Genomic DNA, 144179 nt, shown 5'->3' with positions numbered 1-144179 from the left:
AATCATATTTTTATAGCTTTCAGCCTCTGTCAGTCATTGAGCACGCTGGTTTTGAAAAGGTTGGCAGCTTTATGGAAAATTAAGGTCAGGGTCTCCATTTTTTTGGGACTCTAGCATCTTGTCTCTGACAGGCGATGTGACTTTCTCTGCTCCAACTAAAAATACTTGATTACTTCTGGCAGGTAGGCTTGAGTATACTTTAAATGATGTTCTTTTTTCTTGTTTTAAAGCTGTTAGAGAGTTGTCTCAAATCGATGTCGGCAGGTCGAAGCTTGACTTGGAACACATCCTATTCATACAAAATAAGGACTTCCTTATTTAAAATGCAAACGTGAAGCATCTGCTGGTTTTTGTCATAAATGTATTTCCTGTTTTTAAAGCATAACAGTAATGCACAAAGATTGTTTCACAGCTGCTGTTTTGTCTTCTCAGGATCCCAATGTCACACAGCTGACTCAGGACCTTGCCAAAATTTTGGGGTTGAAAATCCGTAAAGCTTATGTAAGAAGTAAGGTATGTATGAAAGTCAGCTTGACCACACATGTTGTCATGAAGAGTTAGGTTTTTCTGTCTGACTCATGGGTTTTCAAGAGTAAGATCATTTAATAGGTGTATAAATGTCCTTTCCAAACGGTGATCAAACTATATTAACCTCTTAAAAATAAATTTACAGCCTGCCTTGAATGTTTTGCGTGGATCAAGTTATCAAGATGCATCATGTGACAAAGTATGCAACATCACCTTCATGAGTTCATTTGAAGAAAACAGTTTCCCAAGCAATACATTAATCTGTGAAATTTCCTAATTTTTAGTTTTCTCGTGGCTCAGATTCAGTTGAAGAAATAGAAATTGGTAAGTTTCGCTATTAAAAAGTTTTGATCTGAATGTGAGAAGGAGCTGAGTCAGATCTAATGCTGTTGTATTTTCTGTGTTAGAAGTGCCTCCATTTGCCCAAGATGGCAGTGTTTTGGCTTCAGGTCCAGCTCCGAACCAACCCCTGGCAGCAGTGCACGCCCCTCTGAATGATTCTGTGGTTGATGAACTTCCTCCTAGCAAAAGTATTTTATCTGTACCCCCATCTGAGCCGCCGGGCTTTGAGTCGGTCTCCCTGCCTGTATCTGCCCCCACATCAGTTCCTCTTTCCATGCACTCATTTGTGAACGGTTGCCGAACCAGCAAGCCTTGTCAGATTCTCGAATCCAGTCAAGATTTTGACACTGACATAATTGGGGATGACCTGGATGACCTGCTGGACCAAGCTGGCCCTGAACCAGACATGGTTAGTGGGGGAATTTTAATATGAAGGGATATATGGGTCTAGATGGTTTATTTCTTTCAGCTGAACTGTAACTTTTCTTTGTCATTCATCAGGGTATCCCCACCGTGAAAGGCCCTCTTCCCTTGCCTACCAGTATTTCCTCTGGCAGTTCTTTGTCAAATCCATTCCTGATGCCCTCTGATATAAGCCCTTATCTCCACAATAGTTCACAGCAGTGTACTGTAACTCTGCCTCCTCTCTATAACAAGTCAGGAAGTAGTGCTTTGTTTGGTATGGACACTTTTCACTCCTTGCCCTCACCGCTGGACTCATTGGACAGTCTTAGCATATCAGACTACAAAACTGGTATGTTATTTTTTATTTCTTAAAAGGCTGAATACAATACAAAATAAATTTAATATCTTTCTTTTTGTTCTCCTCACTCAAATATTTTCAGATTTTGCCCACGGTCCCTTCATTCCAAAGGTAATTTCTCTGTTTAATCAGCAGGTTTTAAGAGTATAATTTTGGAGTAGTTTTTAAATTTCTTTTTAATTACAGCTCAGCAATAAAGAACAGCCTATGGGAATGCCACTAGGTATGCCTGAAGTGAAGGACCTTCCTGCTGCTGTGGATTTAGCAAAAAACCCCTTAGCTGAAACACATGAGTTCAAGCAAGCTTGCTCAATGTGTTACGTCAAAACAGGTGAGGGTTTGTTTGACAGTACAGGTGTCTCCTCCTAGAGTTTCTGTAAGCTGAGAGAGTGTGTTGTTTCGTTTGGTGTAAAGTTGTTTTTTTTTTTTTCTTGTGCGTGCAGGACCTGGAGTGTTAGATTACACTCTTCACACTGAAGATCATAAATGCAAAAAAGATGTATTACTTGGCAGAATAAAGCACTCACCTGATAAAACGTGGAAACTCATTCGACCCAGACCAACAAAAACCCAATATGTAGGACCTTACTACATTTGCAAAGGTAACTTGCATGTACACTTTTCTTTTTCCCCTCGTGATTTTTATTTTATTTTTTGAATAGCCTTTGTCAGTAATCTAATAAATGTTTATTCTGTTTATTTTATCATAATACATCATACATTAAAAGTAGAGGAGCGACCATAGCACGTTTTTCTTCCTTGTGCACAGTTTGCTCTCTAAGTCAAGTTTAGACTGAGAGGGAATACTAAAATGTGACCTTACCTGTTTCAGAGGTGGCTGTTGGAAAAGAGTGCCTATACCCAGGCCACTGCACATTTGCATACTGCCAGGAAGAGATTGATGTTTGGACTTTAGAGCGGAAAGGTTTTATCTCCAGGGAACTGCTTTTTGATCCTTTTGGGCCAAACTCAAACATCAGGCTAACTGTTCCCAAGATCTTACAGGAGCATCGTGGAATATTCATGTTTCTCTGTGGGGTTAGTGTTTACATTTTTTTCACTGCATTGACATTGGAGTAGGTTGATGTGTTTACACATAAGGGCTGTACTTTGTTTTTGTTGCTGATGAGGCAAATATTTTTTAAATTATATTGATTTAAGGGAAAACTGACAAATGCTAAGGGCCTTGATTAAATTTATTATGTCTTATATGCTTAGATTGTATTTTTCTCTGCTTTATTGGAAATATAAAAGCTGAGCATTTGCATCCGTAGATGTAAGACCAAGGTAAAAACCTGTGCAGCTCTATTAGTGATGCTGCTTTTTTGATGTCATAAATTGAATTGAAGGTGCTTAAAGCATAAGACAATAATCAGGAAAACAGAAAGTACTTGGTACTTTCCTTGAAGAAAGTATTCACATTTTATTAATAAGTGGTGTGTTAAATTATTTATACTCTCCACAGTAATGAATGGGAAATCTTAACATGGCAATCAATCACATAATCATATGACGTATAGTTTATTAGCAGGGCTTTGCTCGTTTCGACTTGTGTTTTGAATGTTTATTTTTGATTATCCATACTTTCAAATCTGAGTTTGGCAGGCCTTCACAATAATTTTTTGCTCCTTTCATGCTCCCCTCTGCCAAGACATGTTTTTGTCAATTTAAGAGATGATTTTAAGCCAAATCCACTAGGGAGGTTGTGGAAAATTGCAAAGATACAAACTGTTTTGCACATCATCTTCATGAAAGTGCTTCGCAATCTGCCTGTCCACAGTTTTTAGTTGAAGGCCTCTGAAAATATGCTTTTTAAATGTTGTCACAGTTGCATTGACTTTGGAACAAGAACAACATCAACTAAAATTCTCACCTGCCAAATTTACTTGAGGAAAAAGCGAAAATGTCTGCACTTATCCGGTCATAGAAATTGAGGCTGTCAGAGATCATGTGAGAGGTTGATCCATTAAGTGCTCTGGATTAATAAGATAATTTCTTTCTAAATGAGTCAACATTTTATGTAAAAATATTCCATGTTAATGGTGTCGTTTTGGCCCTTTTATTTTGATTTAAAGTCCAAAAGAGTTTAACACTCGTTCTTCTTGCTGTCGGACTATTGTGATGAAAATATGGGTCATTGATATGTGTAGAAACCAAGTATATAACATCATCTCAGCTGCATTGGACTGCTGGGGGGGTTTGTTCTTGTGGACTCCATATTTGTACTTTTGCTTTTTGTTAAAACTACAAGTTTGCATCCAGGAGATTCTAACAGCATAACATTTAACAAAAATGCCACACTTGAACTCTGTGTGTATGTATATATATATATCTGTCAGCAAAAATAGTAAAAATGTCACACTGTCTATTTCTGTTGCAGCAATAACCATAGTTTCATTTCAATTATTGTGACATATTGTTACTGTTCCAACTCTTAATAGGTGCAATAGTTTTTTTTATTATTATAAAATGACTAATGGTCTATAAATCTACAACAGCTTTTGATATAAAAAAGTTAGTGTTGGCAAAGTAATTAGCCAAATTATCTTCTTTTTTAAACGGTGCTGCATAGCATGCAGTTCATATTTAATGGCAGACATGCTAACTTGTAGCAAGCATGTCTTTAAAACTGTTCCAATATAAAAAGTGTAATGGACGGCAACACTCGGGTAAGTTGTGACTTTTTTTCTTTGGCAAAGGAATAATTTTTAAACTGCCAACTTCATGTCCTTTCGTTTCACTGAGGATAAAAGTTCAGGGGGAATTCCCACAGTGTCATATGTAACTGACTATGTGTGGGGGAGGAGAAGCATTCACTCACGTGTAATTAGTTCAGTGGAAGAAAAATCACATGAATGAAACTGCAACATGTTTAGAGATCTATACAGAAATATACAAATATTACAAAGAAACCAATGAAAAGACTTGGGTAGTACTTGACCTAAGCATTGGCAATACTTGATTGGTAGAAATTCTAAAAATCTTAACTAACCTCCTGATACTACTTCCTCCTGATTTGTCTGTTTGGCTAAAATTAACCAGATATTGTGTTTATTTGGGAAATGATGAAACTTTTTTTAATGCACCTTATATGTCTTGCAGGTGTGCTTTGACCACAAACCCAGAATAATCAGCAAAACCAACAAAGATGACCCATCTCTTTGCTCTCATCCGGTGACAAAGCATGACTTTGAGACTCATAAGTGAGTCATTCAAAATTTGCTAAATTCTTTCTTAAAACCTCCTTTCAGAGAGATTCAGAGAAATTTAGAAATTGTGAAAAACTGATCCAATTACCAACTTTTTTTTTTCTTCCCTTTTTTGTCTCCTCCTAGGTGCCTGGTTCACATTTTGAGGGACAATACAGTTCGTTATTCTAAAATCAGACCTTTGAGTCCCCAGAGTCAGCTGGATCTTTGCCGGCATGAAGTGCGCTATGGCTGCGTAAGAGAAGACGACTGTTTCTACGCCCACAGCCTGATCGAACTCAAGGTCTGGATGATGCAACATGAACTTGGTAAGCAACGTGTCTTACTTTTAGCATTTTGCAAGAGATGATTGTCAGTCCGAAATACCATCAGTAATTTAAGAAGTCCTCCAGTTCGATATGTAAATATTAGAGTGTCAATACCAGCCGACTTTGCATGAACTGCAAAGATCTGTAAAGGTCAGGTGGGCGTATTGGAGTCAGATGAGATCAGAATTAAACCGCATGGCTGAAAACGGACAGAACACAACATCTGAAGTGTGAAAAATGGTGTGAGCAGCATCATACAATCGCGCTTTCTGAACGTCCAACAGAAGACGGTTGATTCCGTAGTTGGTAACTTTGCAGCGGTCCCTCATTCTAAACATGCATGTAGTGACGGTAAGGAGAAGAATGGCACTACAACAGGAACAACCGTTCAGTTGCACTTGTTTGTCTTGGCAGCCATCTTCAGTGTCCAACTGGAGGGTTGTTAATGTTAATAATGTGAATTTTTTAAAAGTGTATTGATATATTTGCAAGGTATTGTAATGCTACGAGAAGTCTGAGGCCTTTTTAAGAATGCTGAGAAAGATTTGATTTCTTAGAGGGAAAAAAAATGGTTTCACTCACTTTTTTAACTCTTCTTGCAGGTATCACTCATGAAAGTATTGTTCAAGACGCAAAGAAATTTTGGAATGCAACAGCTTCATTGCAAGGAGCACAGGTGGAAAAAAACACTACAAAACAATGTATCAACTCATTCTGTTTAACACAGATGAAAATAGCTGCAGTTGTCTAACAAAGTATCTCTGTCTTCAAATGTTGTCCCCAGTTTTCAAGTCCCCAGAGAAGATTCGGCCCTCCAAATCTGAAGATGATGTTTGTTTGTGGCCAGTGCTGGAGAAACGGCCAACTGAGTGAAGCTGACAAAAATAAGAAGTATTGCCAAGCAAAGGCAAGACATACGTAAGTATTTGAATTTCTCTTGGATTGTTTCAAAATGAGCGAATATTAACTGGTCTCTTTCTGATTTTAGGTGGACAAAAGACAAGAGGGTTGTGCTCGTAAGTTCTCATGAAAGAAAAAAGTGGACAACAGTAAGACCACTTCCAACCAAAAAGCCCATCCCGTCTCAGTTTGAGGTACACATCCTGCGTTGTGCTATCTTTGCTGTAGCCTAAATGTGAAGAACACTTTCTTTTTGAGTTTCTGATAACCGGTAACTAAATGTTTCATTTTAGATTTGCATGCATGTGACAGCGGGCAAAAAGTGTCAGTACATTGGCAATTGCACATTTGCTCACAGTGTAGAAGAAAGAGACCTTTGGACCTACATGAAGGAAAACAACAGTAAGTCTCCTGTGGAGGAGCTCGGCTTTCTCACTTTTTGGATTTCATTAGTGCAATCGAATCGCCTTGCAACGCAGCGCACTCATTGTATGTCCATCCTCCAGTTCCAGATATGGATCAGCTTTATGAGCAGTGGCTGCAGTCTCAGAAGCCTGGCTGGGGGGAAGAAATGTCCAATAATTCTTTCAGGGAGAACGGCAAACAGATCCACATGCCGACAGACTATGCTGAGGAAGTGGTGAGTTGCAGAGCCAGCTGCCTCTGCACACAATTCATGTTTAAACTGGCAGTTGGCATGTTTGTTCTGGAAACATGAACTGTTCAACAGAGAAATTACAATTTTCATTCCAGGAAGTAAACTACTAGGAAATAAGGATCCCTCTGATGGATTGTTGCATCTCGATACTGATTTGAAAATATTTTATACCTCAATTTGATTACAAATCTCTACCACTTTGTCAGCCTCAGTGGAGTTTTTCATTAAAGTTGAGTTTATTTGTGCAGCACACTTCAGCAACAAAGCGGGTCAGTGTGCTTTATACTATAAAATAATAAAGTAACCAATTGTGAAACAAGCCATAAACATTACATTTCGTCAAATGCCATCAAAACCATTAAGCAAAGGCAACTTTGAACAGGTGAGTTTTTAACCTTAATTTAAGGAAACTCTGTGTTCCTGCAATTTTCTGGAAGTTTCTTTTAGATTTGTGATGTGTAGAATCTGAATGCTGTTTCTCCATGTTTGGTTGTGGGGATGCAGAGTATACCAGAAACAAAGACCTGAAAGGTCTGTAAGGTTGGTATAACAAAAGATTTGTAATGTATTTGGTGCTAAGCTATTCACTGATTTATTTATTATTTTGTTTGCATTTCCTTTTAACTCATGTAAAGCTCTTTGAATTGCCTTGTTGCTGAAAATGTGCTATATAAATAAAATTACCTTATAAACTACCAGAAGTATTTCAAAGTTCTCTGAACTACAGGGAGGCAGTGTAAGGACTTTAAACTCTGTTGTCCTGGTTTTTCTAGTTTGGTTATTTGCCTCGTAATTAAAGAAAAAAATTAAAAGCTGATTTCTTTTTTGCAGGCCGGAAATCATTGTTGGTTGTGTGGTAAAAACTGCAACAGCGAGAAGCAGTGGCAGCAGCATATCACTTCAGAGAAACACAAAGAGAGAGTTTTCAACTCGGAGGATGATCAGAACTGCTGGCAGTACAGATTTCCCACAGGCACCTTCAAAGTTTGTGAGAGGTAAGATTATCAGATTAAACAGCTGGTCTATTCCTGGTGCCTTGGTCCTCCTCCTGCAGTTTTTGATGTTTGATGTTGTGTTTCAACAGATTTCTCAAAGGCACTTGCACAGAGGATGACTTGTGTAAGCTGGCTCATGGAGAGCAGGAGCTGAAAGAATGGATGGAGCGCAGAGAATTCCTTTTGATGAAACTTGCCAAAGCAAGAAAAGACCATCTTATAGCACCAAATGACAATGACTTTGGAAAATACAGTTTTCTCCTTAAAGACATTAAATAATGACATGCTGGAAATATTGACGCTCATTCGCAAACAAGACAGTATTCAGTCATGAGTCGGGTCTTTTTTTAAAAGGCCTCTGCTGGGAGCAGGAAGTAGCCTGATCCCAGCATGATTTAACAGAAGGCGTTCAGGACCGTCTCTCTGATTGGTGGATGGTTTTTCTCTGATCCGATCTACAGAGTGTTATCATTAACGGCAAATATTCAGTGTGCGACACCTGAAGCTTTGCTACACATTGTTCAGTAGAAACGCCTGAATACGGTGACAAAAATAGCATGTGTAAACCTTGATCAGAGACATGTTCCAATGCTTAGTTATCCTAAAAAAAAAATCTTTTCACAAAACATTTGTATATGTTAATGACCTTTTCTGTTTAAGTATTAAACTACTTAAACTGAGTTGACATTCTTGTGTTTTAATGAGTCAACATAGGTCATTTTCACTTTTCATTTATCTGATAGTGTTACTGGTGCGATGGACACCTTACCAAATAAAGATCCAATTTTTTTTCAAAATCTGAAACTGTGTTTTATTAAGATTTGATATGCCATAGGCGAACAAGTCACTGCAACTCTGGTGGATGTAAAACGGTTATTTACAAATTATGACGCACAAGAAAAAAAAAAAAAACGGGTTAAGACATTTCGTATGATGAGGTGAACCTCAGTCACAAACATCATTTAGTCGTGCAGCTGCACCTGCTCTATGCAGCTAGCAGTACTCATCAGCCGTCTGATATTCAGGTTAACACCTGCTGCAGCTCCTCCACCTCCAGCTTCCACATCTGTCTGTGGAGCGCAGCGAACTCCGAGAGGTCTGCCATCTTCACAGCACGGATTACCGGCTCCGGGGAAACAGCCTGGATGACGCCCATCACCATTACATATTTACCTGCAACAGCAGCGGGTGATCAATGTGGGCAAAGGTGAAAATGTACAGCAGCTGATTAAGCTTTCGGCTGTGATATTTAAGTATTCATTTCACGTCTTTTGGATCTACAGTTTTGCAATTTATGTTTAATGTGAAAACGTAAATCAACTGCACTATTTGAAAACTGGAGATGTTTCAAAAAGTCATTTTTAGGTGGTGATTTATGCAAGTGGTTAAAAAAAAAAGCTGCACAATATATCAAGATGCAACATTGCAAATGCAAGAGAATGCTTACACACAAACTGGCCATTTAGGAAAAGTAGCTGCTTTTTAGGAAAAAATATTTTGGTGGCTGCAATTCAAACTTGTAGAAAAATATTAATTGTATTGGATATTAATGTAGTTTTTAATGACTATTGTATTTTCTCAGTTAAGCTAATTGACATTTATTCTAATAGTTTTGACAGAAATTCTGGCAATTCTAGGCTCTTAATGTTTTTTCTTTCATACTGAATCTCAATAAATCCACTACATAAAGTGTGACTGCTGCCTAAATGTCAGTTTAAAGTCACTGAATCCAACTTAACAAGTTTTAGATAAACTTTTATTTTATTCATCTTGGTTCATGTTTATGAAAATGCAGTGATGAATTAAGATGGTCAAAAGCAGCAGATTTATCCTAAGCTTAGATCACAGTCTGAATAGACATCCTGATTTTTAACATCCTTTTTTTTTCTACTAGAAGCAAATCAATATTTTAGGTGTTGCATCAATGTGCATACTTGATCAAACAACTTCAGAGGTTACTTTGGATAAAAATATTCAAGCACCAAGAAATGATGTGAGAATTCATCAAAGTACAGCCTAGATTTATAACTATCTCAGCCTGTGGCTCTGCTCAGGTGTTGAGGAAGCCCAGGTTGCTGTAATAGCGACCTTCACCTTGTCAGCAGTTGTAAGACATTTTGCACCATGTCAACACTTTTTTTCTTCCACTCAACTTTCCATTAATAAGCTCCTGCACAATATCACACTCCAGTCATTTTCAGAAAGCTATTTTGTGGTTTTACCTTTATTGAGAAAGGTGTCAATGACTGCCTAATTCTCGTCTCCATGGCTACAAATTCAGTTCAGTGTAAAACTCGTTCAATTGTATTTTTTGTGTGCAATTCAAATTTTCTCAGGAACTGGAGTTTGGTGTTAGAAATAATAAATGTAACAATAAAAACCATAGAAATATTTTAAAATCAGATTACTATAATTAGATTTTGAATGACACTGTATGCACCCATATTACCTGGAAGCAAACACGGTTTCCCTTTGGGAATGTTATTAACGCCCTGGACGGCAAAAGTCCCCGTTTCGTCCATCAGCATCACGGTGGTCCCGTTCAGCTGGACCTCCAGCACCGTGCCCTGCATCCACACAAGGGACACACGCAGAGTGCGACCCCTGCCCGCTCGGATCACGTATCCCTCCGCGCTGTCAGCGGCACCCCGGATGCCCGCCGCCCTCAGCTGACCTGACAGGACTTTAACCGGCGGGGAACGTTTCCCGTCCTTGCTGCTTTGCTCCAGTTTGGACATGACCGGGCGAATGAAGCCGACTCCAGATGGAGCAGCTCAGACTGGAAAGTTCGTCATTTAATTTCTCACGGCGCGCCAAATGTGTTACCCGGAAGATATAGATTTTCCTCTTGGGAACAGGTTCCGGGCAGGATTATTTCAAATTAAAAGCATGTCATCTACGTCTGTGTCCATGTAATCTTGTTTTGAAATTTTAAATACTTTTAAATTACAGCTAAATACAAGTATCAATTTCACATTTTTGAAAGCGAGATTTCATCCTATGATTAGAGATGTACTTTGACAATACAACATAAGACCAAAAAATTTGTTTTATTAATACACAAAAGTTGTCCCCTAATGACTGCTACCTGGCCAGTGGACCAGCAAACAGTCACTGACACTTTTTACAAGCAGAGCAAGCTTTAAAAGACTAATCTGTTTCATGCATAGTAATGGAAAATTGAGTGGAAGGAAAATTTAAAATACATACACATGTAACAACAGCTGTAAAAGGATTGCAAGGCAAAGCTCACTGAAGATTGAGGAGATTCACAAGACACAAACTGCAGCTGGAGTCAGTGCCTGACATATTATACAGACGTATACATGACCTAATTTACAGCTATTCTTTTTGTGAACACATAAACAATAAACAATGTTAATAGTTGTCCAAAATTACTAATAGCTTTAATGACCATAGTATAACTGTGTTTGATAAATCAGTAAACTGGCTCGAACAAAACCCCAAAGACAAAACTGAGAATCAAGAGGAAGATTAGAGATGCCAGATAAAACAGTATGGCCCAGTCAAAGGCCGCTGTTAAAGCAATCTGGGCTCGACGCCCCAGCAGTGCTCAATGCCACACCATCTTCAGTAATTCATGCAAAGAGGAGGCAGCTATCGAATGTACATACTGTACAGTACATGGAAATATCCTTCACTGGATATTTCAATCTGTTTATGTATTTTTTTTAATACTCTTGGAAAAATAAAAAGGGAAGCGTTTACTTAGCCATAAACAACAATTTGGTTAGAAAAGAAATCAGCCCTTGCAATATATCCCTCTGTGCATAATAAATCCGAGTTTAATTTTTCAAGTATGTAGTTTATTGAGATGCATCTATATATCTGAATGAAATCAAATGCCTACAGTGTAGCAAATTATTATTAACAGATGTACACATAAATTCAAAATCTTAGTTCAAAAGTCCAAACTGGTATCTTAAAACATACAGTTGTTCCTGACGCTCCTATTCCACACTGAAAGAATAAGATAGTAATTCATGTAGTTTTGTTTGATGCTGTAGTCCTGATTAATTCATTTCTTAAATATAAAGCAAGTTGGTTTGACCAATCTTAACCCTTCTACTGCGGTTTGTAGATGCAATTTTGTTTCCTCTTTTCTGTACATAATTTGTTGAAGCAGAAGAGGTTCTCAGAAAACCTAAAAAAAAAAAAAAGCTCTGTAATTCAAGCACAAATTCGACAATTTTCTCCCCGTTTTTTGTTGTAATGTATAAGACTTTAATTTCAAGAAAGCAAATATGCAAAAAGCAAAACAACTAAGCCAAATTGGAAAACTCCATTTCGGATCTATATCAAACCTCAATCAGACCCTTATTGTGTTTCAAAAAGCAGGCACAATTCAAAAGGAACCAAATGAGTCAAACAACTCAGGGTGCATTTATTTCATTAAATAAATTTTATTTATTTTTAAGAATAACTGAAGAAAAAGTGTTAGCAATTTCTGTACATTTTTTTTAATTTTCCCTTGGATTTGCTGAAAACATTGATCAACAGGGCTGAGAAATGGTATGCTGCCGCATAGTGCACCTTTAACCTAAAAACAAGATAGTTAGTCCACAGGCATCCGTCAGTTTCCTTCAAAAAGCTTCCCAACTGTTCCTCAAGCCTCACTTTAGTCTCCAGTTTTTTTTTTTATTTTATTTGATTTTTTTTTATTGGCTCCTCCTCTCCATCCCAGTTCATCATTGTCAAAAAAAGAGGCACATTAGAAATACTGCCATTTTCCAAGGACTGTGTCTTTGATTGCATCGACAAACTGTGCAGGCACCCAGTAGACCCAATACTGAGAGGCTTCCGTTGGACCCAACTGAAAAGCCTGCAGAAGTGGAAGATAAACTGGTGAGGAATTTTGGGATCACAAGGAATACGACAGCTTACCCACATGACTGACATTATTTGTTTTTATATGTTATGCCTCTTGTTTAAGTCTTCAGAGTGAAAACCTCAGTGTTACTGAATACAGTGACAAAGGACTGTATGTCCAACTGGTTCTTATCGTTGTGTCTTCAGATCTGTCACAACCCAGACTTCATCAAGCCTACAATCAGTACAAGGAAACATCTTGTTGCATGCCTTCGGGCCTACCATCCCACCACTGAAACAATGTTTGTTAGCATACATTATGTGTTCTATCATAATATGAATCCATTTAACAGACCTGGACTGCAAATAGAAGGCCATTTTGTAGAATTATTTTTTACATGATAGCTGGTTTGCTTTAGATACCCGTCTTCCTGCATAACCCAAACTGTGACTGAGCTTAAGGTTATAAACTGAAGGATTATTTCTGGGTTTTCTGGTACATAGTAGACTTTATTGCTCCATCAACCACAACCTACTGTCCACGACCGGAAGCAGCAAACTACCACATTATATATACATATGTGTATTTGTTTTTTCTGAAATGCTGTAACAGAATGCACAACGTACAACATTTAATTCTCTCCCCTCTGAGCTCCGTGCAGCACATTTCATTCGTTAGGATGTTTAAACTCAAAGCAGAGCTGTGATTCTAGAATCGGATTCAATATTTCTGCTATCATGCATCCGGGTTGTGTTACTGATCAAATGTACATACTGTGGTCCAAAACCTGAACCAGTTAAACAAGACATTTATTCCGTCTGCTATTAAACTTAACGTGTTCAGTAAGGTGGTGCTGATGATTAATTAAGAAGTTTTATAAGTCATACATGCACAGATACTAGATATGTTCCAAGAAAAGTACTTCACTGCAATAATGACCCTAGTCTGTGATTCATAAAGCAAATCCCGTGGTTGATTATTTCCATATGTGCAAAGCTATGAGACACATATCTTTGACAGAGTTCTTTATAATGCCACACTACTAGTTTTATCTTAAAAGAGCCTTTCCTGAGAATATTCCTCCCAAAAACACTGAAAATTATGACTCAATGATGCACACAACTCCCTCAAAGCTTTCCTGGAAAAGCTACAACAGCTTTTCACACCCTCAAAATACTTTTTACTTAGAAAATACAGCTGAGCTCCATCCTTCTCTGTAAGTAAATAAAACAATCTTACCTTCTGAACTTTTCTGGGTAGTATAGCCCAAACACACATCAGCTAGCTCTGAGTATTAGATTTTTCTTTTATTTTACTTTACAGCTAAATCATAAATCTGACATGCAGAGAGCAACAACGATAGTTACCATCATGTGATAGTCGTCATGGCCTTCGATGGGTTCGGACACTACATTTTTAATAGAGCCCATTGGAACTTTCTCTGTTCTCTCTGCAAGTGAGAAAGCATAAGCATAAGCAGAACTGCATCAACATAGCCAGCATCTCTGCACCACTGGGACCTCAGTCAGGAGTCATAACGTCACCTTTTGTTCCGATCCACAGCTGATCTTGCTCCAGTTTGAATGTGAGTCTTACTTTTCCTCCGGATTTGTTAAACATTCCGGATAAAGGCACTGTTGGTAATCGTTCCTGTTGGTACGACAAAGGAGCTATTAATCCCTTGTAAGTTCACTTGAAAGACAAAACATATGCTGGACAGCTGTAGACAACCTGAATGAGCTCTAATCGTCACCCCTCACCTTTGCTCCTTTGATAGCTGGCATTATATCTTCTGGTTTACCTTTGTCCAGTACTTTCCTGTGTTGCTGAAGACACAATGCGGGTTTTTAAAACAATCCATACAACTTCAATGTTTAACAGTGCTGTTGAAAAAAATCTTACCTTTTGCCTGCATAAGGGTTCCTTCTTGTTTTCCTCGGCTTTAACTTCCTGCTGAACAACCTCTTTCGGTGTGTTAACAGCCAATACATCATTTATTGTAGATCCGACCACCATTATTTTTGCCCCGTTTGTAACCTTTATGTCACGTAGCGTCTTGTCCTCTGAAAGCAGTCCTTTGTACATCACTTTCTGCATTGCTGGTGGAAGACCTAAAAACAACGCGAGAACTCCTTCAGTTCCTAGCCGACAATGTTTGTCATAAAAAGTAATTTAAAAAAAAGTCATTTAAACAATTTCACACTCCTACCAGTGAGCGCATGGATCCTCTCTTTTAGCTTGGCTCCGGTACTGTCGACAGGAATTTTCAGGTCGTATTTGTTCTTGCTCCAGATAATCTTCAAGTCCACTGTCTCCTGCTTGTCGTCTGCGTCGTCGCCATTGCTAATACTAGAGTCCTGAGTTGTGGCATTTCCTGCATCTGTGAGGGATGTAGATTCTGCGTCGGCCTTTTCCACATTTTCACCAAATGCCTCGGCTTCTGTTGGCTTTGCCTCAGTCTCAGTGTCCATTACGGCTCCGTCATCTCCTGCAAAAGCATCCGGTTTGTATTTATTCAAGTAAAATGAAACAAGAATTCCTGGAATATGTGTCAGCGGAACACGGTCTATTCCAGAGAAAATGTTTATGACTGTTATTTAAGACTGAAGAAAGAGTAAAACAAATATTTAGTTACTACAAGTAACTACAGACAAAACACTAAAGTCAGCACAGTGTTATGATCAAATTTGATTACTAAAACTGGGTAAGTTTTAATTTTAGATCAAAGTGTGTGATAAATGTCTAAATCAACAACAAATAAAATGCAAATGTTTAAGCCCATACCACTTATCCATATTACTGAGCGCTGAAAGGGAAAACACCTCACAAGAGCTTTACTACTTTTGAGCATAGTCTACAAGAGCTTCAGCACTTTAAATGGTTGCTTATAAAACCAGATAGAAATTTAGAAACATCTTGTGGCAGACAACTCATTTCCACACATAAAGAAATGAGGTAAAACCATCCAAGTACATGGCAATGAGGTAAAACAACCAGGAGTTTTCCACCATACCACACGTTTGGCCAGTAATCATAATCCTAATTAACATATGTGGCATGTTATTCTGAAAGGGGAGCTATTAAGTCTACCAATTAAGAATATTTTAACTCATAATTAGAGCAAACACATTTGTTATCTTGTTTACTGAACTACTGATGTCCCGTGAAACACTGAATTCCAAGAGAAAATGGGATTCTGGGCCTCTTGAGTTTACTGCCTTTGATCAAACAAAACACTGAACTTTCTGTAGAAAAAAACATCTGACTAGTTGGTTGACTTTTTTTTTTTCTCCTAAAACTAAATTCTAAATTTTTTATGCTATGCAAAAATGTTTCAAGATTATAGTAGCAGTGTGCATATACAGTCAGTGGGTCTTCATGATAATCTATTTGAGTACTGCTTGAGATTCCTCTGCTCATCTGAACATATAAAGTATGAGGATGTTTTTTTAGATAACACATTGAAGGTTCCTAAGGTAGAGTTTTTTTTCCCTCCTCAGCCGCATTCACTCTCTAGGTCTTTCTAGCTCTTTCTATCGCTCACATTTAATTAAAGTCACCACAGCGTTTTGTACCATGAACGAATTTTTTTTAAAAACAAAATAAACAAACGTAAATTATGCAATTATGGCAGACAAAGCAACAAAAAAAAACCAAACACCCAAAAACTGAGGATTTTAGCCAAAGTAGTCACATTACCGTGAGCTATTGCATGGAATTCCAGTACTTTCGTTAACTGTCTTTAATTGTCTTATTTATGTAATGATAATTTACGGTCAAATGCTCACACTTGTTAATGCTTTCGACCTTAATAGCAGCTGTCGTCAAATATAGATAAATGTAACTGATGTTAGCTATCGTTAACGTTTGCTAGCAGGACCGCTGCTGAACATTTACAGAAAAAACGTAGCAGAGAAACGCACATTTACATCACCGTCTAATAATAACAGCATGTTTCAAAGACTAAATTAGACATACGTGACATTTTATTGCTACAACATAAACGTAAACTAAAAATGTTTTGTGTATTTTTGCTAAATTTTCTCTATACCCACCATCCTGCGTCGCCATGATGATTGTGTACAATCTGTCGGTTTGTGGCAAAGAGGATACAGGAAGCAGGATGACTCCGATACCACTATGTCTAAAATAAGTTAATTATGGCACGCCAATAAATTAATATGGATGGCAAAAATGTGTTAATATAATTTAATTGTTCAAAATATATGTATAAAAATACAGTTACGCAAACTTGACTTAGTTAAACCCTTTGTAGACAATTTATCATAAAACGGATATGATAGAAACGCGCATGCGCATTTGGAGAATGTTTTACGTGGAAAATATGTATAACTTACAAATATGTGTAACTTTGTTGTCAGTTTAATTGGGAAAATGAGAACCATGAAATAATCTTTGTTAAAAATAGATTTTTAAAGAAATAATTTGAAACTAAATGTAGACATGTACGTAGTAGTCACATCTGGAAAACGTGGATGTGAAGGCGGAAGTAAGTGACAGCGCACACTCTTGTTATTTTGCGCATCTTTGCACTGTAGCAGCCAAGACAGACATCGAACGATGGAACTTTTAATCTTGTTTTTCGTCTTTGAAAATATCTTGGAATTCAAAATAAAATCAGATGTTTTTGCCAACCGCTTGAAAATATATAAAAAAGCCATACAACTATTTCAAAAATGACAATGATAGCCAGCCTACTGGAATAATATCTCATTTTCACTTCTTTGCTTTTAAACACTTTGGATTCTCAAAACTGACAGCTAAATAGATTCACAATACACAGAAGAGCATGTTGTATAAATCTCACATTACTTTGTAACACAATAATTGTTTTGTAATTGTTGAAGTTTTTATTCATATTTTGCAAATGTCCAGTAATTTTCTTGAAGGTACGTTCCCCGTGGCCACCTCCGGACGGCAGCAAACACAAATCAGCCTAAATCACCACAAATTACTCGGACAGAAGAAGAGGCAGAACCCAGAACAACTGTCACGACCGTCCTCATGACGACGAAAGAAAAAGTCTGAGTGAAAAGGAAAATGAGCGGAAAAAACTGCTTGTAATTAAAGTCACAAGTTGTCATGTGTACTTCGTATAATAGGAAGGAAGTGTTCTCGTGTACAGTGCTTCACTGTTGCTTTTCTATTTGCATCTTCTCAGTGCTCCTCTGGTTGCTGTTTGCGAATAAAACTATAACTAAGCAGTTAGTAAACTTCGTAAAAATGGAGACACTCGGGTCCTCCAGGATTTAAGAGTTGTAGGTGGAATTTCATCGACAGAGGACGTTAAAAGCACGAATACTTATAATGTATTAGGAGGAAAAACAAAAGAAGACAATGGCAGACAGAAGGACTTACAACGTTGTGGTTTTGGGTGTAGGATTTCTGTTCATTTTCACCGCCTTCACCACCTGTGGGAACGTTGAAGTAAGTTCAAAACCTATCATCTGTCTACCATGGTGCTTTTTAGTTTGTACTGTGGATTCCTCAAGCGCTAATTTTGCAGATTGAAGATGTATTTTAATCAAAACAGTGTCTCAAAAATGAAATCTTGTGTTACAAATCAACACGACCAACCTCGCAGCTATTACTTATGTACTATAGCTACGGCTTTTATAAATGAAAGCATAAATAAGACAATCGGTCTGCTGCTGTTTTTTTTTTTGTAAAGTGAAGGAAATGGGAGTCAGAGGAGTTAGTCAGGCGCATCTCGTGTTTCTGATTTTCTTCAATGGTCAGTGAAATTATCAAACAGGATGAACGACCTGAGGCTAAACAGGCTCTGAACTCTTTTGACAACCCTAATTCATTTTTTTCTTGTATTTTTTATTTTTTATTTTCCTTTCAGCAAACTGTGGTGAAAAGTCTGAACAATTCATCTTTCAGCGGAAGTGGTTACCACAGGTAAAAGAAAGAAAGAAAAAAATTATTTCACCAAATTCAAAACGCATAAAGATGCTAACTGTATTTTCTTTGCTTCTTCTGCAGTCTAGGGATCATCTACGGAGTTTTCTCGTTCTCCAATCTGCTTGCACCAACTGTTGTTACAGTTATTGGAGCGAAACTCACCATGTTTTTGAGTGGCCTACTTTACAGGTAAACTCGGCTGTGCAGAGCAGAGAAAGAGAAGTAAGGAGGACACATGTGCTCAAAACATGTGGCTCACGGCTGTGCTTTTGTTTAGTGGTTACATTGCAGTGTTCATCATGCCCTCTACCTGGTCATTTTACCTGACCTCTGTTCTCATCGGTGTAGGAGCAGCATGTAAGTTCCCATTTCATAAATTCTCTCACTATATTTTGGTTAGTTATGAATTTGTATTGGAAGGTTTGTTATTCCTTTGTGCAATGCACTGGTGCACTTGAAGCAAATCAGACCCTCAGCATGATGCTACCACCTCCATGCCTGACATGGCTCAGTGTTCTCGTGTTTGAAAGACTCATCTGAACATAGTTTTTCTTATATTTACCAAACAGCTCAATTTTTGTCAGAAAATTTTAGTTGCGCTTGAAAGTGTCAGTTTAAAAACCTCACTACTTCTCAGTGGACAGAGACGGGCGGTAACCTGGACTCTTCCAGTTTTGAATAAACGTGCCGCAGTCTTTTTGGCTTCCCGTCTGTTCTGAAGCATCTTAACCAATCTCCTTCCTTCGAGAGTGACAATTTGCTGCAGATGTTTGCAGCTCAGGCCCAGTTGGGTGTACAAAAAGGACAATAATATGAAACACACACCAAACTGGTTTCGAAATGGACATATTGGTACTGAATATAGAAATAGAAAGGCTATCCCAGATCCTCAAATCTGTTGGAAAATTTGCAGACTGTGCTCAAAACGCAAGGTCCGTCTCAAAATGACAGAAAGTATAGAAAGAAACCCTCAATAGAAGAGTGGTCAAATATCCAGCCAGAACTGTCAGAAGCCTGTTGATGGCCACAAAAAGTCTGTGGTCAAAATTAAACTATCTTGAAAACCTAAAATTAATCATTCCCAATAATGAGTTTATGTAAACTTTTCACCAACCCTCTATTTATATAAATTAAAAGACCTGAAGCAGCTGTACTTTTTTGTATTTTTCTGTAAGCTTAATTACTCTTACTGAGAAATCGTAGTGAAACAGCATACAGGGTATTAAGAATAGCTGAAGAAATGTAAAGCTTGTAAATAGTTCAGCATGCTTGCCTTGGGCTACTGCAGCCCATGGAAGCTCTGTTTGTCTGCGGTAAAAAAAAAAAAATAATAATAATAAAATAAAAAGAAGAATCAAAGTTGTGGTTAATCATGCGTGCAGGGATTATTGCGCCTGGAATACGACGATGCTATAAACAGTGTATCCTGAATTAGAACCTAAATGGGTTAGGAACTGTGTCTCCAAGTAACACAGAGCGTCTTGAGTTTACTCATAAATGTTGGTGAAAATACAGAGAATAACATCTACTTACTATTTAAAGGAGTAACACACACACACAAAAAAAACAATTTGGAGCAGTTGTTTTTAAGTTTTCTTATTTAATGCTGCCTCACAACACTGCAGTGAGTTGCATTTTTTATTATTATTATTTTTTTAATCTTTTGGCCACTGAATATTTGAATGCTTTACTTACTTACACACCAGCATCATTTATCCCTTCTTGTCAGCAACTGAGTGGTGAATATCTTCCCCCCCCCCCCCCCCCCCCCCCCTCTGCGTCGTGCAGTGCTCTGGACGGCGCAGGGGCACTTCCTGGTGGAAAACTCCGAAGCCTCCACCATCAACAGGAACACCGGCTTGTTCTGGGGTCTACTACAGTGCAGGTAAGCTACACGTTTACACTCCAGGCTCAGTCAAAATGGGAAAGCATGCATGCTGTAATTCTGGTCCATATTTTAAGGTTTGCTCAAAGCACATATTATTTCAGAATTTGAATTATTGTACGGAAGAATTAATGTGAGAGCAACTTTTGTTGTGTTTGGGAATTTAAGATTCCTCGTACCAGTTTTTAATTGGTCCACGTTGTGTAATGTGTTCCTAAAATTGGAGGAACTTTTATTTTTCAATGTTTTCTTAATTCTTAATGCTAAGGCTCTACATTTATCCAGGACTCAATTGTACTCAAGCTGCCAGAATTCCTGTCCAGAACACATTACGTCTCGGCAGGATGTGTTTCTTTGCTCTTCATTTACCATAATCAGATTTTAATAAAAGACGTTGCTGCCATTAGTCTCTCTCTATCTCTTTCTCTCTCTCTCTCTCTCTTTGTTAAAACTAAACACATCAAAGCTCCTTAAAAGCACAGCGAGCAAGATTTGGCCCTTCTCGTTTCTTGGATTTGGCCCATTTCTCATGCACGCCGGCTTGGACAGCTAATTTGTGTTTGCTCCAATTTGCAAATTGAATTAGTATTATAATTACATTGGCTGTCACCTGTGCCAAAGCTCCCAATAGGGCAATGCTAATCTGACTCTGCAGGGATGATCGCGGCCATAATAAACTTATGATTCAGTGGCTCACAGGCTGCAAACACAAACACAGAATGTCACTGTTAGCAGTCATGAATAACCTCTGCTTCTCCTCACCGGGGTTCCTGGAAGGGGACCACATGTATACGGATATTTAATCAAAGACACAAATAGATCTAGATATTTAATGGAACTTTTTTTTTTTTTTTTTTTTTTTTTTTTTGGAAACCTCGCTTATTTATGTGAAAACCTCACCATGGGCAGATATTCATTATTTCTAAAAATAAAATTAATGTAGGTAACATTTTCTACCACTCAAACATAATTTTTCAAATGGTTCACTTAACAACTTGCTCATCGTTTTTTTTACATTTAAATTACACTAATCCACCAAGTGGAAAAACATCAATTAAAGGTCACAGCTTTTAAGCTCCAAAAAGCAGAAAAGAGGCTTGATGCATACAGATTATGGGTTATGTTTAAAGGGTAAAATGCTTAAAACTTACACAGACCGGTTATAATTATCATGAAAGTTGATGAGATTTTTTTCCTCATTCTTAAATTGCCTGAATAATTATTAAGACATCTGTGAGAACAGAGGAAGTCATATTATTTAATCACGGCCTGCTGCCTGAAAAGCACCTTAAAAATAAAAAGATTTAATTAAAAAAGGTCATTTTTAAACAAGTAGAAGGGAAATAAAGAAAAATTGAATACTGACAAACATGAAAATTAAGTGATGGACAAGAGTCCATTAAATATTTAGGATTTTTTTTTTAACTCTAAGGAGATTCTTACCTCTTCTAAGCAAGGTAACAGTGGTTCTTAAATTCCTCTCACTTGTACATCCTGTCTAACTACTGACCGATAATTGAAGTGCAAGATTTATTTTTTATTTTCTTTATTCTGAAATATAATTCTGCAAATGTGCGTTGCTGAAATTTAATTAGGCTTTGTGTATTCCACAGTGTTTTCACACGGGGTCCCCAGACGGAGGTCATGCGTAATCTTAATCTCACTGTGGCACACAACAGCTCAAGGCCACAACAGAACTTCAACATCTTTACGCCACAAAATAAATTCATAAATAAACAAATGCATACGTTTCACAAAGTCTTTCTAATTATCCCCATTCCCACAAAAAAATAAAAATAAAAATTATGTTTTAGCACAGATTTAGCTGAGAAGGAAACAGCGCTGGGTATGCGAGTATAAAGGATCTGCCACTGCCCAGGCCTTTTTCCTCCTTGGCAGAACTCCTGGTGAACATCAAATAAAATCAATCTCCTTCACGTCAAGTCGCAATCCATTCTAGAATATCTCTAATCTTTATTTCAGCTACAAAATACTGCACTGCAGTAAGTTTTTTGTATTTTCCTCAGACTTGCGTGCTTTTCGCTCGCATGAGTGTGGAGGAATAGTAGATTAATTCATTTATTATTATTATTATTTTTTTTTAAATCAATGAACAGATGAAAACATTGGAAGAAAAAAGAAAACAGCTCCACCTAGGACCATGCTCAAAATGACACATGGCCAGAGTCACTGCTGCTCAGTGGCAGTGTTTGCATGATGGCAGCTGATGTGTTACTTTATGGGACTTTTCAGAGAGACAACATTTGTTCTTTTTTATGTAACGACAAGCACAGGCTACATTTTACATTTCATTGTGGGGATTTCTGTGGGTGCCACGCTCCATAAACTTCACACAGAATGCTGACACTGGGATAACATGGCATGTAGTGAATATACAGTGCACTGTATAATATATAAAGAGCAATTGTGGGCAGTGTGTACTTGTACAGCAGGCTTGATTTAAAAGCTCCCTACAGGGAAAGTGGGCGGCATATTTATGGACGGGTGAAAACAAACAGGCCAGCTGTGCTAATGATCAAAAAGACAATAGAAGCTTTTTTTTTTTTCTTTTCTTTTTTTTCCCCCATTCATTAATAGAGTCCCTTTCATTTGCAGCATGCTGTTTGGGAATCTCTACATTTACCTCGACTGGGACGGAAAATCAGAAATATCAGGTGAAGTCAGACTCGGCTAATTACCGTTTTGATTCTAAAAGCAAAAATGTTGCACGATGATGCAAGTAAATTATCGTCGCGCAGGATTATACGACTGGCTGGTAATTATAAATCTGTCTCAGCTCGGCGGTCTTAAAATGTCTGTCGCCTTTTATTAAAGCCGTTTATTTTCATCTCAGACAGCAGCAGGAGGAATATTTTTCTGTTCCTGCTGGTCTCCTCCATCCTTGGCACGCTCAGCTTCCTGGTGCTGAGGACGAGTCATCGTGAAGAGGAGCTGCAGTCTGAAGAGGAAGGGCAGTCGCTGCTCTCAACGCGCACAATGTAAAGGACCGTACTTTAGATAATTACACCTCTTACCCCGCGGTCTTACAAAATCAACCAGAATGTACTGAGGTCGAATCAAAGAGGAAACAGTTGTGAATTTACTTTTTTTTTTTCTTTTCTCTTTGATAAAACCTTCCCAAAAATGATTTTTCCTCCAAATTGCCCGTCTTGGATTTTCCAAGTGTTTCTCAAGATGAACGTAATGGTACAGCTTTGCGGAAATTTGGAACCGGATTTGTCCTTCAAAAAAAATTACACTGGAATTTGTTTTTTTGTCCATGTTTTTTTATTTTTTTTATTTTGACCGAGTCGAGCCCAGTGACGGCACTCAGGAAGAGTACGCTGCAATCAATTAATTTTCACAAATGTAGACGAGGACCTGAAAAGAAAGACAACTGAAAGTCAGACGAGAAAAATATTTTCCATAAAGAAACCGAGCTCTCTTAGAGATGTAGTTCACTTCGTGTTTCCTCTCTGGAGTAAATCCATGCATTTCTCTGTGTAATTTATTTCTGTTGATCACTTTGAGCATTGCAGAAGTTTCACATCCATGTCTCTTCTGCTGTTTAGGTACAAGAACAGAGCAAACACCGCTCTGCAGGACACCAAAACGGAGTTCCGTAAGTTTTTATTTAGACTTTATTGCACAGGATCAGAAATGCAGTAAAAGCGACATGAGTTCAACTGAGAAAATCCCTTACTTACAGTGCTCTCCACAAATATTTGAATCCCAGGTAAAAAAGTTAAAAAAAAAAAAAAAAATCCAAATATAAAAACATCTTTTCTTCCAAAGACATAATCTGACACGTAAGGAAACTGCTGCATTTCTCTTACAGCAAACTTAACATTTGTTTTAAGTGCAGCAAAATAAACCTCCATCTTCATCCAGGTTTCTCTGCAAGAGCTTAAGTTGTTTTAAACTGTTTATTCATATTTGACTGTGATTTCTCTTCTCTTTCCCATTTTGAAGACTAGCTAAGAAAAATTGACTTTTTATGAACCTCTGTCAGTATTTATGCCCCAGGGGGAAACAAGGAGGTTACGGCCGGGTTACTCTCTAATCTGATTCATTAAAATAAAAAAAATAAATAAAAAAACAGGTTTGAGTTGTATAGTTATTGTTGGAGGTGCAAATGGTTGTGCTAAAGTGATTTCTTTCTTAACTTTACACTTTCTTTCACGTTGAATACACACTTAAATCAAAGGTTGGAATATTATTTTATGGCCTACACAATTATAAGACTGCTGACTTGACAGTTGTCCAGACCATATTCATGAAAAGTTATTGATAGAGAAGTTGACTGTTTACAAAGTTCTGTGTGCCATGATATTAGTGGAAAGTTGAGTGAAAGGAAAATGTGGTAGAAAATGATCAAAAATAACTGAAGCATATTTTACTCTAGTTTTAATAAATCTGTCTCATTTATTAGGCATTATCACTTTATGTGGGTTTAATAAAATGAGTTGATAATATTTATATTTATTGAGATACACTCAAAATACAATACACCAACTGCTGCATTTAAGGGACACTGTATATAATTAAAGTTAATTAGGATTACAAAAAAAGAATAATTCTGAGAATGTGTTGTTAACATATAAACCCAAACATTATTTCTTTTCACTGAGAAACAGAACACTAAGTTCTGTTTTAACAGAACTTAGTGTTCTGTTAAAACACTAAGTACTTTATGAAACAAAAAAAAAATTCTTACATTTATTTAATTTTGGTGATCACTACAGTCTTTATCTTGAGCTCTGTGTTGCAAATGAGGCCCAAAATGACTGATGGCATCACAATGCTGTGCTTTTTTCACCCAATAGTTTTTCACAGCTGATCTGAAACCATTAGAGATCTAACCATCCCCTCCCTCCCCGGCTTCCGCCCATCTCCTCTCCCCTCCCCCCCCCCACGAAAAAAAACAAACCAAAAAAACTTGACATTTTCCTTTTGTTTCCTGGTGATTTGTATTTGCGTCACATCTGACTGCTTCCATTCTGCAGCTAGGCAGGCAGTTTTGTTTTTCTTCAAGTAAAACTTGCTTTCATGTGGATAAAAATCTCCCTGCGACGCGACAGAGTACACAGACAGTGCCTTAGCGCGAGTTTATCTCAGATTATCTCTCTGTTTGTCAACTGGAAACTCTGCCGCAGTTGCTCCCGCTTTCAGTGCTGCCCCGGGTTGTTTGGATGATCTGATTGCTCTTTGTCTCGTGTGTATCTTGTGCACACGTAGACTTGTGTGCACCTGCCTCGAAAGATATCGGGTTTATCAAAGATGCATGCTGATTCATGTCAGAAAGGGCATCAAGGCATACATAAACAAACCTACTGGGATTTCTGCCCTAAAATCTAGATTTCTCTATCAGCCTGAATGGAAGCCTCTCCTGGGTGCTTTCCTTTCTGCATTTAAATGTGGCTCTTTGGCTCGTTTTTTTTTTTTTTTTCCCCTCCCATCCTCTTCCAGCACAGAACTTTAATTCTAAGGAGAAAATTGGGCTTTAATGTCTGCATTTTAATCCACGCTTTGTGAAGCAGTAAACGAGGCATATTTGTTCAAAAAAAAAAAAAAAAAAAAAAAAAGGCTTCATTAGCAATTCAAATGAGTGCATTGGATTCTATTTTTTCTTTTCTTACAGAAACCATCCTGCATCTATTGAAGACAAAAACTATAATGCTCCTGAGCCCCTGCATGGTCTACAGCGGTAGGGGAAAACGTAGAAAATCGTCCTGCCTGTTGTGAAATGCTTGAAGCTGGAGCTGAAAACACACCGTCCCGGTTTGTCCAGGGCTCGAGCTGTCTTTCTACAGCGGAGTGTACGGGACGTGCATCGGCGCGACTGCCCACTTTGGAGAAGCGGCCAAAGGCCTGATTGGGATCTCTGGGATCGTGGTGGGCATCGGAGAAATAGTAGGTGGGTCAGCGCGCTGCTCACAGAGATTTAAAAATCCCCACGAGAGGTTCTCGGAAGTTCTCCCTGTCCCACCAGGTGGGGGGTTGTTTGGACTGCTGTGCAAGAACAGCCGCTTCAGACGAACCTCGGTGGTGTTTCTCGGGATGGTCGTCCATTTCATCGCTTCCTACCTGATTTTCCTCAACATCCCAGACGACGCGCCTGTCGTCGTTGAATCCACCACAAAGAAAAATCCATTTCTAAGCCCATCGTAGGTGGTTCCTCTCGTTATTTAACAGGAGGGAATTCGAGCTGCTGCACAGCCGGTTGTTATTCATGTCATGTTATTAATAAGCACTGTGTTTTCTCCTTCAGTGCATCCATTGCCCTGCTGTGCTCCTTCCTGCTTGGACTCGGAGATAGTTGCTTCAACACGCAGCTCTACAGCATCCTGGGCTATGTTTACGCCGAACAAAGCACGCCCGCCTTCGCCATCTTTAAATTCATCCAGGTAATCCTCGATTGCCAATTCTCAGACGTTGTTAGCAGAGCCGAGCGAAGCTCAGTCAAAATGTTGTCCTGTCAAGTGTGAAATAAATTCAGCTGAAGCCTCATTAATAGGGATGGAAGGTGTCAGAAAGGCAAATCTTCACCTCGCCCCTCTTTTCTTTGCAGCACAGTTGATCTTGAAAAAGAATTACCTCTAGGAAATTGTGATATTTTCTAAGCTTGCTTTTCAAATAGTGGAGCATGTTTTTCAAGGTATTATAATGAGCAAGTCTTAACTCTATGCTGGCATGCAGTGCTATGAAACAAACAAAAAAAAACTGTTTGTCTTCATACAAATTTCTTTCTTTTTTTTTTCTCTTTAGCAGTTTGCATTTGATAATTTTCTTTCATAATGGAGAAAGCTGTCCAAACATCAAATGTGAAAACCACTGCTGATCAAATAAACAACCACAAAGTTCTTTACCACTTTTGTCCAATAAACACTTAGGGAACAATTACACTTTTACAATGAGTATAGATGAAATACTCATTTAAAAAACTGTTTTTTGTGTTTACTCAGATTAGCAAAAATTACAATTTGCTGGATGATTTTAAACATTTAATTATAATTTTTTTTTAAAACTAGACGGATTTCATCAAGCTAATTATGCTAAAATATGGGACAATTACAGTGATATTAAAAAAATTTGATTATTGAAAAGTTCATTTATTTCAGGCCATTATTCTGTTAATTATGCAGATTTTCAACTAATGAAAACACATTTAAGATTAGAATATTACATCAGGACACCAAAAAAAAAAAAAGTATATACAGTGTTTTCAATACAGAGGTGGGCTTAGTTAAAAGTATATTTAATACAATCTTGTTATTTTCAAAATGTTATTTTAAAAAGGTACATTTAATCTGACAAATGAGAGGATGCTACTTCATTCAAACAGAAGCAGCATCACTAGTACAGTGGTTCCCAAACTTTACCACAATTTTGTCAGACATTTTAAAACTGTAGTAAATCTGAAAATAATGTATCCATAGAAGCTGAAATTCTCAACTGTCTTGTAATTCAAAATGGCAACGAGGAAAAGTGAAGGACTCTCACCAACCCTGAGTCTAAAATTCAACATGGCTGCCTTTCACATGAAAGTTAGCGATAGCCACTGTAAATAAAAAGTGAAGGAATCAACTGTTAGTTGTGGAACATGGAACTCCAACATGGTTAAGTTGGGTTTGATGTCTTTGTCAGATCCATTTTCTAACTTCAGAGCAATGTAAAAATAAACATACATCACACCTAGCAAACTGTTCCTAGTGCACTGTTGTCCACTTTGTCACAGTTAATTTGTACATATTTACTTTGTAATTAATGCCAAAAATTTCTTCTGAGTGCCACTAGAGGTAGCTCAACTACCACCCGTGTAACATGTTCCACAGTCGGACAAACATGGCTACAGATGAGATGTTGCAAAGCTTGCAGTTCTTTCTTCTCACAACCAACAATACAATTTATGTTTCCTGTTAAAGTCTGTGAGTGCAGCAGCGGCGTTCTTCTACAGCGGCTACCTTCTGCTGACGTGGCAGCTCCTGCTCCTGGTCATCCTCGGCTTTGCCGGGACTCTGTGCTTCTTCGTAGTGGAGCGGATGCAGGAGTACTCCATGGATTCACAGGAATTTTGAAAAGCAGTATTCTGTGGTCAGAATCATTTGTGTCCTGGAAAACAGATGTCGTCCTAAAACTCAGTCTTGCATTTTTTTTTATAAAAAAAGAAAAAAAAAAAAAGAATTACCACAGCATATCAGCTTCTGTAATATGTTAGAATGTTTTGACTCTTTAAGCTTTATTTCCACTATAGTTGAACCTCGTACAGTGTTGTGGATAAACTTTAATATCCACTTGTTTTATATTATGCTCTACATTATTTCTAGCTCAGGTCTGTCTTAATGAAAATGCTAATATTTCATGTATCTACGCCTTTTTTTATGAATATAAATGATACTAAATAATGCCTGACAATCACTACTTTATGTCATGTTTTGTACATTTTGCTTTACAGTGTAAATGTTTCTTCCTTTTGGTAAATCTTTGAATGATAAAAGTTTAACGCACGTTGGAATCCTGCGACTGTTGCTTGCACAAGACGCTGCCATTGCTGAATAATTACGCACGGAAATTCCTATTTCCTGTTCCATTTTAGCATGAAACCCGTCATAAATAGGGTTAGAATTAATAATATCAGAATAAATATTTAATATGCGTCTAATATAAATGTTAAAAACAATGTAATTTATTAAAATATGTATACATTTTAAATGTTGAGTATTTATTTTTAACTATACAGGTCCTTCTCAAAAAATTAGCATAGTGTGATAAAGTTAATTATTTTCCATAATGTAATGATAAAAATTAAACTGTCATATATTTTAGATTCATTGCACACCAACTGAAATATTTCAGGTCTTTTATTGTTTTAATACTAATGATTTTGGCATACAGCTCTTGAAAAACAAAACCCCTGCCTCAAAAAATTAGCATATTTCATCCGACCAATAAAATAATTTAATACCAAAAAAGTCAATCTTCAAATAATAATGTTCAGTTATGCACTCAATACTTGGTCAGGAATCCTTTTGCAGCCTTCAAGGCGACATGGCATGGAAGCCATCAGCCTGTGGCTCTGCTGAGGTGTTATGGAGCCCAGGATGCTTCGATGGCCTTAAGCTCATCCAGAGTTTTGGGTCTTATGTCTCTCAACTTTCTCTTCACAATATCCCACAGATTCTCTATGGGGTTCAGGTCAGGAGAGTTGGCAGGCCAACAGTAATACCATGGTCAGTAATACCAGTGGTTTTTGCACTGTGAGCAGGTTCCAGGTTGTGCTGAAAAATGAAATCTTCATCTCCATAAAGCTTTTCAGCAGATGGAAGCATGAAGGGCTCCAAAACCTCCTGATAGCTGCTGCATTGACCCTGCTCTTGATAAAACACAGTGGACCAACACCAGCAGCTGCCATGGCTCCCCAGACCATCACTGACTGTGGGTACTTGACATTGGACTTCTGGCATTTCCTTCTCCCCAGTCTTCCTCCAGACTCTGGCACCTTGATTTCCGAATGACATGCAACATTTGCTTTCATCCGAAAAAAGTACTTTGGACCACTGAGCAACAGTCCAGTGCTGCTTCTCTGTAGCCCAGGTCAGGCGCTTCTGCCGCTGTTTCTGATTCAAAAGTGGCTTGACCTTTGACCTGGGGAATGCAGCACCTGTAGCCCATTTCCTGCACACGCCTGTGCACGGTGGTTCTGGATGTTTCTACTCCAGACTCAGTCCACTGCTTCCCTCAAGGTCTGGAATCGTCCCTGCTCCACCATCTTCCTCAGGGTTTATAAAATAAACGTGATGACATTGCCCAAAAAGGTTTAGTACGTTTGTCGTGTTTATTGTTAAGTAATATTGTGCGTTAAAACTCAGATGATTTAATATTCAACAACACTGAAAACTGAGATGTTTATCGAGTTTGACTTTGACAAACTTACTACATGACCTTCTTAGCACTCTATAAACACATACCTTGCAATCTTTGGCTACGTCTCCTGTGATTTTTTTTTTGTGAATTGTGGTCTTTCAAATTAATCTTTAATTGACCACAACACGGACCTCCAGCTTGTAGCCAATCTCCCCCAGCCGAATCGCTTAATTTTAACCCCAATTTGTCAGATTTGTTTAAAAATCAATAACACTATTAATCAAAAAGGAGCATGCATGGCTCAGTTCCAGTGAAAAGGTCAGAAGCCCACAGGTCTCACATTACTTTATAGGTAATTGAGTATTGATTAAATTATAATGAGAGAAAGCAGGTTAGTGAAAACTCAAGTCAATTGTGTCACTTACTGATATAACGAAGAACGGAAGGGTTAATGAAAGTTTACAGCATTTGGCCCCGGAATTACATCCCGGCATGATCTGTGTTATTAGTTTAGTGGAGTAACCTTGTAAGGAGTGCGGCTCAGTTTGGATAAGTCTATTACCTCAGTACTGGTATGTTTAATGCACGAGCAGTTCTAAAAGTCTCAAGCACCGAATTCAGTATATGTTCTGTCGAGTTGGGAGACGACATCGACCAAATAAAATATGAATCTTGTTTGTGTTTATTGAGCGTTTGTTTTAATTGAGCGTCCCCACAGCAACTTCAGCTCCACCCGACGAACGCCGGCTTGATTTCCCGAAGCTCCACTTCAGCCTGCCGCACCTTTGGTTGATAACTTGAACAAATGTGCACACCGGGGCTGATCCGCTTCATTCTGCCACATCCTCGCAGTCCTTAATAGGTGGATCTGATTGAAATGGACTTGCAGCATGCACGACTGGGGCCTTGAAAAGCGCAGCGTGCGCTCCGTGTTGTCAGTTATTGTGTTTTTAGATGCGAGAGAATGAGTTTTCGCTATTAGGGCTTTTATCCAGTGAGGCTGTTTTAATTTCGGAGTCTGTGTATGCCCAAGAGATTGGTTCATTTATTTCAATCATTTTCTTCTGTGACCTCCTTGATTGCCTCAGACTGCCGGTTTGTTCAGAGTTACAACTGTTCTGTACCTGTAGCTCGCTCGGTTATTAAATTTGAGGACTTGTCTCATTTTCCCAGAATTATGGAAATCACACGTTGTCGGATATTTGGATGAATGAGGTGGAGTAGACAATTAAATAAGCCAATTTCTAAAGAGAATAATATCAAATCAGATGACTAATAACTGTAGGATTTATGGTGAGTTTGTGCAGCATTTAGCTTTGCACACGGTAAATGTTGTCTCAGTCATCGGCGGCTAAATTGAGACTAATCATTCAGCAGTGTGTGTTCAGAGCGTTCATAAATATAGGAAATTAGCCTCCCATTGGGTGAAAACTCTTAACAGCAGCGAAATAGACAGTAAACGTATTTTATTATGAAACAAAGTCATGACCACCAGAAGCTGACGGAGAAGCTGATTTCTAAAGATCGGACATAGTGCCAGTATTTGACAGGGATGAATAGCACGTCTCCAGGCCGTAAGACACATTCGAGGTACGGTGCCTTCACAAACTCAGGGAAGCGTTCAGCATCTGGACTCTCCACCTCCACCTGCACAGAAGAGTTCAGAAACTGGAAGCACCGAATATCTTTTTTTTTTTTTTTTTTTTTCCTTGGCAGGTGCAACACATGTTTTCTCCACAAACTTGTCAATCGCACCTGACTGGTGTTGTGAAGAAGCTGGGATTCGTGAGGATACAGCTTCTCTGTGTCCTCTGGGGAATACAACCGTATGTATTTGTTTCCCACTACCTTTGGATATGCAAAAGGAAATCCCAGGAGATTACTCACTGATCAGGTGTCAGCTGTTTAGAACGAGAAGGGCTGTAGTCACCTGAGCCAGGAAGTTCTGCTGAGGATCTTGGTGAAGAGGAGATACCGTACCCTCGGGTCCAAACCACGCGTTTACAGTGATGTCATCTTCATCGCCTTCACCAAGACAGCAGTAATCCGGGATGCGGATGTCTTCCTTTAATTCTGGGATCTAGAATTAAAGGAAGACATTATGGGACATCCAAGGCAAAATCATCATTGATTTAGTTATTATAACTTAATTTTCATGGTTTTCAATGAGGCACTGATGAATTTATCAGCTGCTAACAATACAGCATGTGTGTGACAGTGCTGTGAAAGAGATTTGTTTTGTTTTTGCATTTTTTGCAAGTTTCAGATTGTCAAATTAAAGAAAAAAATACGTTTGTTAATATGACAAAATCTATCCAGCGAAATCTGGCTCCAAGCGATTAAGAGATTGTCCCCAACAGTAATAACTAGTTGTGCCACGCTTGGTGGCAACGGCTGCCATCAAATGCGTCCAACAGCTGGGAATGAGCTTTCTTTTTTTTTTACATTGTTGTGGAAGAATTTTGGCACACTCTTCTTCTGCTGAATTGTTTTAGCACAGGCACATTGAACGCCGATTCATTTTTGAGTAGAACTAACCTGCTTAAGGTCACAGCATCTCAATCGGATTTAAGTCGAGACTTTGACTAGGTAGCTCCAAAATTGTAATTTCCTTTTCCGAGTCGTTCGGGGTTTAACGTGCTTGTGTGCTTTGCATCGTTGTGCTGCTGTATAACCAAACCACTTGAGCTTAAGGCCACAACCAGATGGTTCACAATTCCATCAATTACAGCAGATCACTCAGGTCCTAAAGGAGAAAACGGCCCCAGACCGTCACTTCTTCTTCTTGTTTAATGGAGGTTAGTCTCCAACGTAATGGTGCATTACTGCCACCACCTGCTCAGAGTGTAGATTAGGTAGTAGATTACAGTCTGAAACACGTTCTCCTAAACAAAGCATAAACACGCACACACACACACAACAGCATAAGGGTCTCAGACGGCTTTTTAAAATGCTGTTAGTATAATTCCAAACGTAACAGGATGCAGATCTTTAAAAAGTTGCCGTGATTTAGACATCACTTGGCTCCTGGATGAGATGTTGATTTGCACATGGACTAATTTTCGCAGTCTGATCACGCTTGTGAAGATTCGCCACCATTTCTTGTTTTCGCCATTTGTTAACAACTACCACCAGCGTGTCTTGTTGCAGGACTAAAGCTTTAGAAATGGCTTTGCAAGCATATCTTTAAGTCAGGGCACGATGTGTTGTAGTCATGTCTGGGTGTGACGAGTGAATGTGAACCTATTATATTTCTAATAGATTCGATTAATTATGTATAATTATACCACACGCTTGTTAATTCAGTACATAATTTAACAATTTAACAGGAGTGTTGTATTTAGATACTGTAGTATATAAAAAGAGCAACTACTGGAAAATGCATTCTGTATTTTCTTGCACAACATTTCTCCAATATTACAATTGGTTTCACAATCTGAAACATGTAGGTGTGAAAACAAGAAATCTGTCGGACAGCAAACACTTTTGTCACAGCACTGCATATGGATGGCAGTTGTCATGGCAATATCAATGTGTGCAAAACCACATTTGTGAGGGACTGTTGAAATAATAATGAAATAATCGGTAAGCTATAAGACTGTAGAAGCTGTGCAATAAAACTTTAATAATGCATTCCGAGTCCTGGACGCCCACAGTTGCTATAGACCCAGACATAGTGACCAAAATCAGAAAAGTGGTTAGGATGCTTCGATGATGGGAAAACAAAGTGGTAGTAATAATATCCCAATGTGATGTTTTTCTAACATCATGCAGACCTACTTAGTTTTTGACTTTGGGATAGATTTTTATAGCTCTAAACATAATAACTCCATGTGCAAAATTTGATGATTCCTAATTGTGGACTTTTTTTTAATCATAATATCACAGAAGAATTTCCATGAAATATAAAATAGTGTAAATAATAAATAGTGTAAAAAAAAAAAAAGAAGAAACCGTCCCACAATGTTTAGGTTTTTTTTTTTCCCCCTGCACTTTCAAATATTTACACAGAAACAACCAATTGTGAAAGATGCAGAGCTTCAGCGTCACCATCAAAAGATGTTCTAAAAATGTCTGAACATTATGAATGATATATGATCCCTTTGTAAAGCTCAATCTACACCGCACTACCTTGTATCAAGTTAGGTAAAAAAAAGAAAAAAGAAAAAAAAGATATAGCATAAATAAATCTTTTTATTAATATCTCATTGTGAGAGCGTCTTTGATTTGTTGCTCCTGTGCCGCCAGAAAGTGGAAAAACTCAGAAAAACTTGATTGTCGCTCCCTCGCTTCAAGTTCCTTATCTACTTTGATCAAACAAGCAGGGTTTGTCATAAATTTTTGAAAACAGGTAGCTGCTCATTCTTCTTTTAAGACGTGCCAAACAAACCAAAAATCAGGCCTTCTCTATATCAGTTCACATGCTGTGAAGAAGAGAACAAACACCTAGACAACAAATCAACCGTTTCAGACCTCCAATTAGTATTTTCCAGGGGAAACAAACTGACGCCCTGCCAGTGATGGCTTTGGGTTTATTTTGCAGCGTCTTGTAAGAGTATCCAAAGCCCTTGAATACTTGAAAACTTCAATGTGTTTCATTGGGAATTTGATGGTAGACTGCCACAAAGTCGATTGCAATTTTGAAGCAGATTGAAAGCGGTGTACTTTTCAGCTATTTCTTTTTTTTTTTAGTACAAATACACGAGAGAAATGTGAGGGAAAATCTGTTTGCAGGAAATTAGTAGAGCACTCGTCAAATCTGGTTTTAAAGGCATAAAAGAAAAACATTATTGAAATAAGCCCACAGGAGCTCTGCTTTAAACTTGCAACTAGATATTTAGGGAGCAGCAAATGATAGGAAACAAATCCAGAATTGTTTTTTTTTAAAGTCTGCACAGTAACCCAAACACACTATCCTTACGGTGAAACATGGTGATGGTAGCATCATGCCGTAGGGATGTTAGAGGCCCATTTGCGGCTGCTCTCTATCCCATCTGACTGAGCTGATTGGAACTATTTTGCAAACAATTGGAAAGAAAATGTCAAACGCACAAGGCATTTATTCCGATTACTTTGTAAAAGCCTTTGAGAACCAGTCATCTTTCTTCTTGAGCTTCATAGCTGTGAGATCAAACTTTAAGGTGCTCCATTGTAACGTTGCATAGTTCAAGGGCTAGAAATATCTGCAACACACTGCATAAAACAGATAACACCTAGAGGATAAGAAGGCAACTATGACAATTTAGCAACATGGCAGATCCAAAAATGCAAGTACCTGATCAAAAAGCTGGTGTTGAGCGAGATAACCCACAGCTTTGTGTTCACTCTCAGACTCTTGAACCTGGGAAGCAAAAGACATGGACTAATTACTCTTATTGCTCATAATTAAAATGACAATGTGGGCTCAAAACAACAACAACAAAAAGACACACTCACTTTATTCAAAATGTATCTGTCGATGAACTCATTGACTGTAAGCAGCGTTTGTGACCAGTCCTCGTCTGTATAGCGGGAGCCCACCTCGACGGGAACCGTCCGGCAGCCGGCCACGGACCTCAGGTACTCGATGCTTCACAGGAGGGAGATAATAACTACTATCCTCGAAAAACATACACGGCCGCATGTGATTTGCGGAGCGCACAACAACGTGGTAAAACAGGCCCTTTGGATGGGAATCAGACGACCACTTTGATTTTTTTTTCCTATTAAAAATGAGCAGCAGAAAAAATGACGACCTGAAATGATTTAGCGGTAAAGAATCACACATGTTTAGACGAATTAAGAAACCTGTCTTCAGTTTATCGTTATTCAAGCTAAAACTCTCGTTTTTATATCTTCCAGTCTGAGTTTGTGTGTTACGTGTCAGTCGTCCTTCTGTTTGAGAATACTCCAGCTTTCCCGTCCTCTCAGCCCAACAAGAGCTCTCGGCTCTTGTTGTAAGTACATATCAGTCTGATTACTTTGCTGGACCGAATGCAACTGCAGGATAATGTTAATAATAATAAAAGCTTATTTTGACGGCCTAAATCAAAATCCTTCAGACAACAACTTAGGTGTACTTTCAGATGCAATAATCCTTAGATGAAAATGTACAGCGACGTGCCATCAAGAGACACAATGTTTAGCTGAAAATGCGTAGATTCTGAGAAAACAAACCTCCAGGGATGTTTGTTGAGGGCAGGCCAGTGGTCAATTATCCCCTCTAAAATCACTGGTTTGAGGGGAAGGAGGTAGTTTGCATTGAAGCTTTCCAGTGAAGGACACTTCATTCTGGGAACTGACAACTCGTCTTTGATTAGACCAACATGTGGGCTTGCGATCTTCCTTTTCTGTTAATAACGGCAGAGAGAAAAAGAAAGAAAAGAAAAGTAAAACAAGGTCAGTTTAAACTTCAGAGGATGAAAAGGATTGAGTGTTTCAGACATTTCACTGAATAATTTGTTATATTCTCAGCTAGATTTAAGAGCTGTGTTTTCAGTTACCTCGTTTCTTTTTATTTATTTTACCGTAATGAAAGTACATTTGATGTCTTTGAAAGCTGAAATAGCAAAGAAAAGCATGTTTGAAATAGGATAATATACAGCCCTCTCCACATTCACTGGCACCTTGGTTAGACGTCTGTAAAAAAAAACAACCTACAGATGAATGAATAAAATAAAGATGTTTCTCAGGGTGAGCATACACACAGAGAGGGATATCTTGACCATTCCTCCTCTGGGTCCTCTCCAACGCTCTCTTCTCTTCAGCTCAGCTCACAGCTTTTCTAAAGGATTTAAGTTGGAGGACCTAAAACGGCGGTCACGGAAAAAAGGCTGATTTTCTGTTTGGTGAACACATTCTGTGTTTATTTGGCCATCTGTTTTACCCATTTTCAGTTCTCTGGACGTCCACCAGTCACATAGTAACATAAAAAAAAAAAAAACGTCCTGGTTATTACAAAGAGTTCCTGGTGCCATGCACTCTAACAGGGTTCCAACCTTTTACAAGCAAAACAGGCCCACGCCACCACAGACGGTCCCTATTAGTGAAGAGCGAATAATAAAATTATACAACATGTTTTTCAGCGTTTGGAGTTGTTGCTGCAAAAAACGCTTCATTTTAATCTCATCTGACAGAAAGCGCTCAGCTAACTCTGCTTTTATGTTTGCGATGGCAGTCCACACCAGGCTTCTTACTGGCATGGATGGCAAACAACCAGTTGGCATGAAGCTTGAATATTATGGTTGTTATGGAGACCAAAACTCAACTCTTTGCTTCAGTTCTCTGTGAGTTTTAGAGTAATTTTTTTTTTTAACTTTTATATCTCATTTAGCATCGTCCTTCCTCTGCATGGCTGACAGATAATCACGGGTCCTCATCCAGCTACGCTTCTCACAGTTACAGTTATTTTAACCATTTTAAGTTCAAATTTAAATTGATATAAGCAAGTGAGATGAGAAAATTATTAGTTTTTTCTTCTCATGATCAACATATAACCGGTGAGTTGTCTAGTCTTACTCTTTAAGAATAGCCAAAAGCGATAAGCTTCTGTTTCATGTCATATTTATAACCCAGTAAAAATAGAATATAGAGTTGTTTAATTGTTAAAAGTTTCTGATGAATTTAAATATAAAGACATGCTTCAGTTGAATTTATTTTATAGGAATTATTAAGGTGGCAATGATTGTGGTGCAGTAAAATAATTATTTCGTCATCTGAGATTTTTTTTTTTCTTCCACCAAATCATTGGACCTGAATTAAAAATATTGATCTGAATGCATTTTTACTACAAAAGTATGTGATTGCAATAAAAATGTGACTTTACCTTCAGGCTTTTTCTCTAAAAGTGTGGAGGCGGTTGTAACTAGATGAAGCTGAGTCCAATTTTTTTTCTTATATTTATTTTAATACCTCTTAAATACAAGAAGTCGATGACGGTTGTTTCAGCCTTAATATGTGGGCTGTTTGAGATGCCGAGGTGTACTTTAAAATATGTAATCAAGAGAAGAAGTCAGACACGTCAGAGTCTAAACACAGTGTTCTGACCTTTCTGTATTAAAACGGAAGAAAAAAGGGACATGTGTGGAAAAGAAGACAACAAACCTTTGCCTGGATGTTTTCATGAGCATCTTCTTCTTTAGCCAATGTCCTTATTTCCCTTTGCAGAATTCGAACGATGACCTGAAGTATATTTTCCATGATGGCCGCGCCCATCAGCAAACCCATGTCACATGTCCTGATGGCCTGCAGGATCTCCTCCTCTGATGGACTTCCTCGACAGATCGCGGCCGCTTTGAACAGGCAGCCATACGAGTAAACCCGCCTCCACTCTTTGTCCACATGGCGCCATGTTCCCGTGTTAAGTCTCTCCCATGAATAGTCCAAAATGATCTGAGCGGTGAGAATTCGGCTGCTGGCGCTCGTCGCCTCGCCGTACAGCTGCTGCCGGGCCCGTTTCAGCATCTCCACCACGCTTGACGCCACTTTGTCGCTAAACTGCAGCGGAAACTGTTCTTCGTTAGGAGGCAGGATGGCTGAGATTTTTGACCACAAAGACGCCATGGACGAGATGAATGTTCTACGCTCTGAAAAAATGGAGGAAAACGGTAAAAGTGAAGCAATGAACCAAAAGAAATTCTAATCTAAACTAAAAGTTGCATCCACACACTGCACAGTCTATCTTGGAACACGTTGATGCATATTTTTTTTTTTTTCCAGACAAAAGCTGGAACATTATGTATGTTTGGCAGGTTGTGGGCCCATCAGTGTAGCAATCTGCAAAAAAAAAACCTGCCGCCACACACATACAGCCTCACTGCTGCAGGGAAACAGACGTCGTGCGCATAATTTCCTAACTGGCAAACACAAAACACAGGTGAGGACAGCCCGAGCCAGGACCACACGCGTGACACATGAACAATGACGACAGTTTTGCAGCGCGGAAATGCCAACGCTGCCTCTGTGTTGCTCCATCCGTACTCGGACGCTCTCTGCTTCCTGGAGAAGCTGCCAACACATAAGCACCTCATTTATTTTTTTTACGTGGAAACAGAACCGTGTGAACCCAGAAGCGGGCTAAACTCATCAGAATGAATAATTGTGTTTATTAAACCACATGTCTAAGGGATGATGTTGGCCTCCAGCAGTTCTCGGATCTTTACATGTTCACATGAACACAGACGCTAGAGCCAAATAATAATAAAACACAAAAATCAAGAAGCAAAAACTAAAAGGCTATTTATAATGTTTACAGCCAACCAGTCTCCTCTGGAGATGAAATTGTTGCGGTATCAGGTCACAGAATATTGAGCATGTGGACACTACACACGTTAACAAAACCAAAACTGTCTATTTAATGCTCTCTGTGGCAAGGAGAAAGGAATAATTGTGACTCTTAAACCCTTAAAGTCCTAGCTCCTCATTGCCAGCATGAGAAAGTAACCTTGGAGAACTACTGCCAACAGTTATCATCTTTAGTCACTTTCAACTTATCAAGTCTGTGAGGTGCTAAAAGGAAACCTTTGGTGAAAACTTTTTGTATTCTAAATGCTATTAACTTTCGTAATTCACCAAAATGACTAAACCATAGTAATAAAATTAACTCCAGTTTTATTGTGTCTCCTTTTATTTAACTTAACTTCTATCATTTTTTTTGCCAGCTTGTTTTTATTACATCTTTATTGTGTTTGTTTCTTTGAATCTTTTTAATCATTCTTTTTTTAAAAGAACCACCATTTCATTTCTGTTCTTGAGTTTTAAAGCAAAAAAAAAAAAAAAACAACAAACAAAAACACACACACACACACACACACAAAAACTAAAACATTTACATGAAGAGCATTGACACATTTTCTTTTATGGGATGTTGATGTTTGTGGAAAATTACTTAAACAGTTTCCAATGCCATAATGAAAAATATATATATATTACTGATCCTTGTGTCATTCTGTTGTGGAAATTCAATGCCTGATTTATTCCATGCAATGAAATAATATAAGCTGCAAAAAGCTGAATTTCTTATGTCTATATGTCTAAAAATGTGTTTGTTATGCACATTTTAAGTAAAAAATAATAAGTCTCATTATCGAAAGTCCACAGAGCCACTTGAGGTGCTGGAACTGCACCTCAAGTGGAGTTCCAGAAACTTGGGCCCAGTCCAAGTGACCACAGGTTGCAGGGCCCAGTCCAAGTGACCACAGGTTGCAGGGCCCAGTCCAAGGGACCACAGTTTCTGTCTGTATGCAGCGCAGCGACACAACGCAGCCCTCCCTCTATCTGCTGCCATGCACTGCCAATCAGCTGGATGAAAGTAGGATTCAACACCTTTCCCTTGCTTAAAGGAAAGGCAAACAAAAGCAAAGGCTGTGGGAAACAGTTCAAGAAACTGCACTTTTTCCCTGGGAATTAAGGGAATCACTAGTCATTATACAGCTGTTTTGAAACTGCAGTACATTCGATTAACAAAAATACTCTTATAAATTTTGATTTAAAATTTGTGGGTAAGTGATACTTTAAAGCCTTGGTATGTATATTCAAGGTTATAAAACTATGAATATCTCATACTGATCTATATACTTTGTCTATTAAATACTGGGAAACTTATTTATTGTGTTTGTGCTGGTTATTTAAATAAAATAAAACATTAAGTTCTAACTTTTCTGTCTGTGAATACATGCACTACGTTTTGAGTTTGTGTTTAGATTTAAGGTTATAGACATCATACCTTAATGCATTATGATAATGTGGATTATTTTCATTTAAAAATAATCCTCTTCATTTAATGTCAAGTTCACAATTACTAATGTTACAACAACAACAACAAAAAAAAACTTTAAAATTGTTCAGAAATAATTTCTAGGAATTCTGATAAATCTCTAAAACTTATGTTCTGAATAACTTTTTACAACTACAAAAGGGGCCAGGATTGTAAGAGTTTGACTGAAAGTAATGAAGAAGCAACAAAAGCGTTTTTTTATTTTAGCTTATTAAAGCTTTCGTGATATAAAAAAACCTATTTAAAATCAACTAACGTTCGAAAGAGTTGACGTTTAGATTGAGTTAAGATAAGGAGCGGTAAAAATTATAAAGCTCGTCTTAAAGCAAACTTCTGCTTAAAGATATTAATATTTCATTCGAAAAATAACTAAGATCAATATTTACCTCTTACTGCCTCGTATACAGTGTAAATTCCATCATAATCTGGTCTGCGAAGCACAGCTCGGCTGCGGGTGACACAGCAAAAACATTCCGACAAGGAACTTGAACACCAGGAAATATTGGTTCCGTGCTGCTGTTAAAGTTGGAAATGTCCAAATTAGAAGTTATGAAGTCGGAAAATTTATTAACATTACTGAGAGTGCTTAAAGTGAAATTATATGCCCTTTTTTAGGTTTAGAAAAGAAAGCTAATATTTATTCACTATCTGGTCTCGAGATCTACATGCTTAAATATGAAAGTAACAGAAGTGTGTTAAGCCAGGCTGGCCCTGAATGAAATTTCATTTGCAATGTGATGAGAAGACTGCAGGAAACATTCCTTCCATCAGGAGAAACCACAAACTGAATTCACACTCACACTTGTTTGGCATGTGTGGGCAGTTTCCTACTATCTATACCACTCACCCACATCACACTCCCACACAGTTGCATTTGTCCACAACGTCTTAGCCTTCGTGTAGCAGCACGGGAAATCTGTTCATCCCTCTACCGAGGTCTGTCTTTTCACTTTTGTCGACCAAGTGTAGCCGAGCCCAGTCAGCTGAAACTAGTCACAGCTCTGGTGGTGACAGCACATCCTCATTAACATACATGTTGACACCGATGCATCTGTCTCAACAGGTGGACAAGCCTGTCTCATAGCCGAGATAACTCCCGTCATGATAAATGATGGCAAAACTGTTAGACAAACATTTGCTTTCCTCTTCCTTCCAAACGAGACCCCAGCTGCTCATGATGTATTGTGCAAATATAGATACTCCTTGAAGGCTTGCAGATTTGTGTCTGCTCACGTGAAGCTGAAACAATAATCAGATTTGTCCTTTTGATATCTCACAGGTATTTTCTTTTTAATATTTTGTATTCCTCCACCTTTTTTTTTTTTTCTTACACCCACAGAGATGTGGCACGAACAAACACGATAGGAAATCTTCATTGGGGGAACTCTAGAATCTATAAACCCAGAGCACTATTATCAAATGTCAAACACTCTGTGAAATTCAAATAATCTCGGTGGAAATCGCTGAGCTACTCTTGTATGTAAGGCAGAGAGAAACAAGAGAGAGTCACGCAGCCTTTCCAGGAATCTCTGGGGATTTTAAGACGCTTCAAGCATTTCTATTCACTTTCACTGTGTAAACATTCAGAATCCTAGTGACTCAATGTACTGTTCGTTTGCTTTTATGGAGGTTAGACATTACTCTGATGAGCACAATGGCGGCTTGTTCACTGAGTTTTATTACAGTTTTGCTAATATCTTAGGCAAAAAATAGCAAAAACAGCAACAGTTGCTATTCTACATGCAATAAAAAGGAATAAAAAATTATTTAAGCTTTTAGAATCCAAATTAAAGTTATGCTGGTGCAGGTTCTCAGCCAGCCAAGCTATGACAATTCTCAGTGCTTAAGCAGAAGGCAGCCAACTTGTTTCTTTAAGATGTTTTGCTTCCCATACTTCCCCAGTTCTCATAATTGAATAGGAATTGTTAGAACTAGGATTACATGTAGGTTTTATCCTGGATTAAAATGGGATGCAAAAACTGTCATGCCTGTAGTGCAGCTAAGAAAGGCTACTACAAAACGTGTGTTTGCCCTCGTATCATACACTGAAACACCAGGTCTGCGCTGGTCAAACATGCTCTCTTTATTACACTGTATGGGTGAAAACCTCGTACCATGATGCGAATGCTGTGTATGTTCATATCTGCTTGTGTGAGCTGCTGAAGGGGGTCCCAGCAGGAGAACTGATGCATTATTCACACGTTATACTCTGTGGTTGTAAGACAGTGTGGGGCCGAGCTGAAGGTCACAAGTCTGACAACTCTGTCCCTCGCTGTGCTGTCAGGACCGACTTCATGCACAGAGGTCAGTAACCTTTCTCCCGGTTTATCTGGAGACAGGTGAGGAATCATTGTTCCTCCCAAAATCCTAGTGGGAGGAAGACTGGCGTCTTTCAGGGATTTAATTTTGAATTATTGTGAGCAATTGCGTCTTTTAAGGTCATGAGAATTTTATAAAGTTTAAAAAAAAAAAAAAAAAAAACTGGCATTGAGGCAAAGACAACACAGAAAAATAGCAGGATCCAAAGCCCAAAGTAGAGCTAAAGATAATTTAGTTTTGGCAAAAATGTATTTAGATGTTCCTTAACAGTGCTTTGAATTCCATCCATCATCCTCCACTTACCTGAGCTCAGGTTCCTTGCGTCCAAGAAAACCAACAGGCTCATTCTGTGGAATCCAGGGGAGTTTCCGGACCAGAAGGTTAATGTTGTCCCTACAAATGAGCTCTGGGTCTTTTTCCAATAGGCTGTGAATGAAAAACCTCCAACTGCAGGCACCCAGGAGGCATTCCTCATAAGACTCCCAAACCACTTCAATGGACTGCCTTCAGTGTGGATGAGCAGTGGCTCTTTTTAGACCTTTCATGCATAAATCATAATGCATTCACACAGGATTTCATTATTTCCAGGCATGAAAAACACACTTTGAAAATCTTGTTTTTACACATGTACTTTTTATAGAGCATTTCCACATGTCTGTCCAGATAAGAAAAATATGCCCATATATTTATATAATATGCCCATAAGACTGGCATATGTACGCTGACTTGACTTAGTAATACTATTCACAGTGAAATTTATAAAACGGCATTAAAATGTTGATGTTACGCCAGCATGGCACCATATTTGTTCAATTTTCTAAAGTTGTTCATTATGCTAAAAAAATAAATCCTCCTGGTTCCTCGTCAGCCAGTGCTCTCCAAACCCTTTGTTTTTTTTACTCATTAGACCCTCCGTGATGAATTGTGTTTTCTAGCACAGCTCTGGACAAAGAGGAAATGACAGTACAACCATAACTTATTCATACCCTCTCAATTTTTCACATATTGATTTTACTGGTCTATTCTAAAACCAACTTGAGCATAGTGTTCCAGAATACTGAAACACAGGGAGAAGATGTACAACTAAAGAACACAAATATATATTTTTAATATATGCATTTGTATAGAGACAAGTATAAAGTGTTAACAAATACCTTACACTAAGGTAATTTTTGATGTTTGCATCTTGTTGGGCTTTTCATTGCTTGGCCTCTGGGTATTTTTGAGTTATCAGTGCCTAACATCCTGTTTTCCTTTATCCTTTAGCGTTACCCTTCAGTAAATCTTAAGTTACCTCAGCATCTATAGTAATTTCAGCATTTTCAACTACTTCATTATCCTCTGTTCTATCACTACTACGTCTTGGTTATCCTAACCCTTTTTTTCCTGAGAGGTATTTATAGCAGAGTTGTCCAAAGGTAGTCCTTGAGGGCTGGTATTCTACATGTTATGTCTCTCCCTGGTGGTATTTGCGACCTCCTCAGCATGTCAATGTTCTGCAAAGGTGTACTAATGAGCTATTATTTTAGAGAACTCAACATTCAGGATACCTTGCCCCTTGAGGAGTGACTCTGGACACTCTTGCGTCATGGGTAATGTCAAAATCATCCTCCTGAGTTTGACTTAAATATTATCTCAGCATTTGCAAGAATAAATGGTAGAAGTACAGGTCAAAATGTCAAGTAAAATATGACCAAAAATGCATGTTTAACTTTAACAAAAAGATAATTCATTGCAGAACTGACTTTCATCTCGTCTACTTTGCAACCAACTACGAACCGCTCCAGCACGCACAAAATGTCATGGCCTGAAGTTACCAGCAGGACCGAATCATTTTCAAAACGCAAAGGGGAACTTCACAATTCCCATAGCACACACCTCCCTTTCCTCTCTTGCAGAAAATTATTTCAGAAATGTTCTTTTCTTTGTTTCCCCATTTAAATAAATGTCTGTTATTTATCTGAGGCTCAGTGGTAGAGCGGGTGTCACATACAATGAGGCTACAGTCCTTGATGCAGATGTCCCTGGGTTCAATTCCCGGCCCTGAGCGTTTACTGGATATCTTCTTCAACTGTTAATATAAAAGCCTGTGGTGTCACAAAGCCTTAGAAAAAAAAAACGGTGTGTGAATCAGTGAATGAAGGTTGTGGTATAAAAACAGCTTGTGTGGTCTGCATAACTTGTAAAGTTCTCTAAAATTGCAGAACATTTTGCATTTTAATTGCTTTGAAGTGTGAGTTGTTGCCTGCTTTGTCTGTCTTTGTGTTGGTCTTGCAAAGGACTTTTGACCTTTTTCTGTACCTTGGCCCTTTCCCGATGAGTGTTGGGATAGGCTTCAACTGGAACAAAAATTAAAAACTTTTCTCACTTTTTCAATTTCAACAATCAGTTTTGCCGAGAGGTAAGCAAACAGCTTTGAGACACAAGTCAAAGTAATAACACTCAAAGCACTGTGCATGAGTCAAGCAGTTTATTAAGACTCAATACATTACTCAAATTTTTATTAAATTGTAAAATTATTCACACAGTAATTCTCTGTAAAACAATTTAATTTCACCTTGAAGTAAACCGCTTTTGTTTTATGCTTCTGCAAAAAAACGGTTCTGTTTTGCAGAAACACTCTGGGATCTCAGCGGTCTGACTTTGTGCAAGCGAGCAATTCATTTGGTGTTTGTCATTAATTCCTTTAGAACCCGCGTTCGTCTCGGCAGTGCTGTAACTAAAATCCTCAGCAGCAGAAGCTCGGGGTTTGCCAGCAGTTAAACAGGGCAGCAGGCGCTGCACGCACTACGACTGTCAGCCGTCTCCTCCCAGGGGCCCGCGAGGGTACAACCACCAGGACACCGCGGGAGGGATGTAATCACTACCATTACGCTCCAGGTGCTGCTGAAATAAAAGATGGAAACAAGCCTCTGGTGGCGTTGCCATGGCTCAGAATCCAATTAAACACTGTTTAGCTTGACACAAACTGCCAGTCGTAGCCTGTTGACTCATGAAATTAATGTATTGTCATGGCGAAATGAAACTGTTGCCACAGAGAGTTCCACGTGACCTGAACCAGTAACCACTCGAACCACTGGTGCTCTATGCTTGGATCATATAGATTTCATTGTGCATTGCTCAGACTGAACAGTGTTGCATCTAAAATGACTACTTTTATTGCAACGTTTAAGAGGTCACCGGTTTGTTTAGAGCTGCGCATTAACAACCACGGTGTCACTCCGTCCAAATCCAGAGTCACATTTATCCCCGTGGCAATTTATGCATGCATAAAAGCAAGCAGCAGTTAAGGTTTTCCACATTCCTTGGGAACGAGGCAATGGATATTTGGAAATGCCCCGGGAGAGGTAACAAATGAGAGGTGTAAAGTTAAATGTCCTGTGAAATCATCAGGAGATCTGAAACAAGCTGCTTTTACAGCCTGTGGGAGGTTTCCGCAGACAATTATCTGGAGCGCGCCGAGCCCCTCAGCTCAGTGTGACTACAGGTCAGCGTCGCAGGTCTGCTCACTTACAGATGTGTCTGGTAAGGCAGGTCCAGGGAGAACGGAGACGTCCCCCGGGTCTCCCCGCAGACACGCGGGCTCCCCGGCTTCCTCAGAGTGGTGTCGGCGAAACACTCCTCCTGTCCGGCCAGGTGCTCAGCTCCCGTGGCTTAATGTGGGACTTTAGAGTGCAAGCAGAGCGTCAAAACCACTTTGGATCAAATTAATGCAACCAGGTGTGGACCTGCAGTCGGGGCTCAGGTGACACCTGCTACTTCCCTTTAATTAGAGCTCAAACAGCTGTTTCAGAATCAGAGGCTTCATGGGAGCACTTGATACTCGTCACATCTGATTATTGCTCTGACCTTTGGGTAATACTGATACATGAATCAATAGCCGACAGCGGGGGAAATAAATGGCTTCACCTCATGTGGGAAGTAAAACAGTGCTAATGTTGACGAGCGTGTTTGCCAGCTTGAGTCGTCCCATGCTTCCAGTTCTCCCTCGGTGTGTTTATGAGGGGAGTGTGTGGCACTTCTGGTGAAAACGATTTTCTTACAAATATGACTCACTTGCTAAGTAAGGTGAGGATAAAAGTGGAGGCAGTCTTCACCTCGTTATTCTAGCACTGTGAAGAATCTTCAGTGGGCTGCGAGCTCTGAGGGTAGTTTAGGTAGCTTTGATCTTTCTTGGATGCAGTAATAAGCATGGCGCAGATGAAGAGAGAGAGAGAGAGCATCATCCTGAAATATGATTTCCCTTTGGTTCTTTAACCGGGCTAAAAAGAGGTGGGTGGTCAGCTCCGAGGGCTCTGCGGGAAGCATGTAGCTCCTGACAAGGTGCACGTGTGAGCTCACACACGCAAGCATGGGAGCTGAACAAAGTGATGCTACTCCAAATGTCCTTCAACCCTGCGGGCTATTCAAACTGTGCCTGCAAGCCTGTAAATCTGAGAGCCACAAGGTGGAGGATCTGTTTAAGAAAATAAAGAGAGTACATAACCTTCCACATAAAGACTGTACAGGCTTTATATCGCTTTTCTTTAACTGTTTAGTGATGCTGCTTTGGTAATGAACACCAGCACCTAACCCTCAGTCTCAGTTGTTGATTTCTTTTTCCTCTCAATGTTGGTCCAGTGTCTACCCACGGGTCAGCGTCATAAAAGAAAAGGTTCTTCTCCAGCAGAGAGCAGTGTTGAGGCAGCAAAAGTTCTCGCCCATCACTTCCCTTGCAATTTAGTATGCAAAAAGGAAACAGAGATAGTTGTCATGCTTTTCTTTTGTTGAAAGACTCCAAAGGCTTTTCATGAGGTCAGATTTATAAATGACATCCTCGACATTACAGAGCAGGGCTGTGAAGGGGAGATTAAGACTTCAAAACCAAGTCAAGACGCAGGAATTAATTTCAGCTATGAGCGTAAAAAAACTCTAAAAGTTGTTTTTTTTGTTATTTCTTGCTTTTTATAATAAAAACAGATAAGTAAATGTTATGATGAGTAAAATCCAGGAGTTAAAACAAAAGCCTTTTAACAGAAAACTCAAAACCAAACACTGAAAGTTTTTCTTTGTGCTTTTTGTCGCATTACAATTGAAAACTTCATTGCGTTGCATTGCAATTTTTTGTGACTGACCAACACAAAGTAGTACTTAAGTGTGAATACGAATAAAAAAAGGAAACATGCTTTTTTAATTTTTCAACCAATAAACATCTGAAAAGTGTGTATTCAGCCCCTTTTATTTAGTTCCTAAGTACTTGTATTTCTAAGTATTCATCAGAATCTGCCTGTCTGTGCTGCAGTGTCAGCTGTTATATGAAGACCTCAGAAGGGAGTTAGAAAAATTAGCAAACAAACTAGACCATGGAATACAACAGACAGGTCAGGGATAAAGTTGAGGAGAAGCTTAAAGAAGGGCTGCTAATATGCCAAGTTCTGAACATCACAAAGAGCACTCTTTAGTCCATCTTTAAATTCAAAGAATGGCCCCATAGTAACTCTGAAGGAGCTACAGAGACACACTTCTCAGCCAATCTGTTGACAGAACATCTATTAGTTGTTCACTCCACCAATTTGGCCTCTATAAAAGGACAGCAAGATTGTTGAACTGTTGGAAAAAAAAAGTCAGAAAACTCTCCACTGCAATCCATGTTGGGCATACAGCAAATATGTCAAAGAAGGTGCTCCTGTTTGAGTGAGATTGGGTTAATATTTGAGTTAGGCTTTGGCAGCCATTCACTGCAAGCGAAACACAGTAGAAGACCAACACCCCAAACACGTCAACCCCACCATGAAAAATGGTGGTGGCAGCATCTTGGTGTGGATATGCTGTGGTTCAGCAGGATAGGAAAGCTTGTCAGATTTTATAAGGAGGATGATGAAGCTGGACCCAAAACATGCCAGAGGTACAATTGAATATCAGAAAGTCCTAGAACCTAAAGAATCAGAACAAGCTTGAGATATTTAGAAAAGAGGAATAAACATTCATTGCAGTTTTGATATGTTTGAAGCAGGTAAAGATTTTTGTAAACCTGCAGCTGCAACTGCAAGAAACATAGTTCAAAAATGATAAACCTGGCCGCTGAATGCATCCACAGAGATGGAACATGCATCCTCCACTATTGCACTCTTCTTTATGTGTTTTTTTTAAAATTTTTTTAATGCTAATAAAATAAACTGCAGTTTGTGGATTTTATATGACAAAAGCTGAAAAAAATTCTGGGAATCGGAATACTGTTGCTAAAGTCACTGTATTTGTCATGGACACCTTTGTAATAGACATGTGGTCAATAAAGTACATTTGATAGAATGTTGATAATTTAAATGAAATTGTATCCATAATTGCACTGCATTCTGGGGGATGTAGGCTTTAGACGAAAGGCTTTAGTCGCTCAACCTCTCACGGGTTAAGCAAGGTCAAATGAAAGTGGGTGGTATCAACTAACTCACTCGCTCTTTGGTAACCTAGCAACAATCTGATGAGAAACATGCAGTAGACGTTTTGTTACCTGGGCAAATTTCAGTCCTCGGAGGTCCTGGCACTCTGGAAGCAGACTCAAATGTCTGTGAGAAACGTTCCCACAGAGGTACAATTTTACGGCCGTGCACTCGGTGATGCACGCAGGAAAGTGTTGGACAGGAAACAGCAATTGCTTCAAACTGTTCTGTTAGCGACAGAATGTGGAAAGTCAGAGCAACCAGTCGCCGGGACATGTAGCGTGACTGCCTCTCTCACTGCAGCACTGACAGCTGAGCGATGGCTGCCCGGTGTAGAAGAAACAGCGCTAGGTGAACAACTAGCTCATCATCAAACTTGCTAGTGTCCATTTGGATCATGGCAATGGGAAATTAAGGAATTTGTTATGAGAAATGTCGGCAAATCTGTATGGTCAACTATGAAATCTAAACCGTCCGAGGACAGAGTGTGCAAGGTTCACAGAATGCAGACACGCCTCAGTATGTTGGAGCAGATTCATGTTTTGCCGCCATGCCTCATAACTGCTTCAAATACAAAACAACAGGAGTGATAGAAAAATAAATGAGTGCAACAGCTCATGAGGAAATTGCGGATGAAAAACGACAAGTCACGTCACCAGTCTGGCAGTATTTAGGATATTTAAAACAAAAAACAAATATGTAATTATCAACATCAACTGATGCAAAACGCTTCTATTGTCATAAGCCTTTCAGCCACATCGCCCACCTCTTGTAAATACTTTTCAAGGCTTTTGGAGAAGGAATGCAGCTATAGAAAACATCCTTTGCTCTTTTCTGAAGTTAACAGAAATACAATACCAAAACCACATACCAGAGCGCTCGCATGCCTTCTGGTTGTTTGTGAACAAATAAAACGCTGTGGGTGTGTGACCTTGGCACACATTACCAACTTCAAACTGGGTCAGCAGTCACCTCCACCTGTGAAGAGGAGTCTGTTCTTCATTTGGGCACACGTCGAATGCATCCACAGATATGGAAGCGTAAATGCTCATACTTGTTTGCAGCCGAGGGAAGAAGATGGTTCATTTTCGTGGCACCTGTGACCCGCCGCTGTGTTTTTTGTTGGTTAAAAAACAACTGCCTCTGTAAATAAGTAGGAGGAGAGGAGCACGCCTTGTGGCAGATTCAGTGGCAGAGTTTTTTTTTTTTTTGGTTGTTTTGTTTTGTTTTCGTCTCTGGCGGTGGTGTGAGGGAAGCTGCCAAAATGCCAGCACATGGTATTGATTTAGAAAACACGCGGTGCTGATTGATGATTATCTTTCTGGCTCTCTTGCTCAATCAAGCTTAGGTTCTATGCGGTTTGTGTTATTGTTTTAAATAGTCATCTTCATGCAGCGTCCTCCTCACAAAGCACAAATGCCCATTGTGCCTCGGTGCAGCACGGACAAAGAAGAGCAAAGCGGTTCAGTTCTGCAGGCACCTGCCTCTCTGATGAACAAATACGCAGACGGACACATCGCTGAACATGCCCTGGGGCTTTTATCACATCCAGCTGTCAAATGGGTGCTGATCCATCATCCAAGTTCTGTGTTCACATTTTGACGCTTTGACCTCTCGGAATAAATCTTTGATTTATCTGCTGAAGTCAGATGTCCAGAGCTTTGGTGCTGATTTTCAATTTTGTTTCCCCATCTGAAGTGCACCATTTCTGTTTTCCTGTCAGAGTGTGCAGATGCCACCCTCATGTTTATTGTCTCACTGAAAAATGATGCAGCGTCCACAGACACAATGTACCCAATATTTTCTGTTTCCTCCCCCCCGCCCCACATGCCCCCCCGCCAGCCTCAATGAACCAACATATTTCCTATTACAAAATTGTCCTCTCCTTTTTTTTTTTTTTAAACTCCTCATCAAAAATAAATTATGATCTATTCCCAATTTCCTGCTACCTAAAAGACAACAATACTGCGTTGCCCGTAACCTTGGAAACTGCAGCTACGTTTGAAATGACTACAGCACAATCCTTTTAACTGTTGACAACTTTCATGTTTTAGGTTTGGTGAGAGGAAATGTGGCAAATCAACTTTGCACAGACCGGGAAAAAATGCATAGTGAATATTTAATAAATTGCTGAAAAGAGGCTCCTGCGTGGTCGCATTCTGACAATTTCTCAGTGAAAGGAAATCAATGAAATGTCTAAAACAACAGCAAGGACACATCATTGAATTGGCTAAAGGACTGCTGTCCTCTGTAAGCTTCTTATTTTGTGTTTGGTTCGGTTATTCTTAAACTTCTTACATTAATTCCAAGTGCTTTTAGACAGATTTTCCCAGCTTCCCTTGCGCAGACCAAAATGTGTGTCCCCAGTTATCTGATTTTATTTCTCAGAACGTTTAGAAAGTTAACTAATTCAATGTCATCTTGACTTTATAAAAATTGCTTTTGTGCTAGCTTATTGGTAATCATTTCTTCATTAAAAGAGTTTTGTTTTATTAACACAACTGCAGCTAAGAAAAGACGGTTTAGTTGCTGTACACAGATCAATAGTGCACTCTGTGCACTAATCCATAAAAGAAGTTAAAATATGAGTGGGAAGATCCTTTGATTCTCTGTCTGGCCGCAGAAAACATATCCCGTTTCCATATTTTCTGCCGTTGAAAGACAGAGATGAATCATTTGCTTGTAGGATGTGAGAGATTTGGCAGCTCTCTGACTGCGGGCAAACTTGGCAAGCTTTATGTTTTAGATTGGATAGACTGGAAGCTCAAACTCCAGCCTCTCCCTGGATAGGCCCCCTCTAATCTTGATGGTAATGCTAAGTAAAACATGGCGGTACTGGGAGTCAGGATGGTGATTTTTCAGCAGAGAGTGGCCTGTGAGAAGTTATGGTATTCATCATTTGAGCTCATGACTTCAACTCGTCTTTTGGAACAGAAAGGAAACACGTAAATAACAAAATCTTTTCGCATGATAAGCAAAAAGTGATAAACCTTAGGAAGAAAAATAGACAAAGCTTATTTTTCATATAATTAAAGGCACTGAAGGGACAATAAACATTATTACACTTACACTACATGAAGGTTATTCTCAATGAACGAGTCAACGATTCACACAGACACGTATAATATATAAAAATATAAACATATATGCATGTGTATTGTCAATTAATAAAATACATATCATGAGCAACAGACTTCTAATTGCAAATCAAATGGATACATTATAATTATATGACAATAATCAATTAAATTTAGATACAGATTTTATCAAGTGCAAAGTTGCTTATGGGAAAGTTGGTATATGTACAACTTGACAAAATGTAATATTCATGAATCATCCTAAGACACCGTCCTAAATAAACCTTTGCAGTCCCTTCATATCTCATTTGTACTCTAGAATTTAGAATCTTTTTAAAACAGTAAATCTTCATAAAAACAACAACAACAAAAAAAACACTCCTGTGTAGGACTCGAAGAAATCACTGGTTCAGACATCTGAGCAGGATGCCTCCTGCTCTCTAAACCTTTAGAGATTTCCAGTCATTCCCCACATGGAGAAGAACTTGGGGCAGATTCAAAACTTTCTATCGGTACTGTATTGTATATTCTTTCTGACCTGGATTTTGCCTTTAAGTTCCCTCTCTATATGAGATACATCATTTTACATTTAGAAGGCATTTCTTTGCTCCCATCCTAGAGGTGTTACATCTCTTACTTGATGTCAGATAACAGGATAGACAAATTCTGCGGACAAAAAAAAGCAAAAACACCAAAGAATTATTCTTCTGATATGCATTAACTTAAATCTGCAACAGCTATACATGTTATTATTATAATGTACAATGGGTGTACAAAGAGAGGAACCACACAGCTGCTGTAACTGTGTTTAGCACCTTGAACATCACCTATTCAGCACATTTATCCCTCAGCTTGGCTGTTCTTGCTGTGTGCAATGGCAGAGCTTATGGAGTTGTTGTTTTCCATTTCACCCAAGGTTTTGTTTCTTTTATTAAACATCTCTGCACATATCCACTTCCTGTCAGACTACGAATGTCCAAATATTGACATATTTGGTAAGGTTGCAATACACTATTTTGGCAGCATTACCAAAATAGTGATTCATTTCCATTTTCAAAAAAGTAGGTAGGTCATGTTGAAACAGTTTTGATTTACATTTTTGTGTTGATGGTAATAATAATAATATAATAAGAAACAATAATAATAGAGATTATAAATCTCAGGAAACTTAATCAAGTGTAGTAAACATTCATTCATATTCTATAAATCACCATATATGTCACAATGAAGTTTGTCAAAACAAGGGTACCTTTTGAAAATAACAGCCTTTAAGTCTGTATTAAACATACTTTTCATTAAGTTTACATTTCTACGTCAACATTTTTTAAAAGGTTTTTTAATTGGTCTGATGCAGTTTTATAATCTAAAATGTGTCCATAGCTGTCGGTGGAAAATCATAACTGACAAACATCTAAAAATATCAGTTTGTGCGTGAACTGAGTTACCGAAATAAACAATACTTTCAGTAACATCCAAAATTATTAAGCGTGACCGTAAATACAGCAGATTATTCTGCATTGAGCTATAATTTCTCGCTTTTAACATGATCACTTTCTGTTTGTTTAGGTTTAGGCACAAAAGGAAATTCTTGCGATGTTGCTCACCTAGTAGGAAGCTTTACTTTCTAGGTTGCCAGGTAGATCAGTCCACCAGAGATTTCACATCTAGGCTGCCTATTCTCATGACTGCTGGAGGTCACCTATTTTTACAGTGTTCCTACAGGTCGTATTATCAGCTTCAACAGGCAGCTTATGGCGCCGTGTTCTAAAAGGAGATTTGTCAAGGTCTGTTTGAGATGTTACAAATAAAACTCTATACTTAGTCTGCGTGCTGCCTTAAATGCTAATTGTTGAACTTGAACACATAATTATTTGATAATATAAAATAATTAAATGGGCAAAGAGAGAGAGAAAAAAGCAAAGTTTTCAACACAGTGTGTGAAAGATCTAATTACCTCAACGGGATCACAGGACGACACACAGGCTAATAAAATAAAATTCTTTATTGAGTGAACATCTAATGCATTTTAAAAGCTCACTAAACATCATGTCTTTCTTTTTAAGGTCATAATGGTAATCAAACTGGAAATAAGCCAGATAAGAATCCCTATGGAGGGTCATAAAGTTTTAGTGAAGAAGATGAAATACTTGAACATGGTGGTAACTTGTAATCTAGAAGTTGCAAAATGGCTCTTGAAAGTTTACAAAGTAATATCTTAAACTGTGAAGGGCATGTCCACTGGAGGGCCACATCAATCAGTCAGTATTTACTATCTCATATAAATGGATCAAGTATTTTACATGTAAACAAACTGAACGTCAGGAGTTGATTTGCAGTGCATACTGTACATGCATTGAATTACTTCTGGCAAGAATATTTTTTTTTTTAATCTCTCATCTTGAACTCTTTAAACACTTGCATTATTAGAACATCTAGAGGCAGTTCATGTAAACATTTTCACCCACTCCTATATTGAATGCATATTCAGTGTCACTCAATGAAAATACTTTTGCAACAGGAAGTTTGCAGGAATAATTTCTTAGGAAATAATGCTTTTATTAACACAACGGTGAATAATATCTTTGCCATTAAAAGAGTGAAGTAAAATCAACTTTTTAAAAAAAATCTAATTTCTTTTACATTATTTTGATATATACTGCATTTTTAGGACAGCTGACGAGAACTGACAAGGCATTTGTGCCTTACAAATGCCTCTGAAGTTGTGTCAACATCCTGTCAAACATTTTCCAGTTATGTATTAGAAAACCTCAAGAGGTTTACATAAAGTCTTTGCGAGGTCAAACATTTTCCAATTATGTATTAGAAAACTTCAAGAGGTTTACATAAAGTCTTTGCGAGCAAAAATCTCTTTAAAATGTAGAGCTTTTACTATTGCTTTCAAAAAACGCTCTTTCCAGGCGGCGGGGAGAATTATACAACACACTGAGTAGAAGTTTGAATTTTTTGCTGATTTCCTCCAATCCACAAACACCCAAATGTAACATACAGGCATAAAATATTAATACACACAATCCATCGATCTTTGGTTAAAGGACCGCTGCAAGTTAATTAATCCAAACCCATTTTGTATCCATTGTTAACAAGCTCCTGGAAGAGGTTTGACTGAACAACTCTTCTCTGCAGAATTGGTGGAGCTAATTTAAACTGGTTGGTTTCCTGACATGGACCTGAGCCTTTAGCACAGTAGTCCCCAACCCCCGGTCCGTGGACCAATTGGTACCGGGCCGCACAAGAAATAGTGAAATATTTCCGTTTTGTGTATTATTTGAATCTGGAGGATCTTTTATTTTGAAAATACTTTAACCGGATTCTCTTGGTTACTTGCGTGCCAACACTGAGCCCACAAGCAGCAAAATGAGTAAGAAACAGATCAGATGACATCTCTGGAAAAGGCCCAGAGAAGAGACAGGAGAATGGATTTATCCAGGGGTGAAAGTAGGGGGGTACGGTCGGGTACTGCCTACCCCTAAAAGATTTAGCGAGGGTACGCAGTACCTGCAAGAGAGAGGAGTGGCTGTCTGCTGACTGTAAAAAGTCAGTGGATTCACTGTGCAGCTGTGACTGATTAGTTTTTCAAGAACAATCTAAAACACGACTTAATCAGTTAATAACTTTTTCTCATGTCCTATTGTTTCTGAACTCTTCGTGCTTTGTAAGAGCAAGTCTGCAATACGTCGATCGCGGAAAGTTTTGAGTGGATCTCGGCAGGTGACAAACTGAACGCTGCCAGGACGCTGAGACCAGCACGTCCTCATCTGATTGGCTTATCAAAACGTTCGTAACTTTATTAAAGAACAACAAAAAAATTCAAGAAAACGTGCTCAAATTAATGACCCAACAACAATAATAATCATTATAATTTCAACAAGGTGTTGCGCAATTCTGTGCGTTTCGGTTTTATTACCAAAATAACTAAGAGCAGAAGTTTAAAATTTACTAATCAACCACCTTTGTGTTCATGAGAGGATTATTAATAATCGCAAAATATCAAGCCTGAAAACCTAATATCGTAACGGACTGAATGTTATGTTTTTAACGTAATCTCTGGTCGGCTTGCTGCACGCAGGCGGTTGCCATCCATATAAATATATATATGGCCGATAGATCAGCACACCTCAAATATATATATATATATATATATATATATATATATATATATATATATATATATATATATATATAATATATATATATATATATATGCTGATCGATCGGCCACCGGTCATAATCAGCCGATTTCCGTGAAAAAGTGTATGATCGGTTATCGCCGACCGACCGACCGACCGACCGACCCACCCACCCACACAGGCACAAACATATAAATCTGCTTGTTGAAAAACAAGCAGATTTAAGAGCTTTAACTTTTAGTCATAGTATTTGTCATGCTGCTTCAAAGAGAGTTGATTCAAATCTTTGCGAAATAAAGCAAAATGTGTGTGTGTGAGAGAGAGAGAGACATTGTCTCCCGCCACTCATCTGCTGCCTCCCGCTGCTCTTCCGCCGCCTCCCGCTGCTCCTCCGCCGCCGTCTCCAGAGTCTGCCGCTGCTCCTCCGCCTCCCTGTGCTCTGTCCTGCCTGTGCTAACCCCTGGGCTCCCCCCAGCAGGAGACTAAAGGCCCAGTCTCCTGCTAGGGGACTTTGCCCCCTGCATCAGTGCCGCCCGCCGGACCCGCCTCCAGGGTCCACCTCTGCCTACTGGATCATTTCAGTGGAGATTTCAGACTGTGGCAGGAAGCCGGAGTGCCCGGAGAGAAACCTGCAAACAGGAAACCTGTCAAATCTTTTTACCTTTTGTCCTCTGGTGTCTGATCATTTCCTTTCATAAATGTAAATGAAACCGTTGTTGGACATGTCTTCACTGCAGTCGCTGTCTGCAGTGAAGACATGTTCCTTGTCTGCCTTCACGGTTCGTTCTCCTTTCATTACATAACAGTAGAAGTCTGTCAGCTTTGGATCCCCACAGATGACGGAGGACAGGTGGTACGTCTCCGTCCCACATTCTGCAGGGACATCGATGGTCTGAGTGACTTTTGTTTGGTATTTCCTGGTCAACCTGTGCAGAAAAAATACCAGGACCTTGTTATCGGTCAGGCAATGTTTTTTCTGCCAGGGTGACCCGCAGCCTGAACAACGGCGTTTGCAAGCCAAATCCAACCAGTATTCAAGCAGTATAGATATACTGGTTGAAAATAATACCGGTGGAAGGGCAATCATGGCACCGTTGTTCAGGAGCCTGAGGGAAGTGGCTCCACAGTTAGAACAAGAGTCGTTGTCGTACAACTCTCTATCTGTGTCGCCGCCAAACAAATCCAGCCAGACCAGCACAGACTCCAGCAAACTTTTGATGTCAAAGTCCTTTCCCACGCCTGATGGCAACTTCTTCTCCCTCAGCTCCATCAGAACTGGGGAAAGGTCTTTCTGACAAAAATGCTTGCCGGGCTGACGGACAGCTGAGAGTATGAGACTCCCACAGCAGGGGATGGACGATGCCTCCAGAAAAACCCTTTCCTTAGCTAGACACCGCTTGGTGACGCTCAGGTTTAGGATGCTCTGGAAAGCAGCGTTCACCCAGCTGTTCTGGAGCTCATCGGAGAACTTGAAGAAGTTCTCCTCCGCTTGTCCTTGTCCTGCAGAAGTCCTCCCTACATCCAGCAGATCCGAGCCAACACTATCTACTGAATTAACATCAAGAGAACAGGAAACCTCAACATCAATGGAAACATTTGCATTTAGAGGTGGATTCTTGGATAAATGAGCAACTCCGTTATCTGAAATACAAAGTTCCCCGTCCCGGGAACTTTGTATTTCAAAGGACCCTTTGAAAGTGCCCTTCAGAGGACTCTTCTGTACGGAAAGCGATGGGACCAGCGAAACCAAAGCTTTGGCTGTCACTTCAACCACAGCTTTGGCTGCGAGATCAGCCGCAGACAAATCTTCCCCAGCCGGGTTAGATTTTTCTGCGACTGAACTCTCATCCTCACCGTGTACCATCGTCTCCGAACAAACCTCCCCAGCCGGGTCGGTTTGTCCAGAGACAGTACTGTCATCCTCTGCACTGTCTTGTACAGAGGACAAGATGGAGTCCGAGGTCCCAACATCCATCGCCTTTTGAGAACAAACCTCCCCAGCCGGGTTGGTTTGTTTTTTGGAAGTGGTTGGAAATCCTTTCCAAAACAGATCGTCCTCTTCATTCTGATCGTTTTCTTCATTGGAATCCTTCCCTGGAAAAAAACGATCGCACACTTTCTTCATCCCGGTGGTCACGGCATATCCGATGCCCCAACCAACTGGAAATATCAGGGGAACAAGCGCTGTCGCAAAACTGAACATTGTTGCTCTACACAAATCTGAAACTCCAAGAAGTGTCTGGATCCTGACTGATGCTCAGAGATTCCAGCATTCATGCATTAGAACTTCTTTGATCTACTGTGATGTACATAATGTCATCTATGACCTCATCAGTTAGCTCACTGGACCTCTGGCGCAACATCTTGCTTCTGATCGTTGCTATGGAAATTATTAGATCAGCTCTGCATGACTCAAGCTGACATAAATACTTAAATAAAATGTTATACTTTTTATTTATTTAACATGGAGAGATTAATAGATTTGTATATGAGAAACAAGCTCAGGGCTCCCGTTAGTCAGTATCGTGAGTTAAAATTTTCACGAAAGTAAAATGTTCATTTTTGTGGCGCTTCTGTATCTTATTTTGAAGGGATATATAAACGTTACCATAGCGACCAGAGTCTGAGCGTTTGGGCTGCGGTCGTGAGTCTTAAGTCTGGTTTAGACGGAAAGATTTAAGAATGTCGGCCGATTCTCCAAACCTCTGTGACCACAGAGCTAATAAAAGCCCAACAGGTTCGATCGGTTCGTGTCTCCAAGGCAGGAGCAACACGAACCGCTTCCAGTCACGAACATCCCGATTCCAGAGGATAATCCAGTAAAACCCCCAACATAGCGGGAATTCAGAATAACCAAACACGGATGACGATGTAGAAGCAGCAGTGATAGTTTGTGGAGTCATTTTAAAAGATAAAAGACGTAACAAAAAGAAAAGGCGGCGGATAAAAGACAACGGGAGCAGCCGCTCTATTTGCTGCACTATGATTTGGAGGTGACTATGTTTTTTCATAGTTAACATTTTTAAATGGATAAACATAATAAAGACCTTTAGATTTAATAATAATCATTTCCACATATCATCTCCGATATCCATCGGACTCAGTTGCGCGATATGTCAGCTGTTTGGGATTCCCCTCTGTTCTTACGTCACCGCACTTTTTGATTGGCTACCTGCCACATTCAGCAGGTCGTATTCTCGTTCCCAGACAGGAAAACCCCCACAGGTAGCGGGAACACAAACAGCCCCCACCCCCACCGCCCCGGGCCGCAGCAAAATTTTCCAAGTCTTGACCGGTCCGCGGTAATAAAAAGGTTGGGGACCACTGCTTTAGCACACACAGTACCACAAATATTCAACACAATTAAGATCAGGACTTTGGAGAGGCAAGTTCAGCTTGGTTTGCTGTTTGTTCAGTCACAACGTAAAATTGTGTTTTGACCTTCAGAATCAAATTTTTCTGTGTCAGACAAAAGGAAAATAGCTAAGATGTTTAGAAACCAGACTGGTCAGAGTATATAATGAAACTGAAGCTGCTGGAACACCAGTGTCTCTGTCTGCAGGAAAATTAGTTTTACATACCCATTAATTAAGAAGGTACAGACCAAAAAACAAGCCCCTGCAGCAGCCCACAAGGAAAAGCCACATGCCATCTGGAGATAATGTTCATAGTCCATCAAACGAGACAAAAATTCAGTAGTTTGGTCACATATTTTTTTCAATTCAGAGTAAGGTTTGTAGACAGTTAAGCATGGTGGTAGTATTGCATAGGATCTCTTTTTTTATTTTCTAGTGGCTTGGGCAAAGTGCCTGGAATCACAAAGAAGTAGAACTACATATTCATTCTTCATAATTAAAACTTTGAATGTCAGTTTTATGAATAAGAATGCCTTGTTGATGTCTGAGAAGAATGGATAGCCTGATTTGAGTTGGTAGGCAGGCAGCAGTAGCTGCAATAACCACTCATTACAACCCAGGCATGCACTGCACCGTTTCTGAATGCACAACTTGTCGAACCCTGAAGCAAACGGGTTACTGCAGGAGAGGACCACACCGAATGCCACTCCTGTCAGCTAAGAACAGAAAACAGAGGCTACAGGTTCACAGAGGCTTAACGAAATTAGACATCAACAGATGGGAAAACGCCGTCTGGTCCAATAAGTCTTAATTTCTGCTGTAGCCATCACATGGTAGCGTCAGAACTTGGCTTAAAAACATTAAAGAATTATTTCCATCCTCATGAATCAATGATCCTTTGTTCCTCCAACCAACTGCAACCCCCCCATTTTGTGTTTAAACTTGGGGCCTCTTAGTTGCAACTAAACATTATTTGAATGCCACATTCTACCTGAGAAATGTTGCTGATCGTATCCATACCTGCACCCATCACGTCACAAAGCTCACATCATCTAAAACTGGTTTCTTAAACATGACTTTCACCGTATGCAACTGGCCTCCACAGTCACCAGACCTCAATCCAACAGAGCTAATTTGAGATGTGGTGGAGCGGGAGATTCAGATCATGATGATGCCACGACAATATGGACCAAAATGTCTTCTGGCGCCTCATTAATTTAACAACACACAGAAATAAGGCTGTTCTGAAGGCAAAGGTTTTGTCCAACTCAGTACAAGAAAGTATCAAATAAAGTATCTGGTGAGTGTATTTGACTCTGCATGCATAATTTATGCTAATGTCTGAACTAGAAAATTAAACTCTTGTGCATCCAGTTTGTGACATCTTTAACTCCTTAGCATGTGTATGTTACACAATCATTCCACCATTTAAAACAAGCATTAAAATATATTATAAGACTCAAATTATTGACACTTATTTTAAAGATGAGTTGTTACAAACTGTCCTGCTCACCCTCATGTTTGTACAAAATCCACAGCTTATGACAGGAAAAAAAAAAAAAAAGTTGCAGGCAGTATTTAAAGCACAACTGGTTCACAGTCTCCACTAGAGGTTATTCTGCTTCTCCTTTAATTCATAAGCTTTATATCGCCGCCCCACAATTCATTTTTTCCCCAGAATACAGTACACATGGGCATTATTACCTCTCTACCAGTGTGATGGAGATTTTCCTTTTGCGACTTAAGACCCCTTCATGCTTTCATTACAACACAACCGTACATCTTCCCTGTGTCTTGATGGTGCGAAGGGAGTGCAGCAGCCATCTGGGGAGGCATGCAGACATACAACACTGTATCATTTATGGCAGCCTTTCAGCACCAGCCTCACCTTTTTAATTCAGATTTAGGGGGAGAAACGAGGCGGTGGTGCTCATCATGCGGTCGTCCTCATGCTGGGCCTGCCGAACAAAAGAGACCGCGGAGAGTCTACTCCAAGAGACACATGAATCTTCGCTGACAAGGCTCCTCCCTCAACGGTGTTTCAACCTTTGCAAAGGCCTTGATCAATTTCTCAAAGCAGCCCTCAATTAAAGAGGTGATTCCCGTTGATGCTGCCGCCTAGCATCTTCTGCATTACTATACGCCGCAAATTCAAGCGAAATCTAAGAGCCGACGTGGGTATATACGCCACGGTGTGCAGGGGGATTCGTCCGCAACCACTCTGAGGCTGAGAAGCTGAAAATAAGGGGGCAGAAAAGCCTCTCACTCAGACTGACGTGCTCAGGGATGCTGTTAAAGAATTGATTTTGTTATAAATTTAGAAAGAGGGTGCCTATCACCTGCCCTGGCAGCCAAAAACAGCCAGTTTGAACAGAAGCTGAAACGAAAGCAGGGCTAAAAGGAGATGTCTGCGGGTTCAGACAGAATACAGATTGGCAGTGGGACATGTGGGCCTCAGAGCTCCAGAGCAGCATGCCACTGCCTAAAGTCCACTCAAACAGACCGTCGCATGTATCATGGGGACTCTAGTGCGTGAGGCTTGCTGTAATTGGAGCAATCTGTTCTATTGGCCTGGAGTTGCTGAGGCTGTTACATGTTTGAAGTCATAACCTGGCAAGATGTCCTCTATTTCCCACCACTGGTGAGCTGGTGTGCTGCTTGTTTGAGAAGCTCCAGCCTCTCCATGTTCTCCGCTGCACCTAAACGGCCTTTGCTCTCCCGGATCGTCAGATGGCCGCGTCATGTTTGAATGTGCGGCTCCTTCCAATTCCCCTTCCTGTCTGTGAATTAGAAAGATAATTTTAAGAAAGCACAGTAGAAACAACAGAGCCCACCGGATTGCACTGTGAGTATTCTTTTTATTGCTTGAGCAAAGATCTTACGACTATCTGCCATGAATAAATTACCACTAAAAAGCACAATTTGGAGGAATGCACTTAAAGGCAGCATCATTAAATTTGATTAGAGGATTAAAAAGGGCTTTGTGTTTAGACAGCAAATGCTTGGCCTTAGTTAGTTGTGCTATATTACTGGCTTGTTTAACAAGGACAGTGTATGTTAATGAGGACCAGTAAAAATAAAAGGTTTCAACTCTAAAACTGCTCATTTGCATTTGTAGTCTTGAGGCAGGTATCAAAGTAGTACACAAGAAAGGCAAATGTAAATATTCAAAATAATAAATGAATTCATATGCAGTTTTCCTCTTTACTGGTATTCTGCTTTGCTCATAAATGATGAATGCAAGCATCTGTAGTCACCACTTCCTCCAGTACGTACATGGCATCCTCAAGGAAGTGGAAAATATGTTGGAAACAGTAAAAATACCCCCTGAAGATTTTCACATATTGTCACAGAAAATCCACAGAACTTATGGAGGAGGATAAAAATGATACAAGTTTTTCGAAACCATTCTAAATAAAAATCTAAAAGGTTTGTGTTTGTTTAATCCCTTTCTGTTGCAAGTACCCCTGCAAAGATTTTAGGGTCTAACATGGTTTCTCCCATGATTACTTTATATTTGACTCTATGCTCTCATCCATACTGACCAGCTTCCTTGTCTTGTTGATAAAAAAAAAATCCCAAGAGCATGAAACTACTGCTACAATTTTTCACTAAGGATATGCTGTGTTTAGAGTGTTAATTTTCTGCCACACATAGTGTTTTGCATATACATAAAAAATTTAGTTGACCAGAAAACTTTCCTCCACATCTGCTGTTAACCTCTTTTGGTTTGTGGCTGCAAAGGAGAGAACCGGACTGCAGAGAAAAATGAACTTGGTTTTCTTTTTATTTAGAGGTAAACGAGTCAAAGGGCTGAAGAATAATGCTAACCACAATCTTCAGATTTTATTTGAAACAAACAACAAAAAACCTGTGTATCCTTTCAATTTTCCAATGTATGCAATACTTTTTATAGCACAAAAAGATATGTTTCCGGGATCCTAAAACATTTCTGTTTTTAGGTTATGTCTGATCTGAATCACATCTTAACAAAAATACCCAAAATAGTTGAAAAAATAAATTTAGCATTTACCACTAGGTGTAAAATCAAGACAAATGATGGGTTTTAAACATTCTTTAAGAAACCATTCATGCTGTTTTTGTGGGAGTGGCAGCATTTAAGAGTCCTTCAGACTGTCAGGACCAACTGCATTTCTAGCACTTTGTCTCCGTCTGCCACCAAGAATCCCTGACAAAATGACAAATCAAGCAAAACAATTTAACCTGAATAACCATGATCATAATTATATAGCTTAGAACAGGCTGGGATTCTGCAATGATGCATCATTGGTGGCTCCAGGTCAATTCACTCCTTTGCAAATTTGTACTCCTATTTCATATCCACTAGTTACTGCAAGTTTGTCCCAAAACTGTTCTCCCTGCAGACATTTTATCTGAGAGCAAAATTACGTATTGTTTAAAAAAAATATAAAAAAAACAATCCACAGTCTGCTCTCTTTGAAATAAGTATTAAAATATTCATAAAAAAAAGAAAAAAAACATTATTTTTGGAGTATTTACTTTCCCCCTTTTACTCAACTTACGGATAGATACTGCACATACAGAAAAGTTAAATCTCTCCTAACCCAAGCTTCAGAACAGTATGGCAATAATCCCCCACACATTGTCAAGGAGCACATTTCCAAAAATGTAGCTATAAATACAAAAAAAGCCGAGGTTTTGGATGTAACGGCATTGTAATGTGCAACAGCAAAAACTGCAAATTGCAACTGGCTAAATCCCCCCAGCCATACAGCATTTAATTGTGGCTGTGGATCATTTTCAAGCCGCGCCATTACTGAGTATATCTGACGACTGCCAGTATTTATTCCTAAATGGAAAACACACTGGCAGATGCTTTTCTTTTTAGTTTCCCTCCTTGTGCAGAACCGGCAATCACTTCCACCAAATCTGTTGGTGTTAGGGATCGTATGTATATGAGGTACGCCCATATTTTAAAGAATCAAAACCTAAACTGGAATATTGCAGACTAACTTATTACAGTGGAGCAAAAAATAATAATTCATTTTGAAAAAAATTATGCTTATATCTCTAAATGAGATCATTGTAAGCTCTTTCTGTGAACATAAAAAAAAAAATCTGTTTCTTCTTTTCCAACCACAAATCAAATGAAAGCTGAAATCCAAAATACAGCTCCACCTGTATAAGGACGAGTTATTTTATTTCACATGAAAATGAGCTTCACTTGCTGTTGTCTGTTTTGAACCAGAAAAACATCCCCATATTTTCTGCAAAATCAACCTGGCTGCGGTTACCATGTCTACAAATCTGCCTCCCATTCACTGGCCATGAAAGAGCTCCTATAATTTGCCTCTTGATGACACGATGAAAGCTCCTAAGTGAATCAAATAACAAATTTCCATTTCCAGTTTCATTTTAAGGGTGTTAGTTGTTTGACTTCACTCCACTCAGCACAGCAGTGACAATGTGAGGGAGGATATGTAGGGAAAGAATGTCCAGCAGGTCTCAAGTGATCTACATAGAAGTGCTAACCCATGTAATAGAACAACCGTGTTCTTTCTCATCTGGACAGCATGACACATGGATGGCCACGCAAATCCGCGCATACATATTAGAGTTGATACACTCCCATCAAAGCTGCTGGGCCAGATGCATTACATTTCCTGGCTCATTGAAATTGCTTTTTCTCTCCTCCATTCTTTTTCGAATTAGACATGCTTTGTTGGAAAAGTGTCTTTCCTTGGATGAGGGCTGTAGCTCTTTTCTATAAATGACTGCTAAAACAATTCTGCCTATATTGTGATACATATGCCTTTGTATTAAGCGTTTGTGTGTCTTTGAAAAGACCTGAAAGTCATTTGAGCTAATGGCCAGTTCTGGCAACCCAGTCTGCCGTTGTGAATAAAAAAGGAGGACTAATCCCATCCCAAAACATTTGTCTTCTGCGTCTCACCAAAGCCCCTCTCAGTTGAGACGTTTCGTTTGGCAGCTGAACAATGCAGTTCAACTATTAATTGGAAAATAAATGCATTGCTTTTAAACCTCCACATTGTTCACTTTGTGCCAATGCTCCCACCTTCTTCAACTGTTTTATGTCTTGAGTAAATGACCTCCGTGTGAGTCTACCTCAGTCTCTTTGAATGCATATCACCTTGTGGCCTGAGATGTGGCTGATAGACAGCATGATTGCAGGCTGCTGAGGGTTCTGACAGATGAGATATAAGTCACCCTGGAAATATGCTTTCACCTTTTATTATTTAAGGGAATAATGCATATATATTCCACATAGTTTAATCTATTTAATTTTAGATATAATACCTGTACATGAGCAATGCTTTACCTTAAAGTTTCCTGATGCTCTAAGCACACAGTAATCATTTGAAGATTAGTTTTGACAAAAGGCTGATTAGAGGGCTACATAGACTTTAAACAAGAAGTTATTTTTGTTTGGCATGAAACAGTTTTCTCACCGAGCTTGATTTCTCCGTTTGAACAAAGACCTTAATTTTATGCGCCGTTTAGAATTGCAGTCCGTCTATGGTTGTAGTTTGGAAATAGCAGCGGAGGATGTGAAAGAAGCCATTCAGTTCATGTCGGACACACGTCCAAATATTGAATTTGAAGGTGTAACAACCATCTTTTTCCAGTTGGCACTTTTCTCGTCACAGTCGGTGTAAAGTCGTTTACAGAGCATGCCATTTCTGGTAAGCTTCACATAAACATAAACTCTGGATCTTTTTGAGCTGGATGTAGGTACTACTGTCTGATGGCCAGATAGAGTGAATCATGACATTAGATTTTGCAAGATCATTCACATAGACGGGAGCCATTCCATTAAGCTCTTTGTTTTTCCAATTTGCTCTGTGAAACTATAACCTACAAGACAGTATCTACAACATAATGTGGATCACAATGATGTAAGGTCAGACTGCATGTGTTAACAAGGACAAGTATACCACAAGCCCATATCGCCCCCAACATTCATTGGAAATCACAAACGGAAGACTTTAGTTCAGGCATTTACACACAGATGAACTTAATTAGCGAATGTCTTGCAGCGAATGTTTTTAACGGTTACTCATACACTGTGAAGATGAAAAGGTCATGAGTAAAATCAATATTGACCAGTGGTTGCGAGCAGATCATGAACAGTTTTCTCTGGTGGTAAAAGTTCATGTTTTCTGGGGTTGCGTCTCTATGGCAACTTCCTCCTTTGCTCTCAACATAATTACTTTGCTCAATGGAGGGCTCTGTCACAATAAATTGTAACTGTGGGTCATAACAAGCTGTCTGCAGACCAGTGGGCTTTTGGTTTTAGTATTACATTCTACTCTCTTCATGATGATGTGGATGATTCAACGCGGGGACATCAGCTTGTTGATGCTTAGTAACAGATGCTCGTCTAAATTCTGTCAACAGTAGGAAAAACTTTTCGGGTTCACTGCAGTATCGATGTGTTTACTGGCAGCACACATGTACAAACACACCATTCTGAACTCAATTGTATCAGATAATTTCAGAATTTCTAGGCAGGCTGTAGGAACATTGAAAACAACATTATGTAAAATGATCGGGAATCGAGTAATTTTGGTCTGTTATGACCGTCAGGCACTTTGAATCACATCATGAAGCAACAGAGCTAACAATTTCAAACTCTGAAACATTTTGTGGGTTGCAGAAAGCACAGAAAGCTCCCCATGAAAGATTTAGAAGGACGATGAATCAGCCAGTCTTACAGTCGAGCGGTTGTTTTTTGAATTGTATTTTTGAAGAAAATAGGTGGCAGTTTTGCCAACTGTATTCTTTTTTTGGTGACCGCGCTCTCACAAATATGTTCTTTTGAAGCTCATCTCCTAAAATTACCTCTAGTTGTGCTGCGTGTTGCTGAAACTGTAATCAGCTAAATGTTTGTGGCTTCAGTAAGTGAGTATTAAGCACACTCAAAATTAAAAAAAGATTATTTTCCATTGTCAGCATATGAGGAATCAAGATGAATCTGTCATCTAATTTAAAAGCAGCCAGTAAACATATATGCTTTTGCTTATTTCGCAACAGCTTTTGAAAAATACAGCGGAGAACAGGTCAGATATGATTTTGGGTTGAAGAAGTAGCAAGTTGCTTTGTTCCATTTTGTGATTGGAGTTCATTAAGACTGACATCTTGGTCTTTCAGCACGCCACAGTATTCTCAACTTACAAGAGAAAAGTCCCAGTCAAATACACAATTAAAGAGCTCTCAGTGAGTTAACAGCCTAGAAAACGCCAGACAAGTAGCAATTAAATAAAATTTCTTGGCTTTTATTTTTTTTGCCCATAAAAATGGCAAAAGCAAAGAAGCTAAATACACTAATAAGTAATCAGATGCCCTTTCATCAGGCCATCCATCTTTGAAAGATGAAGTCTGCATCTGTAATTATAATACCCCTTTTATAAGGGTTAACTTAGATATTCCTGGATTTTTTAAATCTGTGTTTGCTCTACAGGAGACCTTTTTGTTTGCATGTAAGAATGATGGTTTGTACGTGGCAAAAAATATCCGTGGACAACATAAAAAGTAACTCAATAGCAGTTTGAAATAACTAAACGTATCAGGCTTTGCTTTCGGTTGAAATTGCATTTCTTCATAGTCTGTTTCCTTGTAGATGTACTGGAGTAATAGAAAACCAGCAGACACAACAGTTATGCATTCTGGTGCTGATTTCTGTTTAATTAAAATGGGAAGTTCAAAAATAATTAGATTGGGGAGCTCAGTCTGAGTTATTTAATCTGTGACAAAAAAAAAATGGCACTCAAGCTGGAGACCGTGATTTAAGGTCAAAGTCGACAAATGCGGCAAATACCAGTAAAAATGTATTCCTGTCTGAAAACCAGATGCGTTCATCTTTCAAGTGGTTTAAATTGGAAAAAAGTCAAAAAGATGAGGTAGAAAGAAAAAAAAACTATATTGAAGGATAACTACAATGGCAAAGACTCTGCCAAACATCAGTCTCTGGGTAATCAAAGAACCTCTGCTTGACTTCTCCTTTCAATTTCAATACACTAAGTGCAAAAATCACAATGTTGTTTAAGTCTAATGCATGATTTAATATAGTATTATTATTATTATATATCAGCTTTTTTATTACACCCTTTTTCAACTGGTTGTAGCTCTAATCCCTCTTTGGACCCACCTATGAGCATTCCCCACAGCAGCTCCTAATTGACCCGTGGTTGGTTCAAAATATCCAGAGGCTAGCATCTCCAAATCAGCTATAGCTGCCAAAAACACCCAACATGGACAACAAAACAGCTAAGGAAGTCTGAAAAAAGGACAATAAAAGTCTATTTCTATTCTTTGCTGGTATTTATTGGGTTTACACTACTTTTCAGATAAGCCTCCTCAACAAAGAATGGGAATAAAGAGTTTAGCCAAACGGTTCAATAGATTTGTTAAATCTTATTGGAGTCCATGAGGAAAAAAGAATCTATTCCTCACTTCATTTTTCCTTTCCCCACAACAATTCACATGTTAAACTTGAGATGACTTTTGAAATACATTTTAATTATAGAAACGGTAACCTGAAAGTGTTGTTTTATGAACAAGGAAAAAGAAAATATGTTCAGTGTTGAGATGTTTTTCAGCCCTAACTCCAAGTCTCCTTTAAACCTTTGTTCTTTTCCTCCTTTCTCCCCCATCTGTCAGAGGACGGGGAATTGTTTCACTGAAGCTGTCTCCCGAGGTTTCTTCTCCTTTCTTGTAACAGTTTCTTTTTACCGGCCCTTTCCTCATCTTCTGAGAGAGATCGAGCTGGGTCAGGAACTAGTGCTGTTGTGAGCCCGCGATGCCCACAGAGATATCTTATGTGATATCGGGCTGCACAAATAAACTTGACTTGACATCACAAGGCTTTTTCCTCTGGGTGCAGCAGTTTTCTGTTGCAGTCCAAAAACACACAGGTCAGGTTGACTTTTCTTGGATGTGTGAATGCGGCTGTGAAATTGTGTTAGTCTGTGATAGACTGCTGACCTGTTCGGGGGGTTTCCTTGTGTTCTGGTCTAGCCTAACAGAGAACTACAGGTACAGACAATGAACAGACGAATCGGGGCCACGACACCAAGCGATAACGTCCCTCCTCTGTTGAAGAGATAGAAATCAGTCATGTTGTTCGGAGCAGATGGTCAGGCATATTAAACAGAGAATCTGTGAGCTGGAAAGCAAACAGATTAATTTGGTTTAAAATGACTGAGCAAATTCAACTCATGAACTCACTGGGTTGGTTCAGCACACAAACCACAGCAGTCGTTATGGTTTGAACAAAGACAATTCATTGCTGTTTATTTCACCACATGTCAGTCAGACCTTTAATCAGGTATAGAGGCACAGCTCAAAAACCCCACTACGCTGAAATCCAACTTTATTCAAGTTACACAGTTTCAAAACTTAATGTCATATAGACAAAGAATGATTCAATTTGAGCGTAAATGTTTTTGCTAATCTTGAGGATCACTGCTCAAAATCGCATAGCAACATTTTTGAGTATTACGTCAAATGATTAGAGAAATGCTAAGTTATGACCTCCACAATCAAAGGGACTCGACGGCTGTCCTCCAGACAGTTATCGACACCCTTCACAGGGAGAGTGAAAAAAACAACATCTAAACAAAATTCTGCTAATGAAGCTGCTTGTTCAAACTATGGTTTCCAAGCATACAAGTGGAATGTTTAATGGAAGGAAAAACTGTTGCTGAAAATAGCGCACAAGTAACAAGAATAGCAGCAGCCTTTTAAGGAAGGTGAAGAAAAGATTGTTCCAGAATTTGGGTGTTGATCGCAAGGTGTGGACTGAGGGTGGAGTCAGTGCACTGAAATCCACCTTTATTTCTAAAAGTGGCCATTATCTGAAAAGTAATCACAAATGTGTGTCTTAGTCTTAGTAATCAGACAGGTGAATGATTCAGGGAGAACTGTATTCATTGGGGTATTTGCTTTTAAAATGATCCACTCTTTCATGTAGTAGTGATTTTTATTACCCAGAATGCCCTGAAGTTGGTCCTACTGCCTTACCACTTATCTAAATGTCCTTGAAAAAGACGCTAAACTCATGTTAACATTAATGTGTTTCTCTGTATTTGGAAAGAAAGAAGTTGTCAGATTGATTGAGAAACTCATGATGAAAGCTCTTTTCAGAATCAACATGAGGTAAAAAAAAAAAAAAAAAGAGTCTCTAAGTATTTTCTACATAAATGTCCATTAAGTGGCTGAATAATTTTTCTAAAGCTGGCTCCGAACAGATTTTTCAGTCGATTAAAAATTCAGAGATAAGTTGTGATTTCATATAAACTGTGCAGTTTAATATTGCATTGCTGACATTAATATAAACATTTAAACTCAGACGAGAGCTAAATCCCTGCGTAAACAGCTCAATATTAAGACTTCCTTCACACAAACGGACACCACACTCACTGCTTGCTTGTAATGCTACACCCAGCAACCTTATAATTTCATTACTGATTCTGGTTGTTTAAAGCTCTGCTCGACACACATTGATCGGGTACAATCAGTAAATGTTGTGCCCAAAAAAACAAAAAAAAAAAACACGATAAAATTGTTTAATTCAATGGACCACGGGGCAGTGCTCATTTTAAATAAGCGTGCTTGGCAAGTGTTGTGTCTAAACTGTTGAATTATGTGCAGACACAGTTGGTGGGGAAGCCTTCTCCATCTTCCCTTTCGAAAGCCTGTCTGGGATGCTGCTGCTTTAGAACCAAAACAAAACGCCAACCTGTTGCCAACTGAAACTGGCAAATCCATAATAAACATGCAGCCACAACATTTCTCAGTTTAACTGCAGCATTTTTAAGGTATTTAGAAAGAGTGTAATTCTTTCATTTTAATTCATTAGACAGAGGGTAGCTTGTACTTTGAATGTTTGGTAGTTTTTATATTTGAATGTTTGAGCTAAGAAGCTGAAGGAAAAAAAAATCCACAGGAATTTAGCAGTTGTGATATTTTTTACATTGGGACAAAAGACAGATATTTTAGATATTTTTAATTATTAATAATTTCATGGCCATGGTTAACCGATTCCACTTATTTCTGTTTAGCCGATTTTCAGTTTTGCGTTTTCTCACAAAAAAAAAAGGATTTTTGGACTTTGACAGCAGAAACGTAATACTTTCCCAGATGGTATTTTTGCTGAACCATTTGACTAAAATGTTCTTTTTGAGCCAGTGTCACTTTCACTCATTTCCTCTAAAGACTCGGTCTGCTCTCATTGGTCAGCAGGTCAAACATAAAAAGAGCTCAAGCTCACTGTTTGTTCTTCCATTTTGCTCACTTCATCCTCCCGGCTCCTCTTTTCAAATCCTCGTCCTCGGTAACAAAGATGTGAGCAGATGAAGTGAGAACAGTCACAACGAGCGATGAGGTGAGAAACCAGGCATTTATCACATTTTGAAGTCATCATTTAATAACGACAGTCAATTAATTGGATGTGTGATACAGCTGCATCAGCTTGCCACTATGCAGCAGCATCCACCTGGATTTTGTCATTTCAGTTCTTAATGGGAAAAGTATTTGTTTCAAGTCCAATTTGCCATGTGCAAATAAAGTGCTGCTTCCCCTTCAAACGTTAAACCTCAAAACATTAAAAAAAAAAAAAAAAAGTTTTCAAATGATACACTAATGTATTTTCACCGCTGTCCATCTTCATTTTTTTATATTCCTCTGCAGTCCTTCAGAGAATCTTATCCGCTTTTGGACTTTTAGCTTTGTAACTTGTGCAGACTTTAAAGAAGATTTTCTAACAGCTCGTCTTATCTCAGAATCCTTAATAACATGTGAAACCTGCTGCTGCAACCCTTCTCTTTTAATTAAGAGAAAACAAATAGACAAAAATGCCAATTGATTCATTTTTACTGGTTATGCACTGGTTCAGGCCACTGTAAATCACAATAATTAAATTTTTTAAAAATTTATCTTAAATTAAAAACCTGACAGATTAAATAAAGTGAACTAATTAGCATGTAAAATGTGGTTATAACTGATGTCAGGTATCACACAGAAAATGGGGCTTGTAGGAAATATTGTACATTTAAGGACACTGAAAATGGATTTATATCTTCAAATATTATCCTTTGCATAAATGCATCTCGTGAAAGGATGAGTCATTATGCGGGCAGAGGAGGAGTGCCCCGAGCACAGGATCAGTTAGGATCAGCGGCACCTCTTTCTGATTCTGGAGGTGTAAAGCTGCTCTAATAGCTGCCTTAACTACACCTGAATGCTAAAGAGGCTCTTTTATTCACCCAAATCACAGTTCAGTGACACTCAGCAGCTCATATGTGCTGCCAGTAATAAACTGAACATAACTGATTTTTTAAGAAATCCATTTAACAGGCAAGACAAGATCCAAGGTGGTAGGGATAGCATGACCAACAAGACCCTGCAGGAAATGAGGGCAGACTCTCTAGCTTTTTCTGCTTCATAGAAATTCAAATATGGCGTCTTTTTGCAGTTAGGTTTTCACATTTAACTAAAAAGCAGAGAAAGTAAAAAATAAAATTAAATTAAATTTAACATTTTATTTTAACATGTTCACATAAAGTTAATTTAGCAAATATGTTTATATTTGTTTTCCTTAAACTTTCATTAATTTTCACAAATTTTACAGTGTAGTATAAAAAATATTTGCTTCCTTACAGATTTTTCTTTCCTTGCTTGAAAAGTATTTTGAAAATGATAATTAAATAAGTGGAAAAAAGCTATCAAAATACAATCAATTCATTATGCAAAACAAAATAAAGAACATGAGAAGTAAATTAACTGACATCCATCATTCTGCAAAAAAAATAATTAAATAAATAAATTCTTAGCTATCGAGACTCCAGCAAGAGACCTCAGCAGCAGCAAAGTGACTCCAAGAGCAGATCAACAATTCATTAAGAAGGTTACAAAAGCACCCAGAACACCTAAGCACCTGCAGGTCTCATTTCCCTTAGTAAAGGTCAGCAAGAATGAGAATAGGCAAAAATAGCATTTATGCACAAGACTGAGGTCAAAACTTGCTGAGCAACAAGAACACAAGCGACTAAAAATGAATAAACTTCTCAGGATTTTTGGGACAATATTCTACCAACTGAGGAAACACAATATTTTTTTTTTTTGCAAGTTGTGTCTTGGTATTCTAACAGCATGTCAGAACAAAAGCATCATACCAACTGTTCAAAATGGTTATTTGCTGCTTCAGGATCTGCACAACTTGACATAATTGATGATGCCATCTGCCGTCCGTCTCAAAATCCTGATTGATGATGTCCCACCTTCAGTTGGGTTATCCAGTACTACAATAATAAAAAAAGCACACCATTAAGTCATCCAAATTTCATGATAGAAGCAAGCTCAACAGGGCATCCTGCAGGACATCTTATATACCTGCTTAAGACATCTTTTTGTTAAAAGTGATTTTTTTTTTTTGCCTGAAAAATAAACTAGGCCATTATTTTAGGGAGGCAACAAACCGATACAACTTACAATCCTTCTTCGGCTACAACCAAATCTAATACAATATTTTCTTTATGCCCTCACGCTGGCCTATATTAGTTAATCTATGCATAAATGCTGTAGTGTTTGCGTGCTGTTATTTTGTGTCTGTACATTTTCCACCACGATCCTGCATGGTATAATTAAAGTCATTCAATGTGCTGTCACTGGCTTTAAAATACTGTTAATGAAACTGTGAAATAGTAAACACAATCTGCATGGCGGCAGAAACGGCAGCATGACCGTGCATTTAAATGAGCCACTGAGGCTGACACTTGGAAATTTCAAGAAGTTAGGCTCCCATATGTACTTTCAGCTCTGAAAACAAGGCAGTTAGGAGGAGTCTTATTTACAGGTCGTGAAGCTTGAACAGCAAGCGTGAATGATAACAAACAACGCCATCTGGGAAACTTCAAAGTTTCACATTAGCTAGTAATGAACGTTAGCATCATGAGGAGGGTCACTGAGCAAATCTACCTCACACTGTGTTTTCCATCCTTTGATGCGCCCTTTGAAAAAGCACCAAATGCTGCAATAAACCAGTGAGTGAACATCAGCTTTACAGCATGTGGATGAGACTGTATTATAAATGTGGCTATGGCAGCGCTGATCTTAAACTCTTTTGACAAGAAATGCATAAAAAAACATTAAAAAAAAAGGAGTTCTGCTAACGGCACGGGGATTTCTGACTGGACCAAAACATTATTTGACAATGTGCATCTAGGATTTTTGCTACAGAACATTCACAACTTTGATGTAGAGTTATTAACATTTTATAGGGGGCATTCGTAAATAAACTTAAGAATACTGTAATAAATAAATATATCTTTAGATCAAATACAGATCTGATTTGTATAATTATCCCCGACTTAAATTAAACTCGCTCAAAAGAATGTCATTAAATTGATTGGGGTAAACTCACCATATCAATATTAGGCCTTTAAAGGTTTCATGATTGAATGATCAAACTACAAATGACTCCTAGCCAAATGAATATGGAAGGAATCGTTTCAAATCAGGACTCACATTGTTATTCTCTGAAATATGTAGTTTATTTTATGATAATTTAATAATAATAACTATTTAAAGGCACTGTAGAAAACCTCAAGTCTTAATGACAATTAAATTATTCATTTTGAAAAGATTAGGTCTGCAGGTCTGCTAAGCAAAACCTACGTCCGTATAAACCCATAACAATTTTAAAATAACTTAAGAAAATCCACAAGGCGACACAAAATGTACCTGAATAATAGGGATTAGGCAAATACTGCAAATATGTACCAACTATTAATGCAAGACAGATACAGAGAGATTTTGTTTTCTCGTCATAAGTTATGTTCCCACACGGTCTTTGATAATGTGTTGATTCATCTAAATGTTGTGACAGGCAGGGAGAAATGCTGCTCATGAAACTACAGCCAGACATAATTTATCCCACTGTATCTCCGAACAGTTTTCTTTGAACTTGCTTGCCGTCTTGACTCTTAACAGAAGCCTCTTGTGCTGCGGCAGATGTGTGAAAATCGTCACTATGTTGCACGAGGCGAGCAGGAACAAGAGCAAACTGCTATCTTTCTAATATGTCGGATTTGTTTGTTTTTTTTTCCTCCTCGTGTCGAGTGCTCTGCAACAACTCTAACAAATGTTTTATTTATGAGTGTGATTTTTTTCTCTCTCTCTTTTGCTTTCTCAATGAAGAAAGATGACTTTTTATATTCAAGTCAGTGATTCTTCCTCCTAGCAAGAACAGGTGAAATGCAGCACATACACGTTTTCTAACACAATTTGCATCAATGTAATTATATAGTAACAGCAACATTTATCAACTTCCAAGAAAAGTTTTAATTTTTAACAGGTTTGGTCTTAGAATCTGATTTTGTGTCTGGTGAACCCTTGTTGACTTCATTTGGTCACACGTTTTGGAATTTTATTCCAGTGAAAATCCAAAGAGAACCCATTTGCAGTTTTCAGGGAAGAGCTTCCAGATTTCTATTTAGAATATCATGATATTTTTTAAAAACCCATGAAGCTGTGCTCTTGGGCAAGATTCCCAGGACTTCGGGAAGAGAAACAGGCCTGCAACATCACAGCTCTTCCACCACACTTAACAGTTTGCATGAGGTATTTTCCGTGGACTCATTCTAATTCAATTCAACAAAACCAAAGAACTTGATTTTAATTAAAATCTGGCATGCTATTAACAAACTCAACACCTTCACACATATTGTTTAGATTGATATATGACACCTCTTCCTATAGTTCACACAGTTAGCTACAGATTTGTTTTCTGAGTCACTTCTTTTACCGTCCTACTCACTGTGTGGTTGCGAGATAAACCTAAACCCTCATTCAGTCCTGTTTAAAAAAAATCTGTGCCTCTGTGTCACATTATATTTATACCCCAGGGAAACAGGAGGTATTTGATACTAATTGAAAAGTTCCTGGATGCTGATTAATTCTGAAAAGTAAATGACTGCATAATCCGTTATATTTTATAGGAATTGTTACAGATTCCTGTTGTGGTAGGAGTGCCAAGCATCACATCCTTTAGTTTGTTGTGAAAATTATAATTATTACACATTTTATGGCAATAGGGTATAGTACGAAGTAGTTTTCCAAGGTAAGCAGCAGGATGTATCACAATATAAGCAATAAAAAAGGATAAAGAGTGATAACACAGGCCTCAATGTGTCAAATTCATATTTCAGTCACTCAGTTAGCAGTGTTGTCTTCAACTTTTCCAACTTCCTCCGCTGAGCGATTATTATTGCCCTGCGTGGCTCAAAGCAGAGAGTTTAAGACATCTCACGCTCTAAGCGCTGGGAGGAGAGAGCCATCACTGATGTGACAGCCAGGTGCTGAAGGCGATACTTCAACAAGCATGCCGTGGCTCCACTTTCATCAAAGCAGGGAAGAAGTCACAGCCGAGAGGCTCAAATGAGCAGCTACAAACAGCCGTGTTAATGTGCGCGAGTATTTTTCAGCTCAAGCTCACAACACTGCGAGTGCGCCTAATCCAAACAATATGCCACCTTCTAAAATGTCAGCGCAGGCACTTAAAGTGGAGCTGCCTTTGTTCCGGCCAATGGAAACCCAATGATGAGAAGATGACAAAGGATCAGAGCTCGGTGGCACAGCTTTCAGGGATGTACGCAGTGTGTGTTTATCAGAAAGAAAAAAAAAAACACGGAGATGTATTTCATGCCGGTATTGCGGTTTCCTGGCAGGGCTAGATTAACCGAGCAGACAGGCAGGAATCCTACCAGCGAGAAGGAGGTGCAGGGCACTGACTCCCTAATCTGTTTCAGGATCATTTGCGCACATCTCCCGGGGCTTTACTTATGAGCAAAAATTCAGCAACACAGCCTGCTGCAGTGGCGGTAGATTTGGGGGAGTATTTAATTTTTTTTATTGTTTCTACATCTGCTCTGGAGACATTCCAATAAATTGCCAGTCCAGAATGAAAACTTTCTAGAAGTAATACAGAAATGTCTTTTTGATCTTCCTGAGTACTTATGTTTGGCTGAATCACATCTCTTCAAATGTAACTGGGGGCTCAGAGCTATGCAGAGTGTACATCTATGTTATTATTATTATTTTTTAAAACAAGAGAGAACCTAAAGTTTCCCAGATCAAAGCTGGCAGCTAAACAACTTAACTCATTCGTGCATCTCAGTGCTGCATTTTGCTCGCGTGAGCAAGATAAAGTTACTTTCAGATGATATATTATTTACAAAACCAATGTAGGTGCTGAGAAAAACTTTTTTGCTCGATACGACCTTGGTCCGAATCTTTTCCAGGAATTTCTTACTGGGGGATGAACACACATCTGTGGGGGCTTCACACAGAAAGCTGTACTCAGCCGGTGTACACAACCAGATCTTTGGCCTGGTTCCTTACTTTGACTGTGAAATGTAAAGATTTGACTTTGACAGCCCTGGAAGCTGGAGGGGATTTTCAGGCATACCAGAATAAACAGAGTTATTTTACTCTGCAGCTAGAATTACTTCAACACACTAAAAGCTATAATGTTAGTATTATATATTGATTGAATAGCAATTAATTAGCAAGAATGGGGTGGCGTGGGAGGAGGGGGAGGGGGGGGACATGTTTATATGAAATGAAAGCACAAAGTTTGTCAGAATTAACATGTTACCCCACCAACGTCACTACACACATCTATTTTTTGAAGGATCCCCACGAAGACAGAAGATCATGGCTTTAAATTTTACCCATCCTCTGGACTTCTGTTTACTATCCAAACAACAGCCAGCTCGGATTTAGTGTCCTGTCTCTGTTTTTCCACTAATTTAGGCAAGTCACTCTCATTGTGGAAAGGAAACGTTTGACCGAGGCAGAGGCTGAGGTGAATGACAAAAAGAATTTAAGCAGAGCTGGAAACAAAACATCCCCTGCACAAATCTGTTAGGAGGCTCGCTGCTGATGCCTCCCACATAAGACAGGTAGTTTGTGGTCGGTTGCTCAAATTCAGGAGTCTGGAAAAATAAAAATCCAACCCAGAAACCACTAATATCTCCTAAATAATGAAACATGTTGCCGTGATTTAAAATTAAACTTGCTCTTTTAAAAATTAAATCCGATCGTGATTATAGTGCCCTTCACATTTATTAGTACGGCTGGTAAAGATTTGTAAAAAGCCTCCTTGAAAAATTTGCTGTAGTTCTTCAATACTGCGTTCTGAATATTTTATTTATATTTCCTATGATCCCCCTCACTGAGTGTGGTTGCAAGATAAACTTTGCTCCTTGTTCAGCATTGTTTGTTAGAGTTGCAGTTGCTCATAACAAAAGGTTTGTTTACACTAAATAATAATAATAAAACAACTTCATAAGATATTGATCAGTCAGATTCATTTTATTGGAAATGTTGGGGATGCAAAAATGTGTGCCACTGATGATCCCAAAAACCACAATTATTTTCAAACATTCCAATTTTTAACCACTCAATAAAATGTGCTCAAAATACAAAAAGTTTTGCTAATGCAAATAAAAAAAACCAATGTATTTTTACCATGAGCTATAAAGACAGTGATAAAAAATTAATTTTGGTCCGTCTTGCTCCCAGTTCACTCGTAATGTTTAGGCGGAGTTTTGACCTCGTCAACACATGCATGCCTATAAATAAGGGGACTAATGCATGTTTCAAATAATTATTTACCTCTCTAACAGATGTCATCCTTATTTAATGGAGGAAAATGACCCTTAATCATTCATTTATCTTGTAACCCATTAACACTGACTTTTGAATTGATTGAAAACACATTCATTGGATATTATTTCATGATTTTAGTGAAAGACTGAAACGCAACGGAACAGATGTAGTTCATCATACAAAATTTACAGCAGAATAATTTTTTTTGCTCCATTGCTTTCCCAGTGAATTTTCATCAAGTATACACTAATATAATTTTTAAAGAAGCAAAAACCAGACTTAAAAAAAAAAAAATATATATATATATACATATATACATACATATATATACGACAATTTATGAGCAGCGCGTGGCTGTGAAGTTTTGCTTCCTGCTCGGGAAAAAAGCGGTTGATCATCAATTGACATTTCACCATTTTTAAAACTTCTCCATGAAGAAAAACGACGGCTGGACAAAACAGCTCTTACAAGAAAATTCACTGCGGGTAAACGAAACCTTCCACATCAACGCCGCTTGGCACACTGATTGATAAGGCGTGGTTGAACAAATAACTAGCGGCAGAATAGTGTACTACGAAAACTGCGCATGCAGCAGCGTCATTCTGGAAACCTTTGGGTACCCCCTCGTACATAAACCTTTATCAAGTCCAACATATATAAATGTGACAAAATAAATCCACTGAGCAGCAGAAATCCAAGGTTTTGAAAATTTCTCTCAAAACTGTCGCAAAAAAAACTTTACTGGGGCAGCTGCAGTCCCACTTCTAGTTTGGGCCACTCAGCTGGATTAAGTTCCTTATTCAAGGGCAATTCAGAGGTGGGATGGTTAATGACTGAGAATTTTCATTAGCTTCCCAGATGCCTGCTGCTTTGACCTTTGGGCTGCAGCAAGTCTCTCTGCTCATTAGGTTGCATTTTACAAGCTCATGCTGAGCTAAGTAGACAAACAACACATAGTTTGTAAGGTATGCAAATACTTGACAATAAACCGCAGCTGTAATAGGCATCTCATGCAGTGTTATAAGACGTGGAACAAAACAGAAAACATGGCCGATATGACATAGACAGACTGAAAAAGGATTTTCATCCTTGCTACGGCCTTCAGTGTCCACAGCTTCAGCTGCAACTTGCTTTCATTTATTTATACACTGAGACACACTGACAGGCAAACCGAGAGTCATCCAAAAACACGGTAAAGGCCACTGAATTAATAAACAGTATAAGCTTTTATCAGACTTGTGAGAAGAGAAGGCTATGTTTATTTTTGTTGCCTTCTAAGCTAGCTTTCTGCAGCTCGTGCAGAACAAGTCAGGCCTTTGCAATTCCACGGCAGCACCAGTGCAGTTTACTGTACACATGCTCCTGCACTATGCTTGTTTGTTTTTGTGAGAAGTGTGTATTTTGCCACTGTCACTGTCAGAAATACTTTGTGTTTTTTGTAGTTGCAGAGCGGTACGTTATACGGAAACCTTTCGAGCTATAAAGACAGTGATAAAAAATTAATTTTAGTTCGTCTTGCTCCCAGTTCACTCGTAATGTTTAGGCAGAGTTTTGAGCTCAAGTCAACACATGAAAAACGTGGGAATAACAAAGTTAGCTTTTAGCGTACGGAGAACTGGAGGTGTAACGTTGCTAACGTTTGGGGAAGAGATGCGTTTGGCTCCTGTACAGGATGTGGTGTGCAACCGCCAGAGCCCAGCTGAGATAGTGCTCTTTTAGGAAAAAAAAAAGGTTACTGCTTTAATTGCAATAACATTTGTCTACACCACTAATTGTCCTTTTTTTAGTTTACAATGTGAAGAATCTTGTTGGATAATAGTCAATTTGATTTGGTAATTTCCTTCACAGCATTCCTCGTGGAAAAGAGGTTCCATTGTTCTTTAAAATGAACTTTTTTTCCCCCCACAGAAACAGAAGTTAGCACAAAGAGTACTTTTCTTTATATAGGTTTAAATTAGTATTTGTCATTCTCTCTTCCTTTAGCATTTTACAAAATTATTTATTTTTTACCAAACTGTTCACCAAACTTAATCAAATAAAGGGACAGCTACCAAGCATCTGTGCAGCTGAAAGACATGAGGATGAGCCGTTTCATTTAGGTGTGTTGGAGCAGAGATGCAACTAAGGGTTGCGGGATGGTAGACTGGACTTGGGCACCTTTATTTTCTTTCCCATTGGATTATATCTTCCACAAAAATTCACTATAAGCTGAATTTATAAAAATGTAAAAAAAAAAAAAAAACATCTGCAAAAGCAGTGGCAAATCATCTGTACTACATAGTCATGTAATTTAGAGCCACATAGTACGGGATAATGGGCAAATAGGATTCTCTCAATCTACTTACTCCAATCTACCCACCACCAAGATTACATTGATTTTTATAGTGTTTTTGTCTTAATCTAACAAAAAGAATTATGCCGATAAGAAAAAACTTTATGATGCCCCAGAAGTGAGACCTGGATCCAAGGCCTGAACAGACAAAGCTGCATTTCATTTACCTGGATATCAGCGTAATGTCCCACCCAATCTAAGTCCAGCACACACTGTGCTTGAACAGGTCACATTGTGTAAGCCTGATATGGCAGTAACTCCCGTCACGCTGCACCATAAAAGATGTCAGACTGCACAACTTGTTGGACCAAAATCACATCAGACAGAACCGACCGACAGATAGGTCAGTCAAATGCACAGCAAGTTCTGGACGTTAATGAACTTATTACAGCTATACAGGGACAAGATAGAAAAATGAGAGAAAGGAGACAGCAGTAGAAGGTAGCACAGTGTGTTTCAAGCCTGCAACAGCGTATGGTAACATGCTTTTTACTAATAAAACTCTTTACATGCTGTACATGTGACAGTCCTATTTTATTTTAAACTCAGGACTGGTGAGGAACCGCAGAAATCAGACTTTATGACCATTCCATCTGATGTCTCAGATTTTTATTATTTAAAACTTGGACTTAGAAACTGGAACACTTATTAATTATAGTCCTTAATTATAGTCCTTTTTCAAAGCTAAAGTATGACACTATGATCTTAGCCTCTCAATCTGTACATTTCAGTTACTGTAAAGCTTGAAAGAGGAAGTATGAAACATTTGTTAGCAGTGTTTTTTGACATTTAGACTCCCCTGTGTTCGTTTGAGTTTGCACATTCTCCTTCGGCTTCCAAAATGCAGTTTAGATGTTGCGTTAATTGGCCTCTATAAGTTGCCTTTAGGTCTGTGTGTATGTGTATAGCCGTTTGACTTGTGTGCCTTCATATTAAAAAGAATGCAACATTTTGAACAACTTTTATACGTATTTAGCCTTTTTTAATAACCGGGCCTGAATTCCACGTTCTTGCAATCAAAATCCTTTTGAGACATTGGCCGGCCAAAGTGGTTTGCTGGGTTTTCATGTTGCTAAGGACAGTTTCTCTTCCTTTCCGTCTCACTCTCTTCTCCCTCTTCATACCCTCGCTGGGTCGGCTCATGGGTATCTCCACGTGTCAGACGAGCAAACGCCTGGGCTACAATGATGGAGAGCTGAATGAAATCATTCCACTGTTAGGAGAGAATAATGCAAACTTAATTACCGTGAGCTAATAACTTCGGGCAATCGAGCCAAACTCAGCTCAGTGTCTCCTTCAAATAGTGACGGCGGCTGAAGCCTTTTCCTCTTTCATTTCTGGTGACGCTCAGCAGAAGTCCCGGTTCTCCGGCTCGAGCCAGAAAGGTTGATAAGGCGGGCTTTGATGGAGCCGACGTGAAGGTTTTATTTTGTGGTTTGCTTCATGAGTGTGAATAATTACACAGAAATTTGAGCAGGCCAAAGATAAGAAGTGTGTGTGGTTAATCCGATCGTCTCCAGAACTTTGCGGAAATTATGGTTCTTAGACAGTAAAACAAATGTGACGTACAAAGAGCGTTTAAAGTGAAACGGTTGGCAAAAATCCCTCTCCACCTTTTGTTTCTGACCTTGGATAATAATAAATAATGTACATGTGCTCTGACCAGTCATTTACATCAAACAATATTGATTTGGGCTGAGGAAAGACGAGTGTGGATGCTATCAAAAGGCCAAAATATTTACAAAATTTTGCTAGTGATTACGAGGCTCAAATCTCAAAGGCTGCAAATTAGACTCTTTGTTTTTGCCGTTCAAAGAGACTAAAGGATGAGGATTAAAGTCATTTCTAGGGCCCTGTGGAAAAAATCTTAAGCAAGGTTGTAAGAATTAAGCAATGCTTTGCCAAGACAGAGCAGAACAATTGGCAAAAATGCAGTATTTTACGAAAAACAGCCGTCCTTATTACTACGTCAACTGAGTGGAAAAATGGGGTGAATCACAGATTAATGTGTCATCGTCTTTGAGCTGGGCGTCACAGTTGCATTTATCGTGAAAGGTTAATTCATATTATAGAAAATACCTTCACAAAAAATGTGGATTATGGTGTATAATGTAAACGTCAACTGAAACCATTGGGAAATTACAGAAATACAGATATATGTCTATTAAGAAGATCCATCAGGCAGCAAAAATGGCATTAAAATTACATGTTTGCTTTAAACAAGTGCATCACTGCCCGCTTTACAAGAATAAGATGAAGAATGTGACCGAACTGCGCGCACAGATGTCCAAAGATTGTGACACAGATAATACACCATTTTTTTTCTTTCCAAAGAAGTGCCACAGAGTCTGGTGGAGGAAAAACGTAAGCCTGCTCCTGCTGCTGCAGTGATAGGAGAGCTGAGCTGATTCCTCCCCAGAATCAAGCTGGAGGGATTTTATCCATTCAACTTCTCTCGGTAAATAAGAATTCGGATTGTTGTGAAGTCATTTATTGAAGAAAACGGAGACAATTTATTTAGTGAAAAAGTTTTAAAACATAAAACAATGACAAAGAAAAAGAAATAAAGAGAATGTGTACTGTTTTAAACACCTTGAACGTCTTTTGTTATCTTCCTCTGAGGAGTTGGACTTTCTTGCATTGTTTTTAACTGAACACTTTGCCAAGTTTTTCACCCACTTCTTAAAGTGGCTGAGCACACACATAAAATGTAAAAGTAATGCAAGGGAATGAAAAAAATAGATGGATAAATGGATACCTTCTGACCTTGGCTAAGTCCAGACTGTTTCAAATTTTTAAAAGCTCTTGCTATTCTAAGTTTAAAATCACTTAAACTTAGACATCCCGCTTTTTAATATACGGTTTCTTTCATGTGAGACCTGGTCTCCTGCAGGTGTTAGATGTATCCCTGCCCCAGTACTACATAATTAATGTCTGAAATACCATTAAGTGCTGATGATGAAGTGTTTATTTGATTCAGGTGAGCGGAACAAGGGGAATGTTTAAAACATGCAGGACCTCGATTCGAGTACAAGCACCCTGAATGGGATATCTGAGCTATTGAAATATTGAGTAAAGCTTTCTTTTGACACTTATGGTCCGGGTTTTTGACGTCTGATCTTCATTTATTATAAGGAGGAAAATAAATAAATCACAAACGTTCCACGTACTTCAAGGCCTCATAGGCCACTGCAATCTGGTCACTCACTGAAGGCAGCAGGAACATCTGATGTGGCTCAGAAATAAAGAACGGTTTGCAACTGTGACTCGACTCCCATTGTTAAAGAGCCTCTCAATGGATTTTTCTTGTTTGCTTGTTTGCTTGCGAACGCCACAACTCTTCTCATTACAGATGATTGAGAAGAAAAGCAATGGGCTCCTGTGTTTTCTAGTAATGGTTAAGATAGAGGCAGATTGATCAGACTTTAATGGGCAATACTGATTTCTGGTTTGTGTTATCAAGTAACTAATAAAAGGAACGAAAGAGTTGCAGGTTCCTTGATAGAGTAGTTTTACAGTGAGCCGACAATGAAAAAATAACATTTTCCAAATTTATGGGCTAAAGAATTTGTACCTAACCTTTACCTGATGTTTGATCAAAAGCTCAAATTATCTTGGTTAAGGGGTGACTTGCCTATCATTTTCTTGCTGACTTATTGATGCATCTCTAAGTGGGGGAAAAAAACTCTTGAAATAATGTAAATTATTTGCCTGTAAGGGGTCTCTGATATATCATATCACATTTATGATATACGAGATTTTCTTGACTTGTCAGATAATTAAGCATATTAACTCCAGTAACATATTTTTCTTTATGATGTTCATAGTTTTATTATTCCATCTTTTTAGGTTTTATTTGTCTAAGTCTCTTGCCCTCACAGCTTTGATCCATTAGGTCTCCTGTTCCCCATAATAACCGCCTCAGCACATACAAACACTCCTTGGTATTTCACTCTGTGATAATTCATCCCTGTTGTCACACTCCTGTTATTCAAATGGTTCCCTTCTGTGCTAATGCCTACATTTTGTATTGCAGATCTTCAGCTTATTATCAAAAATTCTACCTTTTGAATCAACCTACAAACCTGCTTGTTAAAGTGCCAATCTTCTATTTATATTTTGGTCTTTTTACAGCGAAACACAACCCCTTTCGCTATTCCTTACGGACATTATTCTCCTTTTCACATTTACTCTCATTAGATTAATAATTTTTTTAAATAATTTGACTACACCTGTTTTGCATGTTGTTGTACTTCCATTTGGGTCTTTACTATTGCAAAAATCAGTCCAAGTGCCTAAATAAACCCACCAACCACATGTTTTCTGGCAATAAGTTCATGTTTTTTTGGTGGGTGCAAAACAAGCCATTTTAAAAACCATTTTTTTAAAAAGTTACAGTTAAAGTTCTTTACCTAGCAACCCCAGCTGAGTACGGCCCCTCGCCTGGCAACCCAAACGGAGCTAAAAAGCATGTTTGGTCAACTGTATATTGACTGTTTGAAAAGTCAAGTGTTTTATTGTTGAAATACCACTCAGAAATCGCTTGCTGAAGCTCATTAGTTCATTGCCAGATTTTCTGATGAGACATCGCATTGTCCTAAAATACCCCTTTTATCCAAAAGTATCTTCTTCATGCAGTCTTTGTGACCTTCTGAATGGCTGTAAATATTTAAGCCACCCTAAATATCTCTGGGGGAAACTTGCTGCCATCTGGTATTTCCTTTTGTAATGTATTCATCCAACTTTTCTTTTGATAATAATCACACACAAAACATCTCACTACTAATACTGCTATTATAAGGATTTCATACATATCAATAAATAATAGCATTAAACATGCAAATAAGGTACAACAGACTGAAATACAAATCCTACATAGCGAGGTAGTTGTTATTCTAAATGATGACTAATGTTATTTACCAATATTTACCAATTTCTATTTGGCTCTTTCACATCATAAACTGGTAAATAAAAATAGACTACATCATTTTGGAAATGTGGATTTTGCTATTTTTTTCAGGGTTGATTATTCACCATTTGTGGATTCTTGACAGATTGAACAAATTATAACAAAAAAGGGATTCTTTATGGAGAATTTTTAAAGGTATAAGTCACATCAAGGTTGTTTAGACAGACAATATATCATTTTTACAAAGTGTAAATTATCTGACAAACCTGAGACAGATGCAGATTCACAAATGCACCGTCTATTGGATAATAGATTGCATGTTCCCTGCAGGGATATCTGTAGACTCAAATTACTTGTTCAATAAGGTCCTGTCAGCATGTTTCCAAAATTAATTGTTGCCATATGAAATATGCAAACTGATCTAAACTCAGTACAATACTTGATCTCTCAACGTCTCCTTCACAACTGCGTCATTTTTTTATTTTCTTTTAGAAATACGTACATACCTAATATACTTGCCACCCACATGTACATATAAGAATGCCAAAATGTAAATTGCATCAGGGCAGTTGTATAACTTTCACACCACCACACCAGCAACAATTAGAATACACTGGTTGTTGCAGGCTGCTGCTCACAGTAACTACAGGCACAAAGTAAATCTGCATCCTAATTCATGATCTCCAGCGTGATTAATGACATGCTGTAAATTCAATTCTTAGTCATTTAGGGCTGCTGGTAACTATCCTCTCACATCATTTTACACTTGCCGCAGAAGGAGTAAATGAATCAATAAGGAAATAAATCTTAAATTAACAGAATCTTATTAACAGGATTCTGTTAATTTACAATTAAGCGAATCTCATTATCAGTTTCCCCATTTACTTCACTCTACGTCCAGGGCAGAAAACGATCTCACCTCTTTGATGGCAAGCCCTTTACACTCAATGTTATTGCACTCTGGAGGACTTGCAGCACAGGAAAGAAAATATATAGCGCAGCCATTAATTTGCCATCTCCAGAAAAGGGCGCCAGTGATCTGTGAAATCACTTTGTTCGTTTGAGATGGTTGCGCTTCCTGTTCATTTATGTCTGATAATTAGTCGGATTGTGTGAATCTCAGAGACTTTGTCTCATTTTTGGCTTCTGCCGTAAGTCAGGCTGCTACATTCCCATGACCTGTGCTGTCTGTCTTACTCTGCTCCTGAGCTTAAACAGCCTTAGGACTAAAGTAACCGAGGGAACGCGCGTGAGCATGAGAGCTGGGGCGCTCCCTCATTTTGAATCAGACACAGTTTTTATTTGCTGCGATCCATGAAATAAACTGTCAATGAGGTAGGAGATGTGAAGCTCTCCCATCGATTTTATCTGTTATTGTCAGAGTTCAGTTTGGCTCATGTGGTTTAACTGCACCACAGGAAGTCTGTGGCTCAGCTCTGTCGTCTATTGTTTCTCAATTTCTGTTCTGTGTGGGAAGCTGCAGGTTCCTCCACAGTGACTCCTGTCTTACTGCAGGATTCCAGTTTGGCAGCTGCAAAAATTTTGACTGAACCATCAGATCTGCGCAACTGTTACCTGGGCTGAAATTTGAATTTATGACAACATTATGTAATAGGACAGCTGAAATATTATGCAATATGCAGCTAAATCTGAAGGCTTAACAAGCTCTTCACTATTTATTTGCTTCAGTCTCATCTCTATGGTAAACAGAACTAGACTGAATTGCAATTACTTTCTTGGATGAATATTTTGTACACGATCTTACATGAAAACTGTTAGAAGATGATAATAAATAAATAAATAAATAAATAAATAAATAAATAAATAAATAAATAAATAAATAAATAAATGTAATTGTTATGGTATTTTTTTTAACTCTCTATTGACATTGAAGAATTTTTTCTTTAAGAAATATGGATCTCAAACCTTAAATTGACCGAAACTGTATTTAGAGAATAAAAAAGGGTGACTGGTTTAAGTGAATCACTAAACTCAAAAGTCTTCCACAATAAACACACATCCATGAGCCCCCACCCATAACTGATTTCATAGATTATTTTTCTGTCTTGAACATGTAGTTGAGATTGTGGATCTAAAGATTTTTGGCTCAGCAGAATTTACCTGAGTAATAAAGCCAATATATGTGTTGGGAATTTTGCCCGTATCTGGCTGAGCTTTGCGTTGGGGATCTGATGCAGGCTGTCCAAATGCGTTCACTATTTTAAATAATCATCAACATGTTATTTGGATCAGCCTGTGATGATAAACATATTTCTCACACAGTCACTGGATGATCATCTGGTGTCTCTACGGGGCAGTTAATAATATAAGCGATATGGCTCACTTTCCAGGGTGCCTTATCGTCCAGGAGTAGCACAAAACTGAAAAACAGAAGCTATTTCCAGCTTTCAGCTGTGTCGAAATGTATTGGTATCTGAGTTGTAAATCTCAGTTCAACAAAAACTTAAAGCACTATTTCGTTATTTTAAGTTATCTGTCTTCTTGTTAATATTATAAAACAGACTGTAAAGACCAAAACATTCAAATTCTACACTCAGATTCTTTGAACTGTAAATTTAGTTTTATTAAATACTAGTCTATTACCGTGTTTCCCCGAAAGTAAGACAGTGTCTTACTTTCTTTTTATCCCCAAAAGCCCCACTATGTCTTACTTTCGGGGTATGTCTTATATTGGAAAGAAATTGTCGAATTTTTTGTTTTAACCATAAAATTAACATTTATTAACAACCTGAACAATATTGTATTACCGTATTTTAAGCAGAAGGCGGCAGTGACAAGTGCAGGGGACGGCGCGGTGACGTATGGAGAGGGAGGCGGCGCGCAGCTAGATGAGAGGGAGGCGGCAATTTCCCCGAAAGTAAGACATATGTCTTACTTTCGTATATTAGCCGACCCCCCTGAAACCACCGATACGTCTTACAATCGGGGGTGTCTTACTATCGGGGAAACACGGTAGTGAAAAAACCCCCCACAAATATGCTTATTTAGTGCTTTTTTTTTTTTGTCCTTAGGTCCATCTTAATTTCCAGACAAACTGCTGCTGATGTAAAACTACAATTTTATGACAGAACCTTTCACCTGCTCTCAAGGTGTGAATAAAATGTGGACTGCTGAGTGAGAGGATGATCAAAAAAGTCCACAGCTCAGACTCTAAGATCTGCTTTGTAACCAAAGCCAAAGGTCAACAGACCTGTGACACCCATGTCAAGGACTAAAGCCCCCGTATATGGGTTGTGAGCTTTACCCTTATGCCATTGCAGTGCCCCTTTTTCTACTTTTAATTAAGAGGAAGATTTTTTTTTTCCTTTTTCACTACCATCATAGCAGAAGTTAATCAAAATTTTAAATAGAGGAAAGAAAAGTATTTAATATTTACACATTTTAATTGATTAAATTCAATTAGGCATGATGATTGGAAAATTCAAATCAGACTTTAACCAGAGCAAATGGCTAAGTATTGTATTTGTCACTGAATACTTAATCTTTTAGACATGGAAAAATTACATTAGACTCTCCATTCTCATTAGAAATGCATTCCTAATAACCTTGTGTATATTTATGACTATGTCATCTTTTCTGCATCATAACCTCCCTAACATAGAAGATTATTTGCCATTTAATTATAGTAATTGCTATTGATAAATTTGCTCGACCATATTAGATTCATATTTGTCTATGCACAAGCATTCACGGGATTTGTGTTGAAAAGAAAATGCCTGAATATAAAAGGTTACACAATTTTCATTCGTTAAAGAAAAAATCAAAATTTTAGTATTGACAAGTCTAAATTCTAAATTTTTACACTGGATTTGAAAATATGAATGTCTTGTCACTTAATTTTTTACACAGAAGTAAATAAAAAAGTTAATTCAATTTGTAAAAGAGGAGAAATAAGAAGAACAAATTTTGAGAACATGAAAATGTAAATTTTGTGATTTTTGAATAAAATACAAAGTTTTATAAGTGCATTGTAATTAGGTGCTGAAAATATTAGATGTGTTAGCAAATCGCTTACCATTACTCATTCCAACATAACTTTAAGATAAATATGAATGGGCCACCATTGGTCTTGGACTATGTTGCAACATGGCAGGTTCCTGGCTGATGGCCTACGGCTCTCAGAGATATTATGTGTCAGCTTTAGGCTGCGAGTTGTGAGTGGGGCATTGCTGTGGGGCGCGCTCCTTTGACCTTCCTGGGCTGTCTCATCAAGCAGGATGCCATGGTGCCCTTTTTCTTTCTATTCCTTTGAGTGCTGGAAATGCTGATGCCTGCCCAAAGGGTTACAGTGTCTGGAGGTTTCCTTCCTCTCTGTGCTTCTGAGCATCCACAGGTTCTGCGGTTACTGGGTTTCTGGCTTGGCCTTCACTGGGACACATGGTAGCAGGATAGGGGAATTTGGTTTCCCATGTCTCTCTCTGTACCACAATGGTTATGGGGATGCAAATCTTGTGCTTTGCTAAAAATCTTAATATGTGGAAGAGTCAAAGCTGAACTGGATATTTTTCTACACATACTATTTGTTCTTTAAAGTAGATTGTGAAATCTTTCTGTATTTGTATCGTCAAAAGAGAGACATTCTACTTTTCCGCTTGTATTGACATACCACTGCCTTTTCAATGTAAAAATAAATACATCTTTAGTAGGGCTGTGTAATTTTATAAATTCTACGATATTTATCTCTTTTTTTTCCCTCAGAAAGTATCGATTTTTCATCCGCAAGTATTGATACATTAAATCCTACATTGAGTTTTATGTCAAATACACATGAATTAAATGACAGCCATCACACAATATTTTTTACCCAGCTGCACATGTACATTAAAAATGACATGTAATGAAGCAACCAGTTACAATTAAATAATGAAATGAAACTATACTGTGCGTTTAAATTGAATGCATTGTATGAAACACCACAAATACTTTCACAACTTCAGTTATCTTTACATGTACTAATTTGTGTGAAGAATAAAGTGGATATTAGCAGCATGCAGTGAAAATCTTACACACACCACCTATTGCAAATCATACAAACACTACCGCAAGTTTTTTATTTATTTTTTTCCCTGAATGTCAGCCAGAAAGACAAAATTTTCAGGAGATAAAAAATTATTCTCCCTGTTCCACCCTTTTGTACTGTTGCAGTGAGAAGCTAAAAGAAACCCAATTAACCCAAGTTAGAGACAGTGCAACTCTTTCCCCCAAACCCTTCAGCAACACTCAGGAGATCACTCTACTATTAAAGGGAGTACACTCAGATATACCACACTTTTCTAATTGAAACCTCTGGGACTGCCTTTTGAGCTTCAGCAAAAGCATATAAATGTTGGAGAACAGACAAAGGGCTCAAAGGATCAGGAGCCTCAGTGGTGAAAAACAATATGAGAGGAAAAAATGTGTCAGACATATCCACTACCACACTGACTAACAATGTGAGCCTTGTGCTTCTAGAACTTAGTGACCACAATCAGGTTTATATTCTAGCTTGATCAACACTTAGAGTCCCTTAAAATAAAGAGCAAATCTGACTCTTTTTTTATATAGCAAATGAATCTATTTAGTCTAGTCCCAATCTCACTTAAGCTTGTCTCAGGTTAATACCGTCCACAGAGATTCAAGAGAAAATTTGGCAAATTAAGTAAAACCTGTGCTATTGATTTATTCCACTGAAGGTAAATGAATAAGAATTAATTAAATAGGATTAAGAGACAAGTGAGAACTTTGGAGGAACATTTGTAAGGGTGCTAAGAATGACCCAGATTGCAAATAAGGGCTTCTGGTACCATGCCACGCTCACTTTGCCACCACTGAGTAATACCCAGCAAATAAAGGCAACTGTTTCGGAAAGAACCAACAAATAATTTTGAAAAAAACAAAACAAAAAAACAAAAAACAGAATGACAAAGTCTAGAAAATGTTCCGTCCTTTGAGAAAAACCCAGACATCTCTGTCTTTCGGTATGATTAGCTCAGAAAACCTCTAAAGGAGAGGCACCAAAGAGATGCTCAGATCAGACCCCCAAAAGTCAAATTCCTTTCAGTTCTCTTAGGCCGCCTAAACATGAAAAAGTTGTTTTATAAAAGTTCTGCCCTGTAATCACACAGAAACACAACTTCAGAGAACCCCACGTGTATTTATTTTTTTTTTGGAAAGAAGTTCCAGAGGGAACGGTTCACTCTCTCTAGTCATGTGGACAGCAAAAACGCCTCCTTAGTGACTCCTTAGTGAAAACACTGACTTATTAGCCCAACCGCTAAGTTGATGTACAACCCCAACCTATCATACACATCATATAGGTCATACATAGCAACAATGGTGAAGTACGTCAGTAGTTTCATAATAAAACATGACATGGAAAGGAAGCTCGACTTTGTTTATCAAGTCCGGAGAAGCCCAAAGTGCTTCACACTACATCCAGTCATTCACATGCTGATGGTGGAAAGCTACTGGATAGTAGCAACAGCTACCGAACGAGGCAAGGCTGCCATGCACCAACTCCACCGGGCCCTCAGCAAGCAAGGTGGGTGAAGTGACACAATGACGGAAACGGACAGAGCAGGGACTCAAACCAGCAACCCATCGATTACAGGACAAACTCCTACCACAATCTCAACCATTACCCAGATAGATGCAATGTCGGACACAGAGATCTCACAGCTTGATGGTTCTGTTTTGATCATAAATACAAGCTTCTCATTAGAGATCTGGAAAGTAGGCAATAGAAAGATTAAGTGTTTTGAATTATGAGACATCTTCATTGATTGGCAATAAATCAGCAACTAAATGAGAATTCAGTTTAACTTCTCGCACTTTCACTCCAAGATTCTCTGATTTTGCTGTATCAAATTATGAACCAATATGCCTTTAAAAATAAATGGCCACTATTCTCTGAATGTCTATGTTTTTATACCTGCTTAAACATTAAGAGAAAATTAGAACACTAATTGGGTGCATGGGCATGTGGAGACTACAGTACTCATTACTGTGAACTACAAACAAGTCAATGTTCTTAACATGTGGTGTGAACTCTTCAAATTTGAGGTTCAGTGATTAAATTCTGGGGGAATTTTTAATTGCAAACTTCCAGACCGACACAAACAAAGATCTCACTGGCACTTTTTTGCTCATGGCTCAAGAACAATCGGGGGGAGGGGGACATTAAGCTCGAAGCGTTTAATGAATGGGTCCACTGGATGGTTATTCTCTGTGAGTTTTTATAGTCCTTAATTTTACACACAAACCATGAATCTAATAGCCTTTCAGTTTTTCTTGAGAAAGCAACAGCCTTTGATTGGCCTTTGTTAGCGCTTAAATTCAGCACGATCAATGTGCACCACAGCCGCAACCTACTTCTTTTGTGGAAACAAGTACAAAAGAAAAATCACAGAAACTCTTAATAAAACTGTCAGAGTTCAGATTTGTTAAAGCGATGCTTTGAAACTGAGATCCTCTTAAAGTAGCTCAGCCTCAGCTAATGAAATTAGTGCTGTCACATTTTTATGTTTCATTGTGTTTTAAAAAAAGAAACACAGAAAAGCTGAATTTGTTCATATAGAAGGTGTATATAAAGGACTGAAATTAACTTCTGCCATAGGGGAACTTAGTGATACAGAGGTGGTTGAGGTGAAGCCTCTGCTCTTCTTCAAAATCTGAGGTGATTTGAGTATCTCAACAGGCTGACAATTGAACCACCCAATGAAGGTTTTTCAAGCATGTCCTACTGGGAGGAGACCTCAAGGCAGACCCAGAACTTGACAGAGGGAAAAATGTGTCTGGTAGCCTGGAAACGTCTCTTAGTTCCCATAAAATATTATGGACCGTGTTGGGATGCCTGAGTTTCTTTCCATAATCTGCTACCACCTGAGTCTGATCTTACACAAGTTGAAGGCAATCCTGCATGAACTTAATATAAAGTTGAAACAACTGATCTGACATAATATGAAACGGGAGATCTTACTGAGAAGACGTATTGAAAACAACCAAGGTATTTGTGTCTTAATAGGTGATATTGGCTCTCCTCCTCTCTCTCTTAATCCAACCTGTTTAGTATTATCCTAATAGTCTGAAAACTTGCCAAAAAATTAGATATTAAATGTCCATTGTCTTCATTTCCATCAGAGTTCCTAGTGTCAACACACACCAAATAAAAAACGATGAGAATACAGCAACACACAGGCAGTAAGAAAAAAAGAAGCACGCCAGCCGGGTGCCACATTTTATTAGAAATTAAGCGGCCCAGGACAGTACAGAGATGTACTGCCTCAGACATCATGCTGCTTCCAGTTTGTCACCCGAAATGCAGGCTCTGCCCCCATGTGTTTGTTGCCGTCCCAAAGATTTGTTCTTTATTTGCACAATCCAGCTTCTAACGAGTGAAAGCATGAGTTTAAATGATCGATATTTATTTGTGCTCATTTGTGTGATTTAAAGGTCGCACCAGAGGGGTAATTAGGCTGAGTCAGCTCACACTCATGCCAATAGTAAAGAGACTTATTGATTTACAGTAGAATGCCATCTTTAAGAAAAGTGAAAGCAGCACGGGATGGAGAGGAGGGATCCGGCACGGCCTCTTTCCTCATTCTGTGATGACATAGCTGCATGTTCTTTAGGTTTACATAACAAAAACAAAAAACAAATGGCATATTAGTGAAAATATATTAAAGGTACCGAGGTCACTTTAGAAAATTCCAGAGATTGTGCGTGCACAGCTTCAAGAGACTACAATATGTTCAGGTGACTCTATATACTTGAAATTATTTTTAGCAGTAATCAGTTATTTTTTTCCCATTTTCAAGCTGTACTAATTGTTTCACTGTTGGCTCAGCCTTCTTTAAACGCCATGTCTATATTTGTTATATTTTGTCAGTGTGGGGCTCATCCAAGGAACACCTATTCCCACTCACAGACTCTTGAGTGGAGAGAGCTGTGAAGAGTAGCTACAATGGGGAATCAGCAAAAATATCTATATAATTGTGTACGTGTGGATGTATTTGCCAAGTTTTTGTTGTTTCTAAGAATGTGGGTGTGGGAATTTAACACATGCTGTTGATTGCATTCAGTCAACACTTAGGAAATGCGTAATCCTGGAGCCCCGCTGAGAGATATAATTGTTAGAATTTATCCAAGAAAAAGAGAAAGTGACGTCAAATCGTGCATGCCTACTGAATTTTGCTTCTGAAGGTGGAGTAAGAGTGTGAGTCTTATTTTGTCCTGGACGACAGGAGTTCTTAAGTTAGTCACAGTGAAGTTTCAATTTATATGATCATCTGTGCCAATATAGGACTTCCTGTGAGAAGCAACAGCAGTGCTTTTAGCTGTTTGTGGGGGAAAAATGGCATTAATAGCCGAAGAAAGAGCCACCTTTTAAAAAGGAGTTGTGGTGCACTAAGCTGTGCAGAGAGGTAAAATGTCCAATATCCCAAAGGGGATCGCTGCTTTCAGCCCTTAGTGCATAATTATATGCATCCAGTGATTTATGGGCACGGAGCCTCCCTGGGTTTCAGATACATGTATCAGTTGGCCTCTTGGAAAATCACGTATCTATTTCCAAGCACAGAAATTGAATCACCTGCCTGGGGCTGGTGCCGGTGGACCCCCAGCTGTAGAGTTTTCAAATATATATAAAGACAGTGAAATTGACTCTTGCTGAGAACCTCCCACCTTCACAGGAGGAATCAATGCTGCTCTGCAACTTGTGTCAACTGCTGCAGCCTAATTAGCTGCTCTTTTTTCCCCCCACACTAGTGACTTTTAAGGCACACCTTAGTCAGGCTCAAATTATTAGTGTTATTTTTTTCTTTATTTTTCCTTTTTAAATTTGGAGAACACAAATATTTAAATAGGAACTAAGATGAGTCATGTCTTGCTCAGCTGCTTGCCTTCACAAAAAGCTTTGAAAGCAGTGAAGAATAGCAAGTTTATCTCTCTAGGACCAGCGCAGAACATTAAGTGTAGGATCTGGTAACGTTTTAGAGTGCGACTTGGTGACAGCTGCCACTTAGCAGTAATTCAAGTTTGACAGAGATGACAGACTGATTCATAGATCCAGCCATCCATGAATCTTATTTCAAGTAAAAAAAATAAATAAAACAACCTCCACCCCCCAAAAACAAAACAAGACACAGACAGATTGAAATCAGTCAGGAACTCACTTGTGTACACAGTCTTACTTTGTCCATCACCCTGTCATGAGAAAGTCTCAACTGTGTAAACCTTTGCTTGCATGGATTAAACTAGGCTTCCTAGACCTCACAGACTTCTAGATTGTCCTGGTAACTATCAGAGTTTTCATCAAGAACGTCCCGTTTTGTATTGATCCCAGTTCCTTCAGTGTATTGTAATCAAGCTACTTTATTTTTTTCATGAATCAGGAAGTAACTTGTGCAGTCTTTTGTTTTTGCGTATACCCATGTGAGTTAGAAAAAAGAAGAAAACTGTATATTCCATTATAATTATCTGGCCTTCAACCCCCGGCGAAAAGCAAAGGGGGCTTACGAATATACTGTAAACAGAAAATTGCTTTTAATGTGTGCAGTCATTCCTTTTCTAACTTTTGTGGAAAATCCACGGGGTAATTAACAGGTGTAACGGCTTAATTAAAATAAGCCCTAATTGCAATAATTTTCTCTCAGCTGTTCAATTGTTTAAATTTCTTGATGTTTTATTGACATTTCTGTCCACTTTCAAACAGACTTGGAATAACTTGTGCAATCATAAACACCAACAGAATACACGTTTTCCACCACTGTGGCTGCACAATTTTGGAAAAAGTTTTATTTGTACAGGTGTTTCAGAGGATGAGCATCTCATCCATCTTCTAACTTCAAGACCTTTTACGCTAGAGCACATCTCCAATTTCTTCAGGTCAATTTTTTAAAAAGATTTTTTTACTTTACAAGATAGCTGTTTGATAGCATTGTCCGTTGATATAGGTTAGTTATCCTACACATCACTACAAATCCAAACTTCATTTTGAGGACATTCAATCATTTGTGAAAAATGCACTACAGATAGTTTTGTCATTGTTCTGCTGTATAGGGAAAAAGTTATTATTCTACTGCAGTGCAATTTTTTAAAATAATTTTCCATATGCCCTAAAAACAGGAATTTGACGAACAGAAAAATACATACGAAGGAAAGATTATAAATAACACCTCAAAAGACTTTTCTTATGGGTTTTTGTGCTTTGCTACACTGAATTCTTGGAAGACTACAAAAAGAATTCGTAATGGCACAGAAAATCTTGCATTGTCTCATCATCATTTTGACACAGCAGTGCTGGTACTGCCAGCTGCCCACTGTGAGAGAGGAGCGCTTTGCCAACACACAGTGATGAATAACGAGCTTACAATGGAAGCTTGATTTGTGTCCCCTGAAGAATGCAGCATGCTGGGACACCATCCTGCAATAACACTGGTACAACCGCCGTCGGTATGTACGTAAACGTGTCCATTGTGTCCGCTCTTCTGTCCAGCAAACTGTTAAATACTTGATCTTCCAAAAGTAGATGGAACAGTTGAAAAAATAGTCGATGTGGAGTCAGTATTCTAACTCCACATGATCACATGAGGATTTGTTTTTCCTTTCAAGGAGGCGGATTGTGTCAGTGGGGAGCCGTCAGGGCCTTTGCGGTATTCAGAGAAGGTCCTAAGTGGTCCCAAAAATAAAATTCACATCAGGAATAAATGAATAGATAAAATAAATGAATACATAATACTTTTATATCACTTAATATTTAAAACAAAAAACTTGTATAATGACAATGTAAAAGCAGCTTCAAAGTTTTCTGTAAGACTGTCTTTGTCTGACCATGATTATGTTTGAGGTGAAATTTAAGCCAGTGATAAATTCATGTGTGGGATCATCAGGCAGATTTTCTCTACTTAGAGGTATCCTGCTTTCTCATCTGAATACTTAAAGCAATAAGCTGAAAGGCAGCCTAAATTATGATTGATGTTTGGATTCATGGACAGTGAGTGGGCATTTCTTTTCACCGGCCCACTGTATTCTCGCCAGCCTATGGTTAACAAAAGGAGATGGAGCTGTAGCTGGTCATAAAAGTTTAATAATATCAGTATAATTTTACACATTTCTAAAAAAAAAAAAAAAAAAAAAAAAAAAAAACTTGCACAATACATGGTGTTTTTGAGTTCTTAGCCATTTCCTAGCCATTTCCAGGATGTAAGCTGGAAAGGATAAGCTTGGCTTACAGTTCAGCACTGGAGTTTCAGCTACAGGAAGAAATCTGTGGACCAAGAAAGCCACATGGAACTTAAAAAAGGTTTTAAACCTCTGAAGTGCTTAAATAAAACTCCATAAAAAACAGACATATGAGGTCATCTTGATACAATGGTGATCCATCAATGTCTTCCTCCAAGATATTGATGGGATTATTAACAGATTCGTCCAAATGAACTTTGTTCGGTTTCAGGTGCGCATAAAGCGATTTTATTTTCATTCTCGTTCAACTGAATTCGTAATCCCAAGGCACATCAGATGGGTTTAGTTCTTCATCATTTTTTTATCTTGGTCTGCTCTGCAGTGATAACAGTGTGCCTCTGAGACATTTTTCAAAATTAGGGGAACTCCAGGTGGTCTGTTTGGATGTAATTGTCTTGTGATTATTTGTACAGAAAAGTCAGTTTCCTCCTAAGAGTTTGGAACTCTAAAGTATTTTATTCTAAACTATTACAATGGGGGGAAACTCATTAGATGAAGATTGTGTCACAGTGTGATTAATTATGCCAGACTGCAGGACTTCTGTTTGTGTCAAATTGATGTATATTCTGTTTTTTATTCTAATGAACAGAAAAACGGCAAGCACCAGTCTTGCATCAACAACTGTAATTACGCCTCATTTAAAGGTTGGCATCAGTTTTTTGTACAGTGTATTTGATTCCCCAAAAGTCTGTCCAGTCTTGGAAAGACAGATTACATTTGTAAACTAAAAACAGTGGAGGAATTCAACTTTATGAAACAATCCCAGTTTCCAAAATATATAGACAGATGATAATATATTTCTGTATTACTGTTGCAATTACTGAAAAATAAGCAACAACTGCTGTGAACATTTTTACTTGCACCAACAGCTGAGGTATATTTAAGATTCCTTCACAGCACCATGTTCAGTCACTGGCTAATTTGCATTTGTAGGTTTTAGAACAGATAAAACAAAAGACAAACACCATAATTGCAATATGAATCCATTAAAGATTAAGCACATTTTTAAAATATTAAATAAACCCAGAAGCGGCTAAAACATATAGAAAATATACAATTACTCATATGCTCATTAGTCATTAAATTCTTTAAAATGCAGAGCATTAAATGAAGTCTAACGTTAACTAAAATCAATTTATTCATGTTAACAGCACTGCTTTCTACTGGGGATCTTTTTTTTTTTTCCTTTTTTTTTGGCTTCATGGTGCAAAATACAAAACTCCTTTACGGTTTCCAAACTATTTGAAAGCAAGCTTTCTTCCTTAATGGCCCTGAATGAAAATGCCAGTTCCTCCTTGTAGAGTTTTTCCATGTAACTCTACGGCCTCCCTGAGCGGTCGACCTGGAGGATCGTGTTGTCTTTTCGCAACACAGCTTTACAATTGTTTTTAGAGGGGTCAGTGCCATGTTGTGCAGTATTTTGAAAATAAGTCCTATACAAGAATTACAAAAGCTTATTATCAAAAGCAGAGTGTATTTAATGCAATAACTGTAACGATTTCTGGACAAGTACATTTAAAGACTCATTTTTGAGGAGGGGTCTGACTGGTTTTGTAGTTATGTGACTTGCTTAAAAACATGTGATAACAAATATTAGTGATAATGGATATGATAAATAGTAAATAAATATTACATTTCCTCTACTCTATCATGGTTTATGACATTTTTTTAAAAAAAGGGGAAAACCCTTTATATCCTTGTAAAATGCTGCATTAGAATGAATTTATCTAAGAGCATTAGCATTGGAAGACACTGATTGGTCTGTTTCATATTCAGTCAATATTTTTTGTTGATAGTAATAAAAAATTGCAACCCCGCCATAAGTCTAACCCTGCTAGCAAAGGTGGCTTTGTCATCTCATAGTATCATTTTCTATATTAGGCAGAGGAGATTTTATTCTCCAAACCAGCGTTTTACCATTGTGGTGAAAACTGTAATTGTATTAACATTGCATTACCTACTTAAATATATTTTTCACATATTTATTTGTTCATTATGTATAAAATTATACATTAACATGGAAAGAAAACATAAAATCTTTTTGCTTCACACTTGAAGCACTTAAATTCTTTTTTTTTTTTTAAAGACATTTTGAGGGGATGATCATCTCAACTCCTTATGATTTGAGATGTAAACTTAATTACAGTCTATTTTAGCATCCAAAGTAATCACCTTGGAAAAATAAGCAGTTCATTATGCATTACTGTAAGAACTGCAATATAGCCTCTTAAATATTTCAGTATAATACTGCCTCTTGCCAATTCATGTGGACATTGACCGCAGAACGGCCATGATCATAGTGACAACACTGATGATGCAGGAAAAAAAAAACAAGCAAACATTTAGTTAACGTTAGGCTATATTGCACATTGCACTTGATTAGTGTCTTTCTTTCCATGAATAATTTACTTCTTTTATATACTTTTTAATTGCTACACAGTATATTGAAGTATAGTTAGTTAAATCTGCTGATACAGGTGATATGCAACACCACATTGACTTTACACCATCATTAGTGATGTGCTGTGCTCATTAAGAATTTAAGTCAGCAGGCAGAGACTGCCAGTAAGCCAAGTTATTGATGAGGCATTGCCAGAAGGATCCCTGAGGACAAACAGGTAGAGCTCATCCCGGTTTTATTAGGAGAACAAGGCAGTATGCAAATACAAGGGAAGGAAGAGAAAACTAACAAGTGGACAGAAAAATGTTTCATGCGTTTAACATTGCTCTGTCAATTTTTCAATCAAACCAAAAACACAGAAGCTTTTAAATGTTTTCTGTAAAGCACTTACACTAAAAGGCAGAATGCTTCACATACTATTTTTGCCTTAATTACTTGTGTGACATAAAAAATGGACCAAGCAGATAACAAGCAGCAGATCTGGAAGTCCAACATTATATTTATGCAACTCAGATTGCAAAAAAAAAAAAGATTCAGATGAAACTGGAGGAAACTCACAGGAAATGCAAGCAGAAATGTTGTTTGTGCTGGTTAATATTTAATAAGTGGATAAAGGTGAGCACTCTGAAACACGAAACCAACAGAATTTCTCTATCCATTGTGAGGAATACACAATAAGAGGAAAACAAACTGCTCCAGAGACTGTTCTAATATATGCTTTAGTATAAGATTTCAGATATTAAAAATATTCAAATTTTTTCATCATTAAAATAAATGTGTTTCAGAGAAATGAAACGTATAAAGAAAGAACATTCCGTGGTCATCTTAGGCTAAAGAAGCCAATGTTAGAATATACACTGCTCAAAAAAATAAAGAGAACACTTAAACAACACAATATAACTCCAAGTAAATCAAACTTCTGTGAAATCAAACTGTCCACTTAGGAAGCAACACTGATTGACAACGGGGACCCTCGTCGGGCCAATCAGTGTTGCTTCCTAAGTGGACAGTTTGATTTCACAGAAGTTTGATTTACTTGGAGTTATATTGTGTTGTTTAAGTGTTCCCTTTACTTTTTTGAGCAGTATATATGCAATGTCTTTATCTTAACATACAATTTGAACTTCAGTTTAATTTGCCTTATATAATTTGTCTTAATTACAAATTTTCACCATAAAGAAAAAAACAACAACATTGTTCTAGAGCAGCACAGTGTAATAATCAGATCATCACATGTTCAGACATGTATATAAGACACCAAGGGACATCTTTAAAACTATTGTTTTTTAAATAAGTTAAATGTAGATTATCTCAGTTCACTTCAAGAAAACAATTTTTTAGTGTGTGGAAAAAAATACTGAGTAAGAAATGTAACTAAACAGGGAAACTGAAACATGCGACAGCCTGAGGTTACCGGTTGATCATCTAAAAACCCAGTGTGTCGACATTGCAAGTGCTGCCAATATTTCTTGGCTTTGACCTTGAACCGAATGAGTGCTTTTTCCTGTGGTGCTGGTGTCAAGACAAGGTCAGTGATGTTGGCCAGGGCTAAACACAAGAGGGATTTAGAGGTCGGAAAAAGCATTTCTTTTTTCACATTTTTTGTTATGAACCTTGAGGCACCATTTCTACTCAGGCTGGTCAGGCTCTGCAGCATAAGAGAATTAATGCGAGAAAGATTTTCCTATCATACTGCTGGAAATTGGATTTTTTTTTTTTTGACTTACTCTCAGGGATGTTTTTCAGCTAATCATGAAAATACACTGTACTTTGCAGATCGTACATTATTTGCTAGAAAAGATATAAATTACCATAATCTTCATGAATGGTTTCAACATTCAGACTTTTTCTTTTACATGTACAGGAGTGACATCTTACAGTTTCTGTAAGCAACAGCACCAACTGCAATCTTTCCCTATTTAGCTGATCAAGTGAGCTGGGATTGCAAGTCACACAATTCAGCCCTTTTTTTCAGTCAATGAACAATTCTAAGTGGTCAAACATGCTTAAAGAAAGTTAAACAATGTTTGCTATGGGAAAACATAACAGCCATTCATGTTTTCATCTTACATAAGAAGTTGGAAAAAAAAATATAACAGAGTGAGAGTGATAGTAAAGGCTCAATGGCTTTACTATTTTGGTAGGTTTTAGCACAGAAAAAGTGAGCATGTGCAAAAGGGTCTTAGTCATTATCTTTAATAACCCCTGGTAATCCAGTCTAAACGCCACCACAAACAACATATTCTTTAAAAATGCCTTTGTGAACACCGCCCAACAAACGGTCTCTGTGTGGACTGGAGATTAAAACAAAGGGGTAAAAAAAAAAAAGAAAAATCTCCATTTTGCAAAAGATCCAGCTTAGTTTGGAAAAGGCCATCTGCTACCTCAACCAGTTTTAAAGCTTGCCGTCATATGTTCAGTAGCATTAGATTAGATCGAAATAGAAGGGCAATTAAAATTTGTAGATGCTGCAGTCTTCTGCTTTTAACTAGAAAGCTAGGTCCGATATTTATGCATCTTGTAATGTTTCCCACTTTTTTAATTATGATTAAAAAAAATACATCCAGAGCAATTGATGACACATTGATATTTGTACCACAACAGAAAAATAAATGTTAGTTTAGAATTTAAAAGTTCACGCCTCCAAGAAGCAATGGCTTCTCACCAGCTGAGAGCCCAGACTCCCTGTAACAGGGCCGTGGAGAGACCTCTGGAGGGCCGGGGCTTAAAGTTAAAAAGGGGCACATTGAACAAGATTTTAAAACGCCGTACAACAAAATAGGAATCACCCATATTAATCAAGCATTTAATATTACAGCAAATGTAGTGCATGTTTTCCCCTGTCGGTGTAATGTTGCAGCTGGAGGAGCGCTATCCTCCAGCTGCTGATAGTGCCTTAAGGCTTAAGGAGTGTGTTGATCTAACGAGGGATGCGATGGTGATGTCATGTCAGCCTGTTTGTTTCCAAAACCATAAAAAAAAGAAAAAAAACTTGTAAAAGTGCACACCGGGTCATAATTATTATTAATAATAGATGACATATTAAGATGACTGGCATAGTGAAAACTGGTGACAAATCACAATGATGATGAGGATGTAAATAAGGTGTGATCAAATGTGTTGATGCTGTGTGGCAATTAACTTCATCTCATCAGTGTCATTATCATGACACACTTCTTTATGTAGTCTAGATCCAACGATCAGTAAATTTCTGTCATCTGATTACTGGGGGAGTAATTTGGCATTTGTTTTGCTTTGCCATTAAACAGAAAAAGAAGAAGATGAACCAATCATAGTCCCTAGTTGACAGCGTCACACTTAGCAATTAGGGTGAACCACATCTCCTCTACTAAGAAAGTCTGCCATTTTGGTCCTGAACGAACTCCTCTTAGAACATTTTCAAAATAAGCCACTTAAATTAATGTTGGGATCAAAAGTTGTTCAAAGCTTTCTGATGCATTGCTTGAGTCACCAAGCCTCAAAAACTAGTCATTTCCTATGAGACACGCAATGGTGTAACCTTGTGAATGTCACCGTTCCAAGACATTTGCATTGTCATTGGCTGATGTGACCTAAGCTCCACACCCTGTAAACAGGAAGTTTAATCTTTTACTTTGGAAAGTTCATATTTGGCTCTCTTGACCTAATCCAATCAACATGATTTCTATGGCATATTGATGACATCTAATTAGCGCCGCTCACTGGGAACAAAGTTACAGGTTTCTGTGGCACATGACACTCTGCAGCACTGTAGAACTTTCAAACTTTAAACTTTTTAACAAACATAGATCATTTAAGTGAACTTTTCTAAATACTAAAAGAAGTGTTCATTAAACCTCCATCAGCAAACAGAAGGTGGTTAGAACTTCCTCCAAAATGTTGAATGTTTCTCACCAGAGCTGGCTGAACGTAATGCCAATGCTCATTGATTGTACTGCCTAGTGGTGACATGCAGAATTGATCTGAATTGGATTGAATGGCTGAGGTGTGAGGGTTTTCCTGGATGCCTGCAGCTTTAATTAAAGTTACAGCTGGATTGTATTTTGTGATAAACACCTATAAATATGGTCTATAAGGATTATATTTGAAGTTAAAATGAGTGTGTCAAAGAGGCACTTATGGAAAGCTGTATACTTTTCCAAGCTGGTATGGATACGAACATAAAAAAACTAAAGAAGTCTCTTATAGCCTTTCTATTTCTTCTGAGTGGTATGAAAATCATTCCTTCACTTGTCTGTATAATATATGTCTAATAGAGAAGAGTCGAGGAAAAGGAGTCATCTTCAGATATAATTCTGTCCACCTATAAACAAAATTTAAAAAAAAACTAACCTTTTGAAGAATCCTAGAGCAGCTTTATTTATTCATAAAAGGTAAAAGTGTTACATTGAGCAAACAAGAATTACATGGTATTGCCATGGCTGACATGAAAAATAAGTTACTTTTCCAAGATTTTTACTCGTATATTTTTTTTTCTTAAATAATTTTGGAATAACTAATGATGAAAACAAATAACTAATCTGCTGAAATAGTGTATAACACAAATTCTGAAATGAATTTGTATTGTGTAGATTTGCTCTGATATGATGCATATTCAGCACTTTTAGATACATTTGTTTTAAGGACAGTCATTTGTACAGAGATATATTTTGATATATTTCACCCTTCTCTGCCACCGAGCATTGTATTGACAAGAAGAGAAATGAGGGTGTGACTGTGGACGAGGAGCATCATTTAACAGAGCCTCAGGCACAGTTTTTCTCTCGTCTTCCAGTAAGATGCCTCTCTGCAACTCTGACTGCTTGCTGTTTCATTATGATGAGGCTATGGGCTAAACGTAGCCAAGCATATCAAATATCCTGGAAGAACACACTAAATAAATCATTTTATTCATTCCATTAGGGGAGAATGTGCTTCCCTTGTAAACCATCTTGTGTCCATACTGGCAAATAAAAAGCTTCTGCACCTCCACCGTCTCCTTTTGGCGCGCCAGGATCAAAACCCGAGTGCGCAGACTTCCGTTCTTGAAAATTTCAACTGTTTCACATTTTTGATTTTCAGGAATTTCCTGGCATCTGAAGCCTCTGGCGCATACTGGATGTTTGGAGCATCTTCTATTGCTTCTCTTGTGACGGAGTCAGCATTTCAGACAAAATGCTGTAAATAATGTCTGTTCAACTCGCAACAGCTATAAATCTTTGTTAAAATGAAAGCCAAATAAGTTTTTATTTTCTGTCGCCATATTAAAAAAAATAAAAAATCCTAAGAATTGCATTATGTCTATCAGATTTTTTTTACTACAAGTTTTGTCACTCTCCCTCTACAGGACTAGCTGTAAAGTGACAGATATTGTGGTTTATTGTGTCCAACTTTAAGATTTTATATTGCTTGTTTTGAAAATTTGACTTGTTTGAAGTGCAAGAAATAGTAGACATTGAGCATTATTCTAAAAGAAAGTTGTGCATAGTAGTAAGTAGCAGCTGAATATGTAGTCCAGTCACATATGGATGATTTTTTTTTTGTTTTGTTTAGCTGAAAAGAAAAATGCAATTGATCAGCTGCTGCATTTGTTTTTGATGTCAAAAATGAAAGCGGAAAATTAAAGGCTGGTTCAAGTCAGAGTTGCTTTGAGGTACCCTCTTCTCTCATCCAGAATACATAAGGCTACAACACAGAGCCCAGTTGCATTTAATTTAAGCACATAGGATTGCTGTGTCCTGGTTGATTGAGAATCTACACCACTGTATTGCTCAGATGTTATTTTCAATAATAATAAAAATAAAAAAAAAAACAAGTAAATAAACTAACTCACACAAGCCACTGTTGCCAGAGAGATAAACTGAAACCAATTTGAGAAATATGCACTGAGCTGACCGTGTGTACATGTAGGTGCTTGCAGTTTGGTCCTGCGTGGCAGTGGAGGGGTCATGGCCAAGCAGAGGTTAAGCTTCAGGTCATCCATGAAGAGGTTTTTGGCAGCAGATGCTACAAGTAGCATACTAGGTCTGACAGCAGAGGGCTCACACTGTTCTCTGAGTTTGTCTCAGATTGTAAGAGAATATGTGCCACGTACAGTGCTGACACTGTTAGCCACATGTGATTTCAAATGTCTGATATACGTCTTCTGTACCATATTTTTCAAATGTTAGGTGCTATATGACATTATGTAGACTTTGTGAATGTTTGCCAGAGAAAGAGACAATTCGGTGAGATACAAACTCATTAAAACAGTGGTTGAAATAGTTTTTTTTTTCTCACTCCCTTTTAAGTAGTTTTGCAATTATAATAAGACTCTACTTTTTTAGTTATGTTGTTGTGATAATCATTTTCTGTGAATGGTTGGTTTAGGGAAACAGAGGGTCACAAAGACAATGTAAAGTAATGTAATGCATCTCACCTTTTCCCCATTTGAATTTTAATTAGATTCTTAACAGCACTATTTTTGCTGTAATTATGAACAGGTATAATTATACAGTCCATCACATTATCCACTATCCATTCTGAATAATAAAATTTAAAAAAAAGTTGAAGGGCATCAACTCATGCAGACATCTGTAGTTTCTTTGATGTTAAAATGAGTCTCAGGTCCACTGATCACAGAACAATATCAAAGTCAATTGTGACCAGACTGGATAAAACATGTATTAGTGTTTTACCCAGTCTTGTCAGTTATTAGCCGTTTTAGTTTTATATGATACTTAAATAACTCTGGTTTGGTTTATTGCTGCACTGCCTCCCCTGTGCACACTGATGATGCGTAGAACATGCTAACAAAAAAACGTTGCTTCGTTTGAAAACAGGCGTTTACTTATACAAACTAATGAGACAATCTTTCATCAATTTTATGTTTCTGTAAGGAGAGTGGACCAGCTTCACAAATGCAAACTCTACTAAAACAAAAGGAAGCTGAGAGGAATGAGCTTAAGTGCAATACACATAGCTGCAAAACTCCATGATATACTGAAAAAAAAGTACATTTCCACATTCATTTGCTTAATTTGTGACTTTTTACCTCCTTTACTCAAATTTCAGTAATAAAGGATTAGGACCTTAATGTGTAAACTGAGATAATTTTAAAAAGCTAGATTTAATGTGGCTGAAATGTAAAATTGACAACAGAAAAACAGCAGTCAAAGCATTCACCCTGTGGTAGGTAGCGTACTGGAAGGGGGGGAAAAGACGTCTCTCTTTCTCTTTAATTTGATTTCTGGTGATCATACTATTGAATTAACATCTAATTAATTATAATACATAGTCCACGATCATCTTTTTAAACTTTTAAAAAGAAGAAGATAGATGTTTTTTTTATTACATTTGTTTTAAAAATTAATATGTTCCTAAACTGTGGATGCATTTTTTTTTATTATTTCACTTTTTTGCATAAAGACCAGAAACAACAGCTAGAGCTGTTATCTGCGATACGTAGATATGCTCTTATCGAAAAACACTTCCTCTCTGGTGTATTTTCATATTGTTTAGCCGAGGAAGGCTTTTCTTTCATGCAGGTGTTGAATAGGACGGGGCATGCGCAGGTATTTGTCTACTGTTTGGCAGGGCCGAGGGATTAGAGAGGCAAGCGCTGTGTTTCCATGGTTTCCAATTCAGCTCTGCCTGCCTCCGACACCAAGGATAGTTGTTCTTTGTTGGCGTCAGTATCACACCAATCGTCAGTGAAAGAGCTCAAGATAAACAAAAAGAGCCTAACACAAAAGAAAAATAGGTTGCGAGTCATTATATACAGAATATATCTGTCACTTACGGCTGTTTGTACACTTATCCCTTAAGTGGAAAAAAAGTGAAACATTTTTATTATTCAGAGTTATTCTTCATAACTGCATATTTTTGATCTGTACAAAACACCTCAGCCTTCCTTTTCTTCCCTTAGAAAATCTAAAACACTCAATACTTGCTGGAAGTACTTGTGAATAGACGCTGGCTCTTGTGTCTTATGTAAGCTCAGCATACTGGGCCTTCACAGAAATATGATGTCAAATGAAAACATGATTTCAAAACCCTGCAGTGCAATTGCAACTTAGTCCCATTTACTGTTTGAGATGGTGCTGACATTTGACATAACTCAGAAGTGAAATGCTTATTACACTTTTCAAGTTCACTTTGACGTTAAACAAAATGTTATATCAAATTGGGTGATAAAAGCCTCCCCGGTTCTTAAGTACCTGGCCATTTAGAATCTATGCACTCAAAAGTAGGTAAGTAGATTTGGAATCAATAAAACAGCAAAGCGAAAAACACCTTAAAGCATCCATCCATCCATCCAGCCAACCAACCAACCGCCCCTGCATTTATGGAATACTGTAGACATAATAGATTTAAAATGTGAGAGTTGGAACATCAGTGGAGACGGTGTCATCCAAGTAAAGAAAAATGGTAAGATTTCAAGTCTTAGACTGACTTTTTAGACAGGCTTATATCAGAGCAGCTATGGTATATCTCTGCTAGCCTTACATTGCCTATAGCAAAATAAGTTGCAAGTGAAAGGAAACAGCATGGGAAAACAAACGTTCTATGTAAAATGAAAAAATAAAAGGATTGGTCTTGAAAAGAAAAGTATTCTGTCAAGTTTCACATTTTTGGAACTCTGCCTTTTTTCCTCCTACTCTGCACTTTTTGAACACTTCCTAAAACTAGACAGGTCTTCATGTATTTTTTTTATGCTGATGTTGCCAAAAAGCGAGAAAATATAAGTTCCAAGCCTCCAGAATCAATATATTAGTTCTCTGAGTCTTTGGCAATCTGCTGTTTTGCACTTTCCAACTATGGGGAGGTTCTACTGAATACAGGGATCATTGCAGCTGCATATAACTTTTAATGCAAAAATTATTGGTGATTTGCATCAGCAACTAAAATAGCATATGTGATATGGTCAAAAATAAAGAAGAGTAATGGACTCCTTTTGAAAACAGTGGCAACTAACTTCCTTCTGATCTAGTTTATCTATAATTTGGGAGGTTCGTGTCTCTTCAGCAAAAACACAACACTCTTATCCAGAGAGCGAGAACTGCATGGACCCAAAAAGTGGCTATAGGAAAATACGGTGTTCATCTGAAAGCAGATTTCATCTCTGGTGAGATATTGAAGCCTTTGTCACTATGTTATCTATTCATAATGGTGCATTGTAAAACTCTGTGCTGAAAGCCTTTGATTCAGAGAATAACTACTGTCAATACCATTCAGTAATGAAAACCACCTTAGCACTCTGGTATTGCTGTCCTTGTTAGTTCACAAAGTGTTCCTCTTGTATCCTGATGTTCTAGTCAGAGAACAGCCTCAGGCCTGCGCTGCCTCTCCCCGAGAGACTTACTATGTTATCGGCATCACATTTAAGATAAATTACTCCTTGCACTCAGAGAAAGAAAACGTGTTAATTTTGTTAGATCTACCAATCGGAAAACCTTAGTTAGTTGTTGCTGATCGGATGCAATCCAAAATTAATGGTTTGAGTTTGTTCTTTAATTTATCTGTCTTTTTAACCGACGAGGCCGAGTTATTGTGTTAGACTGACATGCTACGATTCTCCAGCCTTGGTCAACATGTTTGCTGTGAGCTCAGCAGAGCAAACCTGCAGGAGACAGCACCGACTGAGGTGAAACTAATACTGAGCTGCTGTCAAATTTAAAATCTGCTGTGTGGCAGTAATATAGATTCCTGACAGTTGAACGAAAAAGGCAACAAGACAACTGACAAGATAATTGCATGGGATGTAGCAGAGGCCTGTCTTGGGTGGAACATATAGGATGGTGTGAAAACAGCATCTGACTGAATAGAGTTTAATGTTAATTTTGCTTCTAAAGTGGGTTTTTTTATACTTAAGCTCTTTAGTCTTTGAACTAATGAATTCTAACTGAACTTTAAGTCTCTGAATACTAATAAAACAAGTATGGATAAAAATAAAATATGAATTGCTAAGGCACTAGCTTCAAGTACAATTCATTAAACAAAAACAAAAAATAGATGGTTACCTATTGTTTTCCTCACAACAGTTTGACAGCACTCAAAACGTTTTGTGGGCCCCCTTTAGCCATTTGCATTTCATTGAATAAATTTCATTTGATTTTTGTTTTTAAATAATGGGTGAAAAAAAGTATTTATTGGCATACCACCAATCAAATGATTCCTATAAATGACTAGCTTTTGAATGTTTCCACTGATATTTTTGCAAATTATTGTTGGTAATGAGCTCCAGGTTTGAGGTTGGAAGGCCTGGTTGCCATCACTTTATTCTTTTGCTCCCTCCAAAGATTATTAGATTCAAGTCAGGACTCCCTCCTGGTCCATTCCAAAAAGGTTAATATTTCTTCCAGTAAAACCACCAAGCCATTCAATTTTAAGGCTGTTAGACTGTCAAGCCACTTCTCAAATTTTATTCTAAACATTGTATAGCAAAATCCTCTTACAGAGCTTTCTATAAGTCTCCAGCTGTAACTTGAATTTAGCCTTGTACCTGTCAACAGCAAAGCAGCACAGTACCAGTGAGGTAGTTGTCAAGTGCTCTTAACAACTCTCACAATATGAGACTCCCCCCATACTGAGCAGTTTTTGAATGCAACCCTTCACTGACAACTGAATGAGTAAATTATTCAGAAGATGGAACTATAGCTTTAAATGCAGTGACATACAAATTTTCCACTTAAAGCTATATCAAATAATATTCAGAAACCAATAAGTGTCATTAGTCCAGCAAAATTGAAAGAAAAAATGTTACCTAATTTTAAGGACCTTGGGATAAATATATTTCTAGAATAAAATAAATATACCGTCGTCAACAACATCTCATGACCTTAAGTTTGGGTATGAACATGGACCGAAATGTAAGTCAACAACTTTTTTTTGACTCAACATTTTTTTTCACTGACCAAGCAGGGCAGAGGGGCATCTGCAGTACAAAAGAAGAGGCTCCAGTCTTTCCATCCATTTTTCTCTGCTTCCATACTATTACTCATAAACAAGACACTTGAACTCATCATCGTCAAGCATAGGCTGACCCCTAATTTAATGTTTAAATGTAAAAGAAAATAAATTTTTTGCTATCCTTAAATAACTCTCCCAAAAATATTCAACCGACAACAGTTTCTATATTCCTAATGGGAAGTTGGTCTCTGAGCCAGCCTGGGCCTCACTCTGTCATCAGTGGACTATTGCAGTGGATGAAAAAAAAGGATCATCTTGCGTGTGGATCAAATAAATGAAATAATAAACCAAGGATACATTTTAATTATGTTTTCAACAAAAAAGAGAGAAGAAGATGTTGACCGTCAACAAATAAGTATGATATACGAAATGAAAAACCTCAACATGAAATTTCATGTTCTCTATAATAAAGCAATAAACAAGAAGGTGTTATTGTCAAAACCTATTGCTGCCTCATGTTGGGCATGCAATGCCTCACACCTCTTACTTTCTCTCTCATTTTTCCTACAATAGTAGATTGTAGGAGTAAGAACATGCAACTTCATAAGGGTCTTGATGAGCTTTTTGTTCAAATAGCACATTAATCTCCACATTTAGATGTTTACATAAAACCATGATCCAGGAACAAATGTTTTTTTTAAGAAAACCAGTAATTCCCAATGACATTTCTGTAAGTTGAATTTAAAAAATCTTAGTTGGTTGGGTATTAAAAAAAAAAAAACATGAAAAATTGACAATAAAAAAAAATCTTATAGACAGTTGAAGATGATCAGAGCTCTGAGAAAAATAAAGCAGGGCTACATTGATTTGCACGAAGCACTTAAACTTGTCATTATTCAAACAATTTTGAGTCGTTTTTTTTTTTACTGATAACTGTATAGTTACAATGCAGAACTATGCAGTTCAGCAAAATAAGTCATTAAAGCATGCTCATGTTATTTAGCCCCACTGTAGTGTCAGTGTAAATAATAGAACAATGATGACGCAAAGAAAGAAATATATTTTTATGGAATGTAGAGCCAATGAATACTTTCAGCCCAATGATATTTACATTTTAAAAGTGTATGCTAAAGCCAGGCTGCTTTGATTAGACACAAGACAGAACAAGCTTAGCTCCGGCCCCCTGTACAAAAGGGCTCATCTAAGCCCATGGTCGAAAATTAATTAATATTTAACATTTAAAAACTTGATTAATCTTCTCCATTCTTCTTCTTTTCCATTCTCCCCTTCATTTCTGCTCTATACTTTGGTTTTCAAATGTATATATCATACATCATTTTAATATATATATATATATATATATATTTATTTATTTTTTTGTTTCTAGTTAACATGTACAGAAACTGAAGTTTCCTGAAATGTGACGATAAAATAAATTGATAAAGTATCACATAACCATGAGGCAAAATATACACGTGAAATATTTACTAAATGTACATATATATAAATGTAAATATTTATACAAATGTAGTTAATTTGTTGAATGCACCTCAAGTTTCATAACAAAATTTACATTTATAATTATCAATTGTTAGACATTTTAAATTACTGAATTGTGGCACTTGTGGTTTTCCATACCTGCTATGGCACAAAAATGTTGTGGTTCTTAGTGTGCGACATGCTTAGATTTGCACTTCAAATGCCCTGAGCCCAACCTCCCTTTATCAGTTGAGGTTCTACAGCGGTATTTTCATTTCATCCATGACCGCTCGCCTCTAGCCACAGATCCTGGGAGCAGGGAGGACGTGCCTGGTAGTAATCAATCTAACGCAAGTTACTAAACAACGCATTGCATTATCATTTATCAGTCTCCAAACATTACTTATCTGACCTGTAATAGTAATTACTTACACCACTAGAGATACACAACACATCTTTGACATAAACTGCTTAGTTTGTTAGTGCCTTTAGATCGGAGAACACAGACATGAGCAAGGTCCAGCTGTAATTATAGGTAAATGGTAAAATGTTAAATGGCCTGCACTTATATAGCACTTTATCAAGTCCAGAAAGCGCTTCACACTACATTCCGTCAACCTGCAGCTACCCTGGGGCAGTTTGATAGAGGCGACTGCCCCAGGTACCTGCAGGTTGACGCGTCTTCCTTAGGTGACAGTTGCAGTACCATTTCTTTAAGTCACATTGAGGGAGGCTGTCCGACCCAGAGCAGAGGGATAGAATGAAGCTCCATATTTTCCTCTGTCTGCAGCAGCACTTTAAACTTTACTGGGGCAGGTTAGTTACTGTATGTTGGATGGGTGTGTTGGGGTAATTCGTCACAACTGTAAGGACGATTTGAAATAAAAAAATATATATTTAATGTAAATTAAATATCAGGCATTTCTCTACCAGCAGACCTGTTTTGACAAAAAATATTTTTGACGATACCAACGTATGCTGACTGCATTGGATTACATTTACTAATTAGTTAACTTCTGAAGACATTCAAATGCACTGGAGTTTATTTATATAGATCAAATTATACAGGTCACAAAATACATGTCACACTACAGATTTTAATTAATAAGATTTTATAAAACTACTTTTCCTGTTCTTTCCAAAACTGTGTTGTAAAAATATTTACTAAAGTTTGGAAAAAAAAGAAAAAAGAAAAAGTTTGTAGAAAATCTACTTGATGTAGTAGCTCAGTAGTAGCAAAGCTGCTCATGTGAGCTGATAGACAAAATAACAGGGATAATTTCAAGCTTGTATACAAGACAGATTATCAGTAAACCAAAATTAATAACTTTTCACATTCTATAAAAATAACTATAGAAAAGAGGAATAGTACAGTGGTATTCTAACAGTTCATAATTCATGCAACTCTTTAGATTTATTCAACATGGCATGACTCTCGAGTAGAATCTCAATTGCATGACAAAGTTGGACACAGAATAAATATTTCTTTAGCTATGGTGCAGCTATGAAACAGTTTATAAGATTATAACAAAATGTAAAATTTCAACATTTTTTTAAGAGTTATAGATTCGTATTTAATAATGTGCAGTCAATGTGCAGGGCATCTCACATCACCTCATTTTCTCTAGGACCAACTTGAATTTACAGCTTGTGCACTGGGTAATATTACAGATACAACCTTGAATCACAGAGATTATGAATAAATAATAAAAGGAAAATCTTTATAGATATGGTCTCTAGGAAACTGGTTTTAGATGATAAATTCCCGTCTACTGCATGCAGGCTGGACACCAACAAAGATTTGATACAAATTCCTTTGTGACTTAATGTTTCTTTATATACAGCAAGTAGAACGTTTAAAATTTTTATCAGTTAATTAACCTTAAGAGGCCCTAACGGCAACAACAAAAAATGTGTTAATATTTGCTTTTGTTTACATCTCTAGTCTTGATCCATATCATAAACACACAGGTATCAAAACACTGCATAAAAAAAACTTGCAAGCCTGGATTATTGCAGTTTTCCCAATCAGCCAGCGTGCAAATATCTTGCAGGCGTACCAGACGGGAGTTTCTGTTAAAGTTCACATCAAACCCCAGACAGAGGAAGAACAAAATTGATTTGACTTTCACTGTGATTGCTGATTTGGGTGCCTGACCAGTTGCTTGAAGCACATCAACTGGAGTTCTCACTACCAGTGTCTGCAGTTTCGAGCGAATGGTACACAAATAACGTCCAGTGAGTGACAGCTCTGCAGATTGAAACACTTTACTGATGTAAAGTCAGAGGAGAACAGCCGTGTCGTTTAAAACTGACATAGAGACTGCTGTGGCTAAGATAACTACACATCGAACCTTTGCCAAAAACTGATTTTTTTTTTTAATATACCACATGCATAACCTTAATGAGCTCATACCCAATTTCTCGGCATTTAAAGGGGTTTTATGGATTTTTCAAATTGCTGACCGTTCAAAGACCAGCATAAACTTGTAATAAAGTGTTTTATTGAAGCCTGTATTTTGCGTAGGCTCCAATAAAAACCAAATAAATGTGTTTCCATTATGTCTTAAGACAATGGGTTGCAATCATAATCCTCGTAACAGAAAAACTTTTTTTTTTTGGTGGAAAATGTGCAAAACGCTTGATTTATAATTAAGTTCAAAGGAGCAGATTTGATGCTAGCAACGATAAATGAATGAAAACTAATTTTGATGGACCATTTTACTTGTTTGCTAAATGAGGACATTAAGTGATTCAGTTTTACAAGAGAAATCATCCTTTTTACTGAATAAAATAACTGCTCAACACCCCGTAGTTGCCATTGTATGTTATTTTTTACTATTGAGCATCAATCATTAACAAAAAACTGATTTTTTTTTCCCTAAGTTTTTGTTTCAAAAACAAGGTAAAAAAAAAAAATAGTAATAGAAACTGAAACCCCTATATGTTTCTTTGATGTCATCACCAATCAACCCTGCTTTTCCTAAGACAGAGCTTTGATATCTGGGCGCCTGCTGCTATAAATGCACTGGAGCCAACACTATTTTTCTTCTCCCCACGGATGATGATGACTTCTTCTATAATGTTGTCATACTCAAGGTTCACCCTTCTCTCTAACCCTTTATCAAAACATTTTCAAATAAAAATAAAAAATAAGCTTCCCTAAGCATGTGATTTTCTGTTTTTGTTCCATCCATCCATTTTCTTGACACCCTTGTCCCTTGGTGAGGTTGGGAGGGTTGCTGGTGCCCATCTCCAGCTGACGTTCCGGGCGAGAGGCGCGGTACGCATGCACGCATGCATGCACGGGGAGAGCATGCAGGCTCCATGCAGGGGGACGCTGGGCCGGGAATCGAACCCAGAGCCTTCTTGCTGCAAGGCAACAGCTCTACCAACTGTGCCACTGTGCAGCCCCGTTTTTGTTCCATCATTTCTATTTGTAAACTTGCAGTATTTCAAAATGCTTCATGTTAGATTGACTTAAAATTTATAGTATTTACATTTAAGATTAAATTAACTGTAGTCGAACACACATGGAACTTAATAAAGCTCAACTAAATTAGATATATTTTTGCTCATGTTGCAGACTCAGTGTGGGTATAAAAGGCGTTACATTTTTTTAAATTTACAATGACATCACAAGGGAGTTATGTTGTTTGCCAGAACTTTATGGTGTCTAATATAAACGTCAACATAAATTTATCCTCATGTGAGGCAATGATAAGGAACCCTCATGTATAAATGAATGTGCAGATTGGATAATGTAGAGAACTGCATAATTAATGCACTGCTAAATCCCACCAAAAGCTGCATGCATACTTTAGAGACAGTCTCGAGTGGAGACTGCACATTTAATGAGGCTGAAATCCTTTAAATGCAATGCTTATGTTGTGGCCCTGAGTGCGTAAGCAATTTCTTTTCAACTTAAATCAACTAACTAATTTATAAGTGCAGACCATTTAAAAAAAAAAGTGTCAACATTTGAGAGCATTTTGATCATGTTTTCCACTCATCCGTCTCACATGCGTCGAAGATATGCTCCCCTTTTAATCAATCCAGCTGTCTGCAGGCGCCATGGCAGCACACATTTTAACCATGCTTTACACAAGGAAACATAACCTGTAGAGCTTTTATTAATGCCTCACGGTTCTTTTTTACCGCATTTTAAAGCAGGGCTGCGGTGATTGAGTGCTGTGGTCAGACTGCTTCCAAAACACAGGGGACGTGCAACCTAATATCGTTCCTGAACACTTCCCATGCGAAAGCACAATATATGAAGATGCAGAGTCAGAATGGCCTGCTCAAAGTTCATGCATGTTGTTGATGTTGTGTGTGACCACCAACTGCATGCACAATTGCAAGTTTAAATTCAGTTTAAATAGGTGTGTAGGAAAAGGTATTTCTTATGCCAACCTACATCTTTGACTGCCTGTCACTTTGCTGCTGTTACACCCGAATCTCCTCACTGTAGAATACAGGATATTTCTCTGTATGTATATTATATATACACGCACGCACGCGCACACACACACACACACACACACACGCACACACACCCCCACACACACACACACACACACACACAACCATTCTAAGCACAAGAGATAATGTTAAAGATGTAGTAAATCTGTCAGTGTGATGGTCTTAGTGCATTTGCAAGTGCCATTGACATTTTACATCGCACTCATCTTATGCATGCAATGAACCGTGGAAGCATCAAATGAGGAGTGTTAAAAGATGCACATCACTTACAGCCTGCAGTTATTAACTGATTGTAAATAGTGGCTCTGTAAGAATTGAGCTATAAGTAAACAAAGGGGAATTCTCAGGATGAGTTTTGCATGAAGCATACAGATTCTGTCTGCAAGAGGACCGAATTGCATCCGCTTGGGGAATAGGACCGCAAATATGACTGATAGCACAAAAGGTTGATACATTTTTCATCGTGCTCCTCATTGCTTACTTCCTATTGTTAGCAGATGGTTGCTTTTGGTGGAGATATCAATTTTCCTTGTCATTAAATTTAGCTTATCTTGAGAACTGAAGGGTGAGGTTATTTTTTTTTCCCCCTAACCTTGACAGACAAATTGAATAAGGAAACTTTAATATCTGCCACATAAAATAATGCTGCCTGGTGATGGACAGGCACCAGGGTTTGCTCGTCACTCAGCCAGTGCAGAAATGTACCGCACCACTGCATGACATTGCAAGCATGGGGTATGGTCTATAACATTGTATAGTTAACTGGTGGGTGGATAAAATAATCTAGTAGACAACAAAATGTCTTAGAAGTATTTAATGGACTGAAGTGTAAAATGCATTACAAACACTGTCAAAACAGTTTTGCCCATTTGTGGGCAAATATCACACAGGTGTTCACATTTTCATTATTCTCATTACCTCTGAAGGAATCATACAAATAAGCAGTAGTGTTAATTGGACACATTTCTGACAATGACATGTACCGAAGGAATGATGTAATCATATTCTAACGTAGCAGGATATTTAACATTCATTGACCTACACACATTAAACATATATTACTTAGGCAAGCAAAGTTACAGAATCGCTCAGAGCAGAAATAGCATTTACCATTATTCTGCTTCAGCACACTCTGGGGCTGAGGCTGGGGCCAGTGGGGCAGGAAGCTCTGTACACACTGAAGTCTGATGGCTGTCGGCATAAAACAGCGCTTGAAGTCCTCTGTGCTTCAGCAGGGAAGAAGTGGCTTTGTAACAGGTCGACGTACACCACAGGGAGCGGCAGGTTTGTTGTTTGGTGTGAAGCAAACGATTCTGGATTCAGCACTGATGACACATACTTCCCTCTTGGCTTGCCTTTAAATAACACACAAAAAAACCCCTGGCATATCTGACATCAGCATATTGGTCAAAAGTGGGCATTTCGCCAGGAGCCACCTGCAGAAGTGACACACGATTTAGATGAGATGCAGCCACAAACAGGGATGATTCAAACGAAAATTTCCAGGAAACTGGGTTTTTGGTCAGCCTCCCTCGTATTAAAGAGTCTGTGCTTCAGGGTTAGCAATGTTATTCTTTCATTTCTGTGACAGCAAATGTAGGACAGATTAATTAAGCATTCTAACAAATAGTGACAATGATTTAAAGTCTGTTGTATTACACTGTTCCATTATAGTCTGTCTTGGAAAGTCCAGCCATGAAGCACACTAGTTCAAATGCTTTGTCATTGTAGTAAACACTAGGCACTCGCATTTAAGTCAGTACCGTGTACACGGGCTTTCAAAATTGGATGTAAGCTTGGACTCACTATGATTATGAAAAACGTCTTCTCACTCGCAGAGACTAAATTGAAGCTATAGATGGTTTTTGTCATCTATAATGACAAAAACCAAAAACAAAAAAACAACCAAAGATCAACAGCAGCAAAAATGACAGTGGCATCACCATGTAGATAGTGTTTTTTGGTAATGTTCAATGTTGTTTGTTTGTACTTCATGTAATGGATGTGTGATGATAAAATATTGTTATACTTTATATTTATATAATTTGATGTTTTTGCTTCTTTTTTTTTTTTAAATCTTAATTTTCATGTTTTGTCTTTGTTAGACACTCTGAGATCTTTTTTTGTGAAAGTTGCTAAAAATAAATTGAATTTACTGAAAATAAATGTCATTATTTGAACAAGAGATTATTGCAACTTTTGCATTTCTGTCACTTTGCTTGCCTGGGCAGATTTATTAATGTATAAGTTAACTTGAACAGGACATCTGTTGCATTAAGGAACAAAGTTTTTTTTTTTTTTAATGATCTGCAATGACCTCATTCTTTGACATCATTAAAAGCTGTTATTTTAACAGGCGTACACTTTTGAGCATCATGGTATGTGCTATGCCATTTATGCCATAAAATATTCTCTCTGAAAACAGTCTGTAAAAATTATATATTTGATTTATGTTAATTTAAATTACCCAGTTTTTGCTAGAGGATAATTATGATGGTGAATCTTGCAGCCTTTTCAGAAAGCACCGTCCTCTCCACAGAAAGTTCAACTTTTCTGGCAATGAAAATAAAGTTCACTCCACCAAACAATGTTTGTAGAGTAGAAAGCTTTGACGGTGCTTAAGATAGAGCAGCTGAGCAAATTATCACAGCTTATCTGACAACAGAGGCCAAAAGCTCTGATGGAAAAGTAACCCATTATGTGTCTGTGCAAAGTGTTTGCCAGCAGCAATTACATTTAAAACAAAAGAAGCCTAGCAAACACATGGAGAATGAAAAGAAAAATATGGCTGTTAGAATTGCTTGCAAAGGTGTTGGTGCACCTGCTCTAAATAAACCTCAGTAAGAAATTTCTTTAACATTCTAAGCTTAAGGAGATTTGCTTGTTTTATATAGACTTTTTTTTTCATGCAAATATTTTACTTAACTATGCTCGTGGCAATGGAGTGTACCCTTCATTATACACTCTCTAGCCAAGAGAAACGTTGCCACCTGAATTTAAAGCTGCAGTATGTAACTTTGATAAAAAAAGTATGTTTTTTTATTACACATTTACTAAAAGTCACTGTCATGAAAGTATAATAAGAGACAGATACTCTGTGAAAACATCAGAATCCTCCACCCCTTCCAGGTGTACCGCTGTCAATCACTCATGTATGAACCACTCAATGTGCTAATGGCGGAGAAACAACTTGCAGCTTCCGAAAAAGTTTATCCACCGTCATTATTGGCCATGCTAACTAGCTTGAGCATTCCTGACAGACTCTGCGATCGAGAAGAAGCTGTAGTGTAGCAGAGGGCAAAGAGGGAGACGAGAGGGTTGTGAGCAGCGTACATACAAGCATGATTGACAGCACAAATCCTTCCTCCTGGCTCTGATCGATTGTTTCAAATTAGCACCATCACTGGGAAAAGAGGAGATCCATTTTTTCCACATATAATCTGTCTCATTCAATACTGTCATGACAGACAGTTTTAACAAATATTTAAAAAAAAAAAAAGACATACTGCAGCTTTAACTGAGCAAATGGATATGAATCTCCTATTGTATAGTTACTGCTTAGACAACCGTCTTCCAGCTGGCAATAAGTTATTCAACTGACACAATGAGTCTCATTTCTTCAAAAGCCATGTGGAAAGACACATCACATTTCTGCAAACTTCTAACATTTGCATAAATGTTAGAAGTTTCTGCAATATACTTATTTGTTTTCTCTGCTTGATGCCAATGATTTGACCCATCTTAAACAGACTAACATAATATATGTTTTGAGAACCATCTATTAGAAATTGGAAGGACAGTTGGTAACCTTCTTCTTTGAGGAAGAAATGTGGTTGGAATAAAACTCAGAAAGACACTGATCATCAATAACTTAAGTGTTTGGTGACATCGGAGAAAAACAGTAGTAGAACTCAGAGCTATGTTTTATAGTGAATCTGAAGGGAAAATGCGTTATTTTCAAAATACATTAGTGCTGTTGGGTGTTAATTAGAAAAATTTTAAAGTTCTGTAAGTAGTGAACATATCCAATGTTTATCCTTCTCAATCTGGTTATTGCTGAATAAATTGGAACCCCAGCACTCTAGAGAATGGTAAATTTCCCTTTAGGTCTTTGATACTTGCCCTAAATGAGAGGAACATTTTGTGATGAAATGATGACTTTAGAGAAATAAGAAAATTGCATATCTATTCCCATTGCACAACTGACAAAAATTTAAAATTTATTCACAAGTGAATAAATTATCATGATTCAAAAGCTAAGATCTTGCGTTAGAGTGTAAAAGATGAATTAATTAGTCTCACAGCTTGAGGAAATAAACTACTTTGTAAATCTGATGGCATCTTTGCAGTCATTTTTTTCTCCTGCTTGCAAGATAGCAACACTGTGAAGTTAGGTCATTAGATGGGTATTATCTTTCATTGATGTCTATGCATACAGTGCCATGAAAAAAGTATTAATGCTATTTCAACTGTTCCACGTTTTGTTAGTTTACAACCACAGCCTTCAGTGTTTTAAAATGGGGATTCTTGTTTGATATGCAGTAGTGCAGAACAGTGAAATGAAAGCAGAGGGCATTTTAAAATCATTTAAAATTTAAATTTTGAAAAAATGTGGTAGGCCTTTGTGACTTGCAATGGCAAAAAAAAGGAACAAGTTTCCCCCTCGGCATGTTGAGTTATTTACAGATTCAAATGCGCATACTAAGCTTTTTAATGCTTTCAAACACATAAAAACCCCACAAAAAATTGAAAAGAATATGATCATTTGAATGTTGGCACTCTGCAAATAAGATCAGGGAGAAAATAGCCATCAAAGTTTCAAAAGAATGTTCCCCAACCCTGATCAGGTGTTAAAGGCTGTTCATTTACATAACTTTGTAATAATCCCTACTCCCCTCACTGACTGTCAACAGGTATTACAGGGAAGACGTGATGACAAAATTGAGCATTTGTCTGGCTTATCTAGTTAGCAATATATTTTTTTGTAAGTTTTCATATTTTTTCATTTTCCATAAAGCTGTGAGATTCTGTCTTAGCAATTTACCATTTTAAGTTAGTTTATCTACTAAATGAAAGCCTATTTTATGGTTTAATTGGGACATCAAGGAGACACTGGTTTTGACAGTTTTCCATTAAAAAGAAAGTTATTTTGACTAAAGTCTCATCAGTATTCTAATGTAATTTGTGAGTCCTTGCAGTTCTGAAGAGATCATTTTTTTCCAAAACATTCATGGTGCTTTTTCAGCTTTTGTTTGCAGTCGTCTTTCTTTTGTTTTTAGTGTCACCTCGTGAATGGAAGCTTTGTTTTTTTTCCACACACATTGTTGGTGTGCACAGTCTTTCCAGTCTCTGCTGAGCATTTACAGACATTTTGGGCATGGCAGAGACTTTGCAACTCTAAACGTCCATGCTCAAGAACGGTAAATCTGTTAACTGTGTCTAGGGTTACATGTTGGTCAATAGCTGCTTCGTGCATACAAGTACAAACATGCCTGTGAACATACATAGTGATGATCTAACAAAGTTTTGAGCAAGAAACCAACTGTATGTGAAACAGTGGAAAGAATGGAGCAAGATTTATGCCTCGACTTCGGTTAAACCTGAACTAATTTTTGTTGTTAATGATGTTCTCACAAATTTATTAACCAAATTTCAAGAATAAATCAGCTACATACCAACTGTGTGCATCAAAGTGTACAGCACGGGATGCAGGTTATCAAACATCCACAAGTACTCAAAAATACTTCAGTCAGAGTAGATGTATGATTTAGACCATGTGACGGAGGATTGTTAGATCCAACTGCTAAATAAATAATTTTAATTTTACATAAATATGCAAGACCTTCAGAAATGAAAGAATTAAAGTGTGAAAAAAATAAATAATTTAGCATCTGTAGCATCCAGCACGCTTTCCCTCATTTCATCAAAAGTGCTTTCAATTTCACTGAGAGCAATTTGCATGTATGAAAAGAGGACCATGCCCTTTCACCTCTTAGAAAGTGCACAACACATAATGCTTTTCAATGAAATGCAGCCATTCGATCTTAGTTCTTGGTAAAAAAACAAAAAAAATACCCTGCTTGTTTATAATGTAATTTTCATGGCAAAGTTTTTGTTCCTTTTATTTTATGTTCTTTGTTGCTGAATTCTAGCTCTCACATCTTTATAGATGTAATTACGCTTAGATATTGATCGTTTTAAAATATGACTAATACGGAAAAAACCCTATATTAATGCTTTTAAAAATTGAGAGAGCTGCAATTGAGCAAAACAAGTGTGAATGTAACTAAAGTCCTTAATTGAGATAGAAATTGATGTTGAATGTAGTATTTATAAGCCAAAAAAATAAAATAAAAAAATCCATCTAAGCAAGGATACCTTTGGAAAGATTACATTTATGGCTGTACCATGTAGAATAATTGAGTTATTTAGAAAATCACATTTTGGAACAAATAAACGAATGTTTGCATAGTCTGAGCCTAATGCATATCAAAACATTAACATGCAGGGAGCGTGATTTGACAAAGTTTTCATGAATTGGTGCAGCTGCAGATCACGTGAGTTGCCCCTTAATTGTCTTATTACCCACAGTCTTCCACTCAGATCTGCTCCTTGCGCACCCCTCCTGGGTGCAGGAGACAAGTCTTCAACTACTGCTGCACACACTCCATGGAGGAGATTTGCATCTGCTTTCATGTGAAACTTCCCCAGTTCTTTAATAGTAGTTTCTCTACTAAAATAGAAAATTACTCTACATATTGAACTGTCAGAGACTTTTCTAACTTTAGTCTCCTTGGCAAAGCCCTGGACCTCATTAATTTTGCATATTCACAGTTTTTTTTTTTTTTTGTGAATGCAGTGATGTGAAATATGTAGACAAAAAAATAGGTTCATAGAAATCAAATGCACTTGCAGAATATGTTCAGCTTTGCTGTTAAAGTGTGCTGGTTTATTGCTAGTGATAATTTTTTGATGGTTGCGTTAACAATTCAGAAGCTACTCTATCACTGAATAACATTAGTACAAAGCATAAAAGAGAAATGAGATTCTTTGAGTCTGAACTCAGGTGTATTTCTGAGCTAGAGGAGTTGTTAGGATCTTGAAACACAGGGATTTTACCCCAGCTGAGATATATTTAGATCTTGAGAGAATTGTGAAATTTGCTGAGAACAATGCAATTATTGATATGGCTGAAAAAAAAATTTGAGTTGTGGTTTTTGGTACATTTTGCTATTTATTAAAGTTGAAACAACATAACACTAAAAGCTGTTAAACAAGAAAGTTTGCAGATAATATTGACAGGTGAGTCTTTAATAGCCAATTTTGTCATAGGTTATGAATGTCACTTATATCCAAGATCACAGCTGTCCACAAGTCGGAGATTGGCAATAACTACTGACTTTAAGTTAGTTTAAAGTCAAACACCAAAACATTTTGATCAAACCCCTTTGACTATGTTACCTTAAGTTTGAAGCATTGGGTTTATTTAATTTGCAAATTGGTGCATACTCTTTCTGACATGCAAAAATGCCTTAAAAGTACCCTTAAGCCATTTAATGAGTTAATATGTAATTTTGGTTTGATTGATGAGATGTAGTATGTTTTTCCAACCTGGAGGCACAGAGTACTTTTTTCTTTAAATTATTCCTCCTGTGCTAAATTACCAGATTAGATGGTTGGAGAGAAACCCAGCAGAGTGTTGATAATCAGGAATACATCCTGAAGCTGTCTCGCTCCTCCTACGGTTATACATTTAAAACGGAGAGAAAAAGGAATAAAACAGGAGAAAAGAGGCAATAGGGGCATATCAGGCCAATTCAACCCCATGTGAGCCATCTAGTCCTCTACTCCATCATGTACCTCAGTTATTTAGGTTCTGTACCTTAAATAAGGCCCTCATGTAGCGCAAAACTACAAAAGTCCTAACTTTTACATTCAGCATACAGTCTAAAACTGAGATCATTATGAAGCAAGTTGTTGCTGTTATTTTGTGTATCTTCAAAACTTCAGTTTCTGTGAGTTGTATTCATCCTCAGGCCAGAATATTTTTGGAGTGGGGTGCTAAATGTTTTCCAAGTAGGTCAAGATCTCAAAACAGAAGAATATAAAAACTAAAGGTCTGCGTTCAACCTCTAACATTATTTTAATTTGCATGTTTGAAGAAATACATTGGTTTTGGTGTGGTCTCCATACTTCACACAAAACACACAACTCACTAACTGTGCCTAACACATATATGATATATATATACAATTCCGCTCGATTAAAATCTCATTTCAGACAGTCTGGGCTTACTCCTATTTACTTTGATTTCTCCAGTAGAATTTGTACCAGGTTAATCAGTGAACACAAGAAGTTTTGAACAACAATGTATATTTTCTGTGCTGTTTTAGAGTTGTAGTCTGCTTGCACTTTTTAGCAATGCCGGAGGACATGACCTTTAGGTCCATGGTGGCCATGCCTCCATGGGTTAACATTAACAGCCATCTTGTTCAGCTCAGTACTTCCGTCTTCGCAGTGGAGGATGGTTGTTTACAGAGCAGACAACTTCTGATGAGTTTCATATCATCGAACTGATCCATAACACATGTCACGGCCAAACATTAGCGATTGGGTAACAATTAAAACTTCAACGCAAACCAGGAAGTAGAGGTATGGGTTCCCCCCGGCCCTCTTTTAAACTATGTTAGACATATACAGAACTTTTATGACAACTGAATGTAACAGTTACTTGATTGTGCTATGAAATGGCACTACGTGCCTGGATAATACATAATATGAGAAGGAGCAGAAAAGAGGACGTGCAACCTTGAGATGTACAAAGGAAATAAAGAGGACGTTCTCAGATTGGGAAGATGGTTGACAGCTTTTCAAAGATTAAAAAAAAAAAAAAAAGAATTTTTGGTACAAAAGAAAACCACGTACTCTTGGACATACTCTACTTCAGATTGAGATATTTAAAAATACACAAAAAGTGAAAGAATAAAACATTTATTTATTATACTGGGAACACTGATCACAGGCAGGGCTTCAGTCTGCTGGTCACACTGGGAGAACTCAATGACTTCTGAGACGTCCTGGTTCACAGGCTAAAGCCAAGGATAAAAGAGAAATTATCCAAAAGTGTAATAGAAAATACATACAATATATGTTTCGTACATGTTTCTTTCACATTCAGAAAAAGACATTTTCAGGATGTTGGGCTCGTAGCATCTTCATAGCTAAATACCGACATGGTGAAGCTGAGCTGGAAACAGACTGAAGAACAGCAGTTCCAGCTCTGATCCTGACTGATCTTTCCTCACAAAATCCTCTGGTTTTTAATTAACTTCTCCTCTAACAGCGGTTTTTCATCAGCTCTCTCTCATTAGAAAACAGTATGAAAACGTTAGCTGCTACGCTAACAATCAGCGGTTATTTTGGGCCAATTTAGCTACATGGGAAATATTTTCTGGTTGTTGAGAAGCAAATTTCTGGCTGCAAAGTCAAGTAATTCTGATCTTTCATCCTTACCTGGGGAAGGTAATCCTAATGAATCCGGATTGTTTCGTAAAACAGTTGAAACACAGCACAGGACTTAAGGAGTTCCGATCGCCCTGCTGCCACATAGAAGATGGCGGACGCTTTTACATACAACTCAGCGCTCCATGAGGGGTCTACGTATTAATGTCTATGGGCTCACGCCCTTGTCGCCCATATAAAAAACTGCTATAGTCTGGATATACAAAACTTTAAAAAGTAACCTTACTTTTTTAAGTTTTGTATATCCAGACAGTATAACACCTACCTATCTTACAACTTCCTGGCTGATATTTGAATGCAATTAGTTACAAGATATAATCTGGGTTATTATTTTTTACATCGTTTAAGCTAGACCAATGCAGGAGAGTCCTTGATCCCATCCCTGATCCTTGTTGGTCACTGAAATATGATGGACAGCATATTCAGCTTATTAAACTTATTCAATTTCATCTGCTTAGAGGTGGTAGGTCAATCAGAAACGATTCAAGATGTTGATGGAAAAATGCAAAAAAACCAGAATGGACCCTTTACCACAGTTTAGAGAGGCAGAATCAAATGACAACAGGTCTATCCTGATGAATAAAATATCAGACAAATAAGATGAAAACTAGTCCAATATAAAAGTACATGAAATTAATTCTTATGAAAAATAATAATTTGGCATCATAATTTAATTTAATTTAATTCAAACATGAGTGTCTTTTTAGTTTGGAGCCACAGCTTTAACAAAGTGGGCCTGCCTACCCCACTGCCACCAAACCTACCAGCTCACCAGGAATAATAGCTATAGAAGCTTAAATATAAAATTTGAAAACTTTCATGTACAAACAGGTATTTCATCTCAACAGAAAAGACTGAAACAAATAATACTACTGATATTTATGGTTTTGAACAATAAATCAACCACAGAGAACCATAAAAGCTCTTGACGAAATATTAAAGAAATATACCTTGTGAACTTATATGCACTGAATATATTAACAATGATGGCTTACCCTGAAAGCTCTTTCCAAAAAAAAGGAACCATCAAGGAGAGCAGAAGACATGGGGAATATTCAGTCTGAAGGCTAGAAAAGAGCATTGTCAACCCTGTTAACAGCCGACCCCTAAAAGCAATGTCTAGTTACATGTTAAGACTTAACTGGTGGAAGCACTTCCTCTGTGCACTCCAACTACCCCAAGGAGATTGAGTGTGAAGATAATGCACCAAGAAGGATGTCATAGTCGTAGCTTAAGCCTCCACTCCCATACCAATGTAGTCGTACTCTGGAGGCATCAACAAGGTGTAGGAACAAGAAAGTGATAAATCTAATACACACTGACTGAAAGCTCACAGAGTCTGAAAATGTTAAATGTTAGGTGAAATTTCTTTTTCTTCTTTTTGTGCACGAGCTCAACAAGAGATGCATACTCAGACTCCAGGTGAAAGTGGGAGAAAATAAAATATTTCTATATTCTGTTCTGCTCACGTCGGATACAACTCAAGAAATCAGTGGACACCGTCTCGCCATCAATGATTGTTCATGTCATTAAAGTTGCACCGAAGACTTTAGGCCAGACTGTGTTGACAGCCTTACACTGATGACCTTGCGTGACTGAAGCAAACAAAATGTCATTATGTATGGGATGTAATATTTCTTTGACAAGGTTATTTTATGGGGTCACACAGGAAATGAAGATGTCAGCATGCTGTTATCAAGCGATAATGTAAACAGATTTTTTTTTATGCCTGTCAGATGTCATAAGACTGCAATACAGCAGACCTGCAAGACCCTTTTGGATCATATAGACACTCAACAAAATAACACAAGTTTTACGCAATAGAACTCTTATTCACAGGGCTCCCATTGTTTAATTGTGAAAAGATGCAGAGTCATAAATTACAAGCACAACTCTCCATAATTGTTTAGCTTTGAGGCAGCCTCAGAGTTCTCGCATGGTAATTGTGTCCTCACAGTAACAATCAAGAAAATGTAAGTTGACTTTAATGAATTCCTTGCTCTTTATGGGCAGCGGGGCACCCACAAAAGCAACGCGTTCCCTGCAAATTATCAAGATTCCCATGCATTTTCACATCACGGTGGCATCAACAGTCTCCTGATTAACAAAGGCCTCTGCTTCTGACTAAGACTTCCATAAGTGGAGCTCAAGATAATTATTAGTTGCATGTGTTTTTTGGTAATGCACTCAGAACACTTTATAAGACTAATCAGAGCAGCATGATACATTATGGTGGCAACAGAATACTTTGAGATACCAGAAGCCATGTTTTTGAAACAGTGTTTAAAGCAGTTAAGATAACCGACAAGCAAAAGGTTTACATCTTGAAACTGATAATTGTTGAGAGCTATGTTTTTCTTTTTGTGCTCAACAGCAGCAGCACTTATCAAAAGACTGGGATTAGAGTTTGTTCACTCAAGAGTTGCATCTTCTCACATATCAGGCAATTTAACTTTGTTTCTTGAGTCTTACTATTGAAGCATCCAGTTGAAATAATGTGCAAAATATTGCGTTTTTGTCAGTGATGACATATGATGCCAACAAACAAGTTTTGTTGCTTTTTGTTCAACAGCAATAGTTTATTCTCACATGGACACTTGATCCACAGTTTATGCAACAAAGGACCTTTGATTACGAACTGACTTTAGTAAGCATATAAATATAGCATTTGAAATTCAATTTGAGTATCAGAATGGTTGATGAAAGGAGTCCTAAGTGACTTTGATCTTTGTATAGTTGTTGGTGCCAGAAGAACTGATTTGAGTATTTCAGAAACTGTTGATTTTCTTAGTCATATAATGGTTTAAATATAAGAAAATATCCAGAGAGCAGTTTCTATTAATAAGAAAATGCCTCATTGAGGTTAGAGGAGAAAGAGACAGTAGTTGAGATAATTGAAAACCCATACTGGCTTATCTAAGCTATCATTGCATCAATTTCTGAATTAACAATATGTCAAACCTTGAAATAAAAGGGCTGTAGTGCAAATGAACACACAGTGTCCTGTCAGTTAAGGAAACTGAGGCTCCATTTAGCACAAGCTTTCCAAAAACTTGTAAAGACATTGTCTGGTCCTTTAAGATTTCATGTCAGTTTTATTAGCCAGATGGAAGGAGAAGCCTTTGGTGTAAACAGATCATGGGTCCAGCATAGTTGGAAGTAGAGGTTTCACAGTTTGTGGTGGGGCTGCAGTAAACAAATATTTTAGTAATTGAGTATTCTATCGATTATTCTACGGTTAATCGAGTAATCGGATAAAAAAAATTGAAAGAATTAAATATTGGTAAATCTATCATAACAGCAGTGTGATTGGATATCAACATCAGTCCAATTTTTCATATTTGAGCATCCCTAACAATTACTTTTGTTGAGACCGGGATGATATGAAATTTATTTTCCAGTTCATCTGTAAAGCTACCCTTACATTAATTAGCATGCAACAGCTGCAGAACAGCCGCCCGCAGTATTCAATCTATCCACTTACCTATATTAATACACCTGCAGCGCTCTTCGCCACCACCAGGCAGCAGTTCCGGGAGGAGAAAGGCTGTCGTACTCCAGGCATCGCACCAGTCAATTTAAGGATGCCTATTGGTCCCCCGAAAAACAACAAAAACTCAGACATTATCATGAATCAATAAAATCCTCCCAGACCGAACTTGAAAATTGAATTGCGAGCACTTAGCTTTCGTCAACAACTCATAGGCGGAAGTGAGTGCGCTGCACAACACAAATAATGACCCGACTGGAACACGGTGTGCTAAATAATAAAACACTTGGGTTTCTGAAAAGAAAAAGAAAAAATACAGACAAGATACCACCAAGTCAAATTCTAGTTGTTACATTTCACTACCTTTCAATAGCCTTAATTTGAGCAAATTTAAATTACTACCTTTCACTACCCTGTGGAAATAGAAATTACATTTTAAGACACTATGCAGTGTCGTCAAAGTTTCCAAATTTTAGTAATAGAACAAAGTTTAATTTCCTGTGCAATTGTAAAAAGTACAGTTTGTATCACACTAGTTGATGTCATACAAGTCATCGATATCCATGGTTTGCTTTGAAGGAGCAAGTTTTGATTTTAACTAAATCATGCTCCAGATGAATTGCTTCTCATTGTCCTGTTGAAGGCATGCTGATTGGTAAAATTAAAGGGTGAGGCTTGATTGTATTGCAAACCACCTCATTCAACCAGTGGCAGGGAAAATAACCAGGAATCATATCCTGAAAAGTCACAAATCACAGCCGATACCCCGTGTATCATCAAAACAAGGCGCTTACACACAAATATGACTGGCAATATTCTCAGGCAGACAATGAGCACACCTAACTCAACATGAGCAATGATGAGAAACAGTCAGTAAGGAGTTGATTGCAGAAAATGATGCATTTAGTAAATCTTAGAATTTTACTGCTAAATGCTCGGGCTCAGCCATGTTCTGCAGGAGGTTTCTTCCTTCCACATTAAGCTAGCACTATTTGATTCTATTTTAGCACCGTGTTCTTTGGTGGGAGTCTCACTGCATCTCACATAATGACTTGACAGATTTTGCATCTTGCAACAGCTCTCCAAATAAGTCATATTGTGAGAATTTTTATTATCCATAGCACTTTTCTTTTCATTTCCGCTTAATCTTTTTAGGGCCACGGGAGAATTGGTGCTGAAGCAACTTATGTTTTGAAGGTCATTGAAACATGCCACAGGATGTCCTGATGTGTGTGTCCATGGGTGCCGACGAGGTTTATTTGACCTCTCTTTAGACAACGTTCTAACTTCATAGGACAACCATGAGGTTTACACCTGTATAACTTGGTTTATTCAGCAACTGAATAAATGATAAATAAATTAATATGATAATGATTTACATTTTGTTTTAGTATTTAGAAAGATGTTTGAACATTGAAAATGGGGAAAAGAAAAACGAGTAAAAATGCGTTCAAAACAACTGGTTAGTTCAAAAGTATACTGATTCAATTGTGAAGAATTTTTCATGCAAGTCGTCACATAACAGCATGGGATCTGATGCATGGATCCTAAAAAAATAAATAAATAAATTACAGGACGCAAAAGCTCATTTTGACATTTAAGATAAAACAACTTTTACAGTTGTTATATTTATCTTTTAATACAGTTTTAATTCAGAATAGTTCTGTGAAAAGGATGAAATTTGAAAGAATTGCACAGCATTTCACCCCAAGAATTCAGCTGATGCTTTCTCCTCAACCCCATGTAACACAATAAAAAAATCTACTTGCAGGATTTTTTTTTTTTTTATCTGATGCTCGCAGGACAAAAACTCCAGTTTTTTTGTTGTTTGTTATTTGAATTCAGAAGGACTTGTTGTGGTTCTGAAGAGTTGGATGTAATGAAGCGCTTTTGATGCGTACCTCTGCTAGATGGTTGGAGTTAAAATTCCAATTGCTATGCACAACTGGATTTTCAAAGTCGGGACTTTCTCTTGAATGAATGCTTGGAATCTGCACTCTGGGGGTTAACAAGGAGGTCCCGCACTGTTTAACAATTCAGTCCATGCTCGCCCCACGTGACAACGCATGCAATAGGGCCTGCACTTGTTTATATCTCTGGATAAAGCATCCCACTGGCCGCAAATTAAGCATTCAGCCTCAGCATCCTTGTTGTGCTCCAGTATGACGTGTTTGGAGTACTAAAGCTGATCCTGCGCCATAGGTACACCACGATTGTGTTTTTGAGCGTCATGCACGACTTCTAAAGCTGTTAGATCCTTTGACTTGTCATGAATACACATAATTTGCACTTCATTTAATAACAAATCCCTTCTTTCTTCAAATGAGGGGTTTATTGATTGGAACTGATTGCAAAGAAGTCTCACCTACGATTTACAAAATGGTGAGAAAAATACAGTTTCTCCGTGATTGTGACTAGAAGAAAGGTCAAATTAATCAGAACAATTTTCAACATTTCTTTTGGAAACTGTATTACTTTAAATAAGGATGCTTTCACACCAGGTCGGCCTGGCTAAAACTGTTTGATTGGGTGAGGATGTCAAAATATTCACTACTTCACCAATTTAATTTGGTTCACCTTCCCTCTGCACAATTGAAATTGAATCAAGCTTCCTGGACAGTATCATGCATATCCAACCACTACTAGTTTGCTGTGTTATCACAAGAAGTTGCCAAGTATGATCAGCTTACGGGCATGGCAAGCCATTTTGATGTTGTGCCAACAATTGCGTATTCATATTTAAATCACAGATAACTTAAAATAGATATTCTCCTACTAAGAACTTGCCTTCTCGCTAGATAGTAAGAATGCCTTTGTGGGTAGATACAGCCGCAAACCCAATACAAATAAATAAAAAAGCAAAGTCATTTGTCTGAGGAAGAATAATGTTTGAGATAGCTGACATTTTCATTGTGGATGGTAAAATGCCATTCTGCATATATGAAATATTGATTTTCACTATGTCGAAGTGATTCATGAATATCTTGTTGATTTTATCCTCATTGGCTAGTAAGGCACTGAACTGTCAGCAGGGCCGTCTCTCTCTCTCTCATATAAAAAACTTTCAAGATGTTCATCTCAAATATTCTTGACGTAGAAAGCATGCCTGGCGTAATTTGTCAACAAGTTCCTCTCTGTTTGGTGTCAAGCTCTGGGCTGCAGAAATCATTAGAAAACTTTGCAGGTGAGCAGCTGTAAGACAGGTTCTGTGCGCTGACTTTATCATCTTCATCACAGAGTACGTCTGTCTGTAATTCCAAACACTTGGAGCATTCGAGCATCTTGAAGGTGGAATTGGACCAATATCCTAAGGAAGAAGGGCAACAACTGTGTGGGACCTACGGTGAGGGGTTTTAATCTGCAGTCCTACAAACTCCATCTGGGTAAGTGCTGGAGCTCTCTCCACATCAAACGTGAATAGATTACATGACACCTCTAAATTATTTTATTGGGCTTCAAAGTCAGCTAAATCCTTTGTGAACTCATTATGTAGCTTGATCAGTCTATCGGAGAAATGTGAACTTGGGAACACAGCAGGCCCGACTCCCAAGAGCAGCTTGTGCACTTCTTTCTCTAGCTGCAAGTAGTTGTGAATTATGGGATATGCACTGTGATTGGTGTGAGAGCTGTGTAGATTACTAGCAGGCCATCCATAAGAGACATATGAAAGTCTCTTACAGGCTGGACACAGTTGTTTGTATTGAAGTGCCAAAAGTATAACAAAGTTCCTTGGATGTAAAATTATTACAAAAAATGTATTTCCTGCATTTGCTGACAAGAGCCACATACCTAGTTCCTAAACTTTGTGTGTTCTAAACTAATCCAACACTAGCCAGTTAAAATAGCTGCAGCCATGATACAGTCATAGAATAGCACAAACATTCATTCTGAGTCCTGGATCTGAGGCACAAATATCAGAAGAAACATGCAATTCAGTGAGGTCATGAGACAATCACCAATCACTTGGTGAGCCTGTCCACAGTAATTCACAAAAACCTGGAAGGAATAATTGTCCATCATTCAAAATCAAAATCAAACAGTTTTTTGTTAATTTGTTTTCAACCTAACTTCATATATTCCTCATAAAATATATATATCCTTCTCTTTTTCCCCCTTCTCAAAAAATACGCAACTGTGCTTGAGCTCAGTTGGTTGTATTCATCAGATCAATATAGCCAGCAGCCATGTTCTCTTTCACATACAGAATGTTAAAATATTAGTGTGCATCAGATGAATTAATGGATCTTATCATCAAACAGAGAAAAACCAGATCATACACTTTAGAGAAAATTCCTCCGACAACACATTACATGCATAATTAAGCATAAGATCTCAGTTAAGAGCCGAGAGGTGAATCTCTGAGGATGATCCAAAAAAAGACTCATGTCATATTCTATACAGGGTTTTAGCACTTAGCGCTCCGCTTTATAGCTGTTGTCCTAGGATATTAATGACAAAGAGGAAAACCAAGGCGTGACATTTCTATTTTTTATCATATTCCCTTTCTTTAATTAAACACATTTTATGCACATCACTGAAGAAAGATCTATAAAAACGACATGTAAACGTGGAGATAATACTGCACCTCATTGTGTCTTTGGCTAAAAATTGTCCCTGTCTTTGAACTTAATGTTGTTTTTTTTTATGAAATACCAAAGCATTGATTAATGCGTAGTACTGATCTGAATTTTCTCTGAGTTTTGTTGCATCCCTTTGAATCATCTAAAGCCAGGCTCTTGAAATAACCATTATATGGACCTCTGCTCTCCTAGGGGCAGGCAATGAAAGTGGCTGCATACAAATTAAGTATCAGCGAAGCAAAGGGGGAACACAGTGATTGAAACCACACTTGCATAATCATGCTTTTGGGTAGAAAAATAGCAAGTCATTAATTAAAATGAAAATGTTTAATAAAGCACTGCACAGGTGTATCAGTTACAGATGAGAGATGGATGATAGGTAATGAACATTTAAATTAAAACTGTGGAGTTAGGACTTTGATCTAATTTATGAAGGAAGGATTAAATCCTGTTGCATTGTTTCAATTATGGAAGGAGCAACAGAGTCAAAGATGCCAGCAGAATCGCGAAAAAGTAATAGCTGAAGTTCCAAAAGTTCTGAAGCAAAGCGTAGAACAAGGACCTGGTTTCTACCAGGCATCCAAAAATGGTTACACTGCAGTCAGATAAAGGATAGATATGGTCAGTAACACCACTCAAGTTGCTTGTGGTCTTTAAACAATACTCTGCTGATACAGGGGTCAAAGTACGTCAAGAGAATTTCCCCCCACACCACAACATGTCCACTAGCAGTCTAAACTGCTGATGTAAGGGTGGATACGAGGGGGTACCCAAAAGTTTACAGAATGACGCTGCTGCACGCTCAGTTTTCGTAGTACACGATTCTGAGCAGGAAGCAAAACTTCACAGCCGCGCTGTGAAGCCGGAAAAAAGCGGTTGATCATCAATTGACATTTCAACATTTTTAAAGCGGGTGAACCACGAGTAAACTTGAGCTTGACACATAGCGTCATCCTTGTAAGCGGTCTTCAACATTTGAACGGTTTCCGATGCTTTTTCCCCGAGCAGGAAGCAAAGCTTCAGCCGCACGCTGCTCATAGAACTTTTCCATGAAGAAAAACGACGGCTGGACAGAACAGCTCTTACAAGAAAATTCACTGCGGGTAGACGAACCTTCCACATCAACGCAGCTTGGCACACTGATTGAGAAGGCATGGTTGAACAAATAACTAGCGGCAGAATCGTACTGAAACTGCGTATGCAGTTTTCGTAGTACCAGCGTCATTCTGGAAACTTTTGGGTACCCCCTCGTATATCAATGCTTTCATGTTGTCTAAACCACATTCTGGTCCTACATATTAATGTATCACTTTAAACTGAGCCTCACTGGACAAAGTAATGTTTCCCAATCCGCTGTTGCCCAATTTTATAGAGCCTGTGGGAACTGTAGTTTTCTGTTCCTCACTGGAATGGCAAGCTGTGTGGTCTTCTACATCTGTGTTAGGGTATGTCATGCTTCATATTCCAAGGTGGTATGCCACAAACCGTCTGTAGCAAGTTTTTGTTTGACCGCCGACATAAGCTAAACTGACAGTCTCTTGAACAATTCTTCATAAACTTGACTATCTTAGTGGTTCAGCAATTTCTGATGCTTCGTTTGAATTTCAGTAAGTGATCTTTACTTCATCTACATTCTTAAATGCATGGAGTTTCTGCTATCTAATTGGGTGATTTGCCATTTGTGCTTACAAGCAATTGAATAAATATGTGTAATAAATTGGCCAGTAGGTGCATACTGAATTGATAAACAATTTTCTTTTGCCGAGGCAGTTCTGTGCATAATATACATATGAGAAATCTTTATGGGTCATGAATGGACAAATTTCTCAAAGGTTTTAGCAGAGTGGAACCTGGCTGACAGGAGATACAATTACTCATATCGACCTAGTTAGTGTCTAGATTGGTCATTTTGTTATTTATAACTGTTGGAACATCTTCAGTGTCTCAGAGACTGATGCGTGTTCTACATCAAGCACTACCAATTCTGTAGTAAAGACGTGGTTCTCACACTCTGGTACTCAGACTTAATGTGGCCTACTAAGAATAAATTTTTGCAGTAATTAATTACCGTATTTTCCGCACTATAAGGCGCACCTAAAAACCTTCAATTTCCTCAAAAGCCGACAGTGCACCTTATATATGGACCAATATTGAGCCACAACAGGTCTAGCAACTACGGTAAGCAGCCGCCGACTTCATTTTCCCCCGTAGAAGAAGTGCGCGGTGCATGCTGGGATAGTTGTCAGAACGCTGGTTTGTTAATAAAGTTTGATAATACATTTAAAGCCAGGGGGGCGGAGGGGTGGTGGAAGAGAGACAAAGACTGCGGCGGCAGCGTGTTGGTTGGTCTGTGTTACCCAGAAAGCAGTGGGGCACAATATTGCAGCACCAACACCGTGAGTGACACAACGACTGGGGCAGACTACTACATAAAGTACTTGGGGACCACTTCTTTACAGATGTGGATGTGTAATAAGAGTACGGAGCAAATTGGCAACCCGAACTGAAGCGTCTATTCTATGCGCCTTATAATTCGGTGCGCCTTATAGTGTGGAAAATACGGTATATGTTAATTTCAAATAGTAACTTCAGAATGATATCAAAGCAATATTGTCAGAGCTGATGGGAAAACAAATGAAACGAATACAGGGACATACTGCAAAAATTACAAAGACTTGAAACTAGGACTGAGGTTAATCTTAAAACAACAACCCTAACAGCAAAGGAAGGACTTAAAATGGATTCATATTATTGGCCATTAAGAGGGCAGACCTAAATGCACATGAGAACTCATGACAGTTCTGGAAAATCTGTGTCGATTGACGTTTACCATCCATTGTGACTGAATTTGAGTTACATTGCCTTGTAGTATGCCTAAATGGCTGAACACAAATGCATGCCGCTCTTTTCAATCATTTATTTGTATCAAAGTTTGCAGTTTTTTTATTCGTTTTCTTTCACCTCAGTTATCCATGACTATCTGTAGTGAATTCATGTCATTAATCCATTGTATGTGCAGGGTGGGTGAAGGCATCGGTGTCTATCTCAAGGTATCATTAGGCAATAATGATCATTTCCCAAGTCCATCAAATGGACCTATCACACCATATCCATAAATACATACATTCAAGATTGTGCTTGTAGTGTGACAATATTAGAAAAAGTTAAAAGGGAGTGAATACTTTGGTAAAGAACTTAAGCTCTTTAAAGAGTTATTGAGCAAAAGAGGATAATCTCATTCAACATTGCAATTGCATTTTGTACAAAAGGCAATGCTACCAATGAGGGAGACACTGAAAGAAAATCCAAATGTTTATCTCTGAAAGTTAATATCAATTATTTTAAAATGAACTGAAATGATTTTCCACACTACAGTGGATCTGAAAGCTATATTTTATTATTTTTCCCCTCAAAAATTAGGAACTGCAGATAGTGTATCGAAACTTTCAGTATGGAGTTGATTTGTTTTACAGGCTTACATAGATGTCAAATTAACAGCCCAACGCTCTCAATCCAGTCTGAATATATTTCACTCTTTCTAAATTTAATTGTGGTAATAAATATTACTGTGTTGAAAGTTATACACAGTGATGGCAGTGTTTTGTTTACATTCATTAAACAATATCTTATCATGTGAAGCATGCTGATGAAGTTCAATAATTATGCTAACAGGGTTTGTTGTTGTGTTTAAATTAATTATGTCTGGAAATAAATTCATTGTCATTGCATTGGTATGTGTTTAATAGCCAAATAAATCTTACCTTCTTGGTTTCCCACTGTGTCACATTGGGAAGCAGAATAATTGTCAAAACCAAAATTAATGAAAATATTCAGCATTAAGAATGTCACATTAATTTTACAAAGCATTATGCAAGCCCACAGGGTGTAGCATAAACCTGTGGAAAAAGAATGACTAAGTTATTTTGAGGTGGGGGAAGGGGGAAAAACAACTTCTCTTGATTTGTGAAACAATTTTTGTGAAATAAATTAGGGTGAAGAGCTTGCTAATTTCCAAATAAAACAGAACTGAGGTGCTGCTCCTCCAGTTTTGTGGTGGTTCGAACATTTGATAAGTACATCGTCAGGACGGGATGTTTTGCACACAGTAGACCTACTAGTGAGACTGAGGCATCCCTAGAGAAATGTTACCTTTTGGGACATTTGGGAATGCTTTGGAGTCTTCCCAAAAGAGAAGGGGATAATTGAGTTCTCAGTATGTTTACCGCTGTCTCCTCGACTACGTTCAGCATAGTACCAAAACATGCATGAATGAATTATTAGTAAAAGTTTTAACTGAAAAGAAAGTGTGTATTTTTTTCTAGTGAGAGTTTGAAACTGTTGATTTAACATCTATAAAAATTTGTTTTTTTATGATTAAACTATAGTCCAAAAAAAGTTAAAAGAAAAAAAGGAATACTCCAAGCAACAAATGTAGCACCCAGTACAAGTAGCTAGATATTAACCCCCTGTTATAGTGAAGGTCCTCTGGGGGGGGGGACCTGTGAATGTTAGTACCATCACTACTAAGCAATTACTGGTTAACAGGAGAACAGTTTTGATCTTTTGTATTCATTTGTGATTTTTTAATTATGGCAGTGCCTCTAAGAAATAAACATAGTGAGATGAATGATGAATTTCAGCTTTTAACCTTATGTACACTACACTTAAGACAACTAAAATGTTTAATGTAAAAAAAGAACATTTGTAAATAAAGTACATTAGGACGTACAATAAAAATTAGATACAATTTACAATGTGTTTCAACAAAGGGGAAAGATGAAGGAATTATTCATACAAAATAAAAAAAAGAAAGACATTATATCACATTCCGACAAGATAATTCCCCTTTTAAATTCAGTTCAGAACTCGACCATTTAAATAATAGTATTTTACTGAAATAAAGAAAAACCAGTTGCAGGCCTGACATGCACCTTGTGTTTGTCATGACCAAAAACACAAATGGTCAGGTCACTTGAAACCAAGCAGAAAATAAATGCACATGTTTTAGTTTACTCACAAATCCTTTGGAGTTTGCTTAGATGTCAGGGATGGATGAGGCCTTATCCGTGACCATGCAGGTCCCACTCCACAGCTGAGTTGCAATTCACTTCACATCACTGGCCACATGAAGTTCACTGGGAAAATTCGTCCATTCAACCCACAGCAGAAGTGTCCAGAGAATTATTCTCGGTCTGTGTGATAAAGGTCTTCATTTAACTTCATATGTCTGGCTAAGGTTAGTAAACACTTTGCAAAGTCTACAATAGCTCGCGTAAAAAATGCTAATGCTAACTCGCGATTAGCGTTATGCACTTCTAGCATTTCATTTATGCACAGAAATCATTTACATCAAGTACTCACACATCCGAAGGTTAAACACTCCAAAACAAGACTGTAGACTCTGCATCCACAGGTATTTTATGACCATTTCCCGCTTATTTAGCATGGCAGTCGAATCTAGCAGGCTCAGATGACCTTTCGCTTGCCCGACTTAGGTCCCGCCCTCTAACATATGATTGGATATTCGATTTACATCAACCAACGAAATAGAAGAAAATACAACATTGACAGCATAACAAGTTAGGTTGTAAACAGAACACTTTTTTTAAGATTTAAGTTTAAAAATAACTTGCTGCAAATAAACTGTATTTTACCCAAAATAAAAGACAAAACCGTTCATGGCTTAAATCATTTTTAAAACTATGAAAAATTAGTAAGTATTAAGTTAACTAGATTTTATGGTGCATTTAACACAAGTTACAGCATTTTAATTCACTTTTAGTATAACATCAATTACTACTTTTAATAGTAGTGTATTTATATTTTAGCCTCATTTATCTGAAATTAATATTTTAGACAGGTCTACAAAGACAAAAGATCTGATAACATAAACATTTCAGTTCAATTGAAACGAAATTCAAAACTACTTTATTGATCCTAAAGGTGAATTGGGAAATGAATAAAAGGAAGCAATTTAGCTATTTAGTCACACTAGTACATGCAATGTTTGGTAAGCACCAAACACTTCATGTCATCAGAAACATACTATCTCCACTTTGAACCATGGTGGTGACAGCATTATACTCTAAGAATGCTTTTCAGTAGCAGGCTATGAAAGAATTGCAAAAGGTCTTCTCAATAAAAAAAAGATATTGCTAAATCCTGACTGATAATTTGATCCAGTTTTTCATAAGACTAAAATATGGGAGATTTATTTTCTACACAGAAACTACACAGAAATGGTTAAAAGAAAGCAAGACAGATGTTCTGGAGTGGTCAAATCAAAGGCCTGATTCTCAATGCTATGGAGAATTTGAGTCTGGACTTAAAAAGAATTGTTCATACTTGCTCCCCAAGCAACCTGACAGAGGTACACCTGTTTTGTAGGGAGGAAAAACAATAATTGAGACATACTCACACAAACTCAGTGCTGTGATTGAAGCAAAAAGAGCATCCAGTTGCACTAAAGGAGGTGGATATTTATGTAGTAATTTAGTGTGCCTTTTACACTAAATTAAAAGATACACTTTTAATTTAGTGTCCCTCTGTTTAGTGTGACATTGAATAATGTATTTTTCACCAAATACATAAGTTCCATAAAGTAAGGCGTTTAGAAAAAAGTGCATGAGGTACCTGTTCAACTGCTGGATAAAAGTGATGTCTAGCCACATCAAATTGGAGCAGCTTAATTTAGACATGTAGCCATAGCAGAGACGACTTATTAAAGTTCAACCCAGCATCAAACTGGGAGAGAAGGGAAATGGCATCAGTAGACCTCAAAGCAACGCTATTTGACTGTCAGTAGACAGCAGGGGGACCTTACCCTTACATCCCCATTCTCCACATGTCTTGTCTGCTTCATTCTACAATTGTGCTTTCATATAGGCAACAGTATTTAAGTCTCAAATGTCATCAGCATGACAGGGTGTGTTGCAAAATTTGGCGTGTTTCATTTTTTTCTTGTGAGATTCTACAAAGGGGTAAGTGTCTCAGCTGGCCACAGTTTGTCATCTCTGGCACGCTGCCAGTATGATACAGTGCTCTGCACTTGGCTGATTTCATCACATTACCGGCCGACACACTTTTAGTACAAAAGGGTAAATTAGCAGATACAGCCAGCCACTAAGTGTCTTCTTACACCAGGCTTCACTTGCAGTGGACAGGGTGTTGCACAGATTGACTTCTGGAAAAATTCTACTACCTTCTTGGATTAGTTTACAACCCTCAGTAAACCCACGCACTGAACCAGTTGAAGTTTGGTTGCGACACTGAGGTCCTGAGTGTACTGTCATCACTAGTTTGCCTTAGTTGTTGTGGAAAGCAAATAACTGTCATTGTCACAGGGTTCTTAAAATGATTACAATGGCTAATTTGACTATTCTAAAAAGAAATAAAGTTGCAAGAACCAATTTGAAAACATAGGAAATTGCAATGCAGGAACACAACTGCACTCTATGCACCATGAGTTCTTGGTTTTACAAATATTTCTAAATATGTGTTTTGTATTACAATATTTTGCAATTTTAACAAGAAATGTGTCACCTTTATCTGGTATGTGCATCACAGAAACATCATGTTACAACTGTCATGAAATGATAACACAGAAATGTGAGAGTGATATTTATCAAATGCAATGACAATGTAATTCTGAGTAGTTTATAATCATACTTTTAAATTAAGTCTGAGCTGACAAAGAGCAAATAATATGAATCTGTTCAATGCACCATTTTAACAACCTCCAGGGGCAGCATCGAGTACGAAATGCAGTGACAGTAACTATGCATGACCACATAAATACAACCATGGCTTAAAATGTATATCAAAAATTCTTTCCCTGTGGTTTAAACATTTAACACTAATGAAAAATGACCCATGTTTCAGCCATGCAGATTTTGTACATCTAAAACATCATTAATGTAAA

General features: G+C 37.9%; 5 protein-coding genes and 1 long non-coding RNA gene across 10 annotated transcripts in view; 2 read left to right on the top strand and 4 right to left on the bottom strand.

The window, feature by feature from the left end:
- zc3h7a (zinc finger CCCH-type containing 7A) overlaps positions 1 to 8500 on the top strand; it is a 15432-nt gene extending 6932 nt beyond the window's left edge. Inside the window, exons 6-23 of the mRNA XM_008415923.3 lie at positions 433 to 513; positions 674 to 727; positions 813 to 852; positions 936 to 1279; positions 1372 to 1624; positions 1716 to 1744; positions 1820 to 1964; positions 2077 to 2235; positions 2466 to 2671; positions 4736 to 4836; positions 4969 to 5150; positions 5753 to 5826; positions 5935 to 6068; positions 6139 to 6244; positions 6344 to 6452; positions 6557 to 6690; positions 7540 to 7703; positions 7793 to 8500. Of these exons, the coding sequence (XP_008414145.1) occupies positions 433 to 513; positions 674 to 727; positions 813 to 852; positions 936 to 1279; positions 1372 to 1624; positions 1716 to 1744; positions 1820 to 1964; positions 2077 to 2235; positions 2466 to 2671; positions 4736 to 4836; positions 4969 to 5150; positions 5753 to 5826; positions 5935 to 6068; positions 6139 to 6244; positions 6344 to 6452; positions 6557 to 6690; positions 7540 to 7703; positions 7793 to 7982 (2505 nt within the window). The 3' untranslated portion in view covers positions 7983 to 8500. The remainder of the gene's footprint in view (positions 1 to 432; positions 514 to 673; positions 728 to 812; positions 853 to 935; positions 1280 to 1371; positions 1625 to 1715; positions 1745 to 1819; positions 1965 to 2076; positions 2236 to 2465; positions 2672 to 4735; positions 4837 to 4968; positions 5151 to 5752; positions 5827 to 5934; positions 6069 to 6138; positions 6245 to 6343; positions 6453 to 6556; positions 6691 to 7539; positions 7704 to 7792) is intronic.
- rmi2 (RecQ mediated genome instability 2) lies at positions 8488 to 10582 on the bottom strand. Its single transcript, XM_008415927.3, has 2 exons — positions 10153 to 10582; positions 8488 to 8876 (listed from the first exon to the last, which is right to left on the bottom strand). Exons 1-2 carry the CDS (start codon positions 10439 to 10441, stop codon positions 8725 to 8727), a joined length of 441 nt encoding a protein of 146 aa, XP_008414149.1. The 5' UTR covers positions 10442 to 10582; the 3' UTR covers positions 8488 to 8724.
- A 1525-nt stretch (positions 10583 to 12107) lies between these two features.
- On the bottom strand, positions 12108 to 17936 carry ubfd1 (ubiquitin family domain containing 1). Of its 2 annotated transcripts, none has more exons than XM_008415926.3 (7): positions 17914 to 17936; positions 14744 to 15022; positions 14437 to 14645; positions 14295 to 14360; positions 14079 to 14184; positions 13902 to 13984; positions 12108 to 12546 (listed from the first exon to the last, which is right to left on the bottom strand). In XM_008415926.3, the coding sequence occupies exons 2-7, from the start codon at positions 15003 to 15005 to the stop codon at positions 12436 to 12438; spliced, it is 837 nt and encodes a 278-aa protein (XP_008414148.1). In that variant the 5' UTR covers positions 15006 to 15022; positions 17914 to 17936; the 3' UTR covers positions 12108 to 12435. The 2 variants fall into 2 exon arrangements, with proteins under 2 accessions (XP_008414148.1, XP_008414147.1); XM_008415925.3 differs by lacking the exon at positions 17914 to 17936 and adding an exon at positions 16590 to 16777.
- On the top strand, positions 17481 to 28855 carry LOC103468682 (UNC93-like protein MFSD11). Of its 2 annotated transcripts, XM_008415924.3 has the most exons (13): positions 17495 to 17982; positions 18404 to 18459; positions 18544 to 18651; positions 18740 to 18819; positions 20251 to 20347; positions 22964 to 23022; positions 23202 to 23346; positions 23920 to 23969; positions 25989 to 26054; positions 26139 to 26264; positions 26340 to 26514; positions 26619 to 26754; positions 28273 to 28855. In XM_008415924.3, the coding sequence occupies exons 1-13, from the start codon at positions 17893 to 17895 to the stop codon at positions 28423 to 28425; spliced, it is 1341 nt and encodes a 446-aa protein (XP_008414146.2). In that variant the 5' UTR covers positions 17495 to 17892; the 3' UTR covers positions 28426 to 28855. The 2 variants fall into 2 exon arrangements, with proteins under 2 accessions (XP_017161783.2, XP_008414146.2); XM_017306294.2 differs by having other exon boundaries at positions 17481 to 17982; positions 26139 to 26514.
- A 2805-nt stretch (positions 28856 to 31660) lies between these two features.
- Positions 31661 to 41494, bottom strand: kdm8 (lysine (K)-specific demethylase 8). 2 transcript variants are annotated; one of them, XM_017306293.2, is made up of 8 exons: positions 41351 to 41480; positions 38294 to 38775; positions 36368 to 36540; positions 35648 to 35780; positions 35487 to 35552; positions 32142 to 32291; positions 31967 to 32059; positions 31661 to 31858 (listed from the first exon to the last, which is right to left on the bottom strand). In XM_017306293.2, exons 2-8 carry the CDS (start codon positions 38750 to 38752, stop codon positions 31694 to 31696), a joined length of 1239 nt encoding a protein of 412 aa, XP_017161782.1. In that variant the 5' UTR covers positions 38753 to 38775; positions 41351 to 41480; the 3' UTR covers positions 31661 to 31693. The 2 variants fall into 2 exon arrangements, with proteins under 2 accessions (XP_017161782.1, XP_081466267.1); XM_081610141.1 differs by having other exon boundaries at positions 31661 to 32059; positions 41351 to 41494.
- Positions 41495 to 67964: 26470 nt separating this feature from the next.
- LOC103468687 (uncharacterized) lies at positions 67965 to 141778 on the bottom strand. 2 transcript variants are annotated; one of them, XR_534240.2, is made up of 5 exons: positions 141620 to 141778; positions 141276 to 141450; positions 74458 to 74583; positions 70268 to 70375; positions 67965 to 70173 (listed from the first exon to the last, which is right to left on the bottom strand). It is a non-coding gene; the product is annotated as an uncharacterized LOC103468687 (long non-coding RNA). The 2 variants fall into 2 exon arrangements; XR_534241.2 differs by lacking the exon at positions 74458 to 74583.
- Between the last annotated feature and the right edge of the window lie 2401 nt (positions 141779 to 144179).

Source organism: Poecilia reticulata, chromosome 8 (assembly GCF_904066995.2).
Source record: "Poecilia reticulata chromosome 8, P_reticulata-male-v2, whole genome shotgun sequence".
In the NCBI taxonomy this organism is placed as follows: Eukaryota; Metazoa; Chordata; class Actinopteri; order Cyprinodontiformes; family Poeciliidae; genus Poecilia; species Poecilia reticulata.
The sequence above is the reverse complement of the archived record's forward strand: the minus strand, read 5'-3'. Positions and strand labels throughout refer to the sequence as shown.

Coding starts and splice junctions, on each gene's coding strand:
- rmi2 (XM_008415927.3), bottom strand. CDS start 10,441: ATGTCCAAACTGGAGCAAAGCAGCAAGGACGGGAAACGTTCCCCGCCG. Junction 8,877..10,152: donor GAAACCGTGTTTGCTTCCAG/GTAATATGGGTG, acceptor CTGCTGTTGCAG/GTAAATATGTAATGGTGATG.
- ubfd1 (XM_008415925.3), bottom strand. Junction 14,646..14,743: donor GAGGATCCATGCGCTCACTG/GTAGGAGTGTGA, acceptor CGTTGTTTTTAG/GTCTTCCACCAGCAATGCAG. Junction 13,985..14,078: donor GCTGTGGATCGGAACAAAAG/GTGACGTTATGA, acceptor TCTCACTTGCAG/AGAGAACAGAGAAAGTTCCA.
- LOC103468682 (XM_017306294.2), top strand. CDS start 17,893: ATGGCAGACAGAAGGACTTACAACGTTGTGGTTTTGGGTGTAGGATTT. Junction 17,983..18,403: donor CCACCTGTGGGAACGTTGAA/GTAAGTTCAAAA, acceptor TTTTCCTTTCAG/CAAACTGTGGTGAAAAGTCT. Junction 18,460..18,543: donor AGCGGAAGTGGTTACCACAG/GTAAAAGAAAGA, acceptor CTTCTTCTGCAG/TCTAGGGATCATCTACGGAG.
- kdm8 (XM_081610141.1), bottom strand. CDS start 38,752: ATGGCGTCTTTGTGGTCAAAAATCTCAGCCATCCTGCCTCCTAACGAA. Junction 36,541..38,293: donor ATGAAAACATCCAGGCAAAG/GTTTGTTGTCTT, acceptor CGTTATTAACAG/AAAAGGAAGATCGCAAGCCC. Junction 32,060..32,141: donor AGCAGAACTTCCTGGCTCAG/GTGACTACAGCC, acceptor GCATATCCAAAG/GTAGTGGGAAACAAATACAT.